The 121,896-nt window shown below is 33.2% G+C and overlaps 2 protein-coding genes and 1 long non-coding RNA gene across 10 annotated transcripts; 1 reads left to right on the top strand and 2 right to left on the bottom strand.

Annotated features, from left to right (window-relative positions):
- The first annotated feature begins 696 nt into the window (after positions 1–696).
- Positions 697–83,104, top strand: LOC143227824 (eukaryotic translation initiation factor 4 gamma 1-like). Of its 7 annotated transcripts, none has more exons than XM_076459086.1 (31): positions 697–870; positions 16,679–16,769; positions 17,776–17,843; positions 19,688–19,915; positions 21,808–21,999; positions 23,960–24,077; positions 26,351–26,523; positions 28,194–28,857; positions 40,724–40,818; positions 41,254–41,725; positions 42,845–42,975; positions 45,791–45,904; positions 48,412–48,582; positions 53,518–53,715; positions 56,162–56,308; positions 57,753–57,832; positions 59,011–59,182; positions 61,592–61,690; positions 63,185–63,338; positions 64,027–64,124; positions 64,244–64,356; positions 65,136–65,195; positions 65,857–66,020; positions 66,687–66,790; positions 69,062–69,234; positions 71,357–71,561; positions 75,684–75,782; positions 76,544–76,678; positions 78,711–78,792; positions 80,441–80,587; positions 82,140–83,104. In XM_076459086.1, exons 4-31 carry the CDS (start codon positions 19,718–19,720, stop codon positions 82,322–82,324), a joined length of 4,743 nt encoding a protein of 1,580 aa, XP_076315201.1. In that variant the 5' UTR covers positions 697–870; positions 16,679–16,769; positions 17,776–17,843; positions 19,688–19,717; the 3' UTR covers positions 82,325–83,104. The 7 variants fall into 7 exon arrangements, with proteins under 7 accessions (XP_076315201.1, XP_076315207.1, XP_076315206.1 ...); XM_076459092.1 differs by having other exon boundaries at positions 21,772–21,999; XM_076459085.1 differs by having other exon boundaries at positions 770–1,065.
- A 7,766-nt stretch (positions 83,105–90,870) lies between these two features.
- LOC143227826 (uncharacterized) lies at positions 90,871–92,686 on the bottom strand. Its single transcript, XR_013015102.1, has 2 exons — positions 92,578–92,686; positions 90,871–91,215 (listed from the first exon to the last, which is right to left on the bottom strand). It is a non-coding gene; the product is annotated as an uncharacterized LOC143227826 (long non-coding RNA).
- Positions 92,687–97,347: 4,661 nt separating this feature from the next.
- Positions 97,348–110,261, bottom strand: LOC143227825 (uncharacterized). Of its 2 annotated transcripts, XM_076459093.1 has the most exons (3): positions 109,829–110,119; positions 101,604–101,714; positions 97,348–97,758 (listed from the first exon to the last, which is right to left on the bottom strand). In XM_076459093.1, exons 2-3 carry the CDS (start codon positions 101,679–101,681, stop codon positions 97,477–97,479), a joined length of 360 nt encoding a protein of 119 aa, XP_076315208.1. In that variant the 5' UTR covers positions 101,682–101,714; positions 109,829–110,119; the 3' UTR covers positions 97,348–97,476. The 2 variants fall into 2 exon arrangements, 1 of the variants encoding a protein (XP_076315208.1); XR_013015101.1 differs by lacking the exon at positions 101,604–101,714 and having other exon boundaries at positions 109,829–110,261.
- Between the last annotated feature and the right edge of the window lie 11,635 nt (positions 110,262–121,896).

Below are 121,896 nucleotides of genomic sequence, written 5' to 3'. Positions count from 1 at the left end.
TTTTACAAACACATTCAGAACATCTAACAAAGGTTCAGAAGAAACTGACCTTCCCAGGTCAACAAAAGACTTGAATCCTGATGAGGATATCGGTCAACGTTTCTGTACTTTATGAAATGAAAAGTGTATTTTTGTTCAACTTCCCACTGCGACGTGTATTTTTTATTTCATTTTCCGTTGTTGTACAACTTATCCGTGGTTTTATTCTTTTTTAAAGTACACAAGTTGATAAGCGTTAAAAAAAATTCAAGAATTATAAACAACAAACAATATTTAATCGCTTGAACAGATAATTAAACTTCAATTTCACGTGTATAATGCATTGGGTGTTGACCTGTTACATCCAAACAAAATATCCAAACCTATATTTTAATGTAAGGTATCTTGCAAACTTAATTCCAAATACCAAAAAAAAAAAAAAAAAAAAAATCAAAACTGTTGTAATATAATTTTTTTTGTACTTTCATGTGAGACTTGTATTAATAGCTTCTGTTTGTTTTATTTATATGTTAATTTTCTCAGTTTTGACCAAGAAAATACGCGTTTATGCCCTGACATTTTGTTTGTGTGTGTGAGAGAGAAACAGTAATTTTTTTTATTTAGACGCTGTATGAAAATCGATTGACTTTCTTGCTGTTATTTGCCACGTGCAGTTCGGTATGTATTAAGGCTGTGATACAGTTGTGACGCAGCAGTCTTGTTATCTACGTACTCGACGAAGCAGGTTAGGTTGTATCTCTTGAGCAACATGCGTGTTTCCCGTTGGTCATGACGTAATAAATGTACACGAAAAAAGTACCTCTACATAGTAACGGTGACAGCAGTTTCTGCGCTCGTCTATCCACGTGGCAAGTTTATAACGTTAAAGAGGTAAAGATTATTCCTTGCCCTGTGTTTATAAGTTACCTGTTTATGTTATATTGAAACAGCAAAGATAATATAGTTAAATACAAGAGAAATTTGGAAGTTCCAGTAGACGGCGGTAAGTCCGTGTCAGATAAGCAGGAAGATCCGGTTAGTTTGAAGAAACCCGTCAGGTGCAAGATGTCTATTCGTTGCTCTTGGGTAATCTCGTAATATTATGTTAGTTTATATAAAATAACAATCGTTTTATAGTTGAAAATAGTACACTTTTGGTATGGTAGATGGCATTATATAAATTTGGTATGATCTTGAAACTTTTAGTTTAAAGCTGTACTTTCGGTTTGAGTCCAGTAGACGTAGATCTGGCATAGAAATTAGAAGTAATTTGTAGGTAAGTCCCACCACTCAGTGATTGTGTATCATTTTGTGAAGAAACATAATTTAAGACAAGTTGAAAGTGTATACATTTCGACTATACTGATAAAAATAGAATTAGATATTTTAAGACGAAATATATATATATATATATACAGATAAACTTAAATTCTATACTTCTTTGTACTCTGTTCAGCGAGTTGAACCAAAACAATTTGGTAAACCACTTTTCACAACCTTTTCTAACAGAGGCGAAACATAGGCTTGAGTTAGAACATTCTTAGTTTATACTTGAATTATTTGTAAAAAAAATAATAAATTATAATTACACTGACGATATAAGGTAATGTGGGGATTTTCCCCTGTTAGTTAACAAGTAGTTGGATTACTTTACTGAGAAATATAATGAAAACCTGCATGAACTGATAAAGAAATAATGACACTCGTATCGTAAAGTAACTTCTTCAGATGCTCGTTTATTATTTAAACGTCGTTTGTGATCATGAAAAAGACCCAGAATTCTTTCATATACAACTTGAATCTTTAACCACTTTTCTTTTGTTTTTGTCGTAACGAAAGCATCAGATGGTATGCGTCAGTTTTGCGTTTTCTAAAGTGTCCTCTGAGAAGGGGAGTATGAACATTCTCAGGAAGCATGCTGTGAAACGAGACAGGAGAGACAACATATGCTAGCGTTAAAGACAAAATTAAAAAAAAAAAATTGTGCATTGTTCTGGTTGAGACATAATATGCGAAGGAATGTAGGCCAGTGTGGCCTAGTTTCACTGCTGTGAAATGGCCTTTAGCAGAACGTTGACCAGGATATACGACCTTGCAACCAGCAGCAAATGAGGCTGCAGGACATAACGGGGACTGGTGTTACCAGCTGGAAACTTGTTTTTGTACGGTGTTACCAGCTGGAAACCTGTTCCTTCATACCATAATATTTTTATTGTTAGATTCCGAATTGTACGTTTAACATTAGCGTGGTTAGACATTTTATGTAGACAATGACATAATTTGGGTAAAATAGTGAATCTGTTTTATAGCCTGATGACGTTTCATCTATGTCTCACGTTATAACCTGACTAAAACTCAATATGTAAAAACGGCCGGTACGGGTTGAGAAATTTTTTTTATGTCGAGGATCGAACGGATGACTAAAACTGTTTTACGTGTAATTAGCGTTCCGTCAAAACCTTTTCTTGTGATTTGGATAAAATGATCTATCTGTTTTATGACTAGTTTACGTTTCGGCAAAATCTTTTAGTATAATTCGGATAGAACGATGAATCTATTTTTATAGCCAACTGTTTTGGTTTATAAGAAAGACCGAACACTAGCGCTTTCGAGAATTTCACTATTTTACATTATTCTCTCTACGAAGAATAGTGAATTATTTTGGGTCTCTCTTAGAAACCTGTATCCCTCTGGTACAGCGAAAAGTCCTCGGAGTTACAACGCTAAAATCAGGGGTTCGATTCCCCTCGGTGGACTCAGAAGATAGCCCAATGTGGCTTTCTTATATGAAAACACACATATTCTTAAAAAAAAAAAAACATTGCGGTGTTTGTGTGCGTGACCCTGTGGTGTGACTTCTAAACCAGAATTTATAACCAGTTGGTATGGTATTTTGTGAGATCCTGTATTTGTACTTTTTACAATCATTGTTTTCTGTTTCATCGATTCTTAACCATGGTGCTTGTGTGAACTTCCATTTCTCAATATCGAATCCAAGACATCCAATGCACCAGATGAATGCTACCACCAACTTAAGAATCAAGTCACTATATTTTAAAACCTGGTAATTCGAGCGCTTTTGAATAGCTAGGCATCTTTCTTAATGATGAGAACAGTCAAGTGTTAGAAAACCTTCGAACTTTTGGGGCTTTTGGAATTTATTTTTTTCTGCTAATGCGTTCATCAAGGTTAAATAACTGACAGTTCATAGTTGTAATAACTCAGACTGACTTGGCCTGGCATGGCCAGGTAGTTAAGGCACTCGACTTCTTAACTTACGTCAGTTTCTATCTATTCGTTACAGAAAAAATGAAAATAAAGAGCAGGTGCGTTACAAGAGTGACAGTGACATTCCTAATTTTTCGTTTTTTCTTTAAGCCACCAAGTGCTTTATTAACTACAATTTACAACCTCAAATCCTCAAAGTGCTAAAAAGGGAATACTGGATACTTTAGAGATTTTGTGTAGCACGCAAACTTTATGTTTATATTTTTATCAAGCTTTCGGTTATCTCAGAGTCGACCCTCTTCAGGCGTGGCCGAATATTTCGTATTGTTACAAGTGCGCAGGGAGAATTATAACGTTTTTGCTTTTAAATTTTGTATAAAGCTACTCGAGGGCTATCTGCGCTAACCGTCCCTAATTTAGCAGTGTAAGACTAGAGGGAAGGCAGCTAGTCATCACCACCAACTCTTGGGCTACTCTTTTACTAACGAATAGTAGAATTGACCGTCACATTGTAACGCCCCCACGGTCGAGAGGGAGAACATGTTTGGTACCACGTGGATTCGAACCCGCGACCTTCGGAGTACGAGTCGAGCATCCTAACCACCTGGACATGGTCGGATCTACAACAATGTAGTAGGATAGCTTTGATTGGCACACGTTGGTTACTCGAGGTAACAATAATAGTAATAAATTGTGATAAAAATGTAATTAAACAGTAATTTCTTACGCATGCTTTTTAATCTTCCCACTGTTGATTTCTTATTATAGTATAATACACAGTACTTGAGGTTTGTTAACTTTTTTACCACATTTTATTTTACAGAAATATTTGTACCAACATTTATCAGCTGGGCTTTACGATCAAAAACAAACGTTTACTTGAAACGCAGGCTCGACATGGCCAAGTGGATTAAAGCGTTGCACTCGTAACCTGAGGGTCGAGGGTTCGAATCCCCGTCGCACCAAACATACTCGCTCTTTCAGCTGTGTGAGCGTTATAACGTGACGTTCAATCCCACTGTTCGTTAGTGAAAGAGTAGCCCAAGAGCTGACGGTGGGTGGTGATGATTAGCTGCCTTCCATCTAGTCTTACTTAAATTGCTACGTTAGGGACGGCTAACGCAGATAGCCCTAGCGTAGCTTTGTGCGAAATTAAAAAAAATTCAAAGCAATCAAACCTGAAACGCATGATAAAGGTTCAGGTGTGCCAAAAGCTGCCGAAGATGCTTAAACACATATGCCTATATATGCGATAACAATAATGTTACATTGCACAGGTCTTTGTTTTGCCCACAACCAGGAGAGCAATGACAAAGAAACATGGTCAAGCAAGTACGAAATTCACAAACTGTTATTGTGATGTCACACTAAATCGAGAAAAGGATTAACGCACGTTTACGAGTATTCGCATCCTGTTCACACGAGTGCTAGCACAAAAGAAATCACCTGCATGAAAATTTAAGACTTTCGTGGATAAAGATGTTATTTCCTGAGGAATGGAGTTAATGTTTTTGAATTTTGCGCAAAGCTACACGAGGGCTATCTGTGCTAGCTGTCCCTAATTTAGCAGTGTAAGACTAGAGGGAAGGCAGCTAGTCATCACCACCCACCGCCAACTCTTGAGCTACTCTTTTACCAACGATTTAGTGAGATTGTCCGTCATATTATAACGACCCTGCGGCTGAAAGGACAGGCATGTTTGGTGCGATGGGGATTATACCTCGCGACCCTCTGATTAGGAGTCGAGAGCCCTAACCACCTGGCCATGCCGGGCTCCTAAGGAATGGAAAGGTAAAACGGTAGTTATTCAAATACTGTTTTTTCTTCTTTTCTACAGGTCAATGCAGAGGAAGCTTTTCGCCCAGTGGTAGAGCTTGTCAGCTGGGTTGAAAGATGAAAACAGAAGTTTCTACTTCATTCGTAAATATTGTTTCTGACAATTGTTCTTCATTTTCCAGTCCAGCCAACGAGTTCTTATATTGGAAGAAAATATTTTTGGATATCGATTAGTGAAAAACTAAAACGAAACAAGCTTGAATTAGTTTTATAGCATTAGCTATGGTTTGAAATTCATAACGTCACAAAAGAATTAATAGGAATGCGGTTGTTAGGCATATTAAATATAAATATAAGACATAATTTGAAAATTATTGTTGGTTAAAACATGACAGCTCAGGAGCATGCTTGAGGTAAAGGATTCGAAAAATATACCGTCCCCAGAGAACGGTATTATGAAAAATGGAGATACCTAAGTCCACCAATGTTTTTGTTTAACGTGGGGAAGAATTTTACTTGAATTTATTGAAGTGAAACATTTTTGCAATTGTTTGGAAAGCCTTAGAATAAAATAGTGATAATACTTGAAAAAAAAAAAAAAAAAACAACTAGCGAAAGTTCCCTTCCTCGCGCAAGTTATTAGGTGGATATATTCTTGTTGACTGTGTCAGAACGTGCGTGTATTCTGAATCAATTTGAGCTAAACAATATGACATGACATCCATTGCTGGAACACTTTGTTACCGAAGTAAAATAGTATATATATATATATTATCACACCCACACAAAGTTGCTACATGAGGATCCAATTTTTTCTGTGCGGCCTTATTTTAAGTTTGTTTCATTAAAAGATTCACACGTGCATGCGCTCATGCATCTACGTTCTTGTCTGTCTGTGATTTCTATTTGTGATATATTTGTTTGTTTTGGAATTTCGCACAAAGCTACTCGAGGGCTATCTGTGCTAGCCGTCCCTAATTTAGCAGTGTAAGACTAGAGGGAAGGCAGCTAGTCATCACCACCCACCGCCAACTCTTGGGCTACTCTTTTACCAACGAATAGTGGGATTGACCGTCACATTATACGCCCCCACGGCTGGGAGGGCGAGCATGTTTAGTGCGACGCGGGCGCGAATCAGCGACCCTCGGATTACGAGTCGCACGCCTTACGCGCTTGGCCATGCCAGGCCTATTTGTGATATAAGAAACTACTTTTCTGTGTGATTTTAGCTATTTTGCATCATTAAAAGTGAGCTCTCACTTGGATAAGTAATACGCAAATGCAGATTCTCAGGGTCCACTTGGTATTGTCACAAGATTTCAGAATTCTGGGTTCTTTCTTCTAACGGCTGATATGTTAGAGTGAGATTAACACTTTTGAAAGAGATAGGAAGAATAAGTTGTCTCGTCAAAGAGTGTTCTAAGGTGATAGAACCATCTAAATGGACTTTGGCAAAAAGACAGAAGATTATTGGCAGTACGAAAAAGCAGACGATTTTTTTTTTTTCTTTTGAAGTTCAGGGTACAGTTGCGGTAACTCAACGATAACGTAAGTGAACTATACATGTCGATAAGAAATAGAGAAAAGTAAAAAGCAATTCGGTTTGGCGTCTGAATTGTAAAGCAATTGAATTAGCCTAAGTGGATTTTTGACAAGAAGTAGGGAACTGAATATTGTTTAAGATACAACTACAACACCATAGTGTAAAGAATTTTTGTTTCTACGTTTAACTTGCTATATATATATATAATTAAAAAAAAAAAAATTAATGAAGTGTTCGCTATTCGTATGTTATCGATTTTAGAATAATCTGTATCCCAACACACCTATGTACTTACTTTAATATATAAAATTAAGAAAGTAAGTTTCTTTGTTTGTTTGTTTTGGAATTTCGCACAAAGTTACTCGAGGGCTATCTGTGCTAGCCGTCCCTAATTTAGCAGTGTAAGACTAGAGGAAAGGCAGCTAGTCATCCCCACCCACCGCCAACTCTTGGGCTACTCTTTTACCAACGAATAGTGGGATTGACCGTCACATTATATGCCCCCACGGCTGGGAGGGCGATCATGTTTAGCGCGACGCGGGTGCGAACCCGCGACCCTCGGATTATGAGTCGCACGCCTTACGCGCTTGGCCATACCGGGCCAAGTAAGTTCTTAACTCTAGGTTCTTTTTTCTTGGAGCTATGGTGGTCAAAATTCTTTTCTGTTTTTTTTTCTTGCTTAGTTATCTCACAGAAAGATACTCACACGCATAAGTAATAATACCCGGATGCACGCCCTCGGGGGTCCGCTTATTATATACACAAAATGTCAGGTTTCTACGCTCTTTCCTCTTGAAGTTATGACAGTCACACACACATACACATTCAGACCCACAAACACACCTTTTATTATGACAGATTATCAAATATGTTTGGTAATTGAAGTCAGATTGTCTACACGATACTGTGCTATTATTTTGAATATTTTAACATATGCGAAACTCCGCGATGACCAAAAGACTTTAAAAGCGATCCTTCTCTTTTGTATTTTTAATGCAAAAATTGTTAACGGATAATGACCTATAAAACTAGACCTTTCATTGATTTACCTTCTGTTTTTAGAAAGATGTTGAAATCCGTTATCGAAAAGGGGCCAGTGTGGTCTAATGGATAGCGTGCCAAATTGTGAATCAGGGAGTTTATGGCTGAAGTCCGGGTGACACAAAAGTGTGCTCCGTCGTTTGGGGCTTCTGTTGTGTTTTACGAGTGTGTGATCAAATCTCACCATCCAAATGGAGTAGTCTAAGAGTTGGTAGGTAGGCCTAGTATGGGTTGGTGGTTAAGGCGTTTGACATGCAATCTGAGGGTGGTGGGTTAGAATCCCCATTACACCGAACATACTCACCCTTCAGTTATGGGGGCGTTATAATTTGACGGCTAATCCCAATATTCGTTGGTAAAATAATAGTCCAAGAGTTGACGGTGGGCAATGTCTACTAGCCGCCGTTTTCCCTTCTAGTCTTACACTGCCAGATTAACTTTGCGCTAAATTTTAATCAAACGAAATCAAGAGTTGGTAGCAGGTGCTTTAAGCTGTTGAACAATGGATAGAAAATTTGCTTCGATTGAAAGAAGGTAATTAGTAGGGCGTCTTAAGAGTGTGTTTTGGGATTCTGGTGTTCTTTATTGTATCAACAATCTGGATTTAGTCTTAGTTACATTTTAATTTTCTCAGCGATGCTACTAAGATTTTCAGAAATGCTGATAACGTTCACAAGCCCCATTTTATAATTTTTTTTTGTTTTACACTTTGCATCATTCAATAAATATTGAATATTTTGAATTGAATATATTGAATTGTTCAATAAATTATGTTGTCAGTCGTTTAAAAGAACGTTTTTTGATAACTGGGCGTGATTGTAATGAGTTATCGGAAGGTCCAAGGTACGAGCTCGCCACTGAACATACTCTGCACTTAGGTTTCGGAATGTTATAAATAATAACCGCTCCTAGTATTCGGTTGAAAGTAGCTCTGTTGGTGGCAGGTGCTTCTGACCGGTTGTCCTCCCTCGGGAAAGCAGTTCTAAATTATGGAAGGCGATACCTGATCTATTAAAATGTTGAAATGCGAACTACCAAAATACAAATTATGATAAGGTTACTTACGAAAGCGTTATGTGGCTTTTGAAAGTTACAAGTATATTATAAAACAGCTAAGTAGGCAAAATGTCTTGGGTGAGTGCGGAAGTTAAGAATATACTGGGCATATATATGTGTCTTAGAAAAAATTAATACTGTTAGCGTTAAGTAAATTAACTTGAAACAAAATTAAAAGGGAGTTAAAAACAACTAATCCAAATCTCTAATTATATTAGTGTGTTGTAACCAAAAACAAGCCGAAACAAAAATAAAAAATTAAAACGCTCTACTAATTTACTTTATTTACGCGAGACTAACGGATGGATGTTAAAAGTGATAGACGGTGTATCCCCACTGCAATGTGGGTCCTACTTCACGGTCACTTCGAAAATCTAGGGTACATTTTATATCCCATATTACAGCCGGAATAAAAATAAAAACGCTATACTAATTTAAAGGGTACAAGGTATAATGTGGTACATTTTATATCCCACATTATAGATTGTACCCTAGAATCTTTAAATTAGTGTAGCGTTTTTTTTTTTTAATTTTAATTTCGGCTTGTTTTGGATTATATCAAACTAATATATATGTATTTGAATAAGGGCCTTGGCATGGCCAAGCGTGTTAAGGTGTGCGACTCGTAATCTGAGGGTCGCGGGTTCGCATCCCGGTCGCGCCAAACGTGCTCGCCCTTTCAGCCGTGGGGGCGTATAATGTGACGGTCAATCCCACTATTCGTTGGTAAAAGAGTAGGCCAAGAGTTGGCGGTGGGTGGCGATGACTAGCTGCCTTCCCTCTAGTCTTACACTGCTAAATTAGGGACGCCTAGCACAGATAGCTCTCGAGTAGCTTTGTGCGAAACAAAACAAACAAAACAAACAAACGTATTTGAATAAATTTATCTCCGTGTGATTTTGTTTGATACACACACAAACAAACAGGAAGGTAGATAAATGATTGTATATTCGGTCACTGAACTTTGGTGCTGGTTTAGCTGTATCCATTCAAGCATTTGCACTATATATGGTTACGTACCGTATTTCTATCTTACGTCCTGTATTTAAATAGTCCAGTGACATCTACACCTGCGAAAAAAAAACACAAACTAAAATGCTGAAGAAGCGCTAGACGTGAGTGAAACACGTGTGTAACAATGGTGACTATTGTTTACTCAATAATGTTATTTTATTGTTAGTTTAAACGCGTATCCAGTTTCTGTTGACAAGAGTTATATCGTTTTATTGACCATTCGAGAACCTTCTAACTCGGAACTTCCTTTATATTTCCAAAGTTTCAATATTAAGTAATTATTTTTTTGCAGATGACATAAATAAATCAAAATCTTGAAAACAACCCGTAGTTGATGAATTTCTTTAACGTGAAAAACCGAACTTGGACATTTTTATTTACAGTAATGCCCCCGGTGCAACAGCGATAAGTTTACAAACTTAGAACGCCATATTTTGCTGTTCCGTTCTCCGCGCTGGACAAAGCAGATAGCCCGATGTAGCTTTGTTCCCAGAGAAAGAGACAAACTTAAGAGTAGCACAATTTTGAAAATCTCTAGAAACTATAGAACAGGATAATCCGGTAATGCTAATAAGATGACGAGATGTAGTCCTTTGTTGTAATTTTCATTGTATTCTCTAGTTGACCACTACATCGGACTGTCAAGTTTGATTTGAATATAATGCAAAATTACGTGTGGTCTACCTGAGATAGCCATCCCTAATTTAATAGTGATAGAATAGAGGGAAGGAAGCTAGTCAACTACCCACCGCCAACTTTTGGACTACTCTTTTACCAACGAATAATAGGATTGACCGTAACATTATAACACCCACACGATTGAAAAAGTCAGTATGTTCAGCAACAAGGATTCAAACCTGCGATATGCAACTTATGAAACGAGCGTCCTAACCACCAAGCCACGCCAGGCCTTACTATATTGGAATTTTCATCATTTCATGCACACTGCATTATGTGCGAGTGGACTAAAGAACCAAATAAGAGGCTCCAAGGTTTAGATATATTTCGGTAATTTTGAATTGTTGACCAAAGAGAAGAACTAAATAAAACCATCCTTCACTACATGACCTTTCTCAAATCTTTTGAACCAACAGCATTGGTTGTCATTTGTGTGACGTACTCACAGTTGAAAGTGTGGAGTGTGTCCATCAGCATTAGGTCTCGAGCATCGAATTCTCCGATCCACGTCTTCACGTGATAAATACTGGGCCATGCTCGACCCTGTTTATAACATTTTCGGTTCATTGTACTCTCATGGTAAAGTAATAATATAAAAAATAATGACACAAGCTGTCCGATTCGCCCAGAAATTACTTCTTGAAATTAAGACATTAATAATTGACTTAATATGCCCAGTGATTCAAAATAATTTGAATTTTGAGCTGCACGTGTTCCTTTTGTATTCTGGCCCGGCATGGCCAGGTGGTTAAGGCACTTGACTCGTAATTTGACGGTTGCGGGTTCGAATCTCCGTCACACAAAATATACTCGCCCTTTCAGCCGTGGGGGCGTTATAATGTGACGGTCAATCCCACTATTCGTTGGTAAAAGAGCTGGTCGAGAGTTGGCGGTGGGTAGTGATGACTAGTTGCTTTCCCTCCAGTCTTACACTGCTAGATTAAGGACGGCTATCGCAGATAGCCCTCGAGTAGCTTTGCGCGAAATTCAAAACAAGCAAACCAGATCTTTTGTATCCATCCTTTACGTAATATTATTAATATCAATATTTGAAGGTAGTTTTTCAATTTCAAATTAAACATTGGATAGGTAAGGTGTGATAAGTGTGAAAAAGCATAATACAAATAAATAGTAGAGTGAGTTATATTAAAATGATTTTAGGGCCTCAACACGTCATTACAGTCCTTGTCGCTACGTCCATTTGTACTATATCCGATGTACGCGCATTTTGACAATAGCCAAACAGGGTGTATTCCGTTACTAAATGTTTTATCTTAAGACTTTCGTATCCAAAGTACACAACTCCTACCTGCTTTCATAATCCACCTATTGTATGCAGAAAGTGGTTTCCCAGAGTCAGTTTCAAAGTTCTGTCACATACAACTCCATAGGTACTGCATCTGATGACGTTATTAATGCTACAAGTAGCTAATTACTACGAAAACTAGGCTTCGACCATAAACTTGATGTTGATTTCTTAAATAAAAATTACCAACTACTCCTGCTTTTCCAGATGAAAAACATTACCCATACTGGATAAACCTGCCACTCGTGTCCATGGGTTCCCTATATCAAGTATCAATTTCAAAATTAACGTAAGGGCCAGCTCGCCGTAGTTAAACTGATTTCAGAGCTAGGTGGTAGGGGTTTAATCATGTATTATGTAAAGTGCCATTGTATATGTCGCAAACACGTGGTTCAAGTTGCAGTTTCGTTTATATCTTGTTGGTTAATTACCCGGATGAGAAGGTTTCATTAACTGAAAATAAACTGGGTACTATTAATCAATATTTAGATCACTGTTTCATTTAGATCATAAATTTCTGAACTGTATTCCTTCGTCTTCGATATTGAGGAGAATGTGTTACTACAACAGTAACGAGACCACAGCGTGTAACGGAAGGTCGAGTGTGCAAATGAGAATATCACTAAAACTCGAACATTCGAATTAGTAGTGTGATTACGTTACTTGGATGTTACTGGTAGACGGTCAGGGGCGCAGATCTTGGGGGGATGGGGTATACACCCCCTTCATTTTAAGTGGGGGGTATGGTGCATACAATCATCCCCCTACAGTTTAGTCTGTTGAATTGTTTATTGCATCACAGGCCTACAAATTGTGTATTTGTTCTTGTGATTCTCGTGTTCTTACCGATCGAATTACATAATTAGGCCTAGATGTAGGCTTTTTCAGTAGCCGAAATGTGCATCTTTAATATAGGCATGCTTCTAAGCTTTTCGATCTAAGCGATAGTTCGTGTCAGTCAGTAGGCCTAAGTATACATGCAAGTATCGTGGCAACAATATTACTCTGTGACTGCATGTTTACGGCTTTCAGGTTCACCTAATCAGAGATTACCAATTTTCAAATTGAACAGTCCACATAAGTGGTTGCAAAAATCATCCCCCCATCGGGTGTAAAAAATCTACGCCCCTGAGACGGTGTTTACATGTGAATTTAATACTGGCATCAGACACGATAAATTCTTATGAGAATTTGGATGTTCAAAGGAAAAAAAATATTTTATAGTATTTGGAATTTTTCTGATACAACTTCTTCCATATTGATAATTTACTAAATACTGATAATCATTCAGAATTTAGATGAGTGTTTTATTAAAAAAAAGAAGAAAACGAAGAAAGATTTTATGGTGGGTAACTGATAACTTACTGTTATACGAAGGCTTATCAGATTGGCTTGAATTCTATCATTTAACAGTTGTAAATTCTTTTTTTACTAAATATAAATTTGAAATACGTTTGTTAGTACTGAGATAAAAAAACGATACGTATGCTATCTGTAGTCAATAATCTAAATATGGTATTACAGATATAAAAAAATATTCCAAAGTAGATTTTCTTATCAGTGTTTAATTGTGGGATGAGTAATACTTAATTTATTTATCCACACATATTTTAACATTAATTGTTACATTTAGATGGTTAATTTGCATGTAGTTTCTCAGTATTACTACGCTCCGTAAAAAGCTGTGCAATATCATTGCATACAAAAATGCATTTAGATAACATGCAATTATGTATATACTGAATCATTTTAACATTGGAAAACTGGGAAGCTTTCAGGTAAAGGTAAACTGTTCGCGTACAAGCCAAGTAGGCCCGGCATGGCCAGGTGGTTAAGGCACTCGACTCGTAATCTTAGGAACGCGGGTTCGAATCCTCGTCGCACCAAACATGCTCGTCCTTTCAGCTGTTGGCGTATTATAAAGTGATGGCCAATTCCACTATTCGTTGGTAAAAGAGTAGCCCAAGAGTTGGCGGTGGGTGGTGATGACTAGCTGATTTCCCTCTAGTCTAACACTGCTAAATTAGGAACCGCCAGCGCAGATAGCCCTTGTGTAGCTTTGCGCGAAATGTAGAGTATATTGTTCTTATGTTACTCGTATATCATATCATTAAAATACCAAATGCGGACAAGAAATATTTAAAAAATACAGAATGACTATACTGTAGGGAAATTTGAAAACTTTTTACACTTGAATGGCTTGATCTCAACTTAACTGTCCCATAATTCGAATTGTTAACAATCATAATGTGTGGCACTGTAACGTTTTTATTGTAAGTATAATTGTTCTGAGTTGCAGCTATCGTAGAATGAAGTAGTTTGCATTAAGACAGGGTTAACAGCATTTTTCTTATAATCCATCAAGGTCTGTTTCTGAAACCATTCCTGTGTTAACTTTGAAGGACCATACAATTATTCTTTCCAAATACATATGTAACAATTTTAGTAAGCATGGCTTTATTACTTTCTCCCGATAGTAGACGGGAATATTGTTTTCACACTGTGTTTATTTTTCCACATAAAGATACACAGTTGGTTATCTGCTCTGCCCACCACGTGTATCGAAACCAGTATTTATCTAACACTTTTTCAACTGATTTTGTTCAGATTTTCTAAAAAGATTAAGTGTTTCTCCAGGAGACTGAACAATAAGCTTGTGGGTTTATAACTAAACATTTTGGTTTTATACTCACAATGGACACAGTGTAAAAAACCTATTATTCAGCTTTGCAAGGCGCAAACAAATAGTTGATTAACGTTGGGTTAGTGTAGGTCGAAGTCTAATACATAATTTGATTTGGCTTAAATGGTACAAAGGTTTGGTGTATGTCACGGAGATGATTAATTTTTTGTTAAATGTAGCTCAAAGGTCATGTTTATAGTGAATTTAGCCATTTCGTAATGATGGTAATTAATTTGGTAGTTTGAAAACGGAACAAACTTCTTAACATATTGAGATATGTTAAGAATTATTTGATATGTATTTAAGTGTTGGTTACCACGAAAGTTAAGAAAAATTGCAGAACGTAGGTTCCATTTTATGAATGGCTTTCTTTTTTTTTTTTTTTAGGTTATTCGAAAACTGAAATAATGTACATAAATGTCATAAAAACACAAAAGAGGAACAAATTTGATGTGTTTTTTGCATCTAAGGGTCAGTTACTGAGGTGTAGAAATTAGATATTGATCGATAGGTTAATTTGAGAAGATCTTTATAAATGACTGAGATTTATCGGCACTTGATTGTTGACATGGGAGGGCCATATTAATATTTCCACAGTTGTGTTGCTATATTTATGTCATTGCCCGAAGAGATAAAAGCCTGTTTACGCCGGAAGTTGACCTCTTTTTATCAGTTTGTACGCATTTTTAAATCGTGTTCTAAAATTTTACTTGAAAGTTGCACATTGTATGAAGCATATAGTGTAGTAAGATACCAAAAGTATTTAGCTTCTCATAAGTGACTGATTGAGATAATTGTATTAAGAGCTGAATTAAAATTCCGAAGAGCATATACTGTGATGATAATTTTCAGAATTGTCTTTGAATGTAAATTAAGTTTAGTAGATACATTTTTGAATATGATGTAATACTTATAGCTCAAGTCGAAGCAGTGCAATCCTACAGATACATTGTCTGAGAAGATGAAATAAAACGTCACGTTTTTTCTTTTTTAAACCGTAAAACTGGTACTCACAGGATTACAATACAGCTGTTACAAGTTAACTAATATTCTCAATTATTTGTTATATTCACGATGTAAATAATCTAAATTTCCTTCAGGATTTAAAACTTACTTTCAACCTAAGCAGTTACGTAGATTTTTTTTTGTTTATATTTGAAGCGCCATGATTTTTTAAATGCACTACATAATTATAAATATTTTTTCAATTTTTAAAATCTACTCTAAATAAATAATGGGATTTGACCAATGCATTAAAAATAAAAGAATGATGGTAGTGAGTGCCCCCACGGACCAAAGTACAGAGTATGATTTAAAAATTAACAAAAAGTTGTTTGGCAGTAATGGAGCATGGATCTCAAATTTGCAGTTTGGCATGCCATTCATTGGGCCGTGCTCGGCCTCATTTGTGAATGAGTCACAGTTAAATGTATCAGGGCAGTACAAGGTAAAAAAAAAAACTGATTGGCATAATAAAACATAAAATGAAATTTAATAAACAACTAAAAGTTATAATGTAAGTAAATAATCATTACTAGGTTTTATCTGGAATAGAATTTTGTTCTTATATTAGTGACAACCTAACCATGTTGCTATTGACACAAATTTATTATCAGTACTAAAAGCCACTGGCTTGTAATAGTGTATTTTGTTCGTTACAGTATCATAAAAACAGGTGGTGTTTATTGCCATTTTTGTATTATTATATTAGAGTTGAAAATAAAACAATTTTTTTATGATCGTAAGTTAGGCACTGTTACCACTCTGAGATTAAATTTTTGCTTATAATTCTAAAAAGCAAAAATAATGATTCTGTGGTAATTTTTTTCAGCAACTAGAATTAAAATTATCTTTACAGCTATTTTAAAATAATAAAACTAAATAAATTCAGGTTTAAAATATAACCAGTTTTGGCTAAGGTGAAATTTGTTAGAGCATTAGCTCTGAAGATCAGAACCATTTCTCATTCAGAAGTTTTAACACATTTGAAAGTTTTTATGGTTAGTTAACAAGATGTTTGATTATTTGCTGTCATTGATTGTTTCATTATGAAATACATTAATGACATTTTAAATTTATGTGTAGAACTATATATACATTAGGTTTGTATAAATGGCAAGTATTTTTTAAATATATGAAACTGTTTTTGTTAAAAGTGGTTGAGAATTAAAGTGATTAAAAATGAACAGTTCAAGTTTGCAAGTGGAACTTGAATATGAAGTATACATAGACATAACAATGCAAAAATAAAGTTTTTAGATAACAGTACCCTATAATTTGAGAAAAAATATGTCTCGTAAGCTTTTTTTTCAGGAAACTTAATATTATATTGTTGAACAAGGCTTAGGGAATTCTTTTCTTGATTTAATTACAGAAAGAACTGTGAACTGTGACTTGAGTAATTTGAAGGAACATTTATAGTTGGTGGAATATTAAAGCAGGATAGTTCATAGAGTGTAATAAAGGTAAGTTTAATGTGATAATAATTATATGTTAACATTGCTGGATTAAGTAGTTTAAATGCGAAACATACAGTATCAAGCTTTGTACTGTATACATGTAAGGTGTAATTGAATATGTGTGTGTGCTTTGCATAGCTATCATTGTTCCAACTTTACGAGTTACTTATTTTCTTAATTTTATATTTATATATACACTATGTTATACAAATTTTATTGAAACTGGTTTTACTAGTAACGTTTTTTCACGTGTTAAATGGTCCCCTGCAAGTACAGTGGTAAGTCTACGGATTTACAATGTTAAGATCAGGGGCTCGATTCCCCTTGGTGGACTTTGCAGATATCCCGATGTGGCTTTGTTTTATGAAAACACACATGCACACATATTAAATGACCAAATTCTAACTTGTGGTTTTTAAGATTGTTTGCTGACATGATTGTATATTTATCAAGAACTTGTATGGATCATGATAAGTAAACATAACCTATTCTCTTGTGTTATTAAACTTGTAAAAGTAGCATTCTTCCTTCTTATGTCTGTTTTATGGTATATGAGTGTTATATTAATTAGGTGAAAAAAATTTAGTTTTTTTTTTTTTTACAAATTCAGACAATTATTAAATTTTGCACATATAAAGTTTTATAATATCTGGCTCTACAGTATTGGTCTATTTTCCACATCTAAACAAAATTAATATTCAGTACAAACAATTTTACTACAAAATTGTGTATTATCAAGTGCTTTGAAAAATCATAATTCATAAATATCTAGAAATATGGTGTGTGCATTTGTTATAATAAAAATTCTGAAAATACAAAAACAGGTTAAAAGAGAAGTTACATCAGTGTTTTTAACTTTTTGACAAATGAATAAAACTTGATTGAGGTCCTGCCGCACGTTCATTTGTTAAAAAAAACACTTTCCTTTTCCAGATAAACATTTAATGTTTTAAGGTAGATATTTAAACAGGGAAACTGCTAAATAAATTACTATATATTTTTTTACTTGCAGGAACAGAAGATATTTAGAGAACAGACTGAATCCATACTAGCAAAAAAAAGGTGTTTTTTTTTCCATATGTAAGTTTTTCAATGTGAATATTTAAAGAGAACAGTTTGTAACAATACAATTCATTTTTCTAGTGCTATATCACAGAGAAAGACAGGCTATCTCCACAATATACTTTCTCATGCAAATCAAAATATACATGGCTTGTAAAATTTAGGAGTGGTATACATTTCTAAGTAACGTAAACAGTATACTAAATTGTACTCATATTTATAAGCATGAGCCTCTCAGGTTTTAAAACATGAATTAGAAGTAATAATTGGTAATTATAACTCAGACTTTGAAGTAAGAAAAGTAGCTTCTATCAATTTTGTATGTGGCACGAATATCAGAATGGGGTTGTGGCTCAAATTGTTTTAAACATTGACATGAGCATTAAAAGGGAATATAACTTTACCACGAGAAACAGAGGTGTCGTTAAACTTATATCTTGACAAGTGTAACTTGTTTTTTGGTTTTTTTTTAATGTGAACGTAACACTGATTTTATTGATGAAGACATAAAATTAAAGATGATTTTATAATAATGGTTTTTATTACATTAGTCCAAAAAGTGCTATATAATTTAGGTTTGCTTTTAGTGTATGAAATTTGTAATGGTAGTAGAAACTATACCTGATAAATATTGTTGGGCAACTTGTAATGCCACTAGCAAATAATGTGGGATGACTGTGAAATGGTGTCTTTTACTTGAGTTATGGTAAGCATTTCATGTCTAAGTTTGTATTTGAAACTGAAGTTTGTATCTGTTGAAGAAAGTTTTACATGGTATTTATTCTGGTTATTACAGCAAGTTATGATAGTTAAATCGAAGGATGAAATAGGGTAAAATAAAAATTATAGTAATAGTGAAAAACTTGCCAAATTGAAATAATTTTATTGTTAAATATGAAAACAGTGTTTTGGACAACAACCCTTTAGCAGTGTATCTCAGTATGGCTGAGATACATTTTTACTTCAAGTGGGTTTCTCGTTATCAGAAAGTCTTTTATCAGTTTTCCATTGTGAATAATAGTGCTAATAGAAGAGTTAGGGTGAAACAGAAAAACCAAAAAAAACAATTAACACATGGCTCAAAAGCTTAGGAACAAGTTAAGCTAGAAATGAACTATAAAAGGTAAGATATAAAGAAAAATTAATTATTCTGTATAAAAAACAAGAAGAAAAATATATAAATATAGTAATTCATGGTTAATAAAATAAATAAAAATAAGTTGAACTTGAATACAGACAACAGTGTAAGGAAATAAGTTTGTTGAAACCTGATGAAGGGGCTGTTGCTTGAAACATTTTTGTGTTCACCAATATAATTATTTTTAATTTGGGAAGTTTGTCACCAATACTATATTTTGTATTTTCTAGTTTCCTCTCTTAAACAATTATTTTATTATCCTAAATACAGAAACTGCAATAATTTTGTTATATTTTGGTTTTACTATTGTCCAAAAGTGTTGTTTAGCAAATCATTAATCAAATTTTACCAAAGCTGTCTAATGTTCATTTACATGTGAAGTTTCTAATTATCTATATCGCCAACATTTATGAAAATTACAAATTTAGAATGTTTTCTGCAACATGATAGCAAAAATTTACACTTCTTATCGGAATACCTAAGTCAATGTGGGGGCTATTGTTACAGATACCATACATAAAAACAACACAAAACACATACATGTTAAAGAAACATTCTGTTACAAAAAATATAAACTGAATTAAAATACAAAAGTTTCACATAGATTTATTCTCAGAATAGCAAAGTGCTTTCACAATTCTGACTTCTGTGAAATCGATTTATGTTAACCTAACATGTGTTCAGGGTAAAGTTATATATATATATTTTTGCTTTACATGTGCAGCACACAGTTTCAAGTGGGGCTCCCCATGATATGAGCAAACCTGGTGCCCTGCCAGCGCAGGGTGAACTGCCACCTACACAGCAATACTTATTAGACTCCGGTTGTGGAGTGCACCAATCTCAATTAGCTATGCCAGCTCCAGTGTCTCCAGATAGTACAGGACCACAGCTACAACCAAATGGTATACAGCAGCATCAAGGTCCAGTTCATAGACAAGCTGTAGTAGGGGTGAGGATTTCTCTATGAAATCAATACATGTGGAGCTAGTGCTAAAGAAATTCTCCTGTAACTTTTAGGTTTTTCGTTTTTAACAGCTTTCACAACTGTTTTAGCTAAACTGCATATTGTGTATTTTGATATTAACTAGATTTTGTTAATTATTTATGAATTTTCAGTAAACGATTAATAATTAAATTAGGGTGATGACATAGGATTATTACACAAAAGATAACTGGGTGTTATAGTTCTGAGCTTTGTATTAAATGTTATTAAACCCTTGAAATCCCATTAATTTATGTTTTCTTTCAAGATTTTTTTTTCGGTTTTGATTTTCTTGGGATAGAATCATATGAACAGGAACTTTCCTGGTTGAAACTGGTCATTCAAGTATTATATTTTAGGGTTAAAAACTTTGATACAATTGGAATCAACACCTTTCATAAAAGAAATAATTCACTTGTAGGAGAAGTACTTTTGCCAGAACAGAAATAAATGAATGTGTACATAGCATTGTTAGGACTAATTTTCATTATTAAATGTTAAATATGTTATAAAAGCAATCAAGAGATTTACACACCTTTAGCATTTACTAACATTTAAACTGATAAATCTGTTACACCATTCCTTTTTTTTTTGACATTTCATCTTTAATTAGACTTCTGTAAAGTGTTTTAAAAATTTGATTTTATGGCTATTATTAGATACAGTTGGTTTTCTCACACAAATTATTTTTTCTTGCACTTGTCTTTGACCTGAGTCGTTGCAATCAGAATATCGTTGAATAGTAAAGTGGATTTCTGCCAAAGTATGAAATATGGAAGTTATTTCAGAGACACATAATCAGTTAGTATAATACAGAAAATTGTTTTTTTTTTGTTTTTTTTTTAATTTTGCACAAAGCTACAAGAGGGCCATCTGTATTAGCCATCTCTAATTTAGCAGTGTAAGACTAGAAGGAAGGCAGCTGATCTCGTGACACGTCTAAATATTATTTGCTGACGTCCAATATTAACGAATGGGTGATCATTCATCCAACGTCAAGGCTGTTGTAAAATCTTTCTAAAACAATGTTTAAAATGAGGCTGAATGAAAATTGACTATCAGAAAAAAAACATTAATCTAAGTGAACTGTCAAATTAGTTCCACTTGATGTTTGTTTTTTTTTTTATTTTGTGCAAAGCTACACGAGGGCTATCTGTGTTAGCACTCCCTAATTTAGCAGTGTAAGACTAGAAGGAAGGTAGCTGGTCATCACCACCCACTGCCAACTGTTGGGCTACTCTTTTACTAACAAATAGTGGAATTGACCATCACATTATAATGCCCCCACGGCCGAAAGGGCGAGCATGTTTGATGCAATGGACATTGAAATCTGCAACCTTCAGATTACGAGTCGAACGCCTTAACACACCTGGCCATGCTGGGCCTAAACCAGAAAATAAAGGAGGGATTTAATTATTAGAAGTGTGAACTGGGAGACGTAACAAAGTGATGTCATATTTCTGTTTCAATTATATAAATATAGAGGAGAAAGTAGTAGAAATGTAGTTTGTGACTTGAGTTGTTACTTACAGTAACAAGAATAGAATAGTTGAAATTCATTCTTTCATGTTTAGGTTAGAAAACAAAAGAAATGGCAAGTAAAATGTTCTTTCAAAATTGTGAAAAATTGTTCATTTTCATGTAATACTCCAGATATCCAATGAATATCGATATATCTTTTACAAGTAGATCCTTTAGAATTTTGTAAGCAAATTGACAGTGATAATTGTTGAATAAATTAGCAATAAATCTTGCATTTGAATAAAGTTTGAACTGTCTATCTTTGATAGATTTCAAGTTTAAAATATTTAATTATTTTTTAGGAAACAAGTTGATCAGAGAAAAATACTTTATTTCAGCACTTCTATCAGTTATCACAACAAATATCGAGAACCAACATGAACCAAATGAACACCACAGCTTTGACTGCTCACAACTCAACACCCCAGTTTCAACATCATCTTGGTCTTATATATCCCCAGACCCATTCTTTTCCTGGTCACATTCCACACCAGCCCTCACTGGTTTTACAAGGAGGTGTACATCCTTCGGTATAACTTATTTCAGTTTATTAAAAAAAAGAAAGAAATTATTATTTCTACATATTTGTTGTTTATAAACAGTAAGCGTATAATCAGAAACTGCCCTAGTTATGTCATTTTAAATCCACCAGTGGACTAACACTTAATCCTAAATAGTGATGTGGCTTGTGATTAGAACAAGTGCTGTATTATTAGTAACACTTAATCCTAAATAGTGATGTGGCTTGTGATTAGAACAAGTGCTGTATAATTGGTAATACTTAATCCTAAATAGTGATGTGGCTTGTGATTAGAACAAGTGCTGTATTATTAGTTTTGACTAAGTTTGTTTAAGATATTCTTGGTAGTTTTTTCTCTTCATGAAATTTCAATAGTTTCTAGGATACTTTACTATTTCCAGTGTAAATTTTAACATACATGTAGATTAATGCATAAGATCAGTAGATAAATAAATATATTTGAATATTTAGAAATCTCCTGAGAAGGCTTGACTTGTTCTTGCATTTATAACTAATCTAGTCTAGTAATGCTCATAGAAGCATTTTTATTTAGAGAGAAAATGAACAAATTGTTTATGTTACCCAATATATTTTGAACTATACACCTGTAAACTTGATTGTCTTATGTTAGAATTCCTTTTCAGATTTCAAGTATATTGCCAATACTTGCTTGTGCAGTATGCTACTTTGTACTTTAGAGAAGAAGGCTGTGTTACATTTGTCTCTATATATTATACATGAGGGTTGAGCCAATACCACTTTCAAACCCTTACTCAGATTTTCTGATTTAAAAACAAAAGGGCAACTATTTACAGACAAGGACTGAAATGCTGTAGTTCAAAATCCCTTCTTTTTTCCTGGACTATTGACAAATAATCCTTACCTTTAAGCAGGCCATAAAGAGAAATATTTCATTAAAAACACAATTAGTTGCATTTATTATTATAATTAGTTGAATGTACTTTCCTTCAGAAAGTATGTAAAAACATATTCTTCTTCATGAAATGTGATATTCAGACTTTCATGGACTAAAAATTAGAAAAACCAAAACCTTTCCCAGACATGTGTATGCATGTATCTGTAGTAAACTGCCTTGTTCACAAACAGTTAAGTGTTTATCATCACTTAATCAGTTTTATAAAATTCCAAAATATGCAGGTAGTCAATTAAAAACAAACTGTGCAAGGTTCTTTCGTCAATACTTGTACTACCTGAAATTTCTGAATTAAAGAGACCGAGTTGTTCGTACACATTTGTGTGTTTTATAATAATGAATTAGAAAACAAGAGACACCTATTAATGCATTAAACAAATACTTTGTTTTTAAAATTTTTCCTTAATACTTTTTGCAAATATTAATTAATACATAGACTTTGCATTTGATTTTTGACTTACTGGTCCATATTGTTTGCTTTGTATGCTGTACTGATCCATAGTAATATATTTCAAGTATAAATTAATTATTTATTGCAGTGTTTACTTTCAAAGTTGTTGTTGCTATTTAGATTTTTCTGATTGTTTGTGTACATTTTTAACGAAATCTATGAAGTCTTTAATTTTTTTTTATGTACTGAAATTGTTGCTTTTTGTGTAATTAATTAAAGATGAGTTACAGTTTTATTAATTAGAAACTGTATAGTTTACATATGTGTGTGTGTGTCTGCTTATTAATTAATCCACACACACTGTTATTTAATGTTGAAATTTTACTTTTTTAATGTGCAAATTAAAATATGGTACTTAATAAAATCAAATAAATTGAATGAAATGAAATGACAAAGTGCAGTGTTCATTGTAAGAGACTGTAATTAAACTCTGAGTTTTACAGTATTTAATTACCAAGTCTTAATAAATTATATAAAACATAATAATTGTTTGTTCTGTGTTACACTTAGCTAAAATAATAATGAAAGATATTCTTCACCTGCAGTGAAATATTTATGTTTTACTTTTGAACTATCTTACTTTAGTATCATAGACTTCCACAATACAGTGCAGCTTCACAGTATAATCTGGCTTCAACACAACAAACAATGTTTCTAACACCAGCAACCCATTCCTATGTCCACAGTCAACAGTCTCAACAAGGTATGTATGCATACATTAATAAAAAGTATAGAATGTAGATTTGCCTAATCAAATATAGAAGTATTTGTGTATTAAATAATTATGCAGATATTTAAATGCAGAACACTTTTTTTTTTTTAAACTGTGCAATAGATTTATTTAGCTTTTGAATGTAGTATTAGGGAAACCGGAAGCAATATATCACCCAGCATGGGGCCTAAAGGGAACAGGCAAGGCTTGGTGACAATTGGTTTGGTGAGTTATCAGTTATAAGCAAGCAAACCATGTTTCAATTTGTTGACTTGCCTTCCACGATTCTGTTTGTGAAGAGTTTCCGTGTAATGTATGTTTGAACCTGTTCTGGAGTTCGTTCCATGAAACTCCATATGTCACTATCTAATAGAATTCTGTCTTAAGTTTTTTGGTTTGGAAAATATTCGTGGTATAAAAAATAATAATACTTCCAACTTTTTCTGCTTTGATGGATAATTTTTGTCATTTGTTTCTTTCATTTGGGTATATGAATTGCCTCTTCATTGGACTTATGAGAACAAGGAAAATATTATGTTAACATTTTAATCATACAAGGCATGTGCATGTACAGAAAAGTGCCACCTATGCATTCCAGAGGTATTGTTACAGTAGGCATAAATAATTTCCTTTTGTCAAACTAGGTAGGTTGTATCCATTCTTGGCCCATATTGTGCTGATGTCCAATGTAAGGATGTATGAATTACTTATATCTTATTCTGAAATGCAGTGGAAAACATTTACATCTGGATGTAACCACAGGATGTGGCTGTTGTGGAGAAGTGATTTAGATGCACATTGGATATCCTTCTCACTGGTTGTGAAAACTGCAATTTTTCTGCAAAAGGAGTGTGTAATCAGCATCCTACAGAGGAAATCGGCCTCTCATAGTTTGTCACAAAAGTGTACTGGGTGATATAAGGAATAGACAATCATATAAAGTAATAGAAGGTACTATAGGTGTTATTTACTAACCTGTAAATTGTTTTTGTAGGTGATTATATGAGAACTGTCAGTGTTCTTTGCTGATTGATAGTTTGCACTCATGCAAAACACAGAAGCTTTGAAGTGATTCAACTATGCAATCTGTTGGAACATGTGGCATTGTTTGGGCACCCACTGAAACAGTTTATAACTTGTAGAAGCAGGTGGTATCATATATACAAAAACATCTGTATGGTGGTGAGCTGTAAGATGCATGTCAGTAGTGAAAATGATTTATTCAGCTTTTCAATATGGTCTTGGAAAAACATGAAGCACTATATTACTCACCAGGGGGCATAAGAGTACAATCAAGGTTTGATAATAATTGATCTGATAGTTATAAGCAAACAAACACACAGATTGTAGTCTAAATGGATTGACCAAATCTCAATTAATTGACCTGTCTTTTAGGATTCCATCTTTGTGGAATTTCCTTATAATATCTGTTTGAATTTGTCTGGGTGTTCTCCTTATTTAATATATTAGTTTATCTAGTAGAATTCTGTCTATACATTTTTGCATGGTCTTCTCTATGGAAAGATACAGGCCTGCTAAATTTCAAGTATGGTGTACTCTCTCTATATTCACTGTGGTATTGAGAGTGATCCACCTATTTTAGCTTGGTATCGTGTTATGTACAACACAAGAAACTCTGGCTCACAAGACCAACTTCTCTAACTGAAGGTGTTCAGAATCGTATAGGACACTTTCAGTGAATGAAGGGTAAATGTGCACACATTTTGGGAAATGTTGTGTTTCTTGGGTAAGTAAAGGGCAAGAATAAAAGTGATTCTCTAGTTGTTTTCAACATTTAGCACCTAAGATGATCACAAAAATAACATAAGAGAAATGGGAAGAGAGAATAAAGTTTCCATCTTATAGATACTTGTCATTTTACTGAAGTCTTTATTAATTGAAATAATGTATTTTATATTTTACAAGTGTTAATTATAACCTTTTCTCTGAGCTTGATGTTATAAATTTTAGTGACAATCAGAAGAAAGAAAAGTATAAAGGAAATGAATTTCAAAATAACAGGTAGTAGAAACCATCAACTTTGACAACAGGCCTAACCTGTCTTAAGTTTTTTGGTTTGGAAAATGTTTTTGATTGAAATAAAGAATAATACTTCCAGCTCATTCAAGGATGTTTACTAATGAATTTTAAACAAAAACAACAGGTAGTAGAAACCATCAACTTTGACAACTTTTAAGTTGTTTTTTTTATTGATTTTATTTCCAATTTATTTAAATGTACAAATTTTGGTTGAATATTTTTAGTTTATTTTCCTGTGAGCCCCAGTAGCATGGCTTCCATATCAAGTACATTACCTTCAATGACTCCTAGTGGTACTGGAACAATAGAAAAAAGAGAGAAGAAAATTCTACAAGTTGTTGACCCCAAAACTGGCCAAGACATAATGCAAGACATTATTAGCTATTCCTCTTCAAAGGTTAGTTGAGTAAAAACAACCCTGAATTGATGCATAAGAATCTCCACTAGGGGCCAAAGCTAAAAGAACTGCATGTACATCTTTCAGTGTTCATACAAATTATATTTTAACTTATTTAAAATGAAAGTATATACAATGTTACAAAGAATGTATTAAAATATTGTTGAGAGCCAAATGGTTAGGACAATCGACCCTTTAGCTGCAGGTTGTGGGTTTGAATCTTCACCCCATCAAAGACACTTGACCTTTCAGTCATGGGACATTGTAATGTGAACTTCAATCACACTGTTTCTTGGTAAAAAAAAAGAAAAGTTGGTGGTGGGTGGTGTTGACTTTCTCTCTAGTCTTACACTGCCAAATTAAGGATGGTTACCACAGATAGCCCCCCAAATTAAGGATGGTTACCACAGGTAGCCCCTGATTGGCTTTGCACAAACTTCAAAACAAACCAAACCAAAAATTTGTTTCACTCTGGGGATTGCAAGTATTTGATTAACTGTTTATATGGATACAGATCTAGATAGCTCTTGCTAATTAATACTAACTTCTGATCAAAACTAAATATTAACCTGGTAATAAGTATAACTAATTAAATATACTTTTCTAAAGGTTTGGTACATAATAAATATAATGTGTTGTTTCATAAGTTGGGTACCCATGGTTTTAACAATATTTTCTGAGAGTAAGATGTATCATTGGCACTACTGTTTTCAAAGTTAAGGATTCAGTATCAGGATGATATGCTTAGTTTGGCTTATTACAAGAAGTAAAAAAAGTTCCTATGGTTCTGGAACACAGCTTGTACTTCATTAAAAAAGATAAATATTTGTGATGCTGTAAAACCTATATCTTCACCAGGAAGTAAGCAACTAAATGGATCTCCCTTATCATTTTGTTTGAAAAGGTTTATCATGAATATTTCTTGCCTATGTAAAGAGTTTGTTCAAAAGAGAAAGAAGAATATGAAAAATATCTAGACATACACAAATCAAAATGTATTAATAACTGGCATATTATATAGTTTTGAATATCATCACACTCATTGATTTCCTGATGTTGGCTAAACTGTTTTAAAATACCTAGTACAAAATGGAATTAGAAATAGTGAAAAAGAATGTTAGAAATATTGGGCTATGCATGGTTGTTTGTCTTTATAATTACTGGGAAGTAGTGCAAAGGAAAAAGTGTTCAGATTGTGTTCTTCCTTCATATGTGAATTATTGCATCAAAATGATTCAATTTCCACGGCTCAAGATTTTCATAAATTTTAGTGGTGTAAAATGTAGTTTTATTTATTAGAAGTGTTGCAGTCTGTTGAAAAACTAATAATTTTTTAAGAATTCCACTTTTTCAGTACTACATTTTAAAATTACATCACTAAAGATATAATCAGACCCTCACTTTGTCTTAGTGAAACTTGTGTTCTTCTTGTGAGAAAAGTCATTTTATTTAAAACTCTGTTCTGTTATAAAGAAATGGTTGTTGCACATACAACAGTTGTTTTTCTAATTTTTTGAATCTTGAATACCCTGATAGTATTTTATTTTATGAATTTTTATTTGTGGTGTTATTAAATAGCTGGTGCAGAAGTTTTGGTAACATACATAGATATTGGCATACAAGCTACATCCATTATAATAAAATACGTATTTTGTATATGTATTTGTCAGGAGAATAATGCCCCAGTAAATGAAGTGGCTGCTCAGTTTGCTCTTCAAGTTGCTGCTCTTGCAACTTCAAAAGAAAACTCTTCAGTCAAGGAAGAGATTCAAGATCCTGGAAAACCTCAAATATCAACAGCTGATTTCAGCAATGGATTGAAAGCATCTAGTGTTGACAGTAAACCTGAATCACCCACTTCTTCTGTAAGTGACAGTGACGGTGCTAATGTTTTTGGTGGCATTGGGATAACCACAGTTATCTTAAATCCAGTCTCAAAAACAGTTCCTTGTGAATTGAATGGAAAACTCCAAGTGAACCATGTACAATCTAATGAGGACAGACAATCAGCTGGTGAAGGAGAGAAGGAATTTGTAAGCTCTTCTGATAGTATACCTGTGTCTTTGGTAGATAAAATTAATGGGCCAGAAAAAGATAGTGGTGGTGTTAGTGTGTCTGTGAAAAAAATGGCTGTTATGCCTAAAGATGAATCAGCTTATATTGTCAAACCATCTGAAGTAGAAACAAGTGGGATAGCTGTGGAACAAGAAACTGTTCAAGAAATAAAACAGATATCAGACCTTAAGTCTCAGGAAGAAGGAATAAAAACTGACCACAGTGAAAAACTTGCAGTTGAGAAGGAAAATATAGGCATTAGTGATCTTGGAAAAGATGGTAGGTTGTGTTTCTTTATTATTTGAATAAGATGTGTGTAAAGGTAATTTTTATTGACGTGGTTATTGTTATGAAAATGTTCACTCTTTAAATCTGCTGTTTAAAGTCTTTAAAGTTTCTTTTATATTTCTGAAACTAAGTTAATCAACCAACAAACTTAAATATATTTAGTTAATATTGGCAGTCAACCTTTACCTTTGGAACATTTTATCCAGATTGCCATAAAAACCATGTCCCCAGCATATATTTTTTTAGACTGTTGAAATCAAATTTCTTGTGGGTTTATGAATGTTGTTTGTAGAGCCTCCTACTAACACACAGTCACACAAAATACTAAACAAAAATTACCAAAAGTATTTTACCTGTTGCCATTAAATACTTCTAGGGTTCATATATATTTTACATAGGAAATAAATGATTTCTCCAGTTTTTTCCTCATTGTTTCTTTGTATTAAGTGAAGTAACAGGAAGGAACATGAAATAACATGCATGTTGCAGTATGTAGATTCTATTGATGACATGAAAAACCAGTATTCTTGTATAATATTAGTATAATAAGTATTATAAATATGTAAATCAAACAGTTATTTGTTTATGTCTGGGTACAAGATACGATCCTCTAACTCTCAGCTATTAATGAAGAAATGTGATACTTTTCTATTGGAATGTTTCACATGTGATAACAGTTGATGCTAATTAATATCCATGTAAGTGCTTTATGCAGGTTACCCTTCTAGTGGGGTAATGACTTAAGATCTTACTCACTAGTAATGCTTTAACATGTACTTTTAGACTGAATGGTTCATACTTCCATAATTGGGAAGAGATAAACTTTATCATAAACAATCATACTTAAACTTGATTCTATTTAAATGAAAAATAAATTCTTAAGACTGAACTATCTGTGATAGGATGTGAAAGATTTTAAAATGGATGTGATTATAAATGTTTAACATCCAGAGGTTTTATTTATTCTGGTATTTCTGCTTCAATACAATCAATATACAGAAAAGTTGAACTGAGGAAGAAACAAACTGTGTGATGGGCTAGCTCACGTGGTATTTTCTTTCATAAGTTATTTGTTATAAGCTCAGTATAAATGTAGGAGTACACACTAATTCATAAGGTAAAAGTTGAATTAGAAAGTTTGTATACTTCAGACTAAAGTAAGGGTATCATAACCATTGGAGGTTAATTCATGGAAATACTGGTGTTAAGATTTATAAAAGATTATAATACTGAATGACTCACGAGGTCATTAAGTTCGTACATTTAAATAAAATAAATTCATTAATATAATCGAATAATGGGATTGTTTTTTTCATACGGAATGCATGTCATGTGATTACTTTGAACAACTTATTTAAATATTAAGATATTTTCTTTTCCTGGCACAGAAGCACAACCTTTGTGTGGTGTGGTAAGTTACTTAGAAAGTAAAATTAATTTTTTTTTCTGCAGTAAGCTATACAAAATCAGCAACGCTAATTTGCAAGAGTGGATTAAATCTTTTTGGATATTATTATGATTTATAATACATAAAGGAAAATAAGGAACATTAATTTGTTATTGTGATTTTGGATTGACCTAAATCTCTAATTGGCTACAACTTGCTACAGTTTAGGATATTTTTAGTTCTACTGTGGTAAAGCACCTGACAACTGACGGTTTGCTGGTGGTTGATTAAAATCTAATCATTTGAAGTCTTAGCTCCTGTAATATAATTAACTCGATTTTTGAATTCTTATAATTAGTCATAATTGCAGTATACTGTAATTTATAACTTTCATTGTGGTGACAGATGAGTATGGGTGGTTACGTAATGTTATCATTTTTTGTGTACATATGTACACACACGCGTATCTTAGAATATTCCCTTACATTCAGTTGTAGTGTCAGTTATTGGTTCCACTGTTGTTATCTTCTATCCAGAAAATGTTCCATTTTCTTGTAAGGCAATGGAGATTTGAAATTCGTGTCATTCTTAGCTTGAAGCAAATTAAAACTGAATAAAAGCCTGGAACATTTTTTAAAGCTGATCTACCAGACGTTCGTTGGATTTTAACTGAAACCAGTTTCACGCTTTCCGTTTAACGTTGCATTTAAAAGTTTGTTTCGTATGTTGATTCGCCTGAGGAAAAATGCGTTTTACTTTTCAATGGCCCACTTCTTTGCGTTGGGTCTAACAGGTTGTTTGGTAAGTGCATATCAGCCAGCACGTGGCGTTTTACAGTGTAGTCGTAACTGTTAATGTTCTTATTTTATATCAACTTTTTGTTGAACAAATAACGTGGGATGACTTACCATTGTACATGGTAACTTGTGGTTTTTAACCAGGAATGATATAGACGGTTTAATGGTAAGTGATTTGATTAAAGAACAAAATATATATTTACTACACAGTTATAACATTTAGTAATGATGCTATTATAATTTGGTTAAAACATGCTCTAAGTTATTTATTTATATATTTATTTTACAAGCCAAATTGCCAACATCAACTGCCCATCTGAATTCACAGCTGGGATGGGGGGGTAGACGAATTGAGCGTTTGATATTTGGTTTGTTTTTAAATGCTATTTTAGTTTTACCATCGTTTAGTAAATTAAACAACATAGCAATTCATACTAAAAGTGTTCCTATATTGTGTACATTAGCTAACGTAAAAAAAGAAGTTGATTTTAAAATCGTGTAATTTGTAAAAGCACTTATAATAAAATCAAAATCAAATAGAAATTAAACGTTTTATTTAATTTCTTCATTACGAAGCGAGGGAAGGCTATGAGTGTGACTTGACTGGATAGTGCGTGCGATAAAAAAAGTGGGCTTTTAAGAGTTACGTCATAAGTTGAACGCCTCAAATTTACGTAAATAGTTTACCGGAAGACGGAAAGATTGATATATGTCGAGTACGGTAGGACTTTGCAGTTTCGGATCGTTACAGAATACCTCAGCGGCTAGATTCAGGACTTATAAGAATTTGATATTTGATCCATGCCTGGGCATAGCAAATATAGCCCATTGTGCAGGTTTGCATATTTGTTAAAACATGTTCGTTTCAGACATTTACCCAAAACTGTGTAAAGAACTACCTTCACATGTTCTCCTTCACTTTAAACTGAAAGGCAAGTAGTCAATAGGATGTTGCCATTAATTCTAAGAGTTACTGTAATCGTATTGTGGGGTTTGACAGTAACTCTTATAACGCACCCTCAAACACAAAGTACGAGGTTGATTCACAGTCCTATGCGTTCGTTAATCAGTGGGTTATGCTTGGCCTCATAGTAACCTAAAAGTAAGATTTTTAAAGAGAAGTTATTAAGAAACAACTTATATAAATTATATAAGAATTAATTACATGTAATTTGTGTAAAATTTTATGAGCTAAGGTAGCCAACATTGCATTACTAATATTTTCTTTATGGATGAAGTTTTTAATAAAAAAAAAAGGAAAATCAGAGGTAAAGGAAATAATAAATTAAAATTTGTTAATTTTCAGGAATTTTGTAGTTATTTGGATAATAGTTTTCATACTAGTGTTGGTATAGGTAAATTATTTTTTAAAACGATTTACCAACTTAATCTCCCCAAAATGAAAGCATTAATTCATGCAAAACACTTAATTGTGGACATTATAAGAAATTGGTTAGAAGTCAATGATTTATTAAATTTTGAAAAAAAGAGAAATGGCAGTACAAACCTTCATATTTGATAATTAAATTTATACATAAAATATTCACTGATTTGCAGATTTCTAAAGTTATACATCAATTTATAAAAAATAATATTTTTCCTTGTAAAAATTTAAGGCCTACCATAAGTTATAAATTCAAAGCTACAATTGGTCCATTACTATATAATTATAAAAGTTTTTTTAGCTAATTTAAATGTAAATGAAGTTAATAACTGACCTTGTGAGAGTGAAAATAGTTTATTTATTAATACTTTTCATAAATATATTGTTTTTAGTAATTTGAATATTATAAAAGATGAAATATTACATGAAATAGTCAAAAGAGGATCTGAATATGGAATAGCCACAAAACATAATAATAATAATATTCTAAAATTTATTGAAAACATTATTGACGAATATATTTCAAAACTTAACTATATCACATCTTATCAGCCTAGGTGGTTTCTGGAACAGAAGTTGTATCTACTTAATAAAAATAACATTATCTCATATAAAATTAAAGAAATACCATACAGATTTATTATTTCATCAGTTAAAAAATAAGATTCAAGAATTACAGGAAAAATATTGTTGTTTTATGTATTAATTATGATAAAAGAAATCAATGGTACACAAACATTTAAACCTGTTAACCAATCCAAAGATACAGTAATTAAACATTTCATTAAAGCTCATAATAAACTTTATTCTAAACAAAATTCTCATGTGGATTTAACGTTTCTTTATGCTATTCCCAAACTACATAAATATACAATTAAATTATTTATTTCTAGTTATCAAACAACCAGCTATATTATTAAATAAATTACTCAACATTTTTCTTGATAATATAAAAGATGTAAGTGTTAATAATTAAAAGTATACTATTTGGATAATAAAAATAATTTATTTTAAAATATCTTAAAAAAAATTGTGAACAAATGAATAATATTCAAACATTTTATTTCACCACACTGTATACCACAATTATATTAAAATATTTAATCTTTGTTTCATATTCATTAATTGTACAGTTCTGTTATCCTTTCTTAGTACTGGAAGAAAGAAAATTTAGTTCCAGAAATATAAAAGATATGTTAAGTTTCTGTAGTTATATATTTTTCAATAAATAGGTTTTGAGTTCCAATGGGAGCTAATTATTGTATTTGTATTAAAAATTTACATCTTTACTATTATGAGAATATATTTGTTGAAAACTACACAAATCCAGGTATTTTTAACTTTAACTTAGATTAGATATATACATGACTTAATTAGTATAAATAATCCTGAAATAACTGTTATTAACACTACTTATTTAACAGAATTAGAAATTGTAAATACTTCAATATCTAATACAGAAATACATTATTTAGATTTAGAAATTAAAATAGTTGACAACGATTTGAATATAAATATTTTTAATAAAATAAGATATTTTGCTTTTCCAATCTATGGTTTACCCTCTTTTTAATAGTAATGTGCCACACCCTTCAGTTATAAACATTATAACTTTACAGTGTAGTCAGATATTGTAAAATTCGTAATAAATTACAATATTTTATCAGTAATGTTGAAATACTGATACAAAAATTAATAGTTAATGAATTTAACAAATATAAGAATGTATTTAAAAAATATAAAGAAATAAAACATTAGAGAAATTGTACTTAAATATGAATAAGTTTATTTAACAACTCTGCTCTACTTTATACAATGTGTACCTTGCTGCATATAAAGGCTACTTTAAAACATGGTACTTGCAGTAGACTTGGCAAATGGGTGGTCGTTGGGAGCAATATTAGTTTGTTTGGATAGCTGGATGAGATGTTTTATGTGGCTATAATTTATTTGCTGTGTTGTCAGTTAGTGTTCTTCTACTAAATAGGGGGCTGGAATGCTAATTTTAAGAGGTAAGTTTTCAACTTACTTACCCCCAAATGGTAGTAACTTGTTTCCTTTTTCTTATTCCAATTAATTTTTTTCTTTACTTGGGAGAGCAGTCACCTTCCCACGACTGTCTGCAGGCATTGAAGGGTGATATAGATGTGGGATGTTGTGGGCTTGAGCACCCACATTTTACTCTTTTAATTTCTATTTCTGTATCTATTGCTACTATTTTATTTCTAAAGTGAGACTGGCGAATAGAGGAAAAGAGTGATAGACTTTGTATTCTACTTCCGCAGTCACCTCAGAAACCTAGGGTATATTTTATAATCCCACATTAAAACTTGTATCCCTAGATCTTTTCAGTTAGTGCAGAATTTTTGTTCAATTCATTTTTATTTTGGCTTGTTTTTTAAAGTTATAACAAACTATTATATGTATAACGTGAATTAACATGGTAAAATTATGTTACATTTCCATAATCACTGGTGGGTCATCATTTAAAAGGGTGTAATAATTGGCATAATCTTAGTTTTAAATCTATGTGCATCTTTGGGGTTGGGGGCTGCTTATAAAGCTAGGGTATGCATAAGGGTATTTTTATATTAAAAAAAAATTCCTTGAAAAAGTACAGAAATGTTTTTCTCTCCTCCATGTGTAAGTTACTCTATAATTTTGCAATGAATTATAAAGTATGAACAAAGTTGAATATCCCTTTTATCAGGCCTGGATTTTTTATTATTGTGATACCTTTTTCTTTCTCATGACTCTGCTGACTGGCAGTCATTGTTAAATATAAGAAAGGAGAATAAGGTGACACTTGAAAAAATGTTTCATCAGGCATGCACATTATTGGGAAGAACAAACTGTTTTAAGTATAAAAAAATTATCATATAATTAAACCTCTTTTATCAGTTTGTTGGAGATTTAACATTAAATTTTTGTTCAATTAACCAAAATTTGAATAACACCTTGCTTCAGTACTTCACTGGTAACAGAAGTCTGTTAAAAATGTGCACATAGTTTCATAACAACAGATGTATACTTTAGTAAACATTTTGTACAGTAGAACATTAAAAGTTTGTTGAAGATTTTAAAAAGGTTTAACATTAGGTCATAGGTTAAGGTCAAGTAAAAAGAAAAAAAATAGCATCCAGAGTTTCCAAGAAATGGAAGAAGAGGGGTGGAAGAAGGGTTCTTTTCTTTATACTGACATCTTTGAAAGAAAGTTTCCACCATTTTTTTCATTATTGTTGTTTGATTTTAAAGGCAGATATAGTTAAAACCACATAGGGGATTAAAATATCAAAATTTAATAATGTTTCTGGGTATGCACAGAATTAAAAGAACTTGTGTGCATAGTATTTTGGGTGTTGAGTGTGAAAATTTTGAGCAAATTTACTTGTGTTGCATGAAAGTTACAAGTCGTGATGAAATATAAGTAGGTAGAAATTAAAACAAAAAAATGGAAAAATAGAAACCTACAGGAAAAAAATAAGTTAATTTAAACCAGATGGTTGTAGGGTCCCCAGTTGTAGATTGATTTCCTTTTGGGTTATTCTCTTTCATTCACGTCTGATGGTGCATTATCAAGTCCAAGAATCGAAAAGTCCCAGAACTGTTTGATTGTTGATGGCAAAATGTTTGAATTTAACTTTATCATGGTTTTGCAGTTTAACGTGGTTTAGATGTTCTCGTGCTCTGTCAGTAAGTCAGCAGCCTGATTGTCCAACGTATAAACTATTGTCTATTTTGAAAATTACGCAGTAAATGATACATTTAGTGGTACATGCAAATTACTGTTTTATGTTAAAACTTGTGTTAATTTCTTGTTTGTGTGTAGTGCTGTTTGTATGTGGGTAAGTGACACATCTGTTTTGTTTACATTATGTGAGTGTCTAGCATATCATTTTGTTTTTGTTTAAGATTGGTTTGCACAAAGATTTCTTCTAGAGTTTTGTCATGGTCTGTAGGAGATAATGGGTGGTTCCTAGAAAAGAGATTTAGTAGTAGTGTCTTTACCAATATTGTGTAATTATTTAGTATAATATCTTTGATCTTTTTATTGGTTGGGTGGTTTGTTAACATAAGTGGAATAAGATTTATGTGCTTTTTATATTGGTAGGATTGAGGGTTTGCACCTGGTTGTATGAGCTAGCTTTGATGACTGCATTGTAGATGAGAGAATCACAGTAGTTTCTTTTATTATAAGAAAGTCTTTGTGTCTTTGGATTAAGTTTTATAATTGCTATCATCACTACATGGTTTGTTGTCATTAAAATTCTGAGACTTTATTACTGTATGGGTGAAAGGATTCAAAATGTAGGTAAGGTGTGTAAATTTGTTTCTTTGTAATGTATAGTAGTAGTCTGGTACATTCAAGATGACCATGTTTGTTCATTCCTTTACAAAAATTTGCCATGAGTCCCAATTTAATATGAAATGAGGCAGAAATGTGTTTTGAGAATTCGCTAAAGATGGATGGATGCTCAGTATTCAATATTCCTGATACGTAATTCTCTCTCGCTGGCCACTTCTTCTTTTTGTGCCCTGGCATGGCCAAGTGGTCAATTTTCCTGATACATAATTCTCTCTCACTGGCCATTCCTTCTTTTTGTGTCTTGGCATGGCCAAGTGGTTAGGATGCTTGACTCTTAATCTGAGGGTCATGAGTTCAAATCTCTGTCCCACCAGTGTTGGCTGTGGAGATGTTATAATGTGATGTTCAATCTCACTATTCATTGAGTAACCTAAGAGTTAAGAATGGGTGGTGATGACTAGCTGCCTTCCCTCTAGTATTTCACTGCTGAGAGAGATGGCTAGTGCACATAGCCCTCCCATAGCTTTGTGCAAAATTAAAAAAGAAACAAACAAATACTTCTTATCGAAATTATCATCATCTCAGCTGTCCTAGACACACAAAAAGCAACAATTCTTGATGATGAGAAACCCACTTGAAGTAAAAATGTATCTTAGAATGGCTGATATGGGTATTAACACTTTTATTAATAAGGCAGATTTACCTGACGATGACTTTAAAAGGTCGAAACGTTGTTCTCTGCTTTATTAGTAAAAGTGTTAATACCCATACCAGCTATTCTGAGGTACAGAAAGCAACAATGTTTGGTATATCCACTTTAGAAGTCTCGCACGAATACAGTAACATTTAGATCACCATATATACTCCACATATGATGATCATACTTGTTAGACTCGAGTATAATCTACATACTTATAAGTTTCTTTCATGTGTGCAGCATGAGCAACAGGAATCAATGGTTGTTTGTTTGTTCCCACTGTGTAAAAGTACAGCTTTCTGACTAACTTTAGATGAGTCAATATAAAGTATCCTTTTTTGAGAATGATGCTCAGTACCTAGTTCCCCCATTAGTGCATCAAGAATTATACAGATACGCAAAGTACCTTGCATGTTGTAGAGAGAAGGCAACTTCGGTAAATTGAAACTTTTGCTATTGAAGCCAATGAAAATTTGTTGCTATAAAGGAGAGCCAATTGTTGCTTTCAAAGAGAATTTAAAAAATCAGATGACTTGTGTTGAGTTACCACAAAAATAATATCACTAGATGAAGAGGGTGAAAGAGATTCATTGTCTTCTTTGCAGGATAACTCTTCTGTTTTCAAATTTGCTGGAGGATGAGGCACTGGAAGCCCATTTCTATGAGGTACTAATTTCATTGCAGTAGCTATATGTGGATACTTAACGTATTGTTTAATTTTATTTGAATATCCAGAAACATTAGTCATGCAAAAGTAAAAATCAGTTAGAAGGTTTTTGGGCTTGCACCATGCCATGGCATACTAACTCTTTTTATTCAGCCATTATATCAAGCTAGATGTTCAAACTGTACAACATGCATGTGGAGCCCAATGTTTTTCTTTGTCACCATGTCACCAATTTTATCTCCAATATAGAAGTAATAAGTTACCTTTAATTTGTGCATGGTGTTTTTCCTTTGTGAAGCTGTAATATGTTTTTCACAAATGTAGCAGAAACTGTTTGGACGAGATTTGTACTTTTGGACCTTACTAGGACGTGCTTCTCCCATTTTCTGCCCTTATATCTTACACATTCCACAAGTGGGCAAAGAGTATATCTGTCTCAGAAGTGGTGCAGTACCCCTCTTATTGTATTCAGATTTGAATCTCTTAACTCCAGGAATATCTTTTGGATTCTTTGGGGATACTTCAATCATTCCGTCACACTGGTTCCTCCTCCTTGTCAATAAGAAAAACAGTCATGTGTGTGTTGTGGCTGTGTTGGCTTGGTGAGAGAGAGAAAGCTAAGGAGTCTTATGAAAGCTCTCTCTCTCTCTTTCCATGCTTCCCCATCCCATAAATTAATGTAGAACTGTGCATTATCTCATATAAGCCTCAAAGTTGAAATTAAACAATGTTCTTCTCATTGATTGATTTAAGATAAATATACTCAACTAAAACTGCTAAAATTATAATAAAAGTAAAATCTCACAAAAGTGCAAACGAAAATATAAGGGAAAGCTTGTTAATAACTCAGTTGTATGGATATACAAATGCAAAGTTAATGCTATAGTACAATCTAAGTTTGAAAGCCTCTCTTAAGGAAAACATTGCTTACAAAATCTACACTTAACCTCCATTTGCTTATTTTTAGGAGTTGGGGACATGGGGAAATCATGAGCAATTACCCTATTTGATAACAGATTATACAGTTTGTATTCTTGGACATCATATGTTATCATCACTGCAAGAAATTCTGTTAATTGCCAATTAAAAAGGAGATGCTGGATAGAGCTAGCAGGAACTAACTTAAGATGTGTTTACTTAAATAACTTTTTTTTATCAATTCTTAATGGAAAAAAAACAACAATTTTGAAAAAAATTGCATGTTGTCCCTCTGGTTTAATTAAAACAATGATTATACATTCTGTATATCAACTTGAAGAACTCTTATTAGGTGATTGTACAAAATGTTTCACTCTCCCAAAAAAAATAGTTCTGGGCTTAGGCCTAACTCTGCAGTTTTTTTTTGACTATACAATAGTTATTTTTTTTTTATACTTGATTGACCCGCTAAAAAAAAGTTACAAAACTCCCAGAAACTTCCCATGTTGTGCTATATGTATCTGACTTAATAAAATAAATTATTCCAAAATAGAAAAACCATGTATACGAGTGTTCACAAACGATGCTAAGGCATACAGTTTGCATCAGATCTTTATCAAGTAATACTGAACGCATTCAGTGCCCTCTCTCCAGAATAGTCTACAAGACAGATATTTTTCAACAAATAATAATATAATTGAAATACATCTAAAGACAAAATGTTTTAATTGTTTTCAACAATATTTTAAAAAATATTTTTAAAACACATGGTACATTCCTGTTATCTACCACAGTTTTATAATTTTGGTTTTAGAGAAAGGAATTGTATTTTTTTTATAAAGAGATTGCTGTTTCTTCTAAAGCTGGCTGTGATCCCAAACATACAGTTGAAAGTGTGCAGAATCACTTTGAAATAATGATTAAATATATAATTTTTATGTTGATTTTTCATTGACAGCTACTACTCAATACTGAATTAATATCATTCATAAAATAAAACGCAAAGCACATTATTTGCTGTGATTTTGGTGTAAGATTAAAGGTGTAATTTTACAATGTAGTGTGTGATGTATAAATATTCCATTATTTTATTTATTTATTTTTCTGTATAATACTTATGATTGTAGTTAACTTATTTTTATTATATTGAAGTAATTGATTTATATCATATATTCATCATAATTCCATATCTTTAACATCTTTAACACCAGATGTCAGTTATTTTAAAGCAATGTTCCACAGTTTAGGAAATTTTATCGCTCAGAACACTGTTGCTTGATGTAAACTCTACTAAGAGGGCTGTAAACTTGTAAAAGTCCATGTATACATCTTGGTAAAATCCTGTGATAATTGGAATATAGTGAAATTGTTTAGTTTGCAGATGTCTCAAAATTATTTTTTTTGTACAAAGAAAAGGTTAGTGCAAGTTATTTATTTTAAGTTTATAACATTAAACATAAAACTAAAATAATAAAAATCGGAAGTTTTCACTATTATAAGTCTGCTCAGCCAAGGCAATTCCTGATAAAGTTATGACTGTTAGGATAATATTTTATTACATTTTTTAAAAAGTATTTGTGTTAAAAATAAAAGTATTTGAATAAGATACAATGAATAAAAATTAAATTAAAATGTCATCTGTAATCATAGAGACATTAAAGTAATACTTATTGAGGATTGCTATTTAATTTTTTTTTATAGCAAAAGAAGATGTAGATTGTGGGAAGATGAAAGAGTTAAATAAGGATGAAATTGAAGATGAGAAGGACATGAATGTCTATTTAGACAAAAAAGAAGTGAGTTAATGAAAATTGAACAACAATTTGTCACAACAGTTTTTCTTACATGTGGTTTAAAGTGATGATCTGTCAGTGTAATTTTTGTTTTAAAATGTAGTTCCATTAGAGTGGTTCTATTTGCTGCAATATTTTATGAGAAATCTTAAAATTTATTTTGTCATCTATTGATGTGCAATGGTGGATCATTTCTGTAAAGAAACAAGTAACAGAGTAGATCTAAAAAGACTGAAATTGATTAAAATACATGAGTGACATCTCAATAATAGCAATTTATGTATGAATTATCTTTGCAACAACAGTATAACTTGGAAGACAGTTCATACTTTTTTGGCGAGTTTTTATGTTAACAATCAGTACATGAAAAAAAGTTTGTTTTTGTTAGAGCATAGTTTCCTTTTCTTATATTTTTAAGTTATGTTTTTTTTTTCATAGAACACGATTCCTGATTTGTCTCCAACACCGGGACAAGTCTCACCTAACCTCTTTTCTCAGGAATCTGTTAATCCAATTAGAATGTTACAAGAAGATCAAAATGAAGTAGAAGGAAAGACTCAAACCAACAGAAAATTTAGTCATGAAGAACAAGTAGTGGAAAAAAACCAAATTAACTTGATGGATAAAGGAGAAAATCAGATTATAAAAAGTAATTTGGGTGACAAGGAAGCTCCAAGCAAAGATCAAAACTCTGACGATGAATTCAACAGCGAGAAATTTTCAGGAGAGGAGTTAGTTACAGACAAAAGCCAGATTAACAGTAAAACATTTTCTCCTGAAAATCAATCGGCAGTGGATAACAATGTAAAAGATTGTGTATTGAATGAGGAGCAGGAAGCAACGGAGGAACTGGAAACAGTTAATGGACAAACAGAAGGTCAAATAATTTTAAAGTACAACTACCAAGCAGGTTAGTATTCTGTATGGAACACTTGTACATGTGATCTAGTAGTGTTTTGCTAGCTAAAGATTTCTAACCTTAAGACATAGATATCTGATGTAATAGTGCTTCCTCAGCTTAAGGCTTCTAATCCTAAAACCTGTATTTTTGATGTAACGGTGCTTCGTCAGCTAAGGATTTTTAATTCTAAGATTGTTATATCTGGTGCTCTACAACTTAGTCTTCTAACCCTAAGATTTGGACGTTTGATGTAACAGTGCTTCATCAGCTAAGGATTTTTAATTCTAAGATTTTTACATCTGGTGCTCCACAACTTAAAGTCTTCTAACCCTAAGGTTTGTATGTTTGATGTAAAGGTGCTTCGTTAGCTAAGGATTTCTATTCCTAAGACATGCATTTGGTGTTACAGTATTCCATTACATAAAGAATTCTAACCTTAACACTTGTACACTGGGTGTAGTAATACCTCGCTATCTTAGTTATTCTATATTTTAAGACATATTTGGTGCACAAGTGTTTCTCTAAATAATAAGTTCTAACTTAAAAACTTGTACATTTTGTTTAGTAATGCTGTACCTGCTGTAAAAGTGTTAGTGTAATAATCTATCTAGACAGAGAATTTAAGGTAGCATATTAAAAATTTCAAAATTTAATTTACTGTGTTTTCATTGTTAAACACTTCAGACATTTTGAGTTATACGATTTTTGTTTTTTTGCTGAATTTCGTATTCAAACAATACAAGCAACAGGTAATTATACATTGTCTGTTCATAGGTCATTACCTGATAAGACGTGAGACTTTTTTCAATATTACAATAAACTTTTATTAACAATTTTTTTCTATATAAACACTATTAGTAATGATCATCTCTGTTGTTTTTTAGAAAGAAAACTGTACATTGACAAAATGTAAACAAAACGTATTTCTAGTTATGTGCAGGGACAGTGAATGACTTCATAGATTTTTATCAATAGCTGTATGAACTCAGATTGTTAAAAATGAATAATCAACTGTAATTTACACTTGTATAGATATTTTCCACCGGTTATTTATATGTTAAATCACACTAAGAACGTTTATGATAAGGTTGTAAGCAGTTTAAATTTGTTGGAATTGTTCTTTCATAGACCAATGGAGTCCACTGAATCTGGAAGGTAAAAAACAGTATGACCGTTCCTTCCTTCTGCAACTTCAGTCTGAAACAGCGTCCATGAAGAAACCGCAAGGATTACCAAAGCTGGATATCATTAAAGATACGGTGTGTATTGGTTATGGATAAGAGTGTGTTAACTATATAATATGATTGAGATGGTTCTGTAATAATTTATTTAATGTGCAACTAAAATGCACCACAATGTTCAAATGCTTTGCACTATAAATCATTATTAAAAAAAAGAAAAGGGATGTTAAAAACCTGTTATTTCAGCAGTGATCTGTGCTGCCATCTTCAGGAGAAGCAAGGAATTATAATGAGAGACAACACGTATGTTTTACAAGGTACATGCAAGATTTAACTGACTTACATGATTTGGCAACCTGTTACAATTTACAAAATATTTTTTTCAAAATTTAATTTCTATGTTTTCCAGGTCAAAATATTTATGTAGAAAAATACCACAGTTTTTCATGATTTCAAAAGATTCTGTGATATTTAATACATTTTTTTTATCAATGTATCTAATTAAGTGAACATAATGCTAGCTGATGGAATGATCAGCTCTTCCCACATATCCAGTAAAATTTATTTTAAAGCATTTTAATTTTTCTTAACTCTAAATTTCAAATTTCTGCATGTCTTATCAGTGCAAATTAACTTGCAGATACATGGAATGTTTTAGGTACCATATTTTTTATCCTGTTTTACTTTCTAATAAAATTTGTCAATCTATGATGAGGGAAAAAAATGTTTAATTCAGCATTTAATCTAATTGTTAAGTGTGGTATCTAGTTTTGTGGAAATACCTTGGGAATACTGGAAGCATATTTTTGTAACATTCAAATAAGTATATACTATTGGTTTAACTTGTTACAGTAGTTTTTATAAATCTTGTCTGTGATATCAGGATTCAATCCTCTATCATTGACAACACTTTAAAAAAAATGAACTCTAACAATGGATCTTTATGATTGGTACAGCTATTAAAACATCTTAAAAACAAATGTAAAGAAATGAGACTTTTATTTTGTAGCAGGAGAGACATGACTCCTGTATGATGGCAGGACAACTGAAAATGGCTTTCTGGACAGCAGTGTTTAAAGAAAAACATTTTGCATTTATCATTTGTCTCTAGAAAATTTCAGACAGCCTTTCCTCTCAGTTTGTAGCATGAACTGAAAAAAATAAAGCCAGATTTATTTGGTTTTTAAAATCAATTAACATATTGATACCATGCCACCATACAAGAAACAAATCAACAGCATACTTCAACAAAACAAATAAAACTATTTAAAGCACAAGTATCTGATTCAAGCAAAATTAATTAGCCCACTAATAAGGGAGGATGACAGAAAGGGAGATTTCATAACTAAGTCCTTTATTTTCCAGTGAAAGTTTTTACCAAACTTTAATGTATATATCACAAACATATCATTGGATTCTTGAATTCATATGAAAATTAGATTAATAATTTCTGGGGTTGCAGTAAAGATTGGTTGTCTTGCAGTTGATCAGAGAGAGAGATTCCTTTACCAATGCTTTCAGTGACCTTCTGGTTGAGTATTATCTTATTTCCCATCTTTTGCTTTTCCTAGCTACATCATTTGGTAATTTCCTTTCCAGCAGTCTCATTTCCTTTTAATGCCAATGAAGATTTTCCATCAATGCTGTTGTTATCTTGACAGTGCAGAGGAGGGTGATATCCTTCCAGTATAGTTGTACTTGATTTTATAAAAGGACTTCTTGTGCAAAGTTGTCAGCTTCCTCATTTCACTTCACCCCTACATGGCCTACCATGTACATCCAGGTAATAGTCTTACTATGTTAGTGGCTTTGTTTCCGTCATTCATCACGGAACACACCACTCGAAATTTTATTAAGTACTGCCTAAGGGTCAGTTACAAATGTCATTTTGGTGGCAGTGTCTGTTAATGGTTCAATGCTTTTAGTAATCCAAAGAAGAGCTTTTTTATTATTTCAAGCTTCATTCCTGCACTGCTTGTGAAAAGCATGAGTGCTCCATCAGCCATACAGGGAGTGGTTTTTCTTCACAAGGCAATGAATACCCAACCACAACAAAATGACAGCCCCATTTTAATAGGCTACTAGCCCACTGCTACTTGCATGCTTTGGTAAGATGAACTGGGCTAGGAACTGGAGTTCTGAACAGTGAATGGTTAATATATTGCCTTGAAACAATGTTGCAACATCAGTTAAGATTTACAATGTGTAAAACTTTAATAAAGATAACTTGTTGCACGTATAATCTGTGTTTGGTGGAGCTTTATGCAATTTCTGCAGGAACATTTGTGGAAAGAGAAACTACATGAAAGAAAGCTAATTGATTTATTTTATCTTAAATTAACTTTTTAAAATGAATTTTTGACTATGATGTGAGAATTAGTATAAACAGATTTAGTATCCAAGTTTGACAAACGATCACTGTTGCTCACAATCAGGTGGAACAGAATATTAATATTATGGAATTCCTGGAGGACATAGAACTAAGGCATAATATGTCTCATGTTTACAGTACATGCTTCTGTTTGTAAGTAGTCAAAGTAAGACATTTTTTTTTTTAACAACTGCTTTTACTCAGTTTTGAAGCACATGATTAAGGTCCTTGTTTGACTTTTCTCTAAACTGACAATTTGGTTGTAGCAACTACAGTGTTAATATTTTTTCTTAATTTACCATTAAACGTGAATGGAAAAGAAATAATGATTTATTGTTTTACTGTTTAATCTGTACTATAAATGAAAACAAATAATTTATTAGATAAATTAACTGGCACTTGTGAGTGTATATACAATTAAATAGACTGCAATGTTAAAATAGTTGCATAATAAACAATTTATTAAAAACAGGAGCCAGTCATAAAGAGAGGTTATTTATTTATTTTTTCCCTCTGTACTAGGCCACACTTTCCAAACAAGGGGATATTGGAAAACCTCAGAATCATGGTCAGTCCTTGAGCAGTCATTCTGATTCATTTATGCCCATTTATGCTAGTGGTGGGCAGCAAAGAAACGTAAGTCAGGCATTAGTTACATGTTGTGCTACTAAAAGTATAGTGTTTGTATACAAATGAGAATCTGACTAGGGTTTTTAAATTTTGAATATATTTTTGCTACAGAACTTATGCTAAAAGTATGAATTATTCATTATGCTTTATATTGATTTTTTCACTGTTATTATTTTCTTAATAATTAATATGATATATATGTATGTATGCAATTATGTATTGCAGTGATATCAGTGGTTTATTTTGTAACTTGTATGTATTGTTAGGTGCTTTTTAATTCTTTATAAGTTTTGGCAAACATTAATATAAAGTTACTTAAATGTGACAAACAAAAGATTGTTGTTGATATAAACATACAGCAGATAAAGAATGTGATTTTATTAGTGTTGTTAAAATCTGAAATATTTATTCATAAAGTATTTCATTAAGGAAACATTTTTGAAATTTCCCTCTAATCTACAATGAAATTGATGAAACTTTGTAGAATGGACAGCAACTGCCTCTTGTGGAGACATAAGCATAGAGGACAATGTTTTGAAAGTCTTCTGTCTTTTGTTTTCAAGACTTGAAGATGAGGCCCAGCATGGCCAAGCGTGTTAAGGCGTGCGACTCGTAATCTGAGAGTCGCGGATTTGCATCCCCATCGCGCCAAACTTGCTTGCCATTTCAGCCGTGGGGGCATTATAATGTGACGGTCAATCCCACTATTCGTTGGTAAAAGAGTAGCCCAAGAGTTGGCGGTGGGTGGTGATGACTAGCTGTCTTCCCTCTAGTCTTACACTGCTAAATTAGGGACGGCTAGCACAGATAGCCCTCGAGTAGCTTTGTGCGAAATTCAAAAACAAACACACTTGAAGACGAAAGGCGGAAGACTTTTGAAACATCATCCTCTACGCTTGTGTCTCCACAATAGGCAGTTGTCATCATGAAATCTCTGCCTAAACAATCTATCAAAGAATACAGTAAAATTGTCTTAGCAGCAGGATACAGGTCATGGTTCTAAAATATTGAAGGTAAAAATAACTTTACACAAATTAAGCTTGTTCACACAAACCATTGTAAGCCGATTGGAAACAGAAGTGTTCATTAAAGTGCTCCCACAGTTATGTTTTTTAGTTCTGGGACTGAGTTATTAAATTCTACTTTTCCTTCAGTTTTTACCAATGAAGGTTCAAGCGACAGTCTTGAACCTGAATAGTTGTTAGATGTTAAATGGATATAAAGTTAAACAAAATGATTACATTAATTCTGAGAAAAATTGGAAAGTTTAAAGAATGATAAAGCACCTGATTCAGATTTATATTTACCCAAGAGTTTTGAAAGAGATTAAGGACTGGATATGTGAGCTGTTTACTGTTATATATTTCTACATTTTTGAACAATGAAGACTAATTTGGCTAATGTTGGTCTTCCTTTCAAGGGAAATTATAAAATTTGTCATGGTATTTATAATTGACATTCTCTGAAGATGTTACTGCTTACAGAGATGAAGATGTGGATGTGGAGATCTGGATTTTCAGAAAGCATTTGATAAGATGCCATATAAAAATATTGGGAAAGTTATCTCTGTAGGTGTAGGTGATAAGTTGACTCTTTGGGTAGAAAACTGGGTGGGTGGATGAAAGCTGAGAGCTGTGAATGGAGTTAAGTTAAATTTGATTGACGTAGTGACAGGGTACCTGTGGGCTCATTGTTAGAAACTTTGCTTTTTTGAATTACATCAATGACATAGGTGAAAGAATGGGCAATGGATTTATTTACTTTTACTGTATTTGGATTATTTTATGAGTCAGGTGAATAAATGGCAGATGGGTTTGGGTTACAATAAAGACAAGGTATTATATGGGGATATCACAATTTAAATTATGAGTATAATTTTGATGGGAATAACTTCAATAGTGTTGTGGAAGAAAAAATTCTAGATGTTCAGACTGATGAGTCTCTTAAGCCATCCAAGCAATTTGTTATTGCTAGTGGCAAGACAAATTATACAAGTCTAAAGAGATTTTAATGTCATTGTATAGGTTGTTGGTTAGGCCACATTTGGAGTATTCTTTTCAGTCTTGGGCTTGTTTCCTCAGAAGGAATGTTGAATTTGATGGAAAGGGTTAAGAGGAGGGATACTAGGATGATTTCTTGGATGGAAAGATTGTCATATGAAGAAAGGTTAAGATCTCCGAACTTGCTGTTTTTTTGAAGAAAGGAACAGTTAGAAGTGTTCTAATGTAGATGTTTAATTTCTTAGCACTGATTGGCCTCTGGAGTGGGCTGTTTTCAGATGTGGGGGGGATACAGTTAATTTAAGGGAAGGTTAATAAATATTGAATGATGAGGACTGGCCTTTAGGTGTGTTTTTATCATCTCTTATGTTTATTACTGTGGGTATGACAGTCTCGGTTGACCAAAAGACCCCTTGTTGTCACGTAATATTAAGCATGTACCAGGAAAATGGATTTAGTATCTGTAACTAACTGAATGGATAGAAAATTTTGAAATGTTATTCACATTTTTAGGATCATGGTGGAATGACAGGAAGGAGACATAGCCAACATAGCAGAGACAAAGGAAAAAGAATATTTGCATCATCCTTTAGTAAAGATGTAAAACTCCATTCATCAGAAAATGCTTGGAAACCTTCTCGTAAGGCTGAGAAACCACAGTCTCAAGAAGAACAGAAAACTGAGGTATGCTAAGCAATAATTATGAGTTATTTTTAAGGCAGTGTATTACCCCTTTCATAACTGCTTCTTAAAGTATTAAATGTACTTTATCATAAAATCTGGTTTTTGCATACAAAAGCCTTGTAATGTTTACTAAAGTCTACCAAATGTTGTGAATTTTCACTTAATATATTAGAATATTGTAATGTTTACTAAAGTCTACCAAATTTTGTGATTTTTTCACTTAGTACAGAGATGCCAACTATTTCAAATGACTGAGCGTAATGATTGTAGACAGAGCCCTTTATCATTTGCTGCTACTAGGTCTGACCAATGTCTCTAAGCTGTTTATTATTATATTATTATTATTATAACTATTATTATTTATTATTGCTATAGCTTGCTCATTTATGACTGTGTTTTGTGTATTTAATAAAAAAATGTTAAAAAATTCTTTTGAAATTGTATTTTATTTAGTTCAGAGTAACAAACATACTGGTAAAACAACATTAAACATGCACAAACAGTAAGCAGAAACAGCCTTTATGTAAGGACTAGTTTATATCATGTTTATGACACTTATTGTAATAGTTTTTTGCAGCTGTTGCAGCCTTTACTTTCATGAGAATGTCTCTGGATGGTTGGGAGTTACAACAACATTGTCCATTTGACTGCATACACATCTTGTGTATTATAATACTGCTCAAAACTGAGGTGCTCAAGTTTGGTCTGAACTTGCTTTTGTTTTTAGTCACTAAACTAAATATCATTTCACTGTCAGCATTAGAATGGAAGATTGTAAGAATTCCAAGCATAACCCTACACAGAAAGTCATACTTCTGGTTGCCATTTCCATCCTTAACTGTAGACAGCTGAACCCAAAACTTGTCAACATTCAACTGAAGGACAAACTGAGAAAGTATCAATTTGATAGTTCAAATATTGCCCTTCCAACTTGTCAATAGTGTCGTGCTCATGTGTATTGACAAGGACAGGATACCTGTCTGTGAAGAAGCGCAGAGAAGAGAAATCTTTGCTGCCTTTTAATTTTGAATCAGCAACCTCTGCATGAATCAGAAGTTCATAATTTAGAGGGAAATGTTTCATCATGTAATTTGTAGCTGCAATATAGTATTTCTTGACACTGGTGTAGATGCTGATCAGGCCTAGGTCCTTTTCATATTTAACAATGTATTCCTTGGCAGCATTTCCAATAGAAACTGCCTCATCAGATTTGTGTAAGTATTCATTGTTGAAGTCAATGTTGCCTTCAAGATATTCTGGCTTGATGTATCTGACAAGTATATTTTTAACTTGTGTAATCAGAGTTCTATGCATAATGTGTATGCAAGGTTCTTCTCTTTGCAATATCAAATTGGCTTGCTCAAATAGAGGAATTGCAGACTGAAGAAAAAGACAAAATAACAAGTTCATTTTGTTGTCCAAGAAAACGGTTAACTTATCTAACTTGCTCTGTGCATATCTTTTCTTGGTTACTTCCTTACTAGCTTTAGTTTTCTTCTCTTTTTTCATTGACTGTCTCTTCTTTAGTTCAAGGTCAGACTGCCTAAACATATATTGAGTTATATCAAATGTTTCTTTGTGTGCTTTTGGAGACTGTTGTCTTGTGTCCCTGAGTGGCTGAGAGGATGTCTTGACTGTGTCCCTGTGTGGCTGAGAGGATATCCTGACTGTTAAACTCTTGCTGCCTGACTGAGCTGCATGTTTAGATCCTTTTGAATCTAGATTTTCCTTTTCACAGTGAGAATACTTCTTCAATGGCTTCCACATGTTCAATATTCTGTTGAGACACACCCCAAGTGATAACCATCTTGTTTTAACAAGTTGTAGAATTTTTCTTGTTTCTTTGAATCTAGATTTTCCTTTTCACAGTGAGAATACTTCTTCAGTGGCTTCCACATGTTCAATATTCTGTTGAGACACACCCCAAGTGATAGCCATCTTGTTTTAACAAGTTGTAGAATTTTTCTTGTTTCTTTGAATCTAGATTTTCCTTTTCACAGTGAGAATACTTCTTCAGTGGCTTCCACATGTTCAATATTCTGTTGAGACACACCCCAAGTGATAGCCATCTTGTTTTAACAAGTTGTAGAATTTTTCTTGTTTCTTTGAATCTAGATTTTCCTTTTCACAGTGAGAATACTTCTTCAGTGGCTTCCACATGTTCAATATTCTGTTGAGACACACCCCAAGTGATAGCCATCTTGTTTTAACAAGTTGTAGAATTTTTCTTGTTTCTTTGAATCTAGATTTTCCTTTTCACAGTGAGAATACTTCTTCAATGGCTTCTACATGTTCAATATTCTGTTGAGACACACCCAAAGTGATAGCCATCTTGTGTTAACAAGTTGTAGAATTTTTCTTGTTTCTTTGTCATACAATCCTTAAAACTCTTTGAAATGTTGTTTTCTGCTAGCACTTTTGGCCATAAACTGGTAGATATCTATCAATATATCAGAAACTAGGCAGGGCAGTTCTCTGGGCAGCAATATTCATGAGGTGACAGGCACAGCCCATGAAATAAATGCTAGGCTGTCGTCTTGAGATGTGTCCCATCACACCTTTACCTATACCAGACATAACTGAGGCATTGTCTGAAGAAAAACTAAGATAGTTTTCCCATAGAATTTTCCTCTTTGTCAGTTCATGGTCCAAAAGCTTGAAAATATTCTCTCCCGTTGAAGCTTCTTTCCATTCCACCATTGTCAAAGAGAACAAACAATTTTTCCAAGCAAAGGGTCAAGATATCATACAACCACTGGATAGTTTTGAGTCATCCATGTCTGTGGATCCATCTGTGGCTAAACTGTAAACACTGTTAGTAAGTATGCTTAAAATCATTTTGTCATCTTCACAACCCAACATTTGTATAATGGCTGTAGTTTTGGTTCTAGTACAGCCATATTTTTTTGCTATATCAGAGTCTGGGAACATTTTTCTGAATAGGTGTCCTGCATGATCAGCTACAGCTAGGGGTAAATTATGAGCAATGATGAATTGCCTGAATATCACTTCTGCATTTATGGTTTCATATTCTGAATTCTTACTCATAAGTGTCATTATCTGCATCGTTTTTGTCTTCGTCTCAGCCTTTTGTTGGTGAGATGCCGATTTTGTATGTCTAGAACAATCATTTATCCTGCCAGAAAAAAATTAATGTGGCAAACTGTACAAAACGATGACTGTCACTGACTTTTGATGCAATGACTGGATATTTTGCACTATACTTTTTCCTAAATTTTTGATTCACAGTTTTAGTCCTTTTAGATTTGCCAGAAACAAGACAATCTGGTGAATGAGGCCTCTTTTTTTCCATCTTGTGAATGATCGCATTGGTGTTTCTATGCCGCTTAGAAAACCCATCTACGTGAGCACTGATTGGCTGACAAGCACTGATGACGTAACTATGGATTCCTCCACGTACCCGGTATAGAGAAGCACCGCACTCAAACTATTGGTAGACTTCAGAGATACAAATATTTTTTTATTATTTCAAGCACAAACATGATTATCGCAAGTAACCATTTGGACTGTCTTTTATTTATTATCAAAATTTATTTGTATCTCACTAGAAAATTTCTTTTCACCCCTTTCAAGTCCCAGGGGAACAATGTATTACTTTATTGTATAGGCCTATATAATATATAATAATTGGGAGTTGCAACAAGTTGTAATATTTGTCTGTATGAACGTATAGTTGTAATGTATACACCAAAATCATAATGATTACACTCAAATCGTAATGGTTGGCATCTCTGTTAATATATTAGACATTAGTTGTATGTAAACTGTAAAAATGTCAAATGGATATGACCTGTGAAGTGTTCAAAGTGTTAATAAAAAGGGTTATTTTATTCATGTATGTACTTACTGCTTCAGTAGTAAAGATTATGATAAGTGTTTTTGCTCCACTTTGGGTTTTAAAATAATAGCAACTAGTGAAATGATTTCAAGTAAGTATAAAAACCTTATTGAAATACATATGTAGAACTGAAAGTTATGATAGTTTTATTTTAGTTTAGGTGTTCACATTTCTGTGTGAATAAATTACTACATTTTTTTTTTTAAATTTACTGTTTAATTAACAAAATCTTAATGCATTCCAAAGAGATGATTTCTCATATAAAAACAAAATAGTGCTTATCTTTAGTTAAACCTGTGGTTATAAGGCTGGTCAAAGTGTACATATTATAGTATTTGTATACAATTATATTCAAAGTTTAATGAAACAAGTTTGTCAATAAACTTGGCATTTCAACATGATTTATAATTGAAATTTTAATATTATATAAGTTTTGATTTCTTAATTTCAAAAGGAACCTGTTTAAATTCTCAATGTTCACTTCCACCTGTGTGTGATGTGACACTTGTTTGCTCTGGTTGCCCATTTTAGATTTTCTTTCCATACCTACATGATTTTTCTAGTTTGGCACAAATTACACAATTATAGATAGATGTAGCTATGATCTAAATTTATATTCTCCAAACTTCATGCTTTATTAAGATATAAGCAAGAAAGTTAAATCCAAATACTAAGCTCATTGTATTATTAATACGTCATGTTTTAAAAGGAAAAAGTGACAGTAAATTATTACTTGTATTTACTGTTGGATTATTTATAACCAGTAGATGAAAATCTTGTCTTTCCAAATTATTTACTTAGTAGATAGTTCGGGTTTCAAGACAGAAGTAATTTCGGTTATGTGAAATGTAATTGATATTAGGGGAAGTAGTAATTCACTTAATTTAGAGTTAGGAAGTGTATTAATAAAGATAACCAAATATTCCAACTTGTATAGAAGATTAGTGTTTTTGTGACTTGTTTTCTTAAAACATCAAATAAAATTTCAATCTATCCAGGTGTTTGAAACCTATGTTATATTATATATTACCAAGAGAATTGCTTTACATGAAGTTCCAGTTTGATTTTATTTTCAGGACTTGTACAGAAGAGTACAAGGTATTCTGAATAAACTGACTCCTCAAAAGTTTCAAACTTTGGTCAGCCAAGTGAAAGAGCTTCCTATTGACAATGAAGAACGGCTGGTGGGAGTCATGAACTTAGTTTTCAAGAAGGCTATTGAAGAGCCTAGCTTTAGTGTACCATATGCAAACATGTGTAAAACTCTTGCTATGGTAATAAATAATTGTTTCGTAGCTAGTTTGTAAAGTGGTGTGGTACTAGAGTTTTTTTAATTATTAAGATTGTATCACAGTTTGTTTTTTGTATGTGTATCATTGTGAAATTATAACAAGTATAGTGAAAACCTTGATGTTTATGTGTTAGAAATGCAGTATAAAGTGTTATGCTTGATAATTATAGTGGTAATGAGAAAAAATAACTTGCATGGGCTTAATTTCTGAAGTAAGCTATTTATTTATTCAGAAACATGGCCATTTTTTTTAATTATTTATCAATTAGCCCTATAATATGGAGTTGATTGTACAAAAATTGTTTTTTTCATTTTTGGCCATTTCAATATCTGGTATATGATGAATAACACTTGACATTGTTATTCAATGATAACTTATTATTGAAGTCTTCTAACAAAACAGACCAGCATGAAGTGTTGGTTGTCTCATAATCTGAGTGCAATAGGTTCAAACCCCACCTCCATAAATGCTTGCTGTATCAGCTGTAAGAGGCTCATTATGTGACAGCCAATCCCATCATTTGTTCTTACAGACTAGCCCAGTCAGTGGATGGTGTTGACTTGGTGCTTTCCCTGTAGTTTATCCCTGTAATTATGGATGGCTGGTGTAGGTAGCCCTCAAGTGGCACTGTGTGAAGTTCAACAAACAGAAAAGTGAACAGTACAGCTTTTATATATAAATCTTTATTTGAAAATAAGTTTTCTCCCACTTGTGTCAAATTGTGATGAATGTTTATTGCCTTTTGTAAAGCAGTTACCTAAAAAAACAAACCTGTTATTAGTACTCAGCTAGTCAATACATACTGGAAGAATGTTCAAAAGTGACACCTGTCCAGGCTTCAGTTGTAAGTTCAAGAGTAGTGTGTTGTTTGCATGAGATGCAAAAGTTTTGATGCAGCTGTAATGAGGTTCTTATTAAAGTATCAGAGAGAAAGAGAGAGAGGTAGTCCACATGCTTTAGAAACTATTTAGAATGGGACCAGAATACTGTTGAGCTGAAGAAATAGTAAAAATAAAAAAACATTTTTATTTTTATTGTAATCTCTTTCATTGTCTTAGATCATTCAGTGATTAAGATACTTTGATATACTTGATCAGGTCTCAACCAATGAAAGTTATAAGAAATAAAAGAACAACATATTATTGTTCCTGCTAAGTTCATATAGTGCTATGGGTGTTGTAAATGTGTTGACAACCATTCTTGGAGCGGAAATAAAGATCAGAATCGAATGTTTTTATAAAAGTAACATTGCTTGGGGAAAAGCTTTTATCAACACTAGAGGATCATTTTGGAATTTAATTATGCTTTCACCGAGAGTTGAGATCCTAAAAAATATGCAAATTGTATGTGAGAAATTTGTTTGTCACATTTTCTCTTCAAATTCACCACCAAAACATCAATTTTTGTACAGTCGACTCGCAGCTTTAGGGTTAGAAAAAGTAGAATATTTGAAAAAGAAGACTGAAAGAGCATAAGTCATAATAAATCTGTTTATTTATTATTATTTCTTCTTTCTATATCACAATTCTTCACAGCTGTATTCACTAAATTTGGTTTACTCATTTCTATTTCTGATTGAAGTTATATCTTACAATTAGTTTTAATGGTAGTATACTGTCCTGTGAAATTTTGAGTGAAAATTATGGTCAGCTGGGATTCAAAACCCCGATTGAGCTGACCATGTAGATGACGTTAATCTAACTACACCTAAAAGGTTAATAATTTCAGTTTTCATATCTAGTTGTTAAGGGTTAGTATTGCTGTTGATCAATGTGTTTTGTCTGCTAAAACTCATGGTTTGTTTATTGCTTTATTTTTGTCAAATGTTTCAGTGGCTTTTAACTAAAAGTATTTTAAGGGTTAAAAAAAAAGGAAGTGGATGTATATTTCTCTATTCATATTTCTTGTTTTTGTAAAGTTAATAATCTTTCAAAGCAGTGAGTAGTTTTTTTCGTATTAAAGTGTTCTTTGTGACTGATAAAAATATTGCTTTTATCAAAAAAAAAATAGTGACTACTGTATTTAAGAATGGTTGGTATGGGTATTAACACTTTTATTGATAAGCAGAGAACAATTTTTTTGACCTTCCTAGGTCATCTTCAGGTTAACAAAGAGAAAGTTTGCAACTGACTGTTGCGGGGCACGTGTCTACACGAGAGTATAAACGGGTACGGGATTGTAGGGGGCGTTGCAGTTGGATATTAGGTTATCAATTAGTATAGGTATCAAGGTGTTCCTTTATTTTGGTTTAATTTTGGTTTTAGTTCTTGTATAAGTAGGGCTTTTTTGAGTTTGTATTTGTTTGTATTTGTTTTCTAACTTAGTATCTTAGGAATATAGTGACTACTGTACTGGTTTAACTAATAATCTGATTATAAGATTACTTATATCTTATCAGCTTGAGTTTTTTTTCTATGAATCTCCATAGATGCAAGTTCCCGCAGCTGAAGGGTCAAATCAGTGTGTTAAATTTAGTAAACTTTTATTGACGAAATGTCAACGTGAATTTGAAAAGGACATTAACGATGAAATTAATAAAGATGAAAGGCTGAAACAGATACAGGAAGCAGAGACGGTAAGAGAGTTTCTTCATCTCATTCACGTACTGCGATGCTAAGCTTAGTGAATTTCGTATCCAACATTTTTTGTAATTTTCCACAAAAATTTTGATATGTTTGCCACCATTTTTGAACATTTGCTTTTTTTCAGACAAATTTACCTAAAGCTACATAAGGCAATAATTTTCACTCTGAACTATGTTTTTCATTTGCATTTTTTATCTGTTTATGGTATAAGTATTATTACCAAATATAAGTTGTTTTTAAGCATTGCTGGTGAAATATATAACTGTGTGTTCCTACAGAGATATGTTAATATACATGTTGCCATAGAGATACGTAACTATATTATATTTCACCTTGCAGTCAGTCTCTCAAACTGATTCTTTTATAAATGTGCCAGGATAGTTTATTTGATGATGTATAGACTGGACCATAGCAAACATCCTGATAACAATACTGAGGTTATTAATTGTGGTGTATTCTTTTATGTCACAGATGCATGACTTATGGTGGTGGATATTTTGAAAATTAAAATTTTAGGCTGGTTCATAAATTGTAAAATTACATCATGTATACTTGAGTAAGGAGGTATATTATGATAATATAGGTAAGCAAAGAACAATTTATAGGTATAAGTGAAAGTTTTATTGATGGTGGAACATAACTAAATGTTTGAACAGAACATTAGTCTGTTTAAATGTGTAATATATTCTACCATTGATAAATTTTTTTTATGCTTATAAATTCTTGTCTGCCTATATATGTTATTATGTCATGTGTTTGATGCACATGACAGATATTGGTGTATTATATCTTGTTTCATTTTCCTTTATTGGAAGACTGGATGTAAACTAGCTATTAGTGTGTTAGACTTTGATCCTGAAGTCTATGGTTTGCTCCTCTTTCCCACCTTGAGGCTATATATGCATTGTAAGAGTTACTGATGAAATCCTGCTATTTGATTGGAGAAGCCCAAAAGTTGTGGATAACAAATTATTCACTGATTTTTTTTCTCTATTAAAATACATTTAGTTGCAAGCTTTGAGCTCTCTTGTCTGATTTTTTCCTCAGGTGACAATACATCGAATGAAAAATATTCCCCTTATGAATATATTGTTTCCTTCTGAAATCTTGCAAATGAAAGAATTTTAAAGTAGAGAAAAATTTATCTACAAGTTCATGTATTATTGTACCTACTTTATGAGTCTTAAAAAACAATTGTGGATCCAGTGGACTATTGTCTTTCTCTAATCTGTTGGGTAAGAATTAGGGAAAGCTGAAAGCTAGTGCAGAAAGCTCTTTTGCAGTTTGGAATAAATTTCTGAAACTAATCTTCAGTTAATGGTTTGTTATGGTGCAATCTGTATTTAAGCTGATTAATGTAATGTTAATATTTTCTTCATAAATAATATTTGAAATCTTCATGATGAAGTTAATTATTTCTTGTTGGTATCTTAGGAAGAAAAAAAAGTTCAACTACAGGAAGAACTTGATGAGGAAGAGACTAAAGCTAAGAGAAGATCTTTAGGAAATATCAGGTATATCTGATGTAAAACAAAACATAAGTTATACATATCATAAGAAATGAATGCTAAGTCTTGTTTGTGGAATTGAAATGTTGTAAGTATATTTTGGAATCATTGATATAAAGAAGGAAAAATACTTACTTTTACAAGGTGGGAAAATATTTGTCTAAATAAATGTGCAAAGTAAACAGTAGATGTGTTTCAAGGGGCTTCATGTGTTTTGTAAAAATTTCCACATACAAAAAGTAATTACATTAGAATAAAAATAATTACAGATTTCATATCTGAAGATGTCAAGTTTTGTAATGAAGAAGTAACTGAAGCCTAATGTGGAGGACTTGGTTAAAAAAAAACAACATTACAGCAAAGATAATTTGATTATATTTTGAATAAAATATACCTGTATTAGTTAAATCGAATTACTAAAAGTAATTGTAAAGTTATTTTATGGAAAGATTTTGAACTCTGTAAACAATTTTGCCCATGAGTATGAATTTAATAGAATTTTATCAGAAACAGAATTCATCTTATTTAGTTTGAAAACTACAACTGCTAACATGCAGAGGACATTGAAAGGTCAAGGGTTCTTTGAAGAAACAGTAGTTTTCAAACATCATAAAGCAGTCATGTTACATGTAATGTAAAACATCCATAAAAAGCAAATGGATCTTTCTTTGACAATCAGTTGATCTCATAAATACTTTCCTGTTATAAAACTAAATATTGTTTCTTTGTATTAATATGTTACTGTTATTTCCTTTTTCACTTTAAAGTCACATAAGACCTTGTGCTTCACTTATTTTACAGCTGAGATCATTTTCCTAATAACTTACAGTAAGCAAGATGTGGAATCAGGTTTATCTTTTTTGTAGCTATTCATGAATTTTGTAACAGAAAAATGTACTTTTGGGGTATGAGAGTGTGAAGGAAAGAGACATGAGCATACCCAGCAAAACCCCCCATCCGTACGACAAATAATTTCAATGTTTGGACTATCATTTCTCACTGTATTTAGTAAATTAATAATAAATTGAGAATAATTTGAACAATGAATATATTAATTCAATAAATCTTTGAAATAATGGATATTGTAATGATTTTTGTCTTCAGATTTCTTCAAAATCTTTGTTGCTGGATTTTTAAAAACTTTAAATCTAATTATAACAAAAAAAAAACGTTTTGTCTTTTAGGTTTGTTGGGGAGCTGTTCAAGCTAGGAATGTTAACAACACTGATCATGCACACCTGCATCAAGAAACTATTAGGACAAGGAGATGAAGATTCTCTGGAGTGTTTGTGTCATTTGTTGACAACCATTGGCAGAGAGATAGAACGAGATAAAAATAAATCCACACAAGCAGCAGTAAGACAAATTATTGATGCTAATTTAATGTGAGAGAGTATTAGTTTGTGTTTGATACCAATTTACTGTAAGAGGGTATTAGTTTGTGTTTGATACCAATTTAATGTGAGAGAGTATTAGTTTGTGTTTGATACCAATTTAATGTGAGAGAGTATTAGTTTGTGTTTGATACCAATTTACTGTAAGAGAGTATTAGTTTGTGTTTGATACCAATTTACTGTAAGAGAGTATTAGTTTGTGTTTGATACCAATTTACTGTAAGAGGGTATTAGTTTGTGTTTGATACCAATTTACTGTAAGAGGGTATTAGTTTGTGTTTCATACTAATTGAATTTTACAGGGTATTAGTTTGCATGTTATATTAATTTAATTGGAGAAGGTATTAGTTTGTTTGATACCAATTTAGTTGGAGAAGGTATTAGTTTGTTTGATACCAATTTAATTTGAGAGGGTATTAGTTTGTAATCAGTTTTTTTCCATTAATGAATTGTATTTGAAATAACTATCTAATTTAGCAGTATAATAATTAACAATAAAAGAAAAAGTACCTTACTTTCTATTATATATTTATATTGATTCTAATTTAATTTTAGAAGGTACTACTTTGAGTCCAAAGTTTGTTTTTTCTATTAACTTGATTGTATTCTAGTTTGGTAGGAGAATAATTAACAATAAAAGAAAAAGTACATTACTTTCTATTATATATTTATATTGATACTAATTTAGTTTTAGAAGGTACTACTTTGAGTCCAAAGTTGTTTTTTTTTATTAACTTGATTGCATTCTAGTTTGGTAGGAGAATAATTAACAAAAAATATTAATGTAACCCAGTTTTTATTATGTGTTTATACATGTATTATAAACAAATTATTTTACTAAAAAAATAAAACTTCAGAATGTTGCCCATTTGGTGCTAAGCAAACCCAGAGCTGTGTATCATTTACAATTTTTTTCTTACTTACTTATCTCACGATGTGCTATATTCATATGATAATTATTAATTGTTGAAGTATTGAGAATGAAATAGGTAGAAGTTCTAACATATTAACTTGAATAAAATTGATAAATATACCTGACGTCACAGAACCTTCTGTATGAGTGCAAAAAAGAACTGGTTTGTCTTATCGGATCCATTTTGCCCTACAAATGTTTGAGAGAATCTGTTTACGTTTGGAATGATAAGATAGCAAAAAATTAGTAAATAACTATTCAGGCGTTGAAGTTTTGAAATAAAGGTATCAGTGTGAGTCAACAGAAAAGAGCAGTACTGAAGTGTATTCTCATTTAACATTTGTTATAAAATCTTAAGGAAACTTAAGATTGTCTCAGAAGTGTAAAATGGAAGCGTACAACTACAACATCGGGCTCAGTTGTAATATCATTAGAAACGTGTTTAGGGTAGTTTTTAATATTGAACATTTTACAGTAGTCATATGTTTTAATTTAATTTTGATGTACATTTAAAGGAAGAAATATTTAATATTGAAGTGTGTCCACGTGACAGGTTTCACTATGGCAGGTACATTTTTACCACTTTACATGAGAGCGGGGTAATCAGTGGAATTTGATATTCAATTAATCATTGGGTTCACTAATTGATTACATTCCAATAATCAACTACTCCTGCAGGAGACTTGGATAGTGGAAATAATTGAAAGTAGTAAAAACCAGAAATGGTAATTTTGGTGACTAATTTTTTGTTGTGAGTCATGACACAAGTCCGTTAAACTGAACTTTGAATTAATCAAAAATCATAATGTCGACATTTCTACTACTTTGTTTTTGTGGCACTAATTGATTTTAGTCGTGATTTCAGGTAATTTCTGCAATACTAACCACCCACTTTTCACTGCTTCTGTATAGTTTGAAAATGTCCAGTCTTGAAAACTGAAAGTATTAGAATAATAAAAATTTGTCCATAGAAAAAGAAAAAAAAATGATAAAGTTATCAGATGAAAAGGTTTTCTTTCCTATATTTTATGAGTATCTTTAGAACGTTTTTATTTACTATATCAAATAACAAACACATATTAGATTGTAAAAACAGAACGGTGCAAAGTCTGTACATGCATGCTAGTCGACCTTTTTACAATTTGCTTATGTCATAATGCAAGAATTAATTGTTAATTTTCTACCAGATTTTCTTTGATTTTTTTAAAGTTTTGTTAAAGAGTAAATAATAAATTAATTTTAAATTAATTATCCTTTTCAATTGCTTATTAATTCAATGTTTTTCTTAGTTTATGTCGATTACATTTGATGTTTTAATTAGTTGTAGTTGAAAAGCTTAGAGTCTCTGTGAAACAGAAGTTTTATAAATTATTCAACAAAAATAGTTTGGGAGAAACTTTTCTTAAAAAATTGAAATAATTATCAGTTTATTATAATAAAAATAAAATTGTGTTACAGATGGATACTTACTTTGAAGCTATGAAACAGATAGTGAAGAAACGGAAAACAAGCTCACGAATTAGGTTCATGTTACAAGATGTTATTGACCTGAGACAAGTGGGTAATATACTGTACTATTAAAGGTTCATCTTTCTAATGTGTTTTGTACTGATCTAACAATCCAAATGTATTAATTAGTATGCATGTTTGAGACTGAATACTTTTCTCAAATAGCAAAATTCCTAAAGTTTTCTGAATAAATTTGTTTTCTAAAAACAATAAACATTTGGAGAGAAATTAAAAATTCTGTTATTTTTGCTAGTTTTCTTAAAATGTCATCGAAGATGACTGTAAACAGACTGCAATATACTGGTGACAGTGAAATCAGATGCTAGTGAAATAGTCATTCCCTAGATATCTGGATGTTTCACAAAGTAGGAAAAACGAACACCTGCAATGGTGCTGAATTTTACGTAGAATGTTTTTTTGTTTCATCAGTATATGACTTGAGGAATGCAAGTATTCCACCAATAGAAATCATTTAAAATTCGGTTTCATAGTGAACGAAGATTTTGTTCGTAACTAACCACACTTCATCTGCATTATGACAGTTCATTAAAAAGTTAAACTTTAATGAATTTTTAGTAGTGATATATGAATTTATCCTTAATGAAGAAAGGTTCACCTTATGAAACTGCTTAGGGTGTAGGGTTTTTAATTGTTTTGCCTTCAGTTTTTCCTATTCTTTTGTATTCCATGAGAAGTTATGTTTTTCCACAAAAATGTTAAGCTCAGGTTAACTTAAACTCTGTTGTATTTCCATTGTTATCTAAAACAGGATGTATTTATTAACTGAAACCAACATTTTAGGATGAATTTCAAGAAAAAATTTAAAGTTTTAATTACCACAGATTTAAAATTGAGTTTTTTTTTCTTTTGATTTTCTTTAAGGCAAAAATATTTTTTAAAAGTTGAATTCAAAGATTTTAAACATTTTTACGTATTTTTCTGTTAAATTATTTATTGTGTAGTATATATTATTGCATTACTTCATTTGTAATGATATTTTGCAATATTAGAAATGATGTAACAGGAACCTGAAAGCAAAATGAAATCACGATATTTAACCAAGTGTACTTAAAACATCTGACGAATTGAAGCGAACAAAGACAGTTGTACGTGACGATATCTTTAATGGCAAAACCGTGATACTAATAAGTGAAGTCTGGCATGGTACGATGGTTAGGGTGCTTGACTTGTAATTTGAATGTAGTGAGTTTGAATCTCCGTCACACCAGACATGCTCATTCTTTCTGTTATGGGGGCATTATAATGTGCTGGTCAATCCCACTATTCATTTGTAAAAGAGTAACCTAAGAGTTGGTGGTGGGTGGTGGTGACTACCTGCCTTCCCTCTAGTCCTACACTCCTAAACTAGGGATGGCTAGCATAGATGGCCCTCGTGTAGCTTTGTGCGAAATTCAAAGAGCAAACAAAGAATGCTAATAAATGAATTATTTGTGAAATGTAATATTGTTTTTCAATTGTGTGGTCAGGGAGTTTCTACCAGTTGTTACAAGAATTAATATTATTCTCAAAACAACGTTTCAGAACAACTGGGTGTCGAGAAGAGAAGACGACAATCCCAAAACGATTGACCAGATTCATTTGGAAGCCCAAAAAGAAGCCCAGCAGCAACATCTACTTCTGCAACAAGTCCATATAGTACCACAAAAAAGGTCTGAAGATAGGGAAAGGAGAAAGAGTAAGCTAGAATAAGTTTTGTTTTATATAGATTAGGTTGAAATATTAAACATTTCAGCACTACGTTCTCAGAGCTACTAACTACAAAATACTTCATGGCTTGCATGTTAAAAACAATTAATATAATTAGAAAATTCAATCTTATAAAATTGAATTGAAATAACTTTAATGAACCTATTTTGATAGACAAAGGAGTATAGATAAAAAACAAGTTACGAAAGCCAAAATCGTTGCATGTGTGAGACATAACAAATGCACTTTTTTAGAATTCGTTATTACTTGTTTACATACAAAGTTCTGGTTGTGCATCCAGAGGTAAATGTAGGTTAATTCAGAAAGTATCCATTTCCTCTGAAATTATAAAAAAACAGTAATCTTTGCTGTTAAATATCTGATGACCAGAATTTATAATTAATGATGTATGTAAGGAAGATACTTTATTAACTGAATATTGGCTACACCTTTTACACAACATCTTGTACCATTTATATCTGTTTTAACAATTATAGATAAAAATGTATAAATATACCCTTTTTTAACAAGATTGATTTGTTCTGGAGGATATTGTAATGGCAATGCTATAGGTTCCTTGGATTTGGTACTGTAGTGTAAAATATTAAGAAAAAATTATTGTTGTGTATTAAATGCATTTCAGGAATGTAAAAAGTACTTGTTTAACATTGGATTAGGTAGGAATAATCCCCCGGTCTCAGAGGAGGGGTGGAGTATGGTTACCAGTAGAAGCAAGATCGATACCAGTAAACTCAAACAATTTGCAAGAGGAGGTGTAAGTGTTTCTTTGAATGATTAGTTTGTGTTTTACATAAAGAAAGAGAGAATTTTTTTTATACATGTTTGATACGGTCAAGACAGATACTTCAAATTGTTTTGTACTTTTTGTTTCAGCAAGCGGAGGTAGAGAACATTCAACTTGGTCCTGGACGTTCTTTTTACAGTTGGGGTAAAGGTAGTAGTGGGGGTTCTAAAGGTCAAGATTCTGAATCCAGAACTCCTAACAGGTGTGTTAGGTCATGAAAGTAACCTCTTACAAACTGATGTGACTTGACTATTTAAGATTCTAGTTTTTTGTAGAACCTCAGTCATCTTAAAAAACATCTGTTGGTAAAAGTGTTTTAATGTTTATAGATAAATTACAAGAAGGAACTTTGTTTGACCAGATAAAACAAGTAAGAGTAACAAGTTCAAGTAACAATATTACAAGTTTATTGTTTCAGTTGCTAGCTACATAACAAGCAATTGATTATCTTCAGAATTAAAAAAAAAAAATCATTCTGGTTATATTTAACCTTCAGTATTTATAATAATCCTTTAAAGAATTGCAAAGTTTAACTTAATAGGAGATATTTGTTTCATTTACACTTGCCTATAGGAGGTTGGATAAAGAAGAGATTATAATGAAAGGACTCGACAGAACAAAATATGCAAAGTAAATTTTGAACAACACCAGATAGACTCTTTGTGATTTATATATACAGCATAACTCATAAATGTTTATACATTTTAAGATTTATTAGTTCTTTTTCCACATTTTAAGATGGTGATTATTATTGTGTTATTTAAATAATTCCTTGTATATTAATGTAGAGGTGGAACTTTTAAATCACTTTTACCCACCTTGTAAGATTCTTGTTTTGGTTTAATTAAACCTGATTAATTCATAACATCACTGACAAGAGAGGTGAGGTGTGAATATTTTCCTACATGTATGTTCTCATTAGTATTAATTGAACAAAAAACCTGATGAAATGTGAAGTCTGAATTTTGTTTTCACATATAGATTCTCAGCATTATCAGTAATGGAACAGACTTTAAATTCTAGAACAGCAACTACACAAAGGTGAGGAAATAGAAGATAAAACCATTGACCACTTTGTGAATTTGAATACTGAAGTGCTCTCTGTTTATTATTCTGTACCTGTAGTTGTGAATTGCCATAGTTTTTATGAACTCTGATTGGATGAAAATTTATTTTTTCTGTGAATTTTATTATGGGGAATTTATTTTCAAACACCTGTAAAATCTGTTTACTAAAAGTTTAGTACTTATACTTAGCAATGTTTACAACACACATGTATGGAATTATTTCACTTGTTTTTTTTTTTTGGTTTTTGGAGCATTTAGTCTTCAGTACTGAGGAAGTGAATAATATTAAGCCTTTAATTAATTATTAAAAGCTATAAATATATTAATCACATTTAAAATATTACATGAAAGTATGGTCCAGATCAATGTTTATTACACATACAAGTAATGTTGTTTACTTGACTGTTCTTATTTTTTTATTTTATGAGCATCTAAGCAAATTGTTAGATGATTTTGTCAAAATAAATCTCACAGTTTGATTCTAGTGGTTTCTTATTTTATTTAAAAGACATTTTTTTCTTTTATATAAAGTTTCTATGTTTCAAAGTCTCTGAAAAAGGAATGCTCTATTTGAAACCATTAATCAAATTATGAATGTAACACTTAGTTAAGTTAAATGGTGTGTCTTTCTTGAGGTCTGCTGCCTGGGAGTCCAGTCAGAACCGTGGAAGTGCTGCTGTGAGGAAGACATCATCTCAGACTGAACAGAAAGAACCAGAAAATGTAAAAGCTTCTGTGAAGTCAGTCTTGCCTGATGTTGAATCAAAACCTGTACCACAAGACAGAATGAAAAAATCTGGTACTATTAATAGTTCTGTCTAAATTAAAGTATACTTCAGTAGCACGATATTTGTATTTGTCTTCATCATAATTTATTTAAAGTAGACTTACAGAGTTTTTCCTCCCTTTGTCTAAAAGTAAATTTGACTTCATTCAGTGTATTGCTTGTTTAGATTATAACAATCTCTATATTGATAGAAATTACATGTACCCTAGTTAATAGAAAAATAAGTCACAGTGTAAAATGATTTAATTATGCAGATTTACTCTTGCAATTAAATGTCTGTAGTAAAATTAGCATTAACCACGCTGTTGTGAAAAAGAATTTCACAGAACGATTTTGACATAATAGTTGTGTGTTTCTATATCATAGATTCCTAAATAACTAAAATCAACTATAAACTATGAAAAAGCCAGAGAGCTATTAGAATAGTAAACTTTTTTATTATAATGTTAAAAGCTGTGTTATCTATCACATATAAAGTACTTTGTATAATAAATATATTTAAGTAATGCAACATTTTGTACAATGCTCGATCAGATATACCTTTTCTGTTATTAGTATCAAGTGTTAAGATATGTGTAATTTTTTACTGTTAGAGCTTTATTTAAAGAAAAAAAATCAGTTATGATAAAGTCTGCATTTTTTTGTAAATTTTCATCTTTAATGTTTATGAATTCATAGAAGACCCAAAGATGACACTTAAGGGTAAGGACATGCCTGAAGAAGAAATGGAGCTTAAGACAGTACCACTTATTGATGAGTTCCTTCACAACTGTGATTTCAAGGTGCTAAATATGTTTATTGTAGTTTAGGGCTTTATCCTTTTTGCGATGGGCTTGGTATAATATACATAAATTTGTTTACATATTTACACCTAATTACGTTTTCATAGTATAACTAGTGATGTGTTTGTATCTTCACAAAATGTTTATTAAAGACTGCAAGTGTTCTATACACAAAAAAATCACATTTTTGAATGAAGTATTTGTACCAAAGATTTGTTTCTCTGAGTCTGTTTCATGTTATGATCAGAAGACTATTCTTCATCCCATAAACCTCAAGTATTATTTGTGTAATCACTAAAATCTCCTAAATACATTTTGAACATTTATTTTAAGTAAGACTTAACATGTCTGTTCTTTTCTCTACCCTAACTATGTGGGTTCTGTTAGTTTGGCAGACCTCATAACCGTCATAAAATAAAATAGGGAAATAAATATAAATTTTTTTTCAATGACTAGAAATTATAACATGGAAATACAAAGGTTTAGTCAAAATAGTTTAAGTCTCAAAATGTTATATATTTATTATTTTTATTATATTGACCCTCCACTAGAGACTGGCTAACATTACATAAATTGCATAGATGTCACACACATGCACTTGTGTTACTACATCCAATAATATAAAACTGACCTTTAGTCTTGACAGAGTGACCCTGTCTTGGCTGTGTTATAGTAGACTAGTAATATTTTGTAATGTATAGTCACATTTCAAGTATTATGCAATATGTATGTATATAGATTGTTACTATTTGGAAATAAATTATGAAACTTCTTCATTTACTCTCCTGTATTTTAAGAAAAATAAGTAAAGCAAATAATTATCCCTTCTAGCTGTGACCTATGAACTGGATTGCTGCTTGATGTAGGTTGCTAAGCCTTTTAAAATTGTGTACCATTATTGATAAATAAGACTGAAACTTTGACCAATATTACAGGCTGCAACTAGTAGTTGTTTATGCAGCACAGCTTCTTTGCAATGAAGATAACACCCAAGTCCTCACAAGTTATGAAATTATCAAAAGTGTACGAGACATTATGGACATACTCACGTCTCCTTGTGACCGGCAGAAATCGTTTAAATTCATTCTTCTCTTTGATATTTCATGACCTTATTTTTATAAAAACTTTTAATACCTTAAAAAATCGTTAATAAAATACACTACAACATTTTACTTTTAATGTCTTAACCCTATCATGACAGGTCACAGGTCCGTTTGTTGACTTGCATTCAAAATGTTGAACTACTATTTTATGATTTCATATCAATAAGTTTGGTATTGACTTGTAGATTGTAATTCAAATTTTAGTATTAATATATTAGTTAATTTCTTAAATAAATGTAAATATTAAAAGAGCACACCTAAATATCAACTTCTGTAAGTTACATATGGTGAATGCAGCACTGTTTAAAATTAGATGTTTGTGATGTCAAAATTCTAAGTCTATAGAACGGCTGGTGTGGGTATTAACGCCTTTATTAATAAGGAGAGAACAACATTTCAACCTTCCTAGATTATCTTCAGGTTAAAGAGAGAGTTTGCAATTGACCATTGAAACGTTGTTAATACCCATACCAGCCATTCTGAGATACATTTTTATTTCAAGTGGGTTTCTCATCATTTAGAAGTCTATAGTTTCTTAACAAATTAGGAACTCAAATTACCAGCATTGACAAGCTAGAATATAAAATAAGAACCTCACATCTTTTTATTTTGCTGAGAAATCAAACTGAAAACAATTAAGATTCTCTTATAAACCCGGAAGTTAAACTGTGATTTCAAACTAACCAATAAAGATAGGTTGAAATTATAGGCTTTAACCAAGTAGTTGAATTAAAGTATACCTTTTGTTCCCTTCCCTTGATGCTGTTTACTTTGTCAGATAATTAAAAATGGGAATCTTTAATTTAATACTATATTTGTTAATTTGTCAAATAATAATAAATAAACAAACTAAAACAAAAAGGTTTTTCTTATGGTGGTGATGATACTCTGGTGATATTTGTTTTGCAATTTTTAACAACTTCTTAGAAATTCCATAGTTTAGTTTAAAAGTGTTAAAAATTTCAAGAAAAGCTTCCTTTACTGTCTTCTCAGTTATATTTCAAAATAAACTGTTTTATGAATCGGTTCTAAGAACAAAGTCATTTATGATTAAATTATTGCCTATTATTCATTATATTTTTTATAGAAATATAAAGAAAGAGTTAAAAAAACACATGAATAACAGTTAAAAACCGTCAGTAATAAATGAATACCTTTTGTTATGTAGGAAGCCACACACTGTGTTATTGAACTAGTATCACCTTCTACTTCCTGTTACTTCATTTCTGCTGCCATCAACCAAGTCTTGGAGCGTTCTAGTCAAGCTCGTCACTTGGTTGGCCAGCTTCTTCACGATTTGGTTCGTAGCAACATTCTTCCTGCAGAGATGTACATTAAAGGGTAAGAAATGTTATTCAGATTAGGTTTTGTTGAGCTGTTTTTAATACCTGTTGTGTTAAATTTTGTAGTTCCAGTACAGAAACTGATTTAGAACATACCTAAAGTTTTCATTAAATATATACCTTAAACAATTACAGGGATAGTTGTTTGAGTCAATAAAACAGTATCTAATATTAAGGTAAATAATGACCAGTATTTTCAGAACGTGTCTTTATTAGCTCAATATTATGCTATTACAGTTTTGTTAGGAGCTGTTGATTTTCTCCAAGTTTGGTGACTCAGTTGAACCTAAATCAAAACACCATTGTCTGTAAATTGAACGTTAAGTTGTGATATTTTTGTGTGTATTAATCAAGCCATTATAGTGTTCAAAATTAGAGACGATTTCTGTCAGTAGCTTTTGTGTAACTTTACACAAATATATGAAACAAAAAATAAACTATTTAACAAATGTGATTTTTTTTTCTCCTGAAAATCTTTTAAGTTTAATCAGCCTTGTCATTTGGATTATTTAGTAAAACTAATGCTGAGTCCAGTTCATACAAGGATAGTAAATTCATTTATTACTTCAATTATGTTTTGTATAGGTTACATTCACTCTGACACAAGTTGTAATCTTAACACTAAAATAAGTTTAAACAGAAATTGTTGACTACTTTATTACTTCCAGAATCACTGACTCTCATCAGGTAAAGTTAACTTGACTAATCTTCTCTCAACCAACAACCACTCAAATTATCAGTCACTGAAGTAATTGGTCCTTTGTTACTCATTACGTGTATGTATAACTAATAAACCAATCCAGATTGTAGTTGAAGTTTCTTGATTATTGTATAATTTCCATGGTTAACGACTCCTGAGAGTGCTATAATGTGGGGCAAAAAATTACTTTTTGTTGATAAAGAGCAGGCCAAGAATAAGGGGGGTGGATCAAATATTACCAGTTATAAATTAGGGATGATTAGCATAGATTGTACTTGTAGTTTTGTTTGAAATTCAACAGATTTTTACCAGCACTAAACAAAAGTGATGTGTAATGTTTCCAGTTGATTGTGTTTCTTTGCCAATCATTTGTATACAGTAAACCTAAATTTAGTTTAAGATATGTACTATGTGCATCAGATTTAATGTCTTCTACACTTATTAGTAACTTAAATTTGTATATTTCTTTTATCTAAATGTACCATTCCTTCTGTTATGTTTTATTATTATTATCTCTTCTAGGGTTTTATGACATAACTCAATCTCACTTTTTTGTTGGTAAAGCACACATGGTGTATGGTTGGTTTTGACAAGTTGTTTTCTCTTGTAGTCTTATCACTTCTAAATTAGGGACAGATAACACTCAAGCAATAACACTTAAAATTGGCAAACAAACCCTTGTGAAAGTATTTAGTAATTCCTGCAGTTGGCCCGGCATGGCCAGGTGGTTAAGACACTCGACTCGTAATCCAAGGGTCATGGGTTCAAATCCCTACCACTCCAAACATGCTCACCCTTTCACTCTGGGAGCATTATAATGTGCAGTCAATCCCACTATTCGTTGGTAAATGAGTAGCCCAAGAGTTGACGGTAGGTAGTGATGACTAGCTGCCTTTCGTCTAGTCTTACACTGCTAAATTAGGGATGGCTAATGCAGATAGCCCTCATGTAGCTTTGTGTGAAATTCAAAACAAACCAAATTCCTGCAGTTCTTTTATGTGTTAAGTTATTTCTTATTTTTTGTAATAACAATTAATATTGGACACCAGTAGATGTTTTTAAGTGAAAGTGAACAGTTACTGCTTTTTACAATCTTTTATGTGTGATTACAATGCAGAGATGTGTTTATTTAGCCAACTTATATTGAGGAATAAAATATTCTTAGTCTTAAAAAATATGTAACGTATATTGTTAATTGTAGAATTTTTGTTTTTTAATTTACTTGACTAATATGGGGCTTTATTATGTATCAGAAATGCTAATAATTAATTGGGTTAACCTTTAATGTGCATATATAATCATTTGGACAGAGTGTTTTATAAAGATAGTTGAATTTCCAAAAGTCAAATGCAGACTACTATGTTTATGTTCATTTTACTTGTGAAAAACCATTGCAAGAAGGATTAATCTGACATTACAGACTCAAGTCTATATTGGAAAATGCAGATGACTTTGCCATAGACATCCCAAGGATATGGGAGTATCTAGGAGATCTTGTTGGTCCAATGGTTCAAGATGGTAGTCTCCCATTAAGCTTCCTTAGAGAAGCTGTTGAACCGTGTGTGGCTAGTGGAACAGCTGGCAAGCTTCTATCAGCTGTGCTGCATGCTGCTGCAGGGAAACTGGTAAATAAACATTTTTGAATTAGTTGTAGACTGAACTGAAACAAAACTATTGTTATGATAAAAAATATCTTGGAAGTTATGGGTACAAGTGACATTAAACAGTAATGGTAAACGTTTATTAGATTCAGTAAAAGGTATTGTTCCCTCCCTCTGTTTGTGAGCTTATTTAACATTGTGCATAATATAATGTAAGTTGGGTGCTGTTTCAAAAGTTTCCAAGGTAATAACCTTTTTATTGTAAAATAAAAACTTTATACTTTTTTAATTATGATGAAAGGTAATTCAGAGTTCTTTTTCCTTCAAAATAATCCATTTCCCAAATTTGCAAAGTATATAAGATTCTGTTACTGTAACTGAAAGAACAGATTACTTGGTGTTACTGTAAATAAATATTTTTTTATCTTGAACCAATAAAAGTAGAATACCTATAACTATCGTTATTTTTGTTAATTTTGGAGAGAAGACTGATGAAGGTATTGTATATGACGAGATATCATCACGTGTATCCTTTTTTGTTTTGTTCAATTATTGATTCTGATTTTGACCTGTGAGAATTTGCCAGTAGTTTCATGTTTGACCACGTAATTTAATAAAGTTAATGTTTTAACGAGATGACATTATCTGTTTACTAGCTGCCTTTCCTTTTACCTGTCAGTTCAAAATTAGAGACAATTCCTGTCAGTAGCTTTTGCATAAATTTACACAAATATTTGAAACAAAAAAATAAACTGTTTGACGTATGTGATTTTTTTTTCTTTTGAAAATCTTTTGTTGAAAATCTCCAGTTACAAACCATGAAAAGTCATGTGTAGTAATGTCTTATGAAAAAGAATGTGTAGTAAATAGTTTGTAATTACAGAAATTCAGATGTGTAATTCCTTCCAAGAATATCCACTGCTACAAATTTATAAATTTTGGGTTTTGCATGTTTAATGTTTTAGGCTGCAGAAAACAGATGTGTAGAGTCACTCCCATTATTTAGTTCATGGAGAGACTGCAACTTTCTGGTCAGTAATGTCACTCCTATTATTTAGTTCGTGGAGAGACTTCAACTTTCTGGTCAGTGAAGTCACTCCCATTATTTAGTTCATGGAGAGACTGCTACTTTCTGGTCAGTAGAGTCACTCCCATTATTTAGTTCATGGAGAGACTGCTACTTTCTGGTCAGTAGAGTCACTCCCATTATTTAGTTCATGCAGAGACTGCTACTTTCTGGTCAGTAGAGTCACTCCCATTATTTAGTTCATGCAGAGACTGCTACTTTCTGGTCAGTAGAGTCACTCCCATTATTTAGTTCATGCAGAGACTGCTACTTTCTGGTCAGTAGAGTCACTCACATTATTTAGTTCAAGGAGAGACTGCTATTTCTGGTCAGTAGAATCACTCCCATTATTTAGTTCATGGAGAGACTGCTACTTTCTTGTCAGTAGAATCACTCCCATTATTTAGTTCATGGAGAGACTGCTACTTTCTGGTCAATAATTTAAAATTAAGGATATTTATTCCCGTATCCTAATGATCTGCAACTTGATCATTTGGCCTATCTGGGCATGAGTTGTCATTGGGCTTAAAAACTCCACTTTTGTTATATATTTAATATTTTGTGGAGAGATAAATGAATATCTTTGCTGGCAAAAAATGTGTGGATAAAATTATTTTTTGTTATGAATACTGAATGATGTATGTTATAATTAATAGTAAAAAACTAGTTTGGATTCTTAATATGTATGTACAGACTAACCTGTAGTTTTTTTTAAGATTCTATAAATACAGGCTATTGTTAGGTTTGTGTTTGTAAATTTTGCTAGTTTGTGAGGACCCATTATAATGGTTTGCAAGGAACTGCATGTTCTAGCAAAATTCTACTTAAACACGTTTGTAAGGATTGTATTAAAACAACACTCTAAAACCTGTACTGTTGACTGCTAAGGCTGCACGTATATAAAAATGGACAAAAACAAAGCACGCATGTTAGACTTGCAAGGAAAAGATAGTGTGCTCACAATGGCCCATTCCTGATTTTTCTTACCATTACTATTTCCTTGTCAGCCTACAACAAAACTAACTTTACATATATAGCACCCATACTTTTTGTAGAATACTGATAAGGTAATGTGAAGTCTGTAGTGGTAGTGAAAGGTTGATTTGTTGCAGCTGTTTTTTACATAAGCTAAAAACAAACAAACAACGTTATCATTACCCCTTGAAGTTACCTTTCTTATAAATATCTGGTGTTTCTTTAAAAGGATTACGTTGAGGGTAAAACATGAAATGCCAGCCAATAACAGACGAAAATTAGACGAGTCTAACGTGTAGATACTCAATGCTTTGTACACTATACAGTTAGTGTGTTTAGGGAGTCAACCCCTGTATTATGTCTGTCTGAAGTGATGGTTTAGATGTATGTTTTATGTGAAAAGGCCACTTTTCTACTTGTAAAATTTTACACTTGCATAGTAGGGATTGAGTCTCAGTCCAGGCATATATTTACCCATTGCTGTGCATTATATAAAGATAATTTAGTTATGGAGAGACTATAAATACTCACTATATTCTTAAACAAATCTTCTTGACAATCTCCAGCTTCAGCTTAATATTTTACATCTTCAACTAATGTGATCAAATAGTCAATAGCTACATTAAATCATCATGAACCGTATCGGCTACCTACTATGTTTATTGCTGTTACAATATATGAAGTTAGCTATCATATCAAGTAATCTTTTACCTATACTTGAATATAAAAAAAAGCCAGCAAACAAGATAAGTTTGAAATTGGTAATTTAAAACTTACCAATAAAGATCGTTCAAAACTTAATCAAACGTAGCTGGGTATACTGTAGACATTATTTACTCAAATTACAAATCCTTATTTTGATTGCCTCAAACGTAATTCTAGGTAACAACATGAAGCCCAAATAGGGATTTGTAATTCAAGTAAATAATGTTTACTCTATCTTCAGCCATGTTTGTTTACAGTATTTCATTTCTGTTTGCAAATTTTTGAAATATCAATTTTTTATTTATTTTGTCTTACTAAATAATATTTTTATTTTATTATTATTGCAGTGTTTTTTAGAACAATAATTATTACTTAAGTAAATGCTTATTTCAAATATATATTATTTTTATTGTGCTTGAAGTAAAACTGAAGTGTCTTGTACTTAAATGTGTTATGTAATTGTTTGTCTGAAATTACTAACCCTTTATCACCAAAAAGAAGAAAAGATTAAAGTAAAACTGAAGTGTCTTGTACTTAAATGTGTTACGTAATTGTTTGTCTGAAATTACTAACCCTTTATCACCAAAAAGAAGAAAAGATTAAAGTACTTAAGTGTTTCAGTGACCACCAGTTATAATTTTCATTGGATTTGCTAACAGCTATTGTTTAAAATGTACGCTTTTGAACTTACATACTTCAGGGTTAGCATTGATATTTTAATTCATGATAAAAAAAAGAATTTCTATTTGAAAATTCACAAGGTTAGTACTGTATAATTAAATTAAGAAATACATTATAAAAATAATAATTCTACTCAATATTTAATTGGTCATCAGTTTTCGTTTCCAAAGACCTGCTTACAGTGAACTCTAAATTCAAAGCACAATATTAACAAAAACTATTTTTTTGTTGTTAGTAAGCCTTTAAATTGATTACTATAGATCACAGAATTGATCGAAAGTTTTATATTATTCACCTTCTTGCAAGGCCTGGCATGGCCTAGCGCATTAAGGCGTGCGCTTCGTAATCTGAGGGTTGCGGGTTCGCGCCCGAGTCGCACCAAACATGCTCGCCCTCCTAGCTGTGGGGGCGTCATAATGTGACAGTCAATCCCACTTTTCGTTGGTAAAAGAGTAGCCCAAGAGTTGGCGGTGGGTGGTGATGACTAACTGCCTTCCCTCTAGTCTTACACTGCTAAATTAGGGATGGCTAGCACAGATAGCCCTCGAGTAGCTTTGTGCAAAATTCCAAAACAAACAAACACCTTCTTGTATATTCTTATGTTAAATTACATGGTGTTTTTTATCGAAGAATGTTATATTTATTGTACTAGCAAACTTTATTAAATGCCTGTTTATATTGTATTGATTTATATTACTAAACAGACTGTGTTTTCATAGGGCTCCGTTAAAGTGGGAGAGTTGTGGAAGAAGTCTGGTCTCCAGTGGACTGAGTTTCTATCATTTGGACAAAGTGTTGACAAGTTTGTGGAAGAAAATGTATGCATAATGACTAAATGTGTACACATTGTGATCTGATGTTAAAAACATTTTATGTAGCATTTGCTCTAAATCATGGAATTTGAAACATTATGAAACATGTTTATAACAGTGATATCTGCTTCAACACCCAATGTTTATTAAGGTTCCTAATCTCTTATTATGAAAACATAAGTTTGGATATGTTGTACATCACAAGTATTCACACAGGGCTCATATGGATTCCAGTCATCCAGTAATGATTCCCAGTCTGTTCTTTCTACTTGAAAAATAGTTTTTTACCTCTGGTATGTCTTCTTGGAAAGGAATGAGTAATTCAAAATTTTGAAATAAATTTTTCTTCCCTGGATGGAAAACTAAAGTGTTGAAAAAAATATTAAGTGAATACCACAGTTAAAAAAGTGCTAAAATTTACTCAAAACTTGTCAGAAACTTAATAAAATCTACTTAGATGGAAATTTCTAGAAATGATCACTCTTTCCTTCCAAGTGCATGTAGCAAATTGAACTTATTACATACAAAGTGTGTGTTTGTGTGTTTTTATTATAGCAAAGCCACATCGGGCAATCTACTGAGCCCATTGAGGGGAATTGAACCTCTGATTTTAGTGTTGTAAATCTGTAGACTTACAGCTGTACTAGCAGGGGGCACATACAAAGTTCTCACAGTGAAGTTTAACAGCTTTCAGTTTTTATAAGTTCTTTTTATAATTTGTTTTCAGTGTGTAAAGTTTGATGTTTAGTTTTATCTTCTTTTCCCAGAAATTAGGGTTTACGGTCAGTGAAACAAAACCCCTTCCTGATGATCACCTCTCTATGGAACAAATAAAGGAAAAACTAGACTTTTTATTACAAAAGAAAAAATCTACAAATGAAGATATTCTGGATTGGATTGAGGTAAAAAGATCTTAACTTTTGTTTAAAGGTACTTTATTAGATACTGTAGTAGTGGCTTGCAGATGTATAGATTGTGAGAGATTTTAATCAACAAAGTTATAGACACTTGATTATATATTGTGTTTATTTAACTGTTTCCTTATACAGGTACTAATAGATTTTTTAGATGACCAGGCATGCTATAATGGTCAGCCTGTTAGGCTGAGGATCATATGATCAAAGGCCAAGGTTCAAGTTTTTATAGGCTATTAAAGATGCTTTGTGGAAGTGTAATAACTGTAAAAGTCAATCCCACTGTTAACAGTGGGACAATATGAAGTGGTGGTTAGGGTAAACAGCTTGTAATCTGCAGGTTATGACATCAGTATCAGTTACCAAACATATTTACCCTTTCAACCATAGGGCGTTATAACATGATTGGTCAGTTTCACTATGTAGACAATACACTTGAGTTTGTCTGTCCAGAACATTTTTTGCATGTTTCTCAGTCAAATGCTATGTATTTCACACTGCAATTGAGGTGTTTGTCTGATAAGTGTGAATTGTATATTAATTTAAAAAGAAAATCGGAATAATTTTACCTGTTTTTTCAAATGTTTCAGTGCAATGATTACAGGACATGATGACACAACGTTGTTGTTATCGTGTGACAACGGCTTTGATTTCAAATTTAGTGTGTTTTTTTTATTTGCAAAGTATTTCACGCAAACAAAATTTAGCCCATGTATAATTTCCTAAAAACATTAATATTACACTAAATACAGTTTCTATGGGCTTTCTCAACTTACTTAGATCTAAAATACACAGGCTTAGTTCATTCAGATGTTTCTGCATATTCAGCCAAACTTCCCTTTTTGTCTTTAGTGTTTTATTCTTAATTTTTCTGAATTTTTGTTTTATCTCGTAAAACCATATCATACACTGTACACTATTATAAATACCATTACTTTATTGTTTATTTTAGGTTTTGTTTTATAAAATAAAGTTATCTTCGTAAGTTTGTCCGATCATGTAAATATTTTTCAAATAGACCAGAGTTTACTGATCTACTACATAATACCTGTAAGAAAGTGTAACTTAAATGTCATGCATTAAAATGATAGAATAAGGAAAATTCAAGCAAAGGGCATGAAAACTACAACAAGTGTTTTGCAGGCTGTGGTTACTTAGTAAAGAGTCAGCAGGGGTTAGTTTTGGTTGCCTGTCTTACATCTATTCTAATTACTTCACAATTAGAGACAGCAAGTGCGTGTAGCTTTTGAGTAACTTTGTGCAAAATTCAACAAATAAACATTAGCCACATTATAGGTGACATGTGGTTTTGTATAGTTTAGTCAATACCAGCACTAATACTTGTCTGTTTTAAGTTTCAAGAGTTAGTAAGAACAAAAACGAATGTAATTTTGCTGAATCAAAAACAATTATACAGGAAATTTCACTGCATTTTATTTTAAAATTCTGTTGTTTCAGAGAAACCTGTTTTTTGTACATAGGTGTCATTGTTTTCCTTTATTTCAAGGTGTTATAATGAGTTGAGAGAAAGTTATTATTTTTTATTATTAACAACTTGTTTTCTGATACTTTTGCCTAGTAATTATTTTATTACTGTGTAGTTTAATATGATGGTATAACTTATTGGTCTGCAGAATACCATGTATTTCATTAATTTTCATTGCTATGTTGACAAGAATTTAAAATACTGTTTTATCTCGCTTGTAGAAAGATAACTGTCATGCAATTATCACCAAATAAGTATTGTGTTTATAGTTGCTATATTACTGGAACACAAATACTTTGATAAAAGTAATTTATTTCTCTTTATGTGAAAATATGTTCATATATAAATCTAATATATTTTTAATTTTAAAAAATTAGTTTTTCCTTCACTCAAAAATTAAAATAAACAAGATGATGTAGGGGTAATGTGGTTTGTGGGAACGTATAAATACGAATCAGAAAAAACTTTTTATGTGAACAAAATTATTAAATATTTTTCCATATCTTGGAAACTAAAATATAGTTGTTGATGTAGATCCATGTAGGAGAAGAGAGAAGTAAAACTCCACAGTTTATTCGTGTTTTGATCACTGCTGTTGTGGAGAATGCGATAGAGGGTAAGTACCATTTAATTAAGTTTAAGAACTCACTTATTAAATTTTTTAATTATATATTTTCATTAATCAGTGTAATCAAAGTTCTAAAATAGTATGTGACTAATGTGCATGAAAATTTGTACACACATGAATAGTTTATAAACACATCTAAAGACTCTAGATTCTAAATACAGAAACTGAATTTCTGTGTAGCAGCATGTTTAGTTATTTAATAATTAATATAAATAGCTTCCTAATATTTTTTTATGCTAAGACAATATTATTATGTATTAAGTTATCTTACTGGCTAGTTTTGTAAAACAAATTATTAGAGAAGTTAACTATTTTATTGTTTTAAAAGTCTCAAATGTAAAACTTAAGTAGGGGCAATGTCTTTCAGTTCATTATGTAGTGAGTTTTACTTTTTTATATAGGTTTAGACAGATGTTTCTTTATCATTTTACCACAGGCACTCATTGTAGAACCAACTAATCACTGCCTTGTCTTTTAATCTAATTTTAGCTTGAGAGAAGTTTTCTTGTATTTAATTTGGGGTAAAACAAATGTATCTATAAGACTGTATCTATAAATATTAATATTTTTCAGAAAATTTGTTTGTTTTAAATTAAGCACAAAGCAACACAATGGGTTTTCTGTGCTCTGCCTACCATGGGTATTAAAACCCATTTTCAAACATCGTAAGTTGGCAGATATACTGTTGTGCCAGTAGAGGACATTTTATAAAAGACTTATGCTACTTGAAATTTTTTAATTAGACCCAGACTGAAAGATATCATGTTTGGTGATAAAAGTACATAGTGCAGTGTTCACTGACTTAAAACTATAGGACTAAAATATTTGTAAATGCTAGCAAAAAGATACGAATTACAAAACGTTTAACCGTGTCGAGTTACGGATTTTATTTTTAACTTGTGCTATTATTATATGATGTTTTTCTGTAATTAGAAAAGGTTTCTTTTGTAACTCATTGCTTTTGTTGATATAAATGAAGTCTCTTATATGTGGTATTGTTTGTATAGCTCTAAGTAGTAAATGGTGCATTCTGAGGAAAGAACAATGTTTGTTTGTGAGGATAAATTACACCTGATGGACGTTTCTGGAATAAGCAAGTGAAAGCTTGTTTGTATTAAAAATATATTAAAAGAAAGTAATGATGAAAAGTTTCTTAATTTATATAATTTCTGTTAGATTAATATCCTGTATTAAAATACAAAAAGATGTGTTGTTAGAGCTCTAACTAAGAAAACATAGCAACAAACTTCAACATTTGTTTGTCCCCCCCTCCCCCATATTTAGCCTGTATCTGGTGAATGTAAGGTCATTGAATGGTACTTAAAAGCTAGAGGTTACATTAGTATCCTGTCATGTTAGTATGCTTGTTGAACATTACTGATGAATTGTTGTTGAAATTTTTTTTAGTCTTTAAAAGTCTTTAGTCTTTTTTTGTATAACAAATGAAGTTACCGAAACTCCTGAAGAGGACACTTATTTTATATACTTCTGAAAAGCAAGATTTCTTGCACCTACTGCTTTTTTTATGAATTTTTGTTTGATATATGAACTCTTAATTCAAAATTTAATTTTGTAAATGTATCATATCGAAAACATTAAAGAAATAAAGAATTTTTATGTTGCTTTTTCTTCCTAGGAGAAGGAAGTAATTGTAAGTTTAACAACCCTGCTGCTTCGGAAAGACTGTCAGTACTTCAGAAATATTTAAATAACAAAGAAGATTTTGAACTCCAAGCTCTCTATGGGCTACAAGCTTTGGTTAATAAACTTGAGCATCCTAAAGGTAGGATTTATTAAATAAATTACTTTAGTTAATAGACTTTTACTTCTTTATGATGGGATTTATTTAAATAAATTACTTTAGTTAATAGACTTGTACATGTTTAAGATAGTACTTATTTTAAAAAATTGCCTTAGCTAAGACTTGTACATCTTTAAGATAGGATTTATTAAATAAATTACTTTAGTTAATAGACTTGTACATCTTTAAGATTGTGTTACATATTATAATTTATCATGGCTGAGCCTCCAGTTTATTATGCTATGTATTACAACAATGTAAAATAGCCTGAAAATTTAATTTTAACCTAGAAGTTAATTGAATGCCGATATTTATCAAATTAATGATATTTTCCAACAAGGTTGATACACACAAACAGTAATGAGTCTTCTGTCTTGTCTGGAACTGAATATTTTATCGATGGTTTATGATGTGTGAATTAGATTTTTAAGCAATGTCAGTAACATTCATTTAATGGGTAGCTATGTAGCCCATTACATGCAAGTTTTTATTCTACTGAAGTTATGCAGTGCTTTACTAGAAATACTAAAGTCTAAAGTTAATCTGCTAAAGTTAAACTGTTTGTAATGTTCAAAATCTGTAAATATTCTTGGTCAAATATCTGCAGTTTTTCAATCAATAAACATTTATCACAGATATAGATTCCAAGGTTTATAGTATACTAACTGTAGCAAACCAACAATACAGAACTGTTTCTCCAGATGTTTACAATCCTTTTATAATCATAAGATGATGTTGATGAAATTTCTGTTGGCAGCAACACACTAGCACATTTGTAAAACATACAATGTTCATTCTTTCCCTTGATAATCTACAAATTTAGTCAGGAATTTTGCAGTGCACATTTAACAGTATAAGTTACATGCATTTCTAAATAAACATTTAACTAAAACATTGAGATTAAAATAAATATATAATAATAAATCCATTACAGTTGGATTATTTTTTAAAAATTTGCTTCAATTAACACACTTGACCATCCTAAACAGAGGATTTATTGACAAAGTACTTTGTTTTTGACCAATTTTATATTTCACTTGTGTGAATAAGTTAACTGTACGTTTCTCTTTTCTTCATGACTGATACTGGTTATCAGTTTATTTCAAGTGAATCCATAATATCAGTACGCTAAGATTTCTTGCATGTCCATATTTGAAGGTAGTATGTTATGTCTTCTGAAATATTCCTTAGTATCCAAAACTCTACAGGAGAGTGTATTAAAGAGAAAATTTGGAGTTGAAAAGAGCTAAAGTGCATGTTATGGCTGGTTTTATTCTGTTATGGCGTGTTAAATGTAACGTTGTTTGCGTGTACACAACAATTTTGTTCTAAAATATGTTTTGTATCACCTGTTTCTCAGAATCTCTTTATTCAAAGTTAAGAACATTGTCTTGCAGGAGTCTAGTGAAAGTCACTAGTTTAAAGTGAATACCTTTTGTTGTAAATGTTTTAGATATTTGAACATCATTTACTTAGAAAATGTGTAATTTATTTATCAACATTTCATCCAGTGCATTTCTTTTTTTTTTATTAGGTTTACTGTTAGACATGTTTAATGCCTTCTATGACTTGGATCTGTTGTCGGATGAGGCCTACAGCAGGTGGGAACAAAGTACCGACCCGGCAGAGCAGGAGGGGAAAGGAGTTGCACTGAAGTCTGTGGTGCCATTTTTCACCTGGCTCAAGGAAGCGGAAGATGAATCTGCCGACTCAAATTGACCTGTTCTCCAGATATAGTACAATAATTTGTTTTCGGTCGAGGGAACCAGGGATAAGTTGTTGTGTATAAGTTGAGAATTTAATAGATCGTAATATGAAAGAAATAATGCTCATTATTTTCTGTATCTCTGCTTGTAATTATCGGTAAGAAGCTCGTGAAAATAAGAAATTTTGACTCGAATTTTTGTAAAATTCCAATATGCCTGCGTGTTTTAAAATTTTTCTACTTCTCATGAATTGGAGATTGCATTTAGTAATACATTTATGTGTATGTTTATGATAGTTTTTACCAATTAACTTGGTTTTATCAAATCTTGTGGAGTTAAATTTGATCAAATAATTATTATTATTGAATGAGCAGATTCAACTGTATTTCAAGGAATGGTAACTTTGATTAGACACATATATTAGGACAATACTTATGTTAGTGATATGTACCTTGAGGAATAAAAATGTTAGTTATGGTTTATTTAACTTAGAAATGTATACACATGTGCTGCCTGGCAGGGTTAAAGCTGAGAAGTTTCCCTGCTTGTTAACTTTTCATAAAAAGAACCATGGGAATTTTTATTATTATATATGAAGGGAATATTGGTGTATAGTCATGAAAATACTGTAGAATATATACAGATATAAATATATATATTCACTTTTTCTTTTTAATACATGGTAAAAAATTGATTGGAAAATTTGTACTGTTTATTTGTGCTGGTTGCCAGTTTGCCCAGATATTTATACGAGTTGTTATGGTAACTAAGAAAATAAAAGTATTCTGGATTTTGTTTTGTTGGACTATTCTTAAACACTGAAAACGGCTTTCGATTAATGTAGAAGTTAACTATTCATGTGCGTGTGTGTGTTTGTTTGCTATATTGTGATTGGTGAAAGAATTAAATACTGGAAGAAAAAATGCATCTTTCACTCACAGTTTTGTGTTTTGCATCATGTCACTGTTTTCATTTTTTATTTGCAGGTTTTATAATGAATTAATATACAAAGTAGTCTGGCTGATGTGTTAAAATTTCGTATAAGTGTATATACACACTTAATTAAATTTAAATTCATGAGGGGGAGAGAAAAGAACAACAGCAAAAAATAAATAAATTGCAGACAAATATCCAACACCTGGGCGCAAATAATAAGGTGGGTAATCATGTAATTTTCCCTGGATTTTAAACAGAATCATACAGTACGGCAGTAAGCGATCCATCACTTGTCCTTCTCTTAGGTCTTTTCATCCAATTACTTATAACTGTTCCTCTTGCAAATTAAGAAACGTAATTTATTTATTAGCATGTGATGTAATACAATATGTGGGATAAACAAACGTCCAATATCTGCTCATAGATATCACAGTAAAAATAATGTGGTCAGCACGGTTGAATTCGAATGTTTCATAATTCATCTTTTTGCTTCAATAGTAACTACAATTTTAGAAATCATTAATACAGATGTAAATACATTACAAAAAGAAAGTTTTTACATTCTTAACCTGTTCAATGCCGTAGACGAGATACCTCGTCCAACCTAATCGGTAACACAGTGCCACGGACGAGTTAATTCGTTCTCAATACCGTGTCCTCAATGTGTTTTTAAAGACACGCATTTGACCTATTTACAAATTGTTTCGCTTTCGATCCAAAATGACGTCACGAAAAAAGTTACAAAATGCAGAAGCATCAGAGTTGTATTTTGAACTTCGTTCGGAGTTTCCGTAGCAGCTGAAGTACTTGGCAGTCAACAGGTTAGATATAAAACATCCTTATTTGAATCTAGATTGTAATAGATTCTGCCATTTTCTTTCAGTAATAATACTTGTATTTGTAATTTTTTTTGTTTAGATAGTATTAGCAAGAAATCTAAGAAAAATATTTTTGAGGGAAAATAGAAATGAAATAAAATTGATTAACTTTATTGAGTACAGATTTAGATTATAGGTTTTATATTTCTACAAAACAATGTATAAACTTAACACTTCAGAGTTAAAAGTATTAGCAAAAACGGTAATGACATTTAATTTTTAAAATAATCACACGAAACATTTAAATTCCAAAATTATGAAATTTAGGGTTAAGGGGAATAATTTAAATGATAAAATTAACGAATTGCCAAAAAGGAAAACCATCATAAATAGTAATTAATTTTAAACATAAATTTCTTGTTGATTTACTAACTTCTCAAATTTTACATTATTATGTAATACAAAATATTTTTGCTTTAAAATACTTAAAACTTAATGTCAGTTTTAAATATGAAAATTCCAACAGGAACGCATATGTATATATATATATATAAAGACTTTTTAAATCACATATATATTAATAATGTAAATAAATTTACCGTGTGAGTACGACTCAAATTTTTAACAGATTCTTTTTATAAACATATTACTTGAAAAGTTGGATATAAGTTGAATTGTAGAGAAAGGTGCTAAATACAGAATATTCGTGATGACGGGAAGCTCACTTAGATACATCAATACAGAATAGTCACAAAATGTAAAAAACGTAAATATTATTTCTATAAAAAGAAATGTAGCTGATTATATTATGAAACTTAATTATCCTACACATTATTCTCCAAACTGTTTTTTAGAATGGAGATATTATTTTATTAATATAATTAATGAAAAAATTAGTTTTTACTCATTTAACCAAATATCCAATTGATTTAAGATTTTGTTTTAATTTACAACTACGACTTTTTAAAATTCAAGAAAGTTGTTATTGTGCCTGTCGATTAGACCCACTGCAATTTTGGTTTTATCTGTAAATGTTTTTATTCTCAAATCTAATTAATGAGAGAGATATTACAGAAGCTTTTAAACTGCAAAATAGGACTACAGAATATATTATTAACAAATTATTGAAATATGTAAAAACATTTGATGTTGAAAAAATTAGTATACAGAATTACCACATTTATACCCGATACTCAAATTATATAGATCTCCTATTAAATTTCATTTTATTTATATTTTAGTAAATTGTTAAATCGGTTATCTGTTAAAGTACAACAAAATTCAAGTGATAAACAAGACATCTGGATAATTAAAAATAATAATCCTGTTTTACAAATTTTAGAAAATTTATGTAAAGCACCATTATCCTATACAATTCAAATATACAATTTTATTACGTTATTTACATCTATACCACTTAATGTTTTGTTAATAGTGATAAATTTGTTAATAAACGAATTTATTAACCTGCTCACAAGAAAACAGAAGCAAACTTTTTCTGTTAATAAAATTGAAATATTTAGTTTTTGTGTATGTAATTATATTTACTTGGGTAATTACATTTATAAAGAAATAATAGATATGTATATGGGTGCTAATTATTCGAGCTTCGTCACCAATTTATATCGTTATTATTACGAAAATAAATTGTTTTTTTGAAGTTCAGAATTATTTTCCTTAACATACAGGTATACTGGTGATTGGATTAGTGTTAATAATCCAAAAATAAGCAATCACAAAAGTAACATTTATCGTGCAGTTCTTCAGATAGAAAAAAACAACTTCTATATCAAATACTAAAGTACATTATTTAGATTTAAACATTAAGATAATAATTATTGTAATATTAATATTTATAACATTATTTTGTATTCCAAGTTTTTGGATTTCACTCAACGAGCAGCAATGTACCAGTAAATGCACACAGATTAGAAAGTATTGTAGGAGCTTGGCATGGCCAAATAGTTAGGGCGATCGATTCGCAATCTGATGGTTGTGGGTTCGAATCCCATCCCACCAGATGTGCTTGCCCTTCTATCTGTATGGACGTTATAATGTTGTTGTCAATCCCACTATTCGTTTGTAAAAACGTAGCCCAAGACTTAACGGTTACTGGTGATAACTAGCTGGCTGCCTTTCATCTAGTCTTACGCTCCTATCTCAAATATCTGTCGTATAGCTTTTTGAGAACTTATAAAACAAGCACTGGCATAATGAAAATGCACTTATGAGGGCCAACGTTTAGCATTTGCAATGGAATATATTTTGCTTCGTTTGGAAAGTTTACAGTCTCAGATATCGCAAATAATCCCATATACTTCGGTGCTTATTACATCTATGGTATGTATTAACATTATAACGTTAGAATCAGGCGTTCGATTCCCTTCGGTGGACTCAGCAGGTAGTTCAGTGTGGGTTTGCTATAAGAAAACACACACACACATGTATTAATATAATAATAATAAATTTTAATGCATAATATGTATACTACATCAATGATATATTGTGCAAGTCTATCAGTAGGTGCTATGTTTATGGTATATATTTATGGGTTAGGGGTGCTTAGGATTATTTCCATTATGAGTGATATAGTGGTAAAGAAAGAGAACTTGCTCATGTTTTTTGTATGGGTTTATCCTGAAGTAAATGGACAATATGTTTAGAAGTTCTTCATAGCGTGGTTGCATGTTTGTCTAATTATTTAAGAAGTTTGAGTAAGGATTGGATTTTTAATGTTTGTAATTACTTTTTGAACTTGTGTGGTGCTTCGTTAATCCACGCCGGGTACGAATCATGAATTCCTGGCTTTATGAACTGTTTATACATAATAAATATGTTCTTAGACTGTGTACCCGATTCAAGGTTTTGTTTTTTGATTTCATTTATATGGACTTACTGTTGTTAATGTTGAATGGTAGGTAAGACCTAGAAATTATTCTGATGTACCAATCATAATCTGAGGGTCACGGGTTCGATTCCCCATCACACCAAACATATTTGCCCTTTCAGTCGTGGGGCCGTTATAATGTTATGCTCAATCCTACTCTTCGTTGGTAAAAGAAGTAGCTCAAGGGTTGGCGGTGATGAATAGCTGCCTTCCTCTAGTCTTACACTGTTAAATTAGGGACAGCTAGCGCAAATATCCCTCATGTAACTTTTTTTGCACGAAATTCAAACCAATCTCGAAGAGGGTTAGGTGGAGATAAATTTCTGACTTATTGCCCAATATTTTAATACTTGTGTTTTTTTGGTCTGTAGTTTATTTGTTGGTTTTTCTTCCTTCAAGAGAATATTCGCTTTCTTCCATAAGATAATTGGAAGTTCTAACTGTGTTAGCTGTTTATTGTGATTGGTCGTTTTGTGCAACCTGGGAGGGTTGGTTGGCGTTTATTGACATAAAAACAACTAGGCTATCTGTGTCAAACAAACAGTAAAAAATGTAAAAGTATATCAAGTTAAGATAGTACAATGTCCAAAGTAAGAATAAAATACTTAAATAAGACTAAGGGTTCCTAGCAAGTTAAAAACACAAGGAAATTGGACAATGACACCATCACTAGTGGCACTGTCCAACATCAGGAGTAAAGAATTGTTGGTGGGTGTGATAACTAGCTACCTTCCTGGTCTTTTACTGCTGAATTAGTGACGGTTGGTGCAGACAGCTTTCGTGTAGCTTTGCCAAAAAAACAACCACCACCACCACCAAACCAATTATTGTAGAATTTGCGGTAATATAAAGTTCTTAATATTACTATATAAATTTATGTTAATGAGTTCGAAGTGAACACTAATTCAGTTTAAATTATTTTATAATAAATGTATAAAACATTTATCCAAATTTGATAACTTATTTAAATCAATGTTTCCCAACTGCTGGTACTAGTCCTTGAACTGGTTTCACTTGTCGACTGTTGAAAACACTGACACTTATTTACGTTCTGTTTATCAATTTTTGATGACGAAAAGCTGCTCAAAGATTAGTTTATATTTTTTATTTTAAAGAAATGGCAGAACTTTCCATTTGTTTACACACTGTGTAATATACATACGGATATTTTATTTGAAATGCTGGTCCACGATTTTTTTATTTATTTTATCGTTCCGTAATTGCCCAAAGTCTGGGAACCACTGATTTAAACAGTATTATAATATACGCAATAAAAGAACTTTCTAAAATTTATCACGTTGTATATATTTGGAATTATTTATTGAACATATATCTTGGATTGATAGATTAATGTAGTGGTTATATCACCTTCCTATATAACACCTGATTCTATTTAGATCTATTTAGAATTATTGAAGAACCAAATAGCAGCATGGTAGTTATAACATTGGTTGGACTTAATATAGTTACATCTCAGGATCTTGGTGCTTATGTCCAAACATTATACTGGGGGACTTTGCTCTCTCCCTTTTAATATAACGTGTTTTATTATTTCTTGTTGCTATTTTTATTTTTGAAATCATTATTATTATTATTTTCTTGTGAGCAACCACCTTCCCACAGCTGGCTGCAAACTTCGAAAGGCGGTAAATATGTGGGGCGGAGTTGAGGCTAAACCTGATATACAGTGTACCCCCATCACAATTTGGATCTTAAATGTTACAGTACCTCTAAAGACCAGGGATCATTACATGTGCTGTTCGTGTTGTAGCTGCGATTTGTTCTCACTTTCTCTCATGAATTTATATTAAATTACATTTCATCTGAGACTTTGCTGTGTAACACATGCGTTGTCTTTTCTTGTGTTGTATTATCTTTAATTTTCAGTTTTTCTGAATAGTGTATATGGAGAGAGAGAGTTATGAAGATAAGACGTACGTACATCAATAAGAAACAAACCAGTCAAAATTGCACCACACGTAAAAACTAGAAAAATAGTATTTTGGAGAAAAAAAACCAAAACGTCTGAGACACAGTTTCTCTCACTAGTTCTTCACCCAGTCGCAGGTAAAAAAATAGGGTACTAACAACAGAAAAGCAACTGGTAAAATAATTAAGGAGTCAGAAGTGGGTACTCTAACCCTCTCGTGTCCCGAATGTTCGTCTACTACAGTGCCATCTAGTTATGGCCATGGTAGGTATTTAATAATACTAATTAATATAAAAGTACAGTATTTGCCATTATAACTCGTATTATACAGTACTCGTCCAATCTCCCTACATATGTAATTTCTACAACCGGTGTTTAATTTGTATTTTACTTAGAGTTATGTCTACGTCTTTGTAGCGCTGGTAGTTAGTGAACCTCTGTGATAAGTGCTACAGTATCACACATCCACACTGTTTATGGGCTGCATTTGATTACTTATTACAGAAGTATTGTAACAGGGAGTGTTGCAGTATCCACCTATTACATATCTGACGTGTTTAGCAACTGTAAGTTATATTGATTTTTCTTGGGGATAAATACTTTCAATCTATAACACTATGTAACAAATTTTTACTTTTTCATGTTCCTGGACAGAAAGTGTTATTTCCCAATTGCTTATGCCTAAAGTAAATAGAAAAGACCTATTTTTCTCTTCCAACTTTGCTTTTGTGACCTGGGAGCGTATAACGAAAACATGCTGAGAGACTATATTTGGGGTCTGATACGTGAAAGTGATTTACATTACAGTCGCAAATCTCGAAAAACTACTTACTTCTAAACATTTTTGTATTACTTTAGTATAAATACATGTTAATATTGATTCATATGTTGTTTTATTCAGACCTTGTGTAAATGAAAATGTGCAAATTTGCCCGTTTTTACATAGAAAATAGGTTAATTTCTAAATTTCATTATCCAGGTCACAAAAGCAAAGTTTGAAGGGAATAATGGCCATTTTCTGTACTTTAACAACATAAGCAATTAAGAACTAACACACACTATCCAGGAACAAAATTTGTGTTACATAGTGTTATTGTAAAATCTTCATGTCTAGTCACCCCACCCCTATTTACTTCTTCGTATACCACTGTAGCACTAATTAGATTTGGTTTGTTTTAAAGCTACACGAGGGCTATCTGCACAAGCCGTCCCTAATTTAGCAGAGTAAGACCAGAGGGAAGACAGCTAGTTATCACCACCCAACGCCAACTCTTGGGTGACTTTTACCAACGCATAGTGGGATTGATCGTGACATTATAACGCCCCCACGACTAAAAGGGCGAACGTGTGTGGTGCGACGCGGATTCGAACCCGCGACCCTCAAATTACGAGTCGAGTGCCTTAACCACGTGGCTATGCCGGGCCGGTAATTAGATATTTACCTGACTAATTTTCCTTTCATTGAGTACCCCGTTGGTACATCGGTAAGTTTACAGATTTACAATGTTAGAATGAGGAGGTTGTAGTGAACATTTTATTGAAACTTAAGAGTTTTTTATTGTTGAATTTCGCGCAAAGCTACACGAGGGCTATCTGCGTTAGCCGTCCCTAATTTAGCAGTGTAAGACTAGAGGGAAGGCAGCTAGTCATCACCACCCACCGCCAACTCTTGGGCTACTCTTTTTTGTTTTTTTACGAACGAATGGGGGGCTTGTCCGTAACATTATAACGCCTCCACGGCTGAAAGGGCGAGTATGTTTGGTGCGACGAGGATTCGAATCCGCGACCCTTGGATTACGAATCGCACGCCTTAACCCACCTGGCCATGTCGGGTCGATTAATATAGAGGATTCGAATTAGCGTAAAGTACATGTTGTTTTTTCAGATAGGTTTATACGAAATTTATGTTAACTTCGAAATTCACAACAGCATCAAGTGTGAGGAGAGATTTTTGTTAGGACCAGAAAAATAAAATGTTAGAAATTAAAACCCGTTGAACGTCCAGTTTATTGTTTCATAATCAAGCATGGTTGTTTTCAATGGCTGTATTAACCAGTTTTCGGAAGTACGCTGGACAAGCACCTACTCGAACACAGAATTCGTGAGGATTTTCATCAGCAGTTTCCAGAAAATTTCTCGGAAGACCACAGTTGTACACTTCCTGGTTTGCGTACAATACACCTTTTGAAGGCGAAGTGACGATCGCGCAGTAATGTGTCTGTTTATCTGCAGTGTTCACCGCTAATTCCTTCTTGTAAAATAGAGTGAAAATAATATCTTCGTAGTTATAGTCGAACGTGTACATGTACCACATCCTTAAGGCACTATGAAACCTAATAAAAATAAATAAATAATTGAACTTAAACGAAAACAATGTGGAATATAAGCGTATCAGAAAAACAAACATTGTTTTATGACAGACATCTCACTTCGATCTCCAACACATCTAAGAATAACAAAACGTGTTTGATAATATATATATATGTAATAATATCCAAATTCTATTTCTGCTTCAGTGGAAGAGTTTTTGTTTGTTCTTGTTGTAGTGACAAATTACTCATTTTTCAGATCATGACCTCAGCGTCTGATGACAAAGTTGTTTAGTTTAGTAAATGACGTCACCAATAAAATTTCCATACCTTGTCATTTTTTACAAATGCACTACCGTATAAGAGTTTTGATAATACTTACATGTTCCATAAAGAACCACATTATGGAGACGAGTATTAAATTATATATATTAAAATTCGTTCATAAGTATCTGTCCCAGTTTGGCTAGGTAATCAGGGCGTTCGACTTCTAACCTGAGGGTCGCGGGTTTGAATCCTCGTCGCACCAAACATGCTTGCCCTTTCAGCCGTGGGGGCGTTATAGTGCAACCGTTAATCCCACTATTCGTTGGTAAAAGAATAGCTCAAGAGTTCACGGTGGGTGATGATGACTAACAACCTTCCATCTAGTCACACTGCTAAATTAAGGACGGCTATAGCACAGATAGCCCTCGTGTAACTAACAGTTCATAATTAAGCTGCAAAAGACTAGAGAGAAGGCAGATAGTCATCATCACCTACCGCCATCTCTTTGGCTACTTTTTTACCAACGAACAAAGGGATTGATCTTGACATAATAACTCTTCTACGGATTAAAGAGCGAGCATGTTTGGTGTTACGGGAATTCAAATCCCCCAACTCTTAGATTATGAGTCGAACGCCCTAACCACCCAGCTATGCCAGGCCCAATTATGCAAGATATTCAATTATGGAATGTTCAACGTTTAACATTGCTACAAAATATCAGTGCAGGTAAAAGAAAAAGGTATTCATCGCACCTGAACCTCAAAGATTCCAACAAAAGAAGACAGAGAGGGCCTAATATTACAAAGAATATTCAAAATACAAGTGCATCGAAACAAGAACTTACGACACATACCATAATATTAAAACCATAGAAACAAGAACTCAATATATGGAAATAAACTACACAACACCGCTTCAACTGATATGACACCAAGAACACACCCCACAACTTGAAACGAACCACTGAACAGAAAACTAACACAGTTACAAACCAATCAGTAAGAAACACATTTATCGAGAGAATATCAAAACCTTCAAAGTCATCATCACTCCACACATCAAAATAGCTAAGAAACATCTCACGTCTATGATTCATACATTCAGCAACTGTTTACTTACCTAAAACTTCAATACACAATACAACGATATCCAGGGTTATTGTGCTAGACAAGTCACCTTTTGCATATTCTGCAATATCGCTTACATTAACGTATCAGGAGTGTATTTATTCGGTATTTATCTGAAACATGTATCAGATAATTAAACATGATGATGTCAGGATTCTTTAAGGTATCTGTGATGTGTTGGTGATAAATTTTGACAATAAACAAACAGCACACAGTCCACTTGTTTTGAAATAATATATTAAGACAAGTCAAACGCATACACAGATGTTTTTCTTTTACATTTTTGTTATCACAGTTGCATCCAGAGGTTTAGATAATTGTCACGTTTTTGTCAAAGTCTGCACAGGTTAGTTCAGTTTGGGAGATAGCAAATTCTATTATTTTGTGGTATGGTTGTGTTTCTCGTTCGTTTATCATTTCCTTCTATTGTTTAATTTACCAATGAGTGTTGCGTTTCTCGTTCATTTATCACTTCCTTCTATTATTTAGCTTATCTATGAAATTTTAGTTGCATTAAAACACTAACTCACCTTCTAGCCAACAGTTTGTGTTTTAAGTAAATGTGTCTGAATGATGAAAGCTGACACCAACTTCTCTAGCAGAATATTATGTAAATTTATGATCACATGAAGTGCATCCTCGTGACATATTCAATGAATAAATATCCTGCCAGAAGTTTCACTAAGAGTGTCACGAGATAGTGGACGATAGAGTTAGTAAATTATTACTAGCTATTGTTATTAATATTGAAAGGTATTGTTGGAACATTGTTTTTGAAGGGAATTGTATTTTTTTTTTCTTTCTGAATCTTTTTCCCGGTCCCTCCAGTGGCACAGCAGAATGTCTGAAGAATTACAACGCTAGAATCCGAGTTTTGATACCCGTGATGTTCAGAGCACAGATATCGCATTGCGTAGCTTTGGGATTAATAACAAATAAACAAAGAAAAATACTTTTCCTGATTCCATTATTTGAGTAATAGTAACATATATGCTATATTTTCCACTAACATTAGTATTAAATCCTGGCCAAGCACGTGCTTATTAAATTTCTTCTGACAAGTGTTGACATAGTTGAATAGAATGAATTTTTTGTTGCGGCGTGTTTATTTTAGATCGTTCAAATTACTTTAGAACACAACTGACAAGACAAATTATTCTTCTCTAGTCTGTTGTTACAATACAGTCTGTAATAATTTCACTTTGAAAATTTACACTAAACACTCTTTATGGCTAAATTTACAAAAGCATAGCCGAGATCTAGTTATCTCTCATTTTAGCTATGGCCAAGCGTGTTAAGGCGTGCGACTCGTAATTTGAGGTCGCGGGTTCGCATCCCCGTCGCGCCAAACATATTCGTGGGAGCGTTATAAACTTACGGTCGATCTCACTATTCCTTGGTAAAAGAGTAGCCCAAGAGTTGGCGGTGGGTGGTGATGATTAGCTGCTTTCCCTCTAGTCTTAAACTCTACTTTATGAAAACAAGAAGAAAAATTTAGAATTTTCTAGTTATATAACGCAATAATACAACAAAAGCCAATTCACAACCGGCTGTAAGCTATCGCTTCTAAAAATAACTAAAGTTAGCACTCGTGTCATATGTAAATCATAATGCTTGAAATAAACTTAAATAACCATGCATATCTAAGAGATGATTTGCCAGAGAATCGTTTGCGAATTAATTTTAAACTTATAGCATTCGGTGCTTCTTTGCTATTTTCCTTACATCTGATTGGATAATGCACATGGCCTAGAAGGACTAGTACACTTTAATGTTGGTGCCATGATTTCATATTTCAATCGTCAAGGTTTTTTGTTTTTTTTTTAATTTGGCGCAAAGCTACACCAGGGCTATCTGCGCTAGCCGTCCCTAATTTAGCAGTGTAAGACTAGAGGAAAGGCAGCTAGTCATTACCACCCACCGCCAACTGTTGGGCTACTCTTTTACCAAGGAATAGTGGGATTGACCGTCACATTATAACGCTATCCCGGCTGAGAGGGCGAGCATGTTTGGTGTGACAGGAAATCGAACCCGCGATCCTCAGATTACGAGTCAAACGCCTTAACCCACCTGGCCATGACGGGCCATAGGAATGGGTCTGTGCCCGGCATGGCCGAGTGGTTAGGGTGCTCCACTTGCATCTTGCGGGTCGCGGGTTCGAATCCCCTCATACCAGACATACTCGCCCTTTCAGCCATGAGGGATTTTATAAGGTACAGTCAGTTCCACTATTTCTTAGCAAAAGAGTAACCGAAGAGATAGCGGTGGGTGGCGATGACTAGCTATCTTCTGTCTAGCATTTAACACTACTAAATTAGGGACTGCTAGCGTAGAAGTCCTTGGTTCATTAAATGAGTTTAAATTATTTATTTTCTCTTTGTAAAACATAGATACATGAATGTGAACTGTGTTACTCTTAGAAAGTAGATAAATTATGTGGCCCGGGATGGCCAGGTGGTTAAGGCACTCGACTCGTTATCTGAGGGTTGCGGGTTAGAATCCCCGTCGCACCAAACATGCTCGCCCTTTCAGCTGTGGCGGCGTTATAATGTGACGATCAATCCACTATTTATTGGTATAAGAGTAACCCAAGAATTGACGGTGGGCGGTGATGACTAGCTGCCTTCCCTCTAGTCTTACACTGCTAAATTAGGGACGGCTAGCGCAGTTGCTCTCGTGTAGCTTTGCGCGAAATTCAAAAACAAACAATAACTTATGCTTTGTTGAATTCATTGGATGTTAGAAATGTATGCTTTATCTGAAAAAACTAAGCTTTGTTAGTGATTTTACTTGTGGTTCAGTGGATATTTTTTTATTTGGCCACGAATGCCACTCTGTAGATATCCAACGCCCCCTTGAAATTAATCAACGTCAAATGATGACGACGAGGATTTTTTTTTTTTTTTTTTTGCGGTGCTTATTTGCACGAAGTAAGAAGGAAAGCCACCGGGATGGTTAATCATTTTCAGTAGTATACACTATTGTTTTATCTGTCAGCTAGTCAGTAGGTTGTGTGGTGAAGTTTCATAAGGGCGCTTAACGTTGCAAGCTGTACTATCGTCATGTCAGTAAAACTTGCGCATGTCATGAATCACGAGAAAGTTATGAACTATGTAGACTACAAAACAGCTCAAGGTTCAAAGTAGGAAATAAAATTATTTGTTACTCTTAATTTTGGTTTCGTTTCTTCTTGAAACAAAGAACTTTCGGAAACCATACGACGGTACATCTAGTATTCTAGTGATAATTGTTAACAGAGGTGTGATTAGACATACGCACGTGTGCCCACAAGCGAGATTAGAAATTCAGAATACGATTTCTCTTTGATATCTTATTATAACGGAGCTTGAAACGCATATGTCCAAAACTAGGATCTCAGAAAGTACCGCGCCGATAATCACCAATCATAACTCGGTAATATTTTTATAGCTGGGAAGTGTTTTTTTATAGTTGAGCATGAAATAAAACATTTGAAATTTCTACAAAAATTATACGTTTCAGGTTTAACCAATAAGAATTACACAAAAGCAGTAAGTTATAGATTTAACTAATAATAATTACAAACAAAAAGAAGTAAGTTTCTGATATAAAACAATCAAAACTAACAATTTTTTTTAAAAATTTAATGAAAATTACACGAGTTTCGCAACAGAAAAGTAAGTTACTTTCATTGTAGGCCCGACATGGCCATGTAGTTAAGGTGCTCGACTCGTAATCCGAGGATTGCGGGTTCGAATCCCCGTCACATCAAACATGCCCGCCCTTTCAGCCGTGGGGGCGTTATAATGTGACGGTCAATCCCACTATTCGTTGGTAAAAGAGTAGCCTAAGTGGTGATGACTAACTGTCTTTCATTGTTAAATTAGGGACGGCTAGCGCAGATTGCCCTCCTGTAGCTTTGCGCGAGATTCAAAACAAACCAAAAACCAAACTTTCATTGTTTACTACGTCTACAAAGAAATACTACATTAAAACCTATTCTGTGATGTAAAGCTGTGATGATAACTGATTTTTAAACTAAAATTTCGACAAAATCCTTTTTTTCTAACGAATGGTGAACATTATTGAATGTCAAGTATAAGTACATGGTTGTAGAACTGTCAGACAATCCAGAAAAAGGTCTCAGGTTCAATAGCCTTCTGCAGGAACAAGCAGTTATACCTTCCCAGAGAGAGGGTATTTCTGATAGCACTCTCTAAGTATGAGATCTGTAACCTATTTACTGCATATTTAACTAGACAAGGATGTCTTATGCATATATACAAAGACCTCTGTGTCATAGCTTTTCCAGCTATCAGTGGCGATTGTTTTTTTTCCCACAAAATTTAGAAAAAATAAAAAGCCAGTGATGAATATATATATATTTTTCACAATAGTTTACGTCGTCTGTAAGGTTACATTTCGTGTTTATATACACAAGAAACGTCACAGCTTTCAAAACCTTTCTCGGGGAAGCCCGCAGACTCCCGCCAGTGAAATGAGGAAGATTCCCCCCTTTGGACCTTTCCAGCTGGAATTTGCCTGATGACATTTACGATCAGTATATTTCTGAGTATTTGAAATAGGCATAATTTGTTATTTCCGAGTTTTGTTAACGAATAGGCTCATAAAGCCTCTCTGCCCTCACCTTCCTAGTGGCACAAAGGCAAGTGTTAAGGCCGAAAACGTTTCCCTGTGACCATGTGGTGGAACAGAACAGATAACCTATTATAGAGATTTACGTTTAATATTTTATTAATTACAAAAAATCAACAACAAGACATTTTGTTTTTGTTTTTTTACTCGTATTTTCTTTGGATGCACGATATTTTATTTCTGTATTATAACTTTTATTCCAAACAGCGACAACGGATTTTCCAACATACAACGTCGAACGAAATTAACTAGAAATCTAATAAACTCCACGCTTTTTGATTCCGTCAAACCCAGCAGTGTCGACTTCGTCAAAGTTTCGTTTCTTCAGCCCACTAAAAGCAGCCGTATCTATTTCGTCGAATGTTCTCTTCTTGAACAATCCTCCCATCGCGGCCCGGTCAATCTCATCGAAGTAACGTTTCGGCCACGAGTAGTGTGGAAACAGCCGCACTGGACCCTTGAGATCCGCAGCTTTTTCTGGACGACCTCTGCCAAGATGACCAACTCTTCTCGCATATTCCAAACTTAGATTGTTGTTCTATGTATATATATGCATACAAAATAAATAAAATCTGTTATACCAACACAGGTTTTATTGTCGAACAAAGCAAAGAAAATTTTGTTGTTTTTGTTTTCCATTTAATCTTATAATTCGAACGGGTTAGTTGAAATATATATATATATATATATATATAGTGGGACAACTAAGCTATATGTTTTTAATACCGAGACCTTCTTTACATTCTAAACTAATGTATCCTTCCATGCTGTTAACTAATGACTTGTTTATATAGTATTTTAATTGTTTTTACATTATGTGTTAGTGACTTATTCTACATTGTAGATTAATGACCAGTTGGTTAGGGCGCTCGACTCGCAATCTTCGAATCTCCGTCACACCAAACACGCTCACCCTCTCAACCGCTGAGGGGTTATAATGTGTCGTTCAATCCCACTATTCGTTGATAAAAAAGTAAAGAGTAGTCCAAGAGTTGGCGGGAGGTGGTGATGACTAGCTGCCTTCCTTCTTGTCTTACACTGCCTAATTAGTGACGGCTAGCTTTGCGCGAAATTCAAAACAAATAAACAAATATCCGAATTAAATAGGATGAAACACAGCGGTGTTCACGTTCATAATAAATATCGCTAGGAACTGCAGAAAGCACTGACAGAATGTTTGGGTAAAAAGCACCTTAAACAGTAAAGATTCCCTTCAAACAACATTTGCTGTTGACTGCTAAGCCTATTCACGTATAGAAATGCACAAAACACACTTGTTGGACTTACAAGATAAAGAATACTACTCAAAACAGCACGTTTATAATTAGTCCCCTTTCTATTATTATTATTACTATTCTCTTGGTGTGTTTCACCGAGACCGCTTTGTAGAGTACTAAATAAGGTATTGCGAAGGTTTTAGGGGTATTGAAAAGCCGATTTGTTTCTTCGATGTGTTACATAAGCTAAAAAATATAATTCTAGTGTTAACGTTGTCGTCATTACCCTTGAAGTTACCTCTCTAACAAATATTTGGCGTTTCTTTAAAACACTTAAGTAGGGGGGGACACGAACTACCAGCCAATAACAGGTAAACATTAGATGACTCTAACAGGTTGATTCTCAGCACTTTGTACACTATACAATTGGTGACAATAGGGAGCCGACATCTACATTATGTCTGAAGTGATGAAAGCATATGTTTTATTTTAAAAGAGCGCTTTTCTACTAATAAAATTTTACTTTTGCTTAGTGAGGGTTGTGTCTAGTAGGGATTAATCTAGGCGTATATTTACCTATTGATATGCAATATATGCAGAAAATTTAGTTATATAAAAACTATAAATGTTCGCTATGTTCTAAAACAAATCTCCATGACGATCTTCAGCTTCAGGTTAACATTTTACATCTTTAACTAATGTGATCAAATAGTCAATAGCTATAGTAAATCATCACGAACTGTATCAAAATAGGGGTTTGTAGTTTGAGTAAATAATGTCTACAGTATCTTGTTTGTCACTTTATTTACAATTCCTATTTGGAAGTTTTTAAATACCTAATTTTTTTATTTATCTTATATTATGTGTTATGACTTATTTTATGTTATGTGCTAGCGACTTATTCTACAATGTCGACATTGACTTTCCACAAAGTTAACACGCAAACTTGCATCTTATCAGATTTTAGGAAACGAAAGTGTTGTACATGAAATGTATTAATAATAAGAAACACGCTTATGAAGTTCGCCGTACTAATCACGAAAATACTCTTAAGATACGTACTTGCAAAGTTAACGTCTTCTGAGCACCATTAGTTGTGTAATTCGTTACGTAAATAGGTTGGTCGTACCCTACTGGCTGGTATACTCGGGCCGTAAGTTCGAGGGTTCATGGTTTTTGGCTTATTGCTACGTAGGGAACATGGGTGCACTATAAGGATGACAGTCAAGTTCCACTATTCTGTCAGAGTAATCCAAGGATCGTTGGTTACTGATATTGACTAGCTGCATCATCGCTGATCTATCTGTTTAAAGTTACGGACGGTAATATGCAGGTAGTCTTGGTATTATATCTCTGGGCAGAAATTCTGAACACATTATGTAAATGTTCCTTTTATTTAATCACTTTGTCAATACTGGGCATTTTCAAACCGAATGGCACCTTAGAGGGCACACACAGATTAAACAGACAGGTCAGGAACCATAAAGATAATTAATGTTAGTTGAAAATTTACATATTTCCACATCATTTGGCCTGGCATGGCCTAGCGCGTTAAGGCGTGCACTTGGTAATCTGAGGGTCGCGGGTTCGCGCGCGAGTCGCGCCAAACATGCTCGCCCTCCCAGCCGTGGGGGCGTTATAATGTGACGGTCAATCCCAATATTCGTTGGTAAAAGAGTAGCCCAAGAGTTGGCGGTGGGTGGTGATGACTAGCTGCCTTCCCTCTAGTCTTACACTGCTAAATTAGGGACGGCTAGCACAGATAGCCCTCGAGTAGCTTTGTGCGAAATTCCAAAACAAACCACATCATTTAGCACTTAAAGTATTTAGTGATCAACCGATATAGTATTAAAAATAAAACAAGAGAGATAAAAAACGAGTTTCATATAATTTACGGTTTTAATTTCACAGCAAATTTACATATTTTTAAAGCGATTCATAATAAGCCTTTCAAATATAATGTATTGAATTTCGCGCAAAGCTACACGGGGGCTATCTGCGCTAGCCGACTCTTATGTAGCAGTGTAAGGCTAGAGGGAAGCCATCTAGTCGTCACCATCCACCGCCAACTCTTGGACTACTTTTTTACAAGCGAATAATGGGATTGACCGTCACATTATAACGCGTCTACGGCTGAAAGGGCGACTATGTTTGGTGCGAGCGGGAGTCGAACCTACGATCCTCAGATTACGAGTCGAACGCCTTAACCCACCTGGCCGTGCCGGGCCATGTAATGTATATCAGTTATCATTACAGAATACATTTAGTCTCTTCTTTACATGACAGAAGCGGTGAAGTTAAAGGCTTATAACACTACAATAGCCCTTTTTACCGCAAAATTAAGCGATCTCATACATGTTGTTTTTCTATCACTTTTCTCTTAATGAGTCCATTTCGGATTCAAAATCAGTAACGTGGAAAATACGCTTTTCAAATCTATCTTCTATGGTAGACAAAAAATCGATATGAAATACTGATTTTACTCATATGAATGAAATGGATTGAAATCCCATTACTGGTGAAGACTTAAACTATTGAACATCAAAGTCAGGCAGATTATTGGTAAGATTAATTATCGTAATTAATTCAACTTTCTTCTACAGAATCCGAAACATATATATTTGTGTTATAATCTTATGGCCACTTGAAACTTATCTAAGATTTACTGTGTGTGTTTGTTTGTTTTTTGAATTTCGCGCAAAGCTACACGAGGGCTATCTGCGCTAGCCGTCCCTAATTTAGCAGTGTAAGACTAGAGGGAAGGCAGCTAGTCATCACCACCCACCGCTAACTCTTGGGCTACTTTTTACCAACGAATAGTGGGATTGACCGTCACAATATAACGCCCCCACGACTAAAAGGGCAAGCATGTTTGGTGAGACGGGGATCCGAACCCGCGACCTTCAGATTACGAGTCGAACGCTAAGCTTAACCCACCTGGCCATGCCGAGCCCTACTGTATGTGAAACGCTATTCGAAACAGAGACTCATTTGTGATTTCTTATGTGTGAAAAGCTATTTGGGACTGAGATTTATCTAAGATTTCAAAAATGGCGAGAAGTGAATTATAAAGGAAAGATTTGTGACGAAAAGTATTTGGATAACTTCAATATTAGGCCAAAGTGAGTCTTACAATAACGTATACTACTTTGTGTGTAAAATTTACCTGGTATGGATGGTTTCCTCTTACCATCAGGAACATTAGAGCCAGGGAAAGAAACGTCATTAACGTTATCTTGTCCATCCCGTAATTAATTTCTCAGGAGAGCCGACAGACCTGTGGTAGTCGGAATATGTCTGCTCATATATATACTAAACACTTGGTAGCCGAAGTCGTACAAAAACAACAACAAAAAAATGGTTCAGCCAATGGTGGTCAACCATTCTGATGGCTCGTTCTTTTTGTTTAACCAATCAGAGAAGTTGATTTATATTGCAGGACCATGTTATACTTTGCTACTTCCGATGGGTTTTGTGTTTATTACGTCACTTGTGGAAGAGCCTCTTCACAAAAATACTTCAGAACTAATATTTTGAAGTTTTAGTTAAATATTCAATGTTAGAATGAAACGATAACAGTGAAAAAATAACAGTGTTTGGTGAGACTCTAATGGAGGTAATTAATTATGTAGAAAAAAAAAACACAAGGTACGCAATGTCAATGAAAACTTGAAAAGTTAATAATCTAAATGTTTCAAAGGTTTTGAATGTCAGGATATTTTAATGTTGGAATAAGTTGCCAAATTTTGTATTTAAAAAAGAAATGCATTTATGGCTAAACTGCTGAGGTTATTTGCCGCTTTCCTAATTTTGAACTGTTGACCAGAGGAAAGATAGCAAATAAGCAACACACTATTTTTACCCCTCCAGGCCCGGCATGACGAAGCGTGCCTCGGATTACGAGTCGCACGCCTTAACCACCTGGCCATGCCGGGCCCTCCTTATTAGCCTTCTTCGCAAAAAGTGGCCCCCCTCTAGTACAGAGGTAAGTCTACGGAGTTACAACGCTAAAACCAGGGGTTCGATTCCCCTCGGTGGGCTCAGCAGGTAGCGCAATGTGGCTTTGCTGTAAGAAAACACACACACACACACACACACAAAGAGTGCTCCCAGAGAAGACACTGCGATATATAAGCACAGCTATAAAATCATTCAATACACAAAAATACTAGTTCACCATAACTTCAGTAAAAGTGAGAAAAAAACATAATTTGTTTTGGATGTTGACAGTAGGATAGTCTTCAAAATTTAGCGAATGAAAAAGTAGTACGATACAAAAAATAAAAAAATACCACACGAACACTTTACGGTAAAGGGGAGATTGGGAACTATAACAGTGGAATATACCACTGAAAATCCACTTAACAAGTTTATTATAGAAAGAAGTAGTCAGAGACCACACGAACACTTTACGGTAAAGGGGAGATTGGGAACTATAACAGTGGAATATACCACTGAAAATCCACTTAACAAGTTTATTATAGAAAGAAGAGAAAGCACATCAACTAGGTTTGTCCTTTTGAGCTTAAGTCATCTGCGGGGATCATACCCGGAATCCCACCTCAGTGCTATGTTTGAATGAGATTACACTGCTAGAGTTTAGGATGCCTTTAGCTATTGGAGCATGGTATTTAGGAGTAATAACTGTGTAATATTACACTGCAGTATGACTGATAACGTTTTAAATACAATTATTATTCACTAGTCCGGTAGTAATTATCCGTGAAAATAAAGTATAACATGGTTTTATCTAAGCTTCGCATTTTATATAAAGCGCTGTCAAAGTTATTTATTCCATTGTCAGTTTTACCACGATATAATTTTATACACATAGTTCTAGTGATTATGATGAACAGTAGTTTCAGTAAGTTTATTTAATGTGTGTATATATATATATATATATTCTTCAAAAAAAGAAACGCAAAAGGGATATTTTTTATTTTAAAGAGAAATATATGTAATAACGTTACAAGCTCAGAGTATGTGATGTTACACGTGTTAAGGCACTGATTGTCAGACCAAAATGACAATAAAAGTTGTGCACTTTGAAAACGGAGGAAAACATCGGATTTTTCGCCAAAACGCATTCGTGTCCAATAAATTTGTTTGAGAGATCTTCATGTTCTGCAAGTGCAACATGTGCAAAATCCCTATAAAAGTGACGGGTTCTCGGTTTCCATAGCTCAGTGTTAAGCCACCGACACGCAATACAGTTACGCCAAGACTGACTGAAGCACAACGCAACAACGCCATTGGTCGCTTGGAAGCAGGCGAATCTCGATCAGATGTTGCCAGAGCTGTGAATGTCCACCCAAGCACCATCACAAGGCTATGGAATCGTCACCAACAACATGGATCAACTCGTGACTGTTCACGATCTGGCAGACCTCGTGTGACCACGCCCGCACAAGATCGCTACATCCGGTTACGTCACCTTCGGGATAGGACCACCACTGCGACGTCTACTGCCTCAACCATACCAGGGCTGCATAGGATTTCCAATCAGACCGTACGCAACCGTCGACGAGATTCTTAGGCCCCATGTGCAACCCATCATGGTGAACGTCAACGACGTTTTTCAACATGACAACGCCCGTTCTCACACAGCCCGACTCACCACTGTCTTCTTGAGACACCACAACATCAACGTTCTTCCCTGGTCCTCCAGATCACCAGATTTAAACCCCATCGAACATCTTTGGGACGAGTTGGACCGACGTCTGCGACGGCGACAACCTCAACTGCAGACTCTACCTCAGCTTGCAGCAGCTTTGCAGGCTGAGTGGACAGCCATTCCACAGGATGTGATTTGTCATCTTATCGCTTCCATGGGCAGGAGATGCCAAGCAGTTATTGATGCTCACGGGGGGCATATTCGTTATTGACGTTGAGTGACGTTAAACTTCAACTAATGAGCGTGGACTTCGCCTTTGCAGACTTTGGATGTTCAGCAGTGAATGTGCAAAGTTTCACGCATGTCATACAGAACTACCCGGAATAAACTTGTTAACAATTTGTCTCAAATTTTGCCTTTTGCGTTTCTTTTTTTTGAAGAGTATATATATCATTTTTGTCGATCTGTTGAAGAAACGAGACAATTTGATGTGTTTTTAGTTTCGACATATTTGTTTAATCCGGAAAGCCACTCTATGTGATGTATGGGCTAAAAAAGGTTTGATATAAGAGATTAATCATTCTAGAGCACTGTCTACCTACGTGGTTGCTCTTAATCGAACAGCTGTAATGACTGTTACGATTATAACGCCCTCATAGCTGAAAGTTTGGATCATGGTCACATATCGTGGCACGAGTATTGGAGAGAATCACGGGTTCGAATCCCTCTCCCACCAAACATTCTTAACGTTTCAGCCGTCGGAGCATTATAATGTGACGGTCACTCCCATTATTTATTGGTAAAAGAGTAGCTCAAGAGTTGGCGGTGAGTGGTGATGACTAGCTGCTTTCCATCCAGTCTTGAAATGCTAAATTAGAGATAGCCTGTAGAGCTTTGCGCGAAATTCAAAACAAAGTAAACCAAATGAGTTTCTCTAAAAGTTTCAGTTCGGCACATTATCCATTTGGCCACGCCTGACCAGACAATAGTTCTAATATTATTATTATGTATTTTTTTGTGCCTTAACACGAAAAAGTGTACGGTATTGAGGTTAGGTAACTTTATTACTGTCTTGCGTGTGTCATTTAACGCGTCAAATCATGGTAGTCAAATTCTCGAAATTTCCGATCAAGCATCTTCTATTTTCTGCTCATAACGTATCAACATCGTAACACAGCACCGAAGCGAGTACTGTCTGGCGCACGAAAGATTGAAAATTGAGTTTTAGCATTTCTCGCCAAAGTTTCTTAAAAGCCAAAACGAAGCCTTTATAATCCCTGTTACATTATAAGCCATCCACTTCGTTCTACCGAAAGACTGGGGAAAGTAAATATATGGTAAGTGCACCAATAAGATCACTTCTTTTCAGTAAGTCCCTTTGTTGAAGGATAGAAGCCATGACCCTGAACGGATAGAAAGACAGTGGTTCATAAATACAAGAAAACGTAATGTTAACAATGGTACACGAGAACGAACTTTGTAAAGAAAATTTAATAACACTGTCCATGCTGAAAGAGAAGTAATACGGGTCTTACTTCGCACCTGGAGTTTTTGGGTTATTTCTGAGTTCCGCCAGAATCGTGTTAGGAATATATAAGTGAGTGGAGAGAAACTGTTTTCTTTTCTTCTTCGGAACTGTTTGATTTCAGAGCACTACAAAAGCTGCTAATTTCATACGTGGTCTAGACTTGTAAGGATTATTCTTTATATTTTCGAATAATATATACCTTTGGCAGATTATAAAAAAGATAATTTATTATGCATATACATATATAAATAATTTGACGACAGCTTCTACGTACGTGCTGTAATTTCATTGATATTAAGACATAAATTGTACATAAACTAAAGACGTGAGTTGTATATAATTGAAATTCAAAAGTTTTTTTCTAATAATTACTAGAATATAATTAATCTTAGATACGAAATAACCATGGATACATAGAAAGGCACATTTCATTGCGCTTTCCAATAAGAAACTAATAAACTATAGTGGCAAAAAGCGCTTGAAATGCTTAATTCTGGAAGACGAAACTGCATGCAGTCCAATTGTCTTTAATTTCACAATTAAAATAGTTTTATTATCACGATACCTAAGTAAAGCATTTTACATTATCAGGATACCTGAGTAAAGCATTTTATATTATCAGGACACCTGAGTAAAGCATTTTACATTATCAGGACACCTGAGTAAGGCATTTTACATTATCAGGATACCTAAGTAAAGCATTTTACACGTTCAAAAAGATCCAAGAGTGGAAAATGAACTGTTTAAAAACGTACAAAAAGGCCTAAATTATATGAACGGCTGTGTGTATGTGTTTTTTATTATAGCAAAGCCACGTCGGGCTATGTGCTGAGCCCACCGAGAGGAATCGAACCCCTGATTTTAGCGTTGTAAATTCGTAGACATACTGCTGTACTGGCGGGGGGGAGCTATATGAACGGATAAACTACTTATCGCAATTACGAGTGTAAAACAAAAGGGTCAATATTTCTCAATTTATTATTATTTTTTAAAAATACTTTTAAATTATAACTTTACAGGGACTGCCCTATTATATAAACATGGCCAGATGGTTAGGGCGCTTGCCTCGCAATCTGAGGGTCGTAGGTTCGAATCCTCGTCTCAATAAACATGCTCGTCCTTTCTGCCGTAGGGGCATTATAATGTGTGGTCAGTTCTACTATTCGTTGGTAAAATTGCAATTTTCTGGTTTAATTGGAATACAGAATGCGTCAAGTTGGAGGGGCCACAAATTTTACAGTTGTGGGTGTGTTTTTAGTCGAATAGGAATGATAATAGGATAGTTCTAAAACTGTAACAATGTTTAGACCATTCATTAAATCACTCGATCACAAACTCCGCCCCCCCCAAACATTTTACTAGGTGTTAAGTCCACTATTGCAAAGAAAAAGCGACTCTCAAAACATGAAAGTGGATTTGATAAAATTAGTAGGAAGATTTAACGTCTGTACTTAACGGAATTGAATATTATACATTTAGATAGTTCGTAAGTGGAAACTAACAGTATTTTTCCCATAAGGAAACTGTGATGACGTTTCATATAAAGTAGTTTTTCTTATATTACTTTTAACTCGCGATCAGAGCAAACTACCTAACTAGATCGAAACTAAACTTTAACTTGGTATTTGTAACGATTATAACCTTATGAATATAGTTTCTAAGGTTATTATATATCAAGATTAGAATGTATTTCATCAGTTGGATGTTAACCATTTTGCATATGTTATTGATTTAGTAAAACTAAGTTTCCATGAGAGAAGAATGAATTGACACGATTGTAAACACGATGGACGAATGAACTGACACTATTGTAAACACGAGGGAAGAATGAACCGACACTATTGTAAACACGAGGGAAGAATGAACCGACACGATTGTAAACACGAGGGAAGAATGAACCGACACTATTGTAAACACGAGGGAAGAATGAACCGACACGATTGTAAACACGAGGGAAGAATGAACCGACACGATTGTAAACACGAGGGAAGAATAAACCGACACGATTGTAAGTACGAGGAAAGAATGATCTGTCATGACTGTAAACTGTGGGAAGGATGATACAACATTATTTAAACATATGGGAAGAATGATCCGATATGACTGTGAGCACGTGGAAAGAATGATCTGTCATGACTGTCAACTGTGGGAAGGATGATCCAACATTATTTAAACATATGGGAAGAATGATCCGATATGACTGTGAGCACGTGGGAAGAATGATCTGACATGATTGTAAACTGTGGGAAGAATGATCTGACATGATTGTAAACTGTGGGAAGAATAATCCGACATTATTTAAGCATTTGGGAAGTATGATCCGGTATGACCGTGAGCACATGAGAAGAATGATCTAAAGTGATTTGGATCATGAGTTCTAAAGAAACAAACATTTTTCAGGAATATAACAGCATGTATTACAATACACTAGTGACTATTATGTTAGTAAACTCAGTTCTCATTTCTTAATATAAACCTGTCAGGTTAACCCTAAATTCTTATGTTCTTGTTATCAAAGAGTTGGTAGACTTTACAGGTAAGAATGGTCAGGGTACTCAATAGGCTTAACATAGATATGCACATTAAAGAACCAATAGTGTGTGTTTGTTTTTAGAATTTCACGCAAAGCTACACGAGGGCTATCTGTGCTAGCCGTCCCTAATTTAGCAGTGTAAGACTAGAGGGAAGGCAGCTAGTCATCATCACCCTCTACCAACTTTGGGGCTACTCTTTTACCAATGAATAGTGGGTTTGACCGTAACAATATAACGCTCCCACGGCTGAAAGGGCGAGCATGTTTGGTGAGACGGGGATACGAACCCGCGACCCTCAGAATACGAGTCGAACGCCTTAACACGCTTGGCCATGCCGGGCCGAATCAACAGTGAGAGAGATTTTTAATTGAAAACACGGTTGCCACTCACTTCCATTATGTTTTTTAGTACATTCTTCGCCACTTAATGTGTTATAACAAAATTAAATGTTTATTCAAAACTGATAAATGAAAGGCACATCAACAGATAAATATGTATTTATGTTTGTCTTTTAACTGTTCTTTAACAATATAATCAACTGATACTTTTAAATAACTGTAGCAGTTACCACTTGTTCTTGTGTACTTAAACAATATTATAAAATAATGTCTATATGTAATTGAACTAGAATATCTTTACAGATATTAAACAGTAGCGTTCAATATTAAATATTAATGCTTTAGACAAAGATAAAAAAAAATATTTTATATCTTATATGTTATTCCATAACCGCCGAGTGTATTCCAGTAGATAAGTGTACCGGAATAAATACCAAACCAGTCCAGAGTCTGCGTCCCGTCACTTAGTGGTCACGAGGGAATTATAATGATTATGGTCAAATCCTACTATATGGTGAGAGAGGAGTGGCTCAAGAATTGGCGGAGGGTGCTGTTTATTAGCTATATTTCCTCTAATCTATCAGCTTACAATCAGAAACTGCTATAATACGTAACACTTTTGTAGCCTTTCGCGAACATGTGAAAATAAACAAAAAGAGGACTTTTTCTAACACTGTCAATATTATGATTTTTGGATATTCGAGTGAAATGACAGAAACTCTGCTTTAACATTAAAATTATTATTCACGTCATGATATATACTGTATTTCTAATATTATAAATGGATGGTTATATGAGAGTAGCTTTAAGGCGCTAATTTATCATCCGCTAATGACAAGTAGAAAAAAGAAACTTTATTTTTTATTGAAAATAACTTTTGTTAAATAAATATTGTCCCCTGCAGACCTGCCCCCTGGTGGCTCAGCGGTGAGGTATTGTGACTTGTAACGCTGAAATCAGGTTTCGATATTCATGATGGGGACAGGGCAGATAGCCCTTTTCGTAGTTTTGTGCTTAATGATAGCAAACTCCCACAGGCTTATTTTAAAATGAATAATACGACAAAATGTCAGTAAAAACATAACAACTACTAATATTTCGTTACATAAAACAACGACTGGCCATAGTGAATGTTAACCCTACTTAAGAAGCTGTTATTCAATGTTATATGAGAGAACCAGGAGCAGTCTGGGATTTAATGAAACGCACGTTCACGATAGTATCAACATGAAACAAACATGCAACATTCTCATGTTCGAGGAAGGGGAGGTGCTCAGGCAAAACGGGTTTCCTTCTTTTTTTTCAACGCTGACTAGAGTAAAATACTTGTTGAATGTAACTGTTTGTTGTATTTAACTTTGAAATAACCATACATACCAACTGTGGACCGAGACACTGTATCTTTACCTGCTTCCACACCTAGTCTTCTTACTGGGTCCTCGTTACGAGTAGCTGCGTTAAAATCATTCTTTAAAACACTATTTTATTTAACTTCGATTTTATATTGTCGCGGATCGGACGGATTTATGAAAATGTTACGATGAAATGTCAAATCCTTTAAAATGGAGTAAAAGTTTAACCTTTGTTAGGTGACCGTGACCCTCTACTAACCCCACATACATTACAATATCGAATACCAACGTAGCTTCGAAACACGTGTCCAAAATGTTCCCGGAAGTTTGCATATACAACTGTGGTAGTTAAAAATAGATCATTTCCGGTGCACATCAGAAATTTTCTGTTACTTGGAACATCCGGGTAAAAAAAAAAGGAGACAGGGTTTTTTATTCTGTTGCGGTATTTTGTTTACATGTTTACAAGAAAACGTACGTGATTTATAAAGTAAGGCAAGTGAGCGCGAATCTGTTACAGAGAACGACACGAACTGGTTTGATGGCTTACAAAGTAGACGTCGAGTTTTGTGTTTGTGTAAGTTTGTAGGGATATAACAGTTATACATTGTTGTCCAAAATCTTATGGCCAACGAGCATAAAGAATAAATATGCATTTTGCGTTGTCAGACTCAACCATTTATTTGAGTAGAGCTTCGAAAGATGAAAATAAGAAAAGGGAAAATAAAAATAAAAAACTTTTTAGCATTTAATAGGGAAAATGTGAACCCTATGAAATTAGCCTAAATACTAGCTGGTAAAAAGTTTAAGACCATACTGAAACGAAGCGTTAATCGGTAAACTCGTAACGACATTTAGTCATTTGTGTTCAAGCATTAGCGTTGTCAACATCTCCCACTGACATCTCCTGTGTTACATACATTAGGTAAAAACACGGCAAAGGCTAAAAGTTGACTGAGTTTGAACGTGGCAAAATTGTCGAGCTGCAAAAGCAAAGTCTCTCTCAACGTGCTATCGCTGGTGAGATTGGGCATAGTAAAACTGTTGTTGCAAATTTCTTAAAAGACTCTATGGGATATGGAACGAGAATTTCAAGTGGTCGGCCCATGAAAATTTCACCGGCGTTGAGCAGGAGGATTCGACGTGTTGTTCGGCAAGATACCAGCCGATGGTCAAACCAGATTAAGGCCCTTACGGTCGCAGAATGTAGCTCAAAAACAATAAGACGTCATCTTCGAGAGAAAGGCTTTAAAAACCGTAAACGTCTTCAGAGGCCACGTCTCCTTCCATACCACGAAACAGCTCGGTTAAAATTTGCTGAAAAGCACTAAACATGGGACATAGATAAGTGGATGAAGGTTTTGTTCTCTGATGAGAAAAAATTTAACCTGGATGGTCCAGATGGCTTCCAACGTTACTGGCACGATAAGGATATCCCACCGGAGACATTTTCCACACGGCACAGTGGAATAGGTTCCATCATGATTTGGGGTGCTTTCTCCTTCCATGGAACAATGGAGCTTCAGGTTATACAGGGGCGTAAAACAGCAGCTGGCTACATTGGCATGTTGGAGAGAGCATCCTTATTGACTGAAGGCCCTCACTTGTGTGGAAATGACTGGATCTGTAGCAGGACAACACTGCAATCCACAATGTCCACAGGACAAAGAACTTTTTCATGGCGAATAACGCGATTCTTTTGGACCATCTAGCGTGTTCGCCCGAACTGAACCTCATTGAAAATGTTTGGGGGCGGATGGCAAGGGAAGTCTATAGAAATGGACGTCAATTCCAAACAGTGCATGATCTTCGTGAATCCATCTTTACCACTTGGAATAACATTCCAGTCAGCCTTCTGCAAACGCTTATATCAACCATGCCAAAGCGAATGTTTGAAGTTATTCGCAATGACAGCCGTGCAATTCACTACTGAGACCTCTTGTTGGACATTTCTTACCCTGTTTAGGACTTCGTTTTGGTATGGTCTTAAACTTTTGACCAGCTAGTATTTAGCTAATTTCATTGTGTTGACATTTTCCCTATTAAATGCTTAAAAAGTTTTTTTTATTTTCCCTTTTCTTATTTTCATCTTTCGAAGCCCTACTCAAATAAGTGGTTGAATCTAACAAAGCAAAGTGCATATTTTTTCTTTATGTTCATTGGCCTTAAGATTTTGGCCAACAGTGTATTTTCACTTGAAAAATCTAGGTTTAGATATTTAGACTAAGATATTCTAGTCGTTTAAGACGTTATGAATACTTTAAGCCTAAAAACACTATATACTTATTTTTCTACAAGAAATAACTAAAGATATGAGGTTTACAATTTAACAAGGATAAACTACAACAGGTAATACGACAGTTTCTCCACGTTTACATATATTACTGACGCTAAAAGATATGTATTGTCTTTGTGAATTTCTTAATAACCATATAACAATATTTGTTGACATTTCTTTCCATCGAAAACAGCCAGTCAAAGATGGTATATTTGTCAATAGTACATCGTTATCAGACATGATACGTACCAGTATATTAGTTAAACAGTTTTATGAAAAACAACGTAATTACACCATGTTTTCTAAGTGACAGATTGCACACACACACAAGTATCTATATATCAATGCCTTAATTACATGCTAAAGGGTATATATATATATATGTATATCACAGCTTTGTGATTAAAATGAAGTTATGCCAAAACCCTATGAGAGTTGTTGTATATTATTATTACATCTCTATGAACAAATGTATGTAAATATTATATATATATATAACTGTATTAAACATCTTTAAGATATGGTATACATCAGTACTGTAGCGTTATGAGAAGTGACGTAGATTAGTACTATAGCTTTATGAGGAGTTACGTACATTAGTACTATAGATTTATGACAAGTGACGTACATCAGTACTGTAGTTATATGAGAGTTCTAAGAGATGTACCGTATGTTTTAGTGCAACCACCAAGAACGTGGTTTATTAACTAGTATAAAATTAATATATTTATTTTACAAAAAAATTATTTTTTTTTAGATCAATGCTTTTACACTAGACCTAGTAGTTTGTCTAATAACATTGTAAGACCTAGTAGTTTGTCTAATAACATTGTAAGGCCTAGTAGTTTGTCTAATAACATTGTAAGACGTAGTAGTTTGTCTAATAGCGTTGTAAGACCTAGTAGTTTGTCTAATAACATTGTAAGGCCTAGTAGTTTGTCTAATAACATTGTAAGACGTAGTAGTTTGTCTAATAACGTTGTAAGACCTAGTAGTTTGTCTAATAACATTGTAAGGCCTAGTAGTTTGTCTAATAACATTGTAAGACCTAGTAGTTTGTCTAATAACATTGTAAGGCCTAGTAGTTTGTCTAATAACATTGTAAGGCCTAGTAGTTTGTCTAATAACATTGTAAGGCCTAGTAGTTTGTCTGATAACATTGTAAGGCCTAGTAGTTTGTCTAATAACATTGTAACCTAGTAGTTTGTCTAATAACATTGTAAGACCTAGTAGTTTGTCTAATAACATTGTAAGACCTAGTAGTTTGTCTAATAACATTGTAAGGCCTAGTAGTTTGTCTAATAACATTGTAAGGCCTAGTAGTTTGTCTAATAACATTGTAAGGCCTAGTAGTTTGTCTAATAACATTGTAAGGCCTAGTAGTTTGTCTGATAACATTGTAAGGCCTAGTAGTTTGTCTAATAACATTGTAAGACCTAGTAGTTTGTCTAATAACATTGTAAGACCTAGTAGTTTGTCTAATAACATTGTAAGGCCTAGTAGTTTGTCTAATAACATTGTAAGGCCTAGTAGTTTGTCTAATAACATTGTAAGGCCTAGTAGTTTGTCTGATAACATTGTAAGGCCTAGTAGTTTGTCTAATAACATTGTAAGACCTAGTAGTTTGTCTAATAACATTGTAAGACGTAGTAGTTTGTCTAATAACATTGTAAGACGTAGTAGTTTGTCTAATAACGTTGTAAGACCGTCTGAAGACAATGAAAGAAATGTGTTATGTTTATAGGTTTGTTTTTCAAATTGTACGATAAGTTGGCAGCTTTTCAAACTCTGATAAAGAAACATAAACATTTAAATATATGTTTTATAAGAAATTCGTTATTGGTCTGATTCGTTAGAGTTATATAATTCGCATAAGAGCCAGATTTAGAAAGAAATAATGACTCCAAACATATGGTGTTAAAATAAAAAGTTTTACTGTTTATAAGCAAACAAATAAAAATAAATTATTTTTGCAAATAATATTATTAAGGATATTCAACAAAAACTTTCAAAACGATACCTTGGTACGATAAAATAAAGAGTTTGCCATTAACATTGTGCCTATGATAAAATAAGTTTGAAACCGTTTTAATATCCTGACAGAGTGGTTAAGAAACCTAATGTAGGATACGTAGTGAGACATGTCGTCGTGAAACATTGTTTGTTACACCATGACAAATGAGAAATTTGTAATGGTGGACAATGAAATTTAATATAGTCTCATTCGTTTAAGAGACTCTGTACGACTATAATGTTTGTTCAATTATAAACAGTTCTATTTCACGTTTCTGGCTGGTAGCTTTGAATAAAGCACCAACCTATTGATTCTATACTATTTTTATACATAGCTTCAATGTAGCATTACGTCGTTGCTTCTGCATGTTTATAGCTTAGACCAATTAACATATATTCAACACAAATGGTAATTTCAGTTACCGAACAAGAAACTTTGTAACTAGATTACTCTTCAGCAAAATGTAGCAAGAAACTAGATTATTCTGTAGCGTAACGTAACAAGAAATTAAATTATGTGTTTTTTTTTTATTTTCGGGCTGGAAACAACTTAATAATGCTTTACAAGTCGATTTTTGTTTAGTATTTGAAAGAGATGTACTAGGCCTATACACCCAAATAAACGTGTAGAATCTAACGGTAGGTAAATAAACACTACCGTGTAAAGTAATACGAAATAACATTTAAATTCACTAAAGGTCTCTTGTGTTAAAGGTAATTTTATGGGCTTACAACACTAAAATTCGACTCCCCCAAGATGGTCAGTTCAAGATAACCCAGTGTGGCTTTGCTCAAAAATGTAAGACAATTATACCAAAAAAAAAAACAAAAAGACAAACGCAAATAAACGTTTTATTAAGTTTATCTTTCTAACATCTTGTGTCATGTAAGTCTTGGGACCTTCCATTATATAATTAACACTTTATTAGTTAGAGAATGCAAGAACAAAAAAATTAATAAACCTTTTCTGTTCTGGAAGGGAATTAAAGGGGACATCTCGATAAAAGTAGTCAAATGCTGGTATGTTAGGATGATTTAGCACTACCAGTTGTATTGTCACAAACTGTGTGAAAATAGTCAAATTTAATTTGATTTATTCTTCACATAAAACACAAACACACTGACAAATATATATATATATATATAACACATTACACAAACTTTATAAAAAGTATTCAAACATAGCTATTTTTTTCTAAACAATATAAAATGTTTTAAAAATAGCCGACCTTATATATATATATATAATACATCACAAAATATTTATAAAATACTCAAACTTAGGTAGGATTATTGTAAATAATATAAAAAATAAATAAAAAAGTTTTAGAATCATTGCTGGTAGAATATGACACATTATACACATTCCATAATAAGATATAACACATTGCACAAGATCCATAATAAGATATAACACATTACCCAAGATCCATAATAAGATATAACATATTACCCAAGATCCATAATGAGATATAACACATTGCACAAGATCCGTAATAAGATAAAACACCTTATCCATAATAAGATATAACATATTATAAACATTCCATAATAAAATATAGCACATTACACAAATTCCATAAAGCACTTTAAATTGAACTAGTCATTTTTCACAGGTAATAATTAATATATTTCTTAGAGTAATCTTTTTACAGTACCTACACTGCACAATGTTAGAAAAGCACTTAATTGTATAATCACTAATAGCAGAAGTTAAAGAATTATCTAAGTAATAATAATATAAAAGTTACAGTTTTTAATATATACCAGTTATGCATATAAACATTGAATTACGCCATTACTTCACTTTCTGTTAAGTTGTCAGGTTTCGGTAAGTTGAACTAAATACTAATCAGATTGATTCTATAGCCTCGTATGTATGTCTTCCAAATCTGTTTCGTAGTCTCGTAAGTACGTATATCCGGTCATTTTCGTAAGAATGTGCATTAGATCAGTTTCTTAGTCTTGTAAGCAGGCGATACAATCAGAGTGGACGTCTTGACACACGATAAAGAAACATTGTCCCAGCCATGTCGATATTCATTGAAATAGTTATACTTCAAAGAGGTATCACGCCATAACACAGGTACTTGATATACTGTTTCCTCACATGATTCCACGAGATTAAATTCGCCGTGCTCATACTGTGAGGACTTATTTAGACACCTAGCTTGCATCACATACACTGGGATTCTATCAGGATTGTAATCCATCTCCCAGTAAAACGGACAATCAGCTCGGTACTCTACTGGACGTCCTGGATTTTTCATTCCATCGTTCACAGTGTTTTTACTCGTCAAGTAGTCGAGCGTAAGGTTCTCTTTCAGGGCCGCGTTGAAGTTCTCAGGCACACTAATGAGAAGGAACAAGGTATCGTCTTCAACATTAACTGTCCTTGTAGTTACAGTGGGTTGTTGCTGACTAGAATTCTCGTTTAAATTCTCTCCTGAACTATAATTTGCAGATTCAGCCTTTGTGGAGCCGATAATAATCGGTAAAATAAGTAAAAAATAGATGCATGTAAACATTGTTTTTGATGCTAATGAACTAAACTAGCTTTCTCAAACGTTTGTAAGTAAAACGAAGGACGTTTAATATGATTCCAAACTTCGCTTCTTTATATACCTTTTCAAAGTCTATAGGATTTCAAATTTTCTTCAGTACAGTCCCTATGTACTTTCCAGAAGTTTCTATGCTTTCTTTACACGGTACATTTTTCGATCAGTTTTCACAACTGACATAAAGAAATAAAACAAAAACCGTGTTACTTTCATATTACCACCCGCCAAAATAACCGATTCTACTGCACATCACGTAGTAACATCATTAGATAACAGGATGTCGTGGCCTTCATGTGGCTACTCATCGAACTCTCCCTATACGGGTCATCCCAAAGCCACAAACATTCCAGGTGATTTTCTGTGACGACTAAACGCTGTTCAGCAAGGAAAGAAATCACACGTTGTCTCTCAGATCGGTGATCTACAATTAAAAAGAAACTAAAAAGAACACTTAGAAGGCCAGTGTTTTTATCCTGTGTAACAGACTATGAAAGAATGTTTATTATATTAACACGCTCAATGAAAGTCTTGATACAATAAGGACCGTGTTCTGTTATAGAGTCTAGCCCTCGTTTGTTAAACACAAAACTACACAATGGGATATTTCTGCTATACTCATCACGGGTATATCAAAATATAGTTTTTAGCTTCAAACTTATCACTGAGTCACTTAGAGGCAGAACATAACGAGAGAACACCCTATAATATACCCTGCCATGTGTAACCAGAGCCGTTGTTCATCTGCAGGTATATTTGAAACCGTCCCTGCCCTGTGAGCCACCAGCAGTTATGACGTACACAACTGTTATTACCTAATTAAGTACTAAACTAAAGCGCGAGGCAACTTTTTAAAATATTAATGTTACGTATATTCAAAAAGTACACACTCATATTTTTTTTTTCTCTCAGTAGGGTTGAAAGAACGAACTGAAACCAAAATTTTATTACAAATAATTAGTCGATGGATTAGTCAATATTTTCTGTCTTTTTCTTTTCTAAAAAGAAACAACTTGAAATTGTTTTTATATTTATAGTTAAGCAAAAAGTTACACAAAGGGACATTTCTGGTGCGCTCACCACAAGTATCGAAACCCACTCTCTAGCAGACTTACTGCTGTGCCACTGGGAATAACAAACAACACAACTCTCTTCAAGTACAATTCTCTTCTACGAAGTTGCCAGTTAAGTTAACTCAACATAAAAGGTACAAAGTTTACATTATTCTAATGTATTTTAGTCTTCACTCGATTTTAATCCAATATAGTTTTGGGGTCGTCTAAGACAAGAGGAAAAGCAGCTAGTCATTACCACCCTCCGCGAACTCTTGGACCTTTCTTTCCCCAAAGAAAAGTGGGATTGACCGTCATATTATAATGCCCTTATTGCTGAAAGTGCAAGCATGTTTGATGTAACAGGGACTGGAACCCGCAACCTTTAGATTCCGAGTCGAACGTCCTGATCACGTGCTCATATCGGGCCAGATGTTTTGTAATTCGTTATTTTGAATAAACACGGAGTTTAATTTATCATTCAATTCAACCGCTTGTCCTTGGAGAGGGGAGAGTCGGAGTGGTCTGTGCTGGGGTCAAACCTTAATTAGTAAAAGAAAGTAGCAACTGTATACAGACTTCAAAAGTCAGACCAACGAGGTCAGCCCTCGGTTAAAACTCGCAGACCAGCCCGATGATTGTAACGATTACTGTTGAGGTGAGATTGTCCCTGCTTTTCACCGAGTTCTACCTTACTCAGGTTCTCAACATGGCCAGGTGATTAGGATGTTTGATTCGTAATCTGAGGATCGCGAGTTCGAATCTCCGTCACACCAAACATGTTCGCCTTTTCAGCCGTGGGGGCGTTATAATCTGACAATCAATCTCACTATGCGTTGCTTAGAAAAGTTGCCCAAGAATTGGCAGTGGGTGGTGATGGCTATCTGCCTTTCCTCTAGTCTTACACAGCTAAGTTAGGAAAGGCTAGCGCACGTGACTTTGCGAGAAAATCTGAAAAAAAAAAACTTTCTCAAGAAATTCGCCAGTAACCAGTAACCATGGATAAAAACAAATCGAAAGAACGAACTTAGGCTTCATGTAATAGATGAGTATGCATCTTTTTCTTGGAATTTTGAGCTATTTTTTTAATGGCCTGTATTTATACAGAATTTACATATTTGTCAAATACTCTTTAAATAAAGGTTCACTTTAACGAGCAAAAGACAGCTCCAAACACCAAACATACGCCCTCTCAGTTGCACAGCAGTATGTCTGCTGACTCACATCGCTATAAACCGGGTTTCGCACCCTTTGTGTAGCTTTGTGCTTAATTCCAAACAAACCAAATACCTTACATGTGATCCGGTATTTTGTTTGTTGTGTTAGAAGGTCCTCAATAACGTCCTCAAGTTATAGAATAAACAAGATAAAAAAAAAAAACCCTCCAGTGTTACTATTAGTTGATTGGTTGACTTTTCTTGGTGCAAAGCAAATAGGCTATCCGCACCAAACAACCGGTAAAAATGTTGGATTAAAATTCTCTAAATTATCACGATATTAATATGCTTTGCATGACCTGTGGTTAGGACAATTGATTCGCAGCCTTTAGGTCGCAGGATCGAAACCCGCCACCTAAGATGTTCGCCCGTTCAGTCGTAGAGGTGTTATGATGATAGTGCCAATGGCACTTTTATTCGTAAAGAGTAGGCCAACAATTAGTGATATGTGATATTAAGTAGCTAGCTGCCTATCCCCAGTCTATCACTCCAAAACTATGGATATATAACCCTTGTGTTGCTCTACGCTCAGTTCGACACCATCTCTAACAGCTGCTGAGGTACCCTGTGTATCTTGTATAGAAAATGGTCGACCTCATACGTTACTTTTCAGTTGTTTCTAATGTATGTTTTAAGAGATAATTGCATTCAATTACTTAATGTGTTTCGAGTACATGTGTGTATGTTTAAAGCAAAGCCATATCGGGCTTTCTGCTTTGTCCACAGAGGAAATCTCACCACTGATTCTAGTGTTGTAAATCTGAAGATTTACCGCTGTCCCTCGGGGGGACTTGTATTTAGAACTTTGGCACAAGTTTGCTCAATTACTATCCTAATTTGGATCTTACAGACCTGAATTACTTTTGTCTGACCAAAAGGGGGAAGTAAGTAAGACCCATCCAGCGTTAACATCAATTAACGAGTATCATTCCGCAAGTAGCAGTTGTAGTATTGTTGAATCAAGTTAGGACTTTTTCAATCCTATAAAACGATACATAGATACAGATGTATGAGTTCATATTAGAAAACTGGTAGAAAGAGAGAGAGAGAAGGTACAGGGAGAAGAGAATAATAATTCAGTGAGATGAAGAATTGAAAGATAGAGTTGAAGGTTAATGTAGTTAGAATATGTTAAAAAATTAGGTTGTTAAGATATGAGAAATCAACACCTGATAGAGATGTCGGAGAACATAAAAGATAGAAATGATGAAAGAAGGACCATCCGAGTGTGTGTGTTTCTTTATAGCAGGTGGCCCGGCATGGCTAGGTGGTTAAGACATTTGACTCGCAATCCGAAAGTCGCGGGTTTGAATCCCCGTCACACCAAACATGCTCGCTCTTTCAACCGTGGGGGCATCACAAATTTACAGTCAATCCCACTATTCGTTGGTAAAAGAGTAGTCCAAAAGTTGGCGGTGGGTGATTATGGCTAGCTGCTTTTCCTCTTGTCTTAGACTTCTAAGTCGCGGACTGCTAAAGCAAGTCGCTCTTGTGTAGCTTTGCGCGAAATTCAAAACAAACAAACAAAAAAATCTGGTGAAAAAGTAGTTTAGAGAAATGTGTTTGGAAATATAGAGACCCTCTCTTTGGGAATTATAAGATTAAAGCAGAAATAGTAAATAATATTGTTAAAAAAATGTTGGAGTGAAAAACTTTGTTCGAAGTTCGAAAAACAATATGTGTTTATGTTATTTTCCAAGGTACAGTTTTAGACAGTAGAATAAAACCCCTATTTTAGAGGGACTAATTATTTACCATACTTATTTTAAAAGTCCAACGAGTAAAATTCCTAATGTCTGTATTTTTAATAATATAATTATTGTTGTCGGTATGGTTGTGCGTAATGTTGCTGCGCAATATCCGGGAAATTGCGTAAACATTAATCCACGTCTATTTATACTATGTAAACGATATTGTATCAGCCAAAATACGAGCATCGAGAAGAAAATTGGTTGTTGAGAAGCTTGTTTGTTTGTATTTTGAATTTCGCGCAAAGTTACACGAGGGCTATCTGTGCTAGCCGTCCCTAATTTAGCAGTGTAAAACTAGAGGGAAGGCAGATAGTCATCATCACACACTACGAACTCTTCGGTTACTCTTTTACCAACGAATAGTGGGATTGACCGTCACATTATAACGCCCCCATGGCCGAAAGGGCGAGCATGTTTTGTGAGACGGGGATCCGAACCCGCAACCCTCACATTACGAGTCGAACATCTTAACAAGCTTGGCCATGCCAAATCTGTTGGGAAGCAACACGGTTTGTTCTTATTGGTAGTATTGAAGAGAAATCTGAAACGTGTATCTACCTAAAAATGTTTATATTTAATACTTTAAATATACAGACTTAAACGAACTGATTATCGATAGTTTACATAAATACATATACCTACACACATTTCAACAAACTGAGTATTGATAGTTTACATAAATACACATACCTACACAAATTTCAACAAACTGGCTGTTGATACTTTACTTCCAAAAACATATACGAAGGAACATTTCAACGAACTGACTATTGATTTTCAAAAGCTAAAGATAACAAATTTTTCTCAGGCAGAACAAGAACAAAGTTAAATACGAAATAAATGTGTAAAAAATTACAATAACCTTTTAAATTTATGAATATTGATTAAAATTGTTTTCTTTTACAAACACTACTTTATATTTCTTTCTCGAGAAGCAAACTAAAATCGAAGACACGTTGAATTTTTGGAATGATTTAAGTCTTAAATTTCCATGTTGAGAAAAATATTTTCATTCTAACATTAAACTTAACATAAAATATATGTTCAGATATGTGTTCATGAACACACATCAAAATACGTTAATAATTGTTGATATGTAACAACCGAACAACACGATCTGTAAAAGTACCATCAAACGACAGCTCTTAGAACTAGGCTAATGACATGAGTTCTGTTACGTACTGTGGTGACATCTAGTAGCTAAATCTTAATATTTTTATATAC

The sequence above is a fragment of the Tachypleus tridentatus genome, chromosome 10 (genome assembly GCF_004210375.1).
Source record: "Tachypleus tridentatus isolate NWPU-2018 chromosome 10, ASM421037v1, whole genome shotgun sequence".
Lineage (NCBI taxonomy): Eukaryota > Metazoa > Arthropoda > Merostomata > Xiphosura > Limulidae > Tachypleus > Tachypleus tridentatus.
The sequence above is the reverse complement of the archived record's forward strand: the minus strand, read 5'-3'. Positions and strand labels throughout refer to the sequence as shown.

Excerpts from the sequence above, each read along its gene's own strand:
- LOC143227824 (XM_076459086.1), top strand. The coding sequence starts at position 19,718 with ATGAGCAAACCTGGTGCCCTGCCAGCGCAGGGTGAACTGCCACCTACA. Across the intron at positions 28,858-40,723 it reads TAGTGATCTTGGAAAAGATG|CAAAAGAAGATGTAGATTGT; the intron begins GTAGGTTGTGTT and ends TTTTTTTTATAG. Across the intron at positions 45,905-48,411 it reads GTGGTGGGCAGCAAAGAAAC|GATCATGGTGGAATGACAGG; the intron begins GTAAGTCAGGCA and ends TCACATTTTTAG.
- LOC143227825 (XM_076459093.1), bottom strand. The coding sequence starts at position 101,681 with ATGGACAAGATAACGTTAATGACGTTTCTTTCCCTGGCTCTAATGTTC. Across the intron at positions 97,759-101,603 it reads GAGGAAACCATCCATACCAG|AACAACAATCTAAGTTTGGA; the intron begins GTAAATTTTACA and ends ATATATACATAG.